At 38.3% G+C, this 111,873-nt stretch overlaps 2 protein-coding genes across 3 annotated transcripts; one reads left to right on the top strand and one right to left on the bottom strand.

Annotated features, from left to right (window-relative positions):
• The first annotated feature begins 17,506 nt into the window (after positions 1–17,506).
• LOC127444638 (NACHT, LRR and PYD domains-containing protein 3-like) lies at positions 17,507–71,088 on the top strand. Of its 2 annotated transcripts, XM_051704129.1 has the most exons (8): positions 17,510–17,794; positions 29,753–29,937; positions 30,254–32,338; positions 32,483–32,656; positions 42,335–42,508; positions 54,249–54,295; positions 57,062–59,458; positions 71,017–71,088. In XM_051704129.1, exons 2-7 carry the CDS (start codon positions 29,804–29,806, stop codon positions 57,598–57,600), a joined length of 3,153 nt encoding a protein of 1,050 aa, XP_051560089.1. In that variant the 5' UTR covers positions 17,510–17,794; positions 29,753–29,803; the 3' UTR covers positions 57,601–59,458; positions 71,017–71,088. The 2 variants fall into 2 exon arrangements, with proteins under 2 accessions (XP_051560090.1, XP_051560089.1); XM_051704130.1 differs by lacking the exons at positions 54,249–54,295; positions 57,062–59,458; positions 71,017–71,088 and adding an exon at positions 49,286–53,184 and having other exon boundaries at positions 17,507–17,794.
• LOC127444635 (NLR family CARD domain-containing protein 3-like) lies at positions 67,376–108,516 on the bottom strand. The gene is made up of 8 exons (XM_051704125.1): positions 108,417–108,516; positions 96,613–96,791; positions 96,419–96,532; positions 91,767–93,833; positions 76,873–77,046; positions 74,416–74,589; positions 74,261–74,307; positions 67,376–71,230 (listed from the first exon to the last, which is right to left on the bottom strand). The coding sequence occupies exons 2-8, from the start codon at positions 96,768–96,770 to the stop codon at positions 70,704–70,706; spliced, it is 3,261 nt and encodes a 1,086-aa protein (XP_051560085.1). The 5' UTR covers positions 96,771–96,791; positions 108,417–108,516; the 3' UTR covers positions 67,376–70,703.
• Between the last annotated feature and the right edge of the window lie 3,357 nt (positions 108,517–111,873).

The following is a 111,873-nucleotide window of genomic DNA, read 5'->3' on the forward strand; positions in this document are numbered from 1 at the left end:
ATGCAATGCAAAACATCTTTGTATTAAATTCATGTTAAAAAAGCACATTAAGATATTTAATTTATAAACTTACTACAATATTTGGCTAAATTATATCCATATTTCTAAATCTGGAAAATAATTGTAGAACTCACCATGAAACGCATTACTGTCTCTCTGTAACTGTTGATACGTCTGTGTGTTTTACTCTCAGTTCAGTTCTATTGTTCTGTTCTTCCTCTTTCTATAAAATTCCACAATGCAAAAATATGAAAGGTGATCAAATGAAAAAAAAACTGCAATACTTTTTTAAAGGGAAGCTATGATATGTGGTCAAGTCTGTGTTTGTTTCGAAAGTGAAAGATCTTTGTCAACTTTTAGATGAAGAAATAACCTGCTAACATGTCTAATATGCAAAACATGTTTTATTCAAATTCACCCAGTCATTTTCATTTCTGATACGTTTAATTAAAATGCTTATATGCTTTGTTTAGTTTTACAACAATGACAGACACATATTGTTTGGATGTTTTGTGCAGAAGCACAGATCTAGATTACTGAGCACCAGTTTCAGTTTTCCTGTAACAAATCCTGTTGCTACAAAACATGCTAAACAGTGGCCAACCAGCACGTCAGCCATGTTTTGCTCAAGTTTTTGTTCCTCTCTTTATGGCATGTGGTCCAGTAACACTGTCTGACTCAGTATGGGCTGATATGGGATATACTGAAGGAGTACAGATAGAGCCCATCAAGAGTGACCAGATCTCACAATAAGTATCAGAAAAGCTGGATCTAGACTAAAAGTACTTAATTATTTACATTTTTAGGATTAAGTTTTTTAGTTAAAGCATATGGCATGATGACAATTAGAATGTAAATGTAAACAATGTAGGGTAGTTAACTTATTATTGCCAATCACAGAGCTAGCACATTACATCGCCAACTTCAGCAGTTTGAGATCAATAACATGGTAGACATAATATTCTCTTATGTTTTACATTTCTCCAACTGTTCACGGATGAAAGAAAATAGAGCCTATTAGCATCTATTTAGTCTTCTTGGGCAAGCTACTCAAAATGCAGCTAGCTACCAACTCTTCAAACAAAATAATTATCTGGGTGTTTTTTTTACTGAAAACCGCTCAATGAGTCTGTGTGTGAGTGAGCTGTCTTGATTCAAACTGAACTGCGAAACAATTCAGATCTTTTTTGCTAATCTATTTTTTTTTAATTTATTTATTTTTTTTAAATTTATTTATTTATTTATTTATTTTGTGATTTCTTGGGATAAAATGGGTAATTTAAAATGTTATTTTTAGTCATAATTCAAGTCATTATTTTTTGGAGCCTAAACAGAATATTATTAGACTTCTGTTTTGTTTACCATTACAAAAATTAACCATGTTTTCACTACAGTAACTATAGTTTAACCATGGTATTTAGTTAAACCATAGTTACCACACAATTAACCATAGTTACTGCTAAAATATTACTGCAGTAAAACCATGGTTAACAATTTTTAAATTACTTATTAACAAAAATTACACACAATTATAAGAAATAAGAAATGTCACCTTTAGATATGTTGTTATTTTAGCGTGAATTTACTCAAGAAGCAGTGGTGTAGTAGTGTCTGAAGAGGTGGGCATACTGTGAATTTATGAAAAACACATGCACCCGATCTCTAAAATTAATTGACATTTATATGCAGTACATACTGTATGTAAAATGTGTACTATTTTTTATTTTTTAATTAAAATTGGGACTGTTGTAATTATAGTCCCACTTAAACTAACAAAATGTATATCAGGGTAAGTTTCTTGCTGGCATGGTGTACAGTACACTACTAAGGACAATGTTATGGTAACTTGATGTTAAATATGTATTTAAATTAATAGGTTTCATTAATGTTCCTTTTATTAGGCTACTATGACAATTGTTAATACTTCATTATTAATTCATAATACACAAACTGTTAAGCATTGTAGCTAATATGATGTAATAATGTTCACATTAACACGTTATCTTGTATTTCCATATACTGTATAGCCTACATAAAAATGATTGGTTATTTGTTTTATTTGTGTACTATTATGTTCTTTTCTGTGTATAGTGAAATTGTTTTCCTATTTAGAAATATACATTTAAATTATTTGATATCACGAGAAAAAGGCACCACAAACAGCAGTAAAAGTCACAAAAAAAAGAGCATCACAAACTAGCACAGGTGCAAAAACATTCGGTATTTTCACCAAGTTTAATTGCATAAGTTAAATTGAAATGTGTATATACAGTATACTGTATATATTTACGTTTAGCAGGGAAATGCATTTACAGTGCAAATTATGGTTACCCCAGGGATGTTTGTGCATCAGCATTAGACGCAGGAAACATCCCGCCCATTACTGAAACGGAAAATTTCCGGGTCAAAAGCCTACTCGTTGTTCTGGCGGCCACACGTATCATCACAAGACTCGTTCAAACAAGAAGGATCAGTGCCTTGTAGAGGTAATGACAGAAAATCAGAGAAACAGCTTCTGGACAGTAGTGTAGTCTAGGGCATACGCCGTATGCACACCTATCTTTCTTAGGATTTTGTGTATGCCCACATGAAATAAGTGATGACACGTACATCCGCCAGAACAATGAGTAGGCTTTTGACCTTGAACTTTTTCAATCTATTAACACGATGTCGCACCACTGAGTGAACTGTGTATATATACTGTGTATGTTTTTTTTAAGTACAGAGATTCTCTCTAAGCGCGCACAGAGCTGCGGAGGCGCAACTGATGGCACTGGCAAGACGACTAAGCTGATCCACCAATCAGAACGTTCATTTCAGACGCAGTTGAATATTTGCTAACCAATCATATTTTCCGTTTCAGTAATGGGCAGGACATTTCCTGCATCTAATGCTGATGCACAAACATCCCTGGAGTAACCATAATTTGCACTGTAAATGTATTTCCCTGCTAAACGTAAATATATACAGTATACTGTATATACACATTTCAATTTAACTTATGCAATTAAACTTGGTGAAAATACCGAATGTTTTTGCACCTGCGCTAGTTTGTGATGCTCTTTTTTTGTGACTTTTACTGCTGTTTGTGGTGCCTTTTTCTCGTGATATCAAATAATTTAAATGTATATTTCTAAATAGGAAAACAATTTCACTATACACAGAAAAGAACATAATAGTACACAAATAAAACAAATAACCAATCATTTTTATGTAGGCTATACAGTATATGGAAATACAAGATAACGTGTTAATGTGAACATTATTACATCATATTAGCTACAATGCTTAACAGTTTGTGTATTATGAATTAATAATGAAGTATTAACAATTGTCATAGTAGCCTAATAAAAGGAACATTAATGAAACCTATTAATTTAAATACATATTTAACATCAAGTTACCATAACATTGTCCTTAGTAGTGTACTGTACACCATGCCAGCAAGAAACTTACCCTGATATACATTTTGTTAGTTTAAGTGGGACTATAATTACAACAGTCCCAATTTTAATTAAAAAATAAAAAATAGTACACATTTTACATACAGTATGTACTGCATATAAATGTCAATTAATTTTAGAGATCGGGTGCATGTGTTTTTCATAAATTCACAGTATGCCCACCTCTTCAGACACTACTACACCACTGCTTCTTGAGTAAATTCACGCTAAAATAACAACATATCTAAAGGTGACATTTCTTATTTCTTATAATTGTGTGTAATTTTTGTTAATAAGTAATTTAAAAATTGTTAACCATGGTTTTACTGCAGTAATATTTTAGCAGTAACCATGGTTAATTGTGTGGTAACTATGGTTTAACTAAATACCATGGTTAAACTATAGTTACTGTAGTGAAAACATGGTTAATTTTTGTAATGGTAAACAAAACAGAAGTCTAATAATATTCTGTTTAGGCTCCAAAAAATAATGACTTGAATTATGACTAAAAATAATATTTTTAATTACCCATTTTATCCCAAGAAATCACAAAAAATAAATAAATAAATAAATAAATAAATAATAAAAAATAATAGACATATCGGTATTGGTATCGGTACTCGACTTGAAATTACTGGTATCGGATTGAAAAGAAAATAAGTGGTATCGCCCGTCCCTAATCCAAAGCAACATCAACATAGAACAATATAGCCTATAACTTGAGATCAAAAGACCACTCGACCATAAGCGCCGGAACAAATTTTTGGCAAAGGGTGCTGCTGTTTAGTCAGACGATATACACATGCAATCGCAACGAGGGCATCAGAGAACCACATGTCTCCCTGGGTATTATGTCTATCACCGCAAATGGAAAGGCTTTGCAATGGCAAAATAGGGGCAAGAACTTCCTGTTCAATACAAAACCAGGGAGGGGCTCTCTCAGGTGGAAGCGACCAATAAGCCAAATGTCTGAGTCCGAATATAAAATAATAAAACAAAATCTTGGGTAGGCATAGCCCACCTTTGTCAATCGGTCTATGTAACTTATTGAAATGTAATCTGGGCAGCTTACCATTCCAAATGAAGGACTTTGCTATACTATCAAATTGCTTGAAATAAGAGAGGGGGACATCTACAGGGAGAGACTGCAGAACGTAGTTGAATTTTGGAATACTATTCATTTTAATAACATTAACCTTCCCAATCATAGATAAATGTAATGAAGCCTACCTGCCCACATCGCTCGAAAACCTTTTTATTAAAGGGTCAAAATTAACTGTAACTAAATCAGACAAATTTGCTGGGAATAAAATGCCCAAATACTTAATGCCCTGTTTGAGCCACTGGAAGGCGCCCAGCTGAAAGGCCGTTACTGGGCAGTACGCTGTCAGAGCCAAAGCTTTGGATTTAGACCAGTTGACTCTGTATCCTGAGAATTTAGAAAAGGAATTAATAATTCTGTGGAGGCAAGGCATAGGTCTAGTGAGGTCGGAGATGAATAATAAAATATCATCTGCATAAAGCAAAAGCTTATGCACCATACCTCCCGCCACCACCCCTGGAAAATCATCTTCCTTTCTTATCGCGCTGCTAATGGTTCCAGGGCAAGACAGAACAATAATGGGGAAAGTGGGCAACCCTGTAGAGTGCCCCTATCCAGAGTAATAATCTGAAATTAATGTCATAACTTTACTTAATCAGTTAGCCAAAATTTTTGACAATATTTTTACGTCTAGCTGAGTAGTAACTCTTACTCTCACTTGGATCTTTGTCCTTTTTCAGAATCAGACTGATCCGGGCTTGTGTCATGGTTGGCGGAAGCTTTCCATTCTTTAATGATTCCGTATAAACTTCTAACAAAAGTGGAGCCAGTTCTGTAGCATAAGATCTAAAAAATTCAGCGGCAAAGCCATCTGGTCCCGGAGACTTGCCTGTAGGCAAGGCCTTATTTACCTCGCAAAGCTCCTCCAAGGTTATCTCAGAATCAAGAGAGTTTTTTTGCTCAGTCTTCAGTTTAGGAACATCTAATTGTTCCACAATGTTTCTAATGTCTTCATCAGTAGAGGAAGATGTGGAACTATAGAGATCAATATAGAATTCTTTAAAAGCATTGTTAATATCAATGGCCGAGGTAAATATTTCACCACCAGCAGATTTCACTGAGGGAATGGTAGAAAAAGACTCTCTCTGCTTTATATATCTAGCGAAAAGCTTCCCTGCCTTGTCCCTTGACTCAACATATGACTGTCTTGCCCTGAATAGCCAAAATTCCACCTTCCGCGACAAAATAGTATTATATCTGTATTTCAATAGGGTCAATTCTCTAAGGCCATCAGACAACATTCGGCGCTTCAGCTCTACATCGGCATCTTTAATATTCCCTTCCAGTTTCACGAGTTCTGGTGCTTTGGATTTTTTGGTGAATGAGGCATACTGTATGATCCGACCCCTAAGAACTGCCTTAAGTGCCTCCCAAGCAACGCACACAGAGGATACTGAGGACCAATTGGTTTCCATATAAACATTGATTTCAGCCTTTAACATTTGTTGGAATTCAGGATTTCACAAAATGGATACATTAAAGTGCCAACTATAAGATTTCTTTTTCCCGTATGTGGCAACACCTCTAAACTCACCAGGGCGTGATCTGAGACTAAGATGTTTCCAATTGAACAATCAATAACAGATGAAATGAGGAACTTCTTAAATCTATTCTAGAATAAATCTTATGGACTGATGAAAATTTTTTATAGTCCCTACCAGATGGGTTCAAAAGTCTCCAAATATCTGTAAAACCAAGACTTTTACACATCCTGTGAAGCATCAATGTTGCTCTAGGGGGCTTACACAATTTTGCTTCACTATGATCAAGGATCAAGTGGTGGCTCAGTGGTTAAGGCTCTGGGTTACTAACTGGAAGGTCAGGGGTTCAAGCCCCAGCACCACCAAGATACCACTGTTGGGCCCTTGACACTATCTGCTCCAGGGGTACTGTATCATGGCTGACTCTGGGATATGTGAAAAAAAGAATTACACTGTGTAAATGTATAATGTGTGACAATAGTGAAGGCTTTCTTCTTCTTATGACATAAAAAGTATTAAAACTAGCAAAGTACGCAGAGCTCGCCATTCACACGTCTGTCCCTTGCATGGCGCCACGCGTATCTCCCGCTTTGTCACTTCATTTATTATTATTATTATTATTATAATACGTGGGAGTGTGGTAGATGTTTCTGTAGAAGACATGGCAGGGTATGAAATTAGTGGGTAATTTTGCTCGTCATCTACCCGCAACTGTGTGGCAGGTGACCTTTAAGACTTCTTGGAGTGACAAATGACAAGAAACGCAGTTAGACACAAATACGCGCATTTGAAGAAGAACAGACAAAAGAGAAGCTGTCAATGCGCATCTCTGATTCGCTGTTTTAAGAGGTTTATTGGTCTGTTCTCACAGAACACGCGCATATGACGAGTTCTCACTAATCTTCAATTGTTCCCTGGGAACAATTTGCAGGAATAGTGTCGTCTATGAGAATGCTGAATATGAACTCAGACCATTTCAGGATGCAGGGACAGGTGAATTGGCATATGTGTAATAATTCAGTAGCTACAACCTCAGAAATGGTTCTTGAACAAGACGCTTCTCTTCTGTGCTTGTCTACTCTTTAGCCTTCATTTGAATGTAACATTTCCCAACTCTATAGGACAGCTGTTAAATAGATCTGATTCACTTGCGTTTTTCACCAGACACTCTATTTTACATAGACTACTAATGCGACATTGCAGCAGCTCCATGAAGCCCAGAACGTAAAACGAAATAGCCAACGCTTGGTTTCCTGATAATGTTGCAACTTAAGCCTTTGCGATCATCTTAATTTACGTCACTTGTTATTTTATGATGGAGTAATGCCCGTTTCCCAAACCAGCATGTAGATCACTCGTTATAAAGTTGAACTTAAGTGTTTTGTTACGGGAGCTGTCCGGTCCAAAGGTGCTGATCATTTTGGCCAGTATGTCCAGGTGTTTGTCTTCTCAAAATGAAAATAATGTGGAAATACTAACAAACATGGAAGTTGTTCGTAACCTTGTCGAGGCACCGAAATTTATTAACTATCACAGAATTCAGTTAAATAAATTATTACAGCTTTGGTAAGACAGGGTTTCAGATGTTTGCTCAGCGTATAGAGATTAATAAAAGTGACGCAAGGAGTGCATGTAACGTGAATGTACCTGATGAGCATCACGTCATAATAAGGGGATCTCACATAGCCAGTGTTGTTTCATTGGCTGGAAACTGAACAGATGCACAAAGAACAGGATTAAACTGCTGGACATCAGTACTGAACTACTCATAGACCTTTCAAAACAGAATGAAGGGAATCTCTCATTGCACACTCACTCTAACCTCCTTTGATAAAAGTATTTTATCTATTTATTGGCTGATGTCACTTCCTGTTCCTGTTTGCTGCTGGTGCCTAGCTCCAGTCTGTGCTTGTAACCTGCTAGCTTTTTAGCATCACTTATCTATCTGTTTTCAGATTTCAGTCTTTATTATCTGCCATTTCTCAGCACGCATCAGGGTTTTCCCCGCATTATTCTCTTATCGAGATTCAGCTGTGTGCATTTTTCCATGTGCATCCACTTTCTATATTTATTGCGATTAAACTGCGAGCATTTTACAGCGTGCAACCGTTTTTCTCCTCTGTGTTACATGGATTATTGCATCGATCTCAAAGCACCGTGTATCAAGAACAACCACAACAACAAACAATTGCGTGAGGGATTCACATCAATCTCAAACCCTCACTGCTCGGGAACAACCAACAACAACAACAAACAATTGCGGTAAGTCGTGGCATCCGCTCATGTTATTTCTTCCTGCATTACATGTCACATGTTTACTATTGCTTCTTCCATCAGCAGTGAGAGATTTACATATGATAAATGTAAGGAATTAGTCAGGCTGACGGAGAAGGTTAACCCTCAGAGGTCGACAGACGCACTGGCGCGTCCTGCTGGATTTTTCCTCATAACAGTTGAAACAACTTAAAATATTCCGTCATTTTTGGGCATACAGATAAGTGTAAGACATAATTAGAGACTATAAAGGGTCTACTTTTATTTGTATTCACTCACAATAACAACAAAACCTTGTGCTTTTGTAAAATAAAGAAAATAAACAGGGTGCACTCTCAGACGTCTCTGTCTCCACGAGCATCTTTCTGAAACACATCACAAAAATGAACTGAAACTCAGCGAATACTTATCAGACAAACATGAAACATATGTCTAAAGAAAGCTTAAAATGTCTACTTTTAAATAAAACAATTCAAATTTAAAACAAATATTCTCCTGCAATGTAATCTGTATGAAACAAAGTGATGTACAGTTTCCCCCAGCAAAAACGATGTCAGACACTGTACTATGCACTGGCCCCCTCCCTGCTCATCTTGGTGATGAGGTTTATAGTAGATTAGTGTCACTGAATGGTTGGATGTCTGAGTGGTATCCGGAGAATAGCATAGGATTTATAGACAATTGGAAGAGTTTTTGGGGTAGACCTGACCTGCTAAAGAGAGATGGACTCCATCCCTCCAGGGAAGATACCGCTCTCCTCTCTAGTAACTTGGCTTATAGTCTTAATAGTGATAGTATTTGACTAACTGGGGCCCAGGTCAGGAAAGCAGACAAACTGGTTAAACTGAACGTCTGCTAGCTGCCTTGAGACGTCACACAGGTCACATAAACTACAACACATAGAGACTGTATCACCTAGATATCATATTAGAGACTGTGTCTGTTTCCCAAGTTACCAAACACAAACCCCTCACTAAATCATTTAGAACATTTTTTATTAAGGTCTAACTTGAAAATAAATACATAATTTTTTTGAAGATAAACATCATATAAAGGTAGGGATACTAAACATTATCTTTCTAACAAAGCACTAATTGTAAATGAAATTATTACAGATCATAGTTTGGATGCACTCTGTTTGACTGAATGCTGGCTTAAACCGGATGAATATATTAGTTTAAATGAATCTACTCCCCCAGGTTATTGTTATAAACATGAGCCTCGTCTGAAGGGTCGAGGAGGAGGTGTTGCTACAATTTACAGTGAATTTTTTAGTGTTACTCAGAGGACAGGATATAAGTTTAAGTCTTTTGAACTAATAATGCTTAATGTGACACCATCAGATATAAATAAAAAAATCTCTATCATCTTTTGCCCTTGCTACAGTATATAGGCCACCCGGGCCTTATTCTGATTTACTTAGTGAATTTGCAAATAGCAAAAATCAGATCTAGTATTTACTGTAGATAGAGCTTTAATTGTTGGTGACTTCACATAGATAATGAAAATGACACATTGGGATTAGCATTTATCGATATTCTCAACTCACTTGGAGTCAGACAAAATGTGACAGGACCAACTCATCGCCATAATCATATGCTAGATTTAATTCTGTCATATGGAGTTGATGTTGATATAATAGAAATTCTACCACAGAGTGATGATATCTCAGATCATTACCTCGTCTCTTATATGCTGCGATCAGCTAATGTTACTCAATCTACACCACGCTATCGTTCATGTAGAACTTTTCTTTTGACCACTAAAGATAGCTTCACTAATAATCTTCCAGATCTATCTCATACACTCAGTAAGCCCCAAAGTCGAGAAGAACTTGATGAAATAACAGAAAATATAAATAAAGTCTTCTCTAGCACTCTTGATAGTGTCACCCAACTTCGATTAAAAAACAAATTAGAGAAAAAAGCCCTGCACCATGGTACAATGATCACACTCATGCTCTCAAGAGAGCAGCTCGGAAAATGGAGCGCAAGTGGAAGAATACAAAATTAGAGGTATTTCACGGTGCATGGAAGGATAGTGTCTGTAGCTACAGACAGGAACTAAAACCTGCCAGGTCAGCATATTTTAGCAAATTCATAAAAAATAACCACAACATTCCTACGTGTTTATTCAGTACTGTGGCAAAATTGGTTAGGAATAAAGCCTCAGCTAAACCAGATATTCCGTCGCAGCACAATAGTAATGACTTCATGAATTTCTTTACTGATAAAATTGAAATAATCAGAAATAAAATTGGGTACATCTGTGACAGTACCACAGAAAACTGTCTCATAATTTTCCTCACATGCAACTTCAATCCTTTGCTGTCATAGGTCATGAAGAGCTATCAAAACTTATCGAAACATCAAAAGCCACAACATATACACTACCGGTCAAAAGTTTTGAAACACTTACTCATTCTTTATTATAATTTTTTTTCACATTTTAGAATAATAGTAAAGTCATCAAAACTATGGAATAACATAAATGGAACTATGGGAATTATGTTGACTAAACAAAATGCAAAATAAATCAAAACTGTGTTATATTTTAGCATCTTCAGAGTAGTCACCCTTTGTCTAGAATTTGCAGACATGTACTCTTGACATTTTCTCAGTCAACTTCTTGAGGTATCACCCTGGGATGCTTTTTAAACAGTATTGAAGGAGTTCTCATCTATGTTGGGCGCTTATTGGCTGCTTTTCTTTATTATTTGGTCCAAGTCATCCATTTCAAAAACTTTTTTTTTGTAATTCAATTATAGTTTTATAATGAAATAAATTAATATGGTGGCACAATTATATTTTTGTCTACAAAACTAATTTCAAACATTTAAGCATACGCCTTCAGATCAAAAGATTTTTAAGATCATGAGAAACATTTCAGTCAAGTGTTTCAAAACTTTTGACCGGTAGTGTATGTTAGATCCAATACCATCTAAGCTCTTAAAAGAGTTATTCCCTGTAATCTCAGAACCTCTTCTTAATATTATTAACTCCTCGCTCCTTAGGACGTGTTCCACGAAAGTTTAAAATGGCAGTTATCAAACCGCTTATTAAGAAGCCACAACTTGGTCCTGGTGAACTAGCTAATTATAGACTGACTTCAAATCTCCTGTTTATGCCGAAAACACTAGAAAAGGTAGTTTCCTCCCAACTATGTTCATTTCTACAGAGAAATAGTGTATATATGAACAATTTCAGTCAGGATTTAGGCCCCATCACAGTACTGAGACTGCACTTATCAGAGTTACAGATTACAGATTATCAGAGTTGGTTACAAGATTGACGTTGAGAGACAGATTGACTATCTGGAGTTTTCAGAGAGGGAATTGGCTGCTAATCTGCTAGCGACCAAGATGGATTTGCAACGTGTTTTGGAAAAACTGGAGGATTTGGAGAATCGTAGCCGGTGAAACAACATCCGAATTATTGGAATTCCTGAGCATGAGGATGGCAGAGATATGGTGAAATTCCTAGTCGAGCTCTTCCCGAGTCTGCTTGACATAACAGGCCATAAGTTGGAAATCGAGCGAGCTCACAGAGTCCCGAATGTAAATGGGTTGGGGCACCCCAAAAAAAGAAGGAAGATTATTTCTTTTCCTAAACGTAAGAAATATGATATTGTGTTTCTTCAAGAAACACATCTTTGGGGCCTGGATAGCTCAGTGAGTAAAGACGCTGTCTACCACCCCTGGAGTTCACGAGTTTGAATCCCAGGGCGTGCTGAGTGACTCCAGCCAGGTCTCCTAAGCAACCAAATTGGCCCGGATGTTAGGGAGGGTAGAGTCACATGGGGTAACCTCCTCGTGGTTGCTATAATGTGGTTCGCTCTCGGTGGGGCGCATGGTGAGTTGCGCGTGGATACCGCAGTGGATGGCGTGAAGCCTCCACACGCACTATGTCTCCACAGTAACACACTCAACAAGCCACGTGATAAGATGCGTGGGTTGACAGTCTCAGACGCGGAGGCAACTGAGATTCGTCCTCAGCCACCTGGATTGAGGCGAGTCACTACACCACCATGAGGACTTAGAGTGCATTGGGAATTCCAAATTGGGGAGAAAAAGAAAAAAAAATTATAATAAGAAATGCATCTCCACAGGAAGCTGAAAAATTTGGGAAGATATGGGGTGGACATGTTTTCTTTAGTGCTTGCTCAAGTAAGAGCAGGGGAATCATTACATTAATAAGTAAGCATCTACAATTCAAATGTCTCAAACAGAATAAAGATAAATTAGGAAAAGTTATTATTGTTTTAGCAGAAATTCAGGGGCAAAGGTTGATTTTGGCTAATATTTACGCACCTAACGCTGATGATCAGGGCTTTTTTATAGATCTTGAAGGGATGTTGCAAGCCGCTGGCACCCCTCATGATATAATATTGGGAGGAGACTTTAATCTTTTGATGGACTCAGTCCTTGATCATAGTGAAGCAAAAGTGTGCAAGCCCCCTAGAGCAACATTGACGCTTCACAGGATGTGTAAAAATCTGAGTCTTACAGATATTTGGAGACTTCTGAACCCATCTGGTAGGGACTATACATTTATTTTCAACAGTCCATAAGATTTATTCTAGAATAGATTTTCTTTTATATCTAAGTCCCTCATTTCTTCTGTCGTTGATTGTTCAATTGGAAACATCTTAGTCTCAGATCACGCCCTGGTGAGTTTAGAGGTGTTGCAACATACAGAGAAAAAGAAATCATATAGTTGGCGCTTTAATGTATCCCTTTTGCAAAATCCTGATTTCCAACAAATGTTAAAGGCTGAATTCAATGTTTATGTGGAGACAAACTGGTCCTCAGTATCCTCTGTGGACATGGCTTGGGAGGCACTTAAGGCGGTTCTTAGGGGTCGGATCATACAGTATGCCTCATTCATAGAAAAATCCAGAGCACGAGAACTCGTGGAGTTGGAAGGGAATATTAAAGGTGCGAGGCAGAGCTGAAGCGCCGAATGTTGTCTGATTTTGCTGCGGAAGGTGGAGTTTTGGCTAGTCAGGGCAAGGCAGTCATACTTTGAGTCGGGGGATAAAGCAGGGAAGCTTTTGGCTAGGTCTATAAAGCAGAGAGATTCTTTTTCTACCATTCCCTCAGTGAAATCTGCTGGTGGTGAAATATTTACCTCAGCCACTGATATCAGTAATGCTTTTAAAGAATTCTATCTTGATCTTTATAGTTCCACCTCTTCGTCTACTGATGAGGATATTAGACATTTTGTGGAACCATTAGAACTGAGAACAGAGCTTTAACTTCTATCAAGAGATTATGGGAGTAAGATTTATACTTGGTACTGGAGGAGGAAACATGGGCTAGGATTCTAAAAAAACATCAAGTCTGCATCTAGAGACGCAAGGGTTCCCCTTATGCAATTTAAGATTTTACATAGATTCTATTCGACCCCCTCTAGAATATATAGGCTTGGTCTTAAAGACACACCCACCTACTGGGATGCAAATCAGAAGATGGAGACGCAATCCATGTTTTTTGGGGGTGTGCTAAGATTCAAGATTTTATGTGTGATGTTTTGAGCACTCAAATTTTACTTTGTCCCAGACTCTGTAATTTGGGTGATGTGTCTGTCATAAACTGGTTCAGACCAGTCTCATAATCGGCAGGCAATTAATTTTAAGGGGATGGAAATCGGATGGAGCGCCCTCTTTTTCGGAGTGGTGTGTGGAAATGGGGAGGGTGGCTGCTTTCGAGGAAGTGATAAGTAGAAGGCTGGGGTTTTGGGACTTATTTGTTAAAAAATGGGGCAATTATTTAGTTTTTTTGGGGGACTCTCTTGGAGGGGATGTGGAGAGTGTAGTTTAGTTTAATTATGTATGTTTATTATAATTTCTTTTTTTTTTTTTTTTTGGTTGTGTGTTTGTGTTATTATGTGGGACCACAGGGGTGTTTGTTGGGGGTTGGGGTGGGGTTGGTGAATGGGGAAGGATATTAGTGGGGTTTAAATGTGAAATGTTGATTCATTGTATATGTGTTGAGTTCTTCTTTGTGATGTATATATGAATAAATAAAAAAATAAAAAAAAAAAATTATAAAGTCCACAAAAGGAGGTAGATCTTTTTCCTATTTGGCACCTAAACTAAGGAATAGTTTCCCTAACACTGTTCGGGATGCAGACACACTCACTGAGTTTAAGTCTAGACTAAAACTCCTCTATTTGGCCAGGCATACACCTAATTTATTCTTCACCACACAATTAGGCTGTTTTAATTAGGTCTGCTGGAAACAGAAACATTTATCATGATCTATAACTCTGCCAAAAAACAAAAAACAAAAAAAAATTATTCTATTTGTTTCCATGTTTCAACCTCGGGACTCCTATCCTGAGGTCACCAGAACCGGCTGGATCCAGCTCCATTCATGCTTCATGTTGTACTCCACTGCTATGTTTCTGACTAAATGCAGCCGGTGCCAGCCAGACATCACTTCAGTCTATTACGATGGACTTCAGAGGATGAACTGATACCAGCTTCAACTGTAAGACATGGGCTATTTAATATACCATTGTCTGAACCTTGGACTTAGGATAGACCTCACCGAAATTACTGGCCAGTTGAACTGCGAAGCCCATCACTGATCTCGGCCTGCATCACCTTGGTGAAATAATGGACTACACTCTTAAAATGGAATACATAGACTATCAATAAATTACCAAAAAAAACAAACAAAAAAAAGCCTTCATCAGCCATGTGAATTTCTGAAGTTAATCCAGGATGAACTTCCAAGACATTAGTCATTAATCTTACAGTTCTTAGAAAATCTTTGTTTAAACACTGACCCTTAACACTTACTTAGTTTAATCATTTTAAACCATGACTTTCACTGCACATAAATAAGTAATATTGTCATTATATTCATGTTGTTTAGTCAGAGGGGGGACTGGCCCCCACAGTGAGTCTGGTTTCTCCCAAGGTTATTTTTCTCCATTAATCAACATCTTATGGAGTTTTGTGTTCCTTACCACAGTCGCCTTCGTCATGCTCACTGGGGTTCAAAATGCAATTATTATTTAATGACTTATTTTTAAACACAATTCACAATCATATTTAATCAAACTACACAATGATGACTCTAAGACTTTATAGATATTACGGTTTAATTTTCTGTTAATGCATGATCTTCTGTAAAGCTACTTTGAAACAATGCGTGTTGTGAAAGGCGCTATACAAATAAAAATGACGACTTATTTACTTAGGCCTATTTATTTAAGTTTTAAACTGCAGGGTCACGTTACTCACATATGTCTAAATATATCTGTTTAATAAGATAATCTTTCTATTGCTATCATAGTTATGATTGTCAAATAAGGCCAATAAAACGTTATACTGTATTATGTATTATATAAATTTAGATTTATCTTTAGACCTAATTAAGACCTATCATGTTGCATGCGCAGACTGTGGAGACTGCCAGTTGATTTCAAGGCGATTTTTTTCACACTTTTTATCCCCTAAAACAGTGCACTATGGCTTTCCAATGATCAAAATATATTAATATAATTTATTCAATGTCCCTTTGTCTCTGATAAACTGTGAAAGATGCGAGAAAGATACATTTAAGTTGCACTTAATGGACTTAAGAGTGGTTCAAAGCTCTTGTTAATTTACAAACGCTTTTATTTAGATAACGATGCTTTTGGGAAATGCACCATAGCGGTTAAGTACTACTTAAGTGCTACTAACGTTCTTTTTAGTGCTTCGGGAAACCCAATCAACACCTGTGAAAAGCAGGAGGACTGAAATTTGTCTAAAAATAATGTTTATTGCAGTATCACTTATTTTAATTTATTGTATTTATTTCTATGGCCATTTCATTTTTCATTGTGTAAGAGGGTCAGAAATGTGCTTCCACTTGTTTTACTTAATTTTGTGCATGACCCTTTAATTATTTTTAAGCTGCACTCTCCACCCATTGGAGTGCTCCCTGCAAAAATATTGTAATTAATTTTATCTTATTTTTTGGGGGTAAACATCCACATGTATTTTGTTTTGTCATGTATGAAAGTGTATTTTATGCTCTGTTTTCAAGCTACCATGTATAAGGTGTAGTAAAGTTTGATTTAATGTTCATCCTCATTATACAACATGGGTGAGCATGATTATTGGGACTGACCACCACTTTTCAATGTGTTTAAACAGGTACAGACTTTATATTTTAAATAATATGTGTAATTATTGTATACCTGTCCTATATTATTCATACATAAAGATTAAGATTTGCGCCAGTCGAGAGAGTGGTTGTGGCGGAACATGTGTGAGCATGATTATTGGGACAGACCACTGCTTTTCAATGTGTTTAAACAGAATCAAATCCACCAAAGGCATGAGATGTTGTCAATCGAGAGCTTTATTCAACACAATGCAGAGACAACCCCATTACAGTTGCATCAAAATGACCTATTAGGGTAAATCTCTAATAATAAAATTAATAATGGTTAAAAACAACCAAATAATTATATCTCATTTGGAGATGTCTGGCCTCGCCCCTGGTACACCCCCTCCCCACAATATTTATACCATGGTCAGTGGAAACATGTAAATGCTTTATGTTGCCCAGTACAGCGACGCACACGGAGCGTTTCTGAAGGTGTAACCATGACACCCCTTTCCAAAAAAAAAAAACAACAACAAAAAAACAAATTGCAGGTCACCGCACATGCGCAGAATAGCGCCTTCCCTTAACACTTTATCACTTGAAGCATGTGGAAGGCAGATGTCAATTTGTGGAATTCTTTAGTGTTTTTTTCACCTGAGAAAATAGTGTTTTCAGAGATTGATTTCAGAAGCTTATGTATAAATCTCTTAGAATGAATTGTTAGAAAGGATTAATCAAGATTTACTCAAACGAAAATGTTAACATAACAATGAACAAATAGGCTATAACTGTGATAAACAGTTTAAGGTGGCTAGAAGTATTATGCTGTTAAATCTCAATATAACTTTTCTAAACTGTTTAACTGACCTAACTTCATACATTAGAGTTGTGTGGGGGTGGGATTTATGATGCGCAATCTGCTGTCACGTCACAATCGAATTGCATTGTGGGATATGGGATTCCCCCGAGGAGAAGCGCTGAGTTATGTTAAAAGTGAAGTAGAGCGCAGCTCGGAAAAAGCAGTAGCACCGCCTAGTGGCTATAACTGCAGCCGCCTCGATCTCGTGATACATTTTTTTTTTTTTTTTTTAACATACGTATCGTCATGACATCACAGCAAGTCGGACATATTTTACCGGACTTGTTGGTGATCAGTTCTGCGCTGAACCTGCAATCTCAAACGAGCCTAATTATAAACTAAGAATCAAACTGAGTACCAGCGTCTTGATACCACTTAAGCATATGGATTTGGTGGCTTTTGTCAAACCAAAACAGGACTGGAATGCTGAGTGCATCGGTAAAACAGAAAGTAAAAACACTCACGGCAGTTTTTCATCAGGAAGGAAGGAGGGAAGCAGCTTTGACAAACTCTAAATATTAAACAGTAAGTCCACGTATTCTTGGTTATAATGATGTACACTATATTTAGTAGGAGACCTATCTAACCACTCATCATACACAATGTTGAAGTCACAACCCAGTATAACAACGTTAGTAGCTTATTTTCTTTTCGTTTCTTCTATTAGCAATGGAATTTCAGAAATTATGATTCTGTTTTGGGACAAAGTATTTTGACCATACACATTTCCTAAAATGAGACAAAAATGATTCATTCTTAGAATGCAAAATAACAAATTACCATATAAACTATACCGTGTTACTTTTAACATTCCTTCTTTTCTTTATATTCTATTGTATTTTGTAAATAAATACTGTAACAATGTGTTTTGTGGTTAAATATATATTTCTGTGTTTATATAAATTAATTTACTAATTTAGTCTAGTAATTTATATTTTGAAAACAGGAGAATAAAGAATAAAATGTGAAATTAAATGATAAATCAGAATCTAAGGTCAACCCTGGTTATGTGCAGGTAAGGTGGTATTTAAAACCTATGACTATACAAGTAGAATGCAATGACAAACATACTGGCATAGTTGCTGGTACTAAAATATATTTTGGTCATTGGAACTTACTTATCCAAGTTCCAACAACGTACAACAATAACGCCGAATCACAAAGTTATGTCGACTCAAAGTAATTTGGTATGTGTTGCGACGAATATAGTCCGGTCTGCAACAGTCCTAAAAATGCAACTGTGTTAACTGGGTAGCTAGGTAGATAATGTTGATTTTTGGTACACTGGTAGAATTTAATGTTGCTGTTGTTTTCTGGTAATCGCTTATATTTTAGATGATGTCATAACTAGAATAGAGGGAAAATTCATGTGACTGTATCAGAAATTCACCAGGTCGTAAAGTCGTGTCATTTACCATTGCGTCTGTATGATTATCAGGTAAACTGACTCTGAATGTGTGCAGGGGCTTACAACCTCCCTAGTGTCAGAACTCACACCATGTATGGCCAGCCTAAAGGGCATTCTAAAATGCTTAAATTTAGTGTACTAAACACAGACCTGGAAGAACCAGATCTCTCTCAAATGTCCCTTGTCAAAACACTGACTACTGCCAAAACAATGATAAAACACCATAATGCAAAGGGAAAGACAATATTTTTAAGTTATTAAAATATTATTAGCAGTGGTGGAATAAATCAAGTAATATTCAATATATCTGACCAATTTTCTGTATTCCTCACCTCATTTATATTAATAGAAAAACCTCCCATTACAGAACAACTTCAACACGTACAGGTAGCTTATGTTGTTGTACCATATGGCATATACACTGATCAGCCACAACATTAAAACCAATGAGAGATGAAGTGAATAACATGTATTAAACTGTTACAGTGGCACCTGTCAAGGCATGGGATATATTAGGCAGCAAGTGAACAGTCAGTTCTTGAATTTAATGTGTTGGAAGCAGGAAAAATGGGCAAGCATAAGGATCTGAGCAACTGGGTCAGAGCATCTCCAAAACAGCTGGTATTGTGGGGTGTTCCCGGTATGCAGTGGTTAGTACCTACCAAAAGTGGTCCAAGGAAGGACATCCGTTGAACCGGCGACAGGGTCAAGGATGCCCAAGGCTAACTGATGCATGTGGGGAGTGAAGGCTAGTCCATCTGGTCCGATCCCACAGAAGTGCTACTGTAGCACAAATTGCTTATAAACTTAATGTTGGCCATGACAGAAAGGTGTCAGAACACACAGTGCATCATAGCTTGCTGCATATGGGGCTGCGTAGCCGCAGACCTGTCAGAATGCCCATGATGACCACCTGTCCACTGCCGAAAGTGCCGACAATGGGCATGTGAGCATTGGTATTCCCTGATGGCAGTGGCCTCTTTCAGCAGGATAATGCACCCTGCCATATTTCACACATTGTTCAGGAATGGTTTAAGGAACATAACAAAGAGTTGTTGACTTGGCCTCCAGATTTCCCAGATCTCAATCCTATTGAGCATCCGTGGATGTGCTGGACCAACAAGTTCGATCCACGGCAGTTCCACCTCACAACTTACAGGACTTAAAGGATCTGCTGCTAACGTCTTGGTGCCAGATACCACAGGACACCTTCAGAGGTCTTGTGGAGTCCATGCCACGGGTCAGAGCTGTTTTGGCAGCACGAGGGGGACCTACACGATATTAGGCAGGTGGTTTTAATGTTTTGGCTGATCAATGTATATTCAAATGCCTGTTATCTCATTATTGTTAACTCAAAAGACTGTACAAAGAGGACATTAGTGCCCGACCAATATGGGATTTTTGAAACCGTTACCGATCTTAGAAGGGGAAAATTCACCGATTACCGATATAGTGGCCAATATAGTTAATTTGAGCTGGAATAAAAACAGACCTTTCTATGTGGATTGTGCACCGATTTTGCACCAATATGACTATGCAAAGGTACTGAGAAGACTGCTTTCTTAAATATTTTATTTTTTTACTTTATTTTATTTTTATTTTCTCCCCAATTTGGAATGCCCAGTTCCCAATGTGCTCTAGGTCCTCGTGGTGGCGTAGTGACTCACCTCAATCCGGGTGGCGGAGGAGAAATCTCAGTTGCCTCCACATCTGAGACTGTCAATCCGCGCATCTTATCACGTAGCTTGTTGAGCGCGTTACCGCGGAGACCTAGCGCATGTGGAGGCTTCACGGTATTCTCAGTGGCATCCACACACAACTCGCCACGCGCCCTGCCGAGAGCGAGAACCACATTATAGCGACCACGAGGAGGTTACCCCATGTGACTTTACCCTCCCTAGCAACCAGGCCAATTTGGTTGCTTAGGAGATCTGGCTGGAGTCACTCAGTATGTCCTGGATTCGAACTCGCTACTCAGTACAAGGGACAACACCAGTGTGAAATTTTATACCGGTGGAAACATTATGAATGGAACATCCAATATCAATACAATAGCCTAAAGAATAAAATAGCCTTAAATAAAGAATAGTTGCCTGATGAAGAGTTTGCAACCCATGATAAATGAACCTAAATAATGCATTGAAAGCCAGATGTTCTTTACCAGCATATCAAATTACACGCGCACTGACAGAAGACGTTTAATTGCAGGTAGCGAATATAATGTGCATGGTGGGTAAATGTAAGAAGTCTCGGATACAGAATGACACAAGAAATGCTGTCAGACACACAGACACGTGCTTGAAGAAACACACTTTATTATATTTTAAGAACAGATGACAGAAAACTCTCTATACGCATGTCTGACACGCTGTTTGTTTGGAGGTGTACAGTTTCGTGGAACACGTATGTAAAGGGTTCTCACTCTTTGTTTCAGTCTTCTGAAAAATGTTTGCAAGAATAGTATTGTCTATGAGAATGCTGCAAATGACCTCACCATCTCAGCTCAGGAGGTGCTTTGAGTTCAGTTCACTTTATTTCCACAGAGCGGTTCATTGTGAACGCAACTCTGCAGCCTATACATCTATGATTAAATCATAAAATAATATAAAAACACGTTCACCTCGAACCATGATTTATATTTCAGTTATTATTATCATCATTATAATCATGTTTACATTTTGAATTGTTTTTAGATCTTAATATGTTTTAGTAATATTCTGCCATTGTCATAGACACTTGCCGGACAGTAATGGAAAGGTGGTTATCTATGTTTTTTTTGACCACTTCGTTATTTTAATTGCTTTTTCATTTCATTTGAAGTGCAGTTTGAATTTAGAAATGTCTTTGGTTTAAGTTTTTCGTTTTTTAAGTTAATTTAATTTTCAATGCAAAATCAATAAAGCAAGAATATTCACCGTTCCCTCAGCCGGGGGGGGGGGGGGTTGATGATGTAATTAGAAATTGTGATATATGTATGTATGTATACAGTGCATCCGGAAAGTATTCACAGCGCTTCACTTTTTCCACATTTTGTTATGTTACAGCCTTATTCCGAAATTGATTAAATTCATTATTTTCCTCAAAATTCTACAAAACAATAACCCATAATGACAACGTGAAAGAAGTTTGTTTGAAATCTTTGCAAATGTATTAAAAAAAAAAATGAAAAAAAAAAAAATCACATGTACATAAGTATTCACAGCCTTTGCCATGACACTCAAAATTGAGCTCAGGTGCATCCTGTTTCCACTGATCATCCTTGAGATGTTTCTACAACTTGATTGGAGTCCACCTGTGGTAAATTCAGTTGATTGGACATGATTTGGAAAGGCACACACCTGTCTATATAAGGTCCCACAGTTAACAGTGCATGTCAGAGCACAAACCAAGCCATGAAGTCCAAGGAATTGTCCGTAGACCTCCGAGACAGGATTGTATCGAGGCACAGATCTGGGGAAGCGTACAGAAAAATTTCTGCAGCATTGAAGGTCCCAATAAGCACAGTGGCCTCCATCATCCGTAAATGGAAGAAGTTTGGAACCACCAGGACTCTTCCTAGATCTGGCCGCCCGGCCAAACTGAGCGATCGGGGGAGAAGGGCCTTAGTCAGGGAGGTGACCAAGAACCCAATGGTCACTCTGACAGAGCTCCAGCGTTTCTCTGTGGAGAGAGGAGAACCTTCCAGAAGAACAACCATCTCTGCAGCACTCCACCAATCAGGCCTGTATGTTAGAGTGGCCAGATGGAAGCCACTCCTCAGTAAAAGGCATATGACAGCCCGCCTGGACTTTGCCAAAAGGCACCTGAAGGACTCTCAGACCAGGAGAAACAAAATTCTCTGGTCTGATGAAACAAAGATTGAACTGTTTGGCCTGAATGGCAAGTGTCATGTCTGGAGGAAACCAGACACCGCTCATCACCTGGCCAATACCATCCCTACAGTGAAGCATGGTGGTGGCAGCATCATGCTGTGGGAATGTTTTTCAGTGGCAGGAACTGGGAAACTAGTCAGGATCGAGGGAAATATGAATGCAGCAATGTACAGAGACATCCTTGATGAAAACCTGCTCCAGAGCGCTCTGGACCTCAGACTGGGGTGAAGGTTCATCTTCCAACAGGACAACGACCCTAAGCACACAGCCAAGATAACAAAGGAGTGGCTCCGGGACAACTCTGTGAATGTCCTTGAGTGATCCAGCCAGAGCCCAGACTTGAACCCGATTGAACATCTCTGGAGAGATCTGAAAATGGCTGTGCACCAATGCTCCCCATCCAATTTGATGGAGCTTGAGAGGTCCTGCAAAGAAGAATGGGAGAAACTGCCCAAAAAATAGGTGTGCCAAACTTGTAGCTTCATACTCAAAAAGACTTGAGGCTGTAATTGGTGCCAAAGGTGCTTCAACAAAGGATTGAGCAAAGGCTGTGAATACTTATGTACATGTGATTTTTTTTTTTTTCTTTTTTCTGTTTTTATTTGCAAAGATTTCAAACAAACTTCTTTCACGTTGTCATTATGGGGTATTGTTTGTAGAATTTTGAGGAAAATAATGAATTTAATCCATTTTGGAATAAGGCTGTAACATAAAACGTAGAAAAAGTGAAGCGCTGTGAATACTTTCCGGATGCACTGTATATATACACACAGTGGATATAAAAAGTCTACACACCCCTGTTAAAACAACAGGTTTTTGTGATGTAAAAAATGAAACAAAGATAAATCATATCAGAATTTTTGCACCTTTTAATGTAAAAATTACAACCTATGCAATGCCACTGAAAACCAAAGTGTCACATTTCAGACTTGGGAATATTTTCCCACTCTTCTTTGCAAAAACGTTCCTGATCTGTCAAATTGTGAGGTCATCTCCTGTGTACGGCCCTCTTCAGGTCCCCCCACAGATTTTCTATAGGATTCAGGTCTGGGTTCTGGCTGGGCCATTCCAAAACATTACTCTTTTTTTGCTGAAGCCATTCTTTTGTTGATTTGGATGTGTGCTTTGGATCATTGTCATGCTGAAAGGTGAAAGATCTCTTAATTTTCAGCTTCCTAGCAGATGTCAGAAGGTTCTGTGCCAAAATTGACTGGTACTTAGAGCTATTCATGATTCCCTCCACCTTCACTAAAGCTCCAGTTCCAGCTGAAGAAAAGCAGCCCCAAATGATGCTGCCAGCACCATGCTTCACCATGGGTATGGTGTTCTGTGCTGATGTACTGTGTTGTTTTTGCGCCAAACATACCTTTTACAATTTTGGGCAAAAAGTTCAATCTTGGTCTCGTCAGACCATAACACATTTTCCACATGGTTTTGGGGGACTGGATATAGGTTTTGCCAGGCTTGGATGTTTTTTTTTTTTTGTCAGAAAAGGCTTGGTCTTGCCACCCTGCCCCATAGCCCAGACAGATGAAGAATACGGGAGATAGTTGTCACATGTAGAGAGCAACCAGTACTTGCCAGAAAGGGCTTTAGCTCCTTTAATGTTGCTGTAGGCCTCTTGACAGCCTCCCTGACCAGTTTTCTCTTTGTCTTCTCATCAATTTTGGAGGGACGTCCTGTTCTTGATAATGTCACTGTTGTGCCATACTTTTTCCAGTTGTTGATGACTGTCTTCACTGTGTTCCATGGTATATCTAATGCCTTGGAAATTTTTTTGTAGCACTCACTGAGCAATACCTTTCAACAATGAGATCCCGTTGATGCTTTGTAAGCTCTTTGTGGCCCATGGCTCTTGTTGTAGCATGCAACCAAGAAGATGTCAGAAAAATCCTACAAGAACATCTGAGATTTATTTAGAGTTAATCAGAGTCACTTACATTTACATTTATTCATTTGGCAGATGCATTTATCCAAAGTGACTTACAAAAGAAGAACACATAAGCGAATCATCTTAAGGAGACAGTGGTACGAAAAGTGCCATATTACAAAGTTTCACTAGCATCAGAATAGCATTCAAAACAGATTAAAGTGCATCAAGGATTTTTTTTTTTCCACTTCATGTGAAGACAGGTGTGTACTGTTTCACATGAGCTTGTCTGAACACAGCCACATACCCAGTTATAAAAGAGTGTGCACACTTATGCAGTTAAGTTATTCTAAGTTATTCTTTTTTCTCTGAAATGTCACAACCTGCTTTTCAGTGGCTGTGCATAGGTTGTAATTTTTTACTTTTAAAGGTGCAAAAAGTCTGATATGATTTATCTGTTACATTTTTTACATCAATAAAACCTGCTGTTTTAACAGGGGTGTGTAGACTTTTTATATCCACTGTATATATAATAAAAATATTGTGAATGTAGCACATGAAAACCATGCAAGAAAAGCAATTTCTTTGAACAGCTAATAGTTTTCCTAAAAATGTATGTCTTCATCTGGGGACAGTGGCTCTATGTTTTTGAATTTCTTTATTAATACAAAGTGATAGAAAGTCAGCCTTGTGTATAAATGTTTTATTTATTACAATGTTTTTTCTACTTTGTCAACAAAATGTTCTTTCTCTGCATTATCAAACAAACAAGTAACCTGTGCTGAAGCATTTGAAAATTCAGAAACCAGCTTCATCAATTCTGAATCAATGTAATGGTCAAAATAGTCCAATGGCTGCCAATGCCAACCATGTTGAAATCAAAATTAACTTTATGAATTCTAAATCTATGTACTGTTCAACACAGTACAATGACTTCCAACCATGTAGAATGGTGCAAAATATCATCTGCAGCCAAGAGTTGAACTCCTTACCTGGAGTAAATGCACTTGGCTGCATAAGAAAGCTGTAGGGAGCTGTATTGCTGTTTATGGCTTTACGTACAGCATTTTGTATGAATGCACTGATCTCAGAACAGTTTGAAAGGAGTCTTATTTTCATCCTACCTCTGTATATAGCCTCCAAAAGCAGCATTTTCGGTCCAGCTTTTGGACACAGCCATTGATTTCCAATGGTGAACACGCCCCAATGTCTTTGTACGAGAACAATGTGATTAACAGTGTGCTCTCTCAAATCACCAGGTGAAACTGTTATTCTTTTGACACAAACACATTTCAATGTAAAAACTTAATGAGGTGTCTGACCGGATGGACTTTTGTTTGGTCTGCTTACATGGAAGAATTTCACTGAATTTACCAGCATCTTGTTTTGTCATGTGACTCCAGGCTTGGATAATTTAACCTAAAAATGAAAGCCTAGAGTCCAATTCCTCTTGAGTCAGTTCCTCTTCTGGAGGAGATAGAAAAAAGTGTTAGAATACCAGTTAGCATGAAATGGGGGTCTGCTACAGTGGCCTGGGCTGCATTTCCCAAAAGCACTGTAAGCCTAAATAGATCATAGAAACCATTGGCGGAAAAGCATATATTATCTTGTTTTATTATATTATTAACTATATACATTGTTCATTGAATGCCTGCTAAAATTTCTGAGTGCAAGCCATTGTAATCCTAACCACCACTGAAGCAAGTGTGTATGGGTACGTGGAACACATGTTGCTTTTCTCAGCACTGGCAACAATGGACTGATCACAGTCATTTGTGGTTACATAATTTTGATTATTTAATCGGTTTCTCGAGATTGCAGGGTTGAAGGCCTAATTGTATCTTGGTTACCAATTTTTGGAATGAATAGATTTAAATGAAACAAGAATATTTGTTTGGGTACAAATGCCTCCTGTAGTGTCTTCACAAGCTAGAGATAAGTGTTTCCATTCCATGGTCTTCAAGGTCATGAAGCATTAATACCCCATTAGTAACACTTGCTGAATTCATGTTAGATCAGATGAAGTCAGACTGTTCATTGACAATGACGCGACTAAGATAATTCAATAAACTCTGCTTATTTTTGCCAATAATTTGTCTTCTTTCAGCTGCTTCTGCCTGCCTTTTGCTGTTAGAAGAGTTAACATGATAAAGTGTTGACTGATAAACAGAAAAGATTTGAGAACATATTTTGTCATTGATAACTTATTTTGTTGTCCTGCAATCAGTTTTTCTGATCATTCTTGTTTTGAAGAAAAACTCACTCAGTTGAGTTCGAAGGGGCTGACATTTTGAATGTGAGGTATAGGTCAAATTATTATTCACAGTCACATTTAAATAAATTATGTAAAGTAAGAGCAGCTATTTATGCTTCAGTGGTCAAGAGTAAATGAAAAGAGTCTCAGATGGCGCCGAGTATGGCTGCTGCGTTGTGGGCTCCGAAACAACATTGTAGTTTTTTGTTTGTTTTGTTTACAATTCTTATGTTTTTTTGTCTTGGATGTTGTCTGCCTTGTTGTCTACGACAGACAAACACTTTTGCACATTTCGAGAGAGAAGGGACTGCTGCATTATCTGCCTTATGGAAACTTGGATGTCTGCGGAGATTCCAGACTTAGCCATCGAACCCATGGGGTTCTCCGTGCACCGAGGCCACGTTCATTGTGACCGGGGACTTTAACAAAGCCAATTTTAAATCAGTTGCACCAAAATACCACCAACACATCAGTTTTAACACACGAGGGGACCGGGTTTTGGACCATTGCTACTCTCCCTTCCGGGATGGCTACAGATCCCTCCCCCACCCACCATTTGGCAAATCGGATCACTCTTCCATTCTGCTTCTGCCCGCTTACATGCAGAAACTGAAACAGGAAGCACCCACCCTCAGAACGATCCAGTGTTGGTCGGACCAATCAGACTCTATGCTACAAGACTGTTTTGATCACGCGGACTGAGATGTTCCGGTCCGCCTCCGATGACAACATCGAGGTTTACGCTGATAGCGTAACGTTTCATCAGAAAGTGCGTAGAGGATGTTGTTCCGTCCAAAACAATACGGATCTACCCGAACCAGAAACCTTGGATTAATAGCGATGTCCGCATGGCACTTAATGCGCGGACCTCCGCTTTTAATTCCGGGAATGCGGGGGAGCATAAACAAGCCAGTTATGCCCTCCGAAAAACTATCAGAGCAACAAAATGCCAGTACAGGAACAAGATTGAAGGACAGTTTAACACCACCAACTCTAGAAGCATGTGGCAGGGAATTAATATCATCAAGGACTTTAAAGGGAATAAAAACTCCGCCGTGAATACAGCTGCCTCTCTCCCGGATGAGCTAAATACTTTTTATGCACGGTTCGAGGGAAATAACACAGCCCTCGCAGAGAGAGCTCTCGCGGTCGAACCTACAGAGGTTAGTTCACTCTCCGTCTCTGTAGCGGATGTAACCCGATCCTTCTGATGGGTGAATATCCGTAAAGCCACGGGTCTAGACGGCATTCTGGGCCGCGTCATCAGAGCATGCGCGAACCAACTGGCTGGTGTTTTTACGGACATTTTCAACCTTTCCCTCTCTTTGTCTGTAGTCCCCACATGCTTTAAAATGTCCACCATTGTGCTTGAACCAAAGCAATCCAAAATCGCTTGCTTAAATGACTGGCGTCGTGTTGCTCTGACCCCCATCATCAGCAAATGCTTTGAGAGACTAATCAGAGATTACATCTGCTCTGTGCTGCCTCTCTCTCTTGACCCATTGCAGTTTGCTTACAGCAACAACCGCTCCACTGATGATGCCATTGCATCTACACTACACACTGCTCTCTCCCACCTGGAAAAAAAGAACACTTATGTGAGAATGTTGTTTGTATACTACAGCTCAGCATTCAACACCATAGTGCCCTCCAAGCTTGATGAGAAACTCCGGGCTCTGGGCTTAAACAGCTCGCTGTGCAGCTGGATCCTGGACTTCCTGTCAAGCAGACGCCAGGTGGTTAGAATGGGCAGTAACATCTCCTCATCACTGACCCTCAACACTGGCGCCCCGCAGGGCTGTGTTCTCAGCCCACTCCTGTATTCCCTGTACACACATGACTGTGTGGCAACACATAGCTCCAATGCCATCATTAAGTTTGCTGATGATACGACGGTGGTAGGTCTGATCACTGACAATGATGAAACAGCCTACAGAGAGGAGGTGCACACTCTGACATGCTGGTGTCAGGAGCACAACATCTCCCTCAGCGTCTGTAAGACAAAGGAGCTTGTGGTGGACTTAAGGAGAAGAGAAAGAGAACACAGCCCCATCACCATCAATGGAGCACCAGTGGAGAGAGTTAGCAGCTTCAAGTTCCTGGGTGTCCACATCACTGAGAAACTCACATGGTCTGTCCACACTGAGGCCATTGTGAAGAAGGCTCATCAGCGCCTCTTCTTCCTGAGACGGCTGAGGAAGTTTGGAATGAACCGCCACATCCTCACACGGTTCTACACCTGCACTGTAGGGAGCATCCTGACTGGCTGCATCTCCGCCTGGTACGGCAATAGCACCGCCCACAACCGCAAAGCCCTGCAAAGGATGGTGCGAACTGCCAGACACCTCATCGGAGGTGAGCTTCCCTCCCTCCAGGACATATACACCAGGCGGTGTGTGGAAAAAAAGCTCGGAGGATCATCAGAGACTCCAGCCACCCGAGCCATGGGCTGCTCTCACTGCTACCATCAGGCAGGCGGTATCGCAGCATCAGGACCCGCACCAGCCGACTTCATGATAGCTTCTTCCCCCAAGCAATCAGACTTTTGAACTCTTGATCTCTCACGATCAATATACATCAGCACTGCACTTTATTAATCTTATTATTTCACACTGCACTGTCATAAATTATATTCTCTTAACAACACACTGGCAAATGACTATCAACCGACAGCCTGAATGTCAATACAGTACAATACAACCTACTGTACATTTTATGTATACTATATATTCTACTTTTTTTTTATTGTATAATATGTATTCTATATTGTGTGTATTGTGTAATGTTATTATTTGTATATTGTGTTGTGTGTAATTATGTGTATATTAGATTTTAAATTGTGTTGTGTAAATTTGATGTTTATTGTAGATTGGTGTATGTCTCATCACTGTCACGACTGCTATGTTGCTCGTAACTGCACCCAAGAATTTCACACACTATTGCACTTGTGTATATGGTTGTGTGACAATAAAAGTGATTTCATTTGATTTGAATAAGCTTAGATGGATGATGGCTTTGAGTGTAACCATGTTTAGTGCTTGTTGTATGGAGAATGTAAATTTGTGCTTTGTTTATGCAGTATATTTTAGGTTTCCTACGGGGGGGAAAGAAGAGCAGCATTGCATCTAAAATGAGTCATTATGAAGAGAAAGAAGAGGAGAACACTGCAGCATCTCCAGAACCCAACTGTGTGTCTATGAAGAGTGATCAATCCATGAGTCCTTCAGATCAATTCAGTGATGTAGTGGTTATCTTTGACCCCAGGTGAAAAGATAATTAATTCAATAGCAAGCAGGGTTATATATTAATTGTGGAATTATTTTTGTGTTCACTGAATCATAATTATATATTAATTACTTGTTGGGGATCACCAGGAGGCAAACCTGTGAATAGTTTTTTACATTGTGTGTGATGTTATGAAAAGGCAGGTGGCAAGTTAAGAAAATAATTTGTAAATCATCATTAGTGACTGTATTATCATTTTGGCTGGTGCTTATATAATGCTCTTGTAAAAATATTCCCTCTCCTTCATCATTTATTGAGATTAAAAACTGCTATTTTTCCTGCTTTGTCTCTTCAGTGAGAAGAGGGGTGATCTGATCCAAGTTCAGTCCAGATGTGGAGTTTGCGAGAAGGTTTTGAAAGATCCGGTCTCTATCACCTGTAGACACAGTTTCTGCAGGCAGTGTATCAGCTGCTACTGGGACAAGACCAGTCCATCAGAATACTTTCACTGTCCTCTATGCAGAAAGAGATCTAGAACACGTCCTGCTCTACACACAAATAGAGGATCCAGTTCTGTTGGTTCTGCTAATTTCTACTCCAAATCAGACCTGCTGGAGGAGACTGGAGACCTGCAGCAGGATTCTCACCAGCCAGTAGTTGATGTTCTTCAGAGAGTCAAAGACCAACACAAAACCAGCATGAAGAACAATTATGAGAGCTTATTTGTGGGATTCAAACTACAAGAGAATCAAACGCTCCTGAACAGGATTTACACACAGCTCTACATCATAGAGGGAGAGAGTGAAGGGGTGAATGAAGAACATGAGGTTTTACACATGGAGAAAACAGACAGAACTCAACACTTACAAGACACTCCAATCTACTGCAATGACATCTTTAAACCCTTACCTGAACCAGGATGTGAGGAGAAGAGAAAAGACCAAATAAAGACTGTTCTTACTAAAGGCATCGCTGGAATTGGAAAAACTGTCTCTGTGCAGAAGTTCATTCTGGACTGGGCCGAGGGAAAAGCAAATCAGGATGTAGATTTCATGTTTGTGCTTCCATTTCGAGAGCTGAACTTGATTAAAGATGAGCAGTACAGTCTTCACAAACTTCTGCTGGACTTTCATCCTGAACTTCATGATCTGGACTCAAAGATTTATGATGAGTGTAAACTTGTGTTCATCTTTGACGGTCTGGATGAAAGCAGAATTCCACTGATGTTTTCAGACAGTGAGAAAGTTTCTGATGTGACTGAGACTTCATCAGTGGGAGTGTTGATGTCAAACCTCATCAAAGGAGATCTGCTCCCCTCTGCTCTCATCTGGATCACCTCCAGACCAGCAGCAGCCAATCAGATCCCCTCCAAATACATAAAGCGTGTGACAGAAGTTCAGGGATTCAGTGACCCTCAGAAGGAGGAATATTTCAGGAAGAGAATCAGTGATGAGCATCAAGCCAGCAGAATCATCTCACACATTAGAAGAGCAAGAAGCCTCCACATTATGTGCCACATACCAGTCTTCTGTTGGATCTCATCCACTGTGCTTCAAAACATCCTGAAACAAGATGACAGTGCAGAAATCCCTCAAACTCTGACTGAAATGTACATCCACTTTCTGCTCATACAGATCAATATGAGGAATCAGAAGTATAAAGAGAGAGATCCAGAGAAACTCCTGCAGTCCAACAGAGAAGTGATCATGAAACTTTCTGAACTGGCGTACAAACAACTGATGAAGGGCAATGTCATGTTCTATGAGGAGGACCTGAGAGAGAGCGGCATAGATGTCACTGATGCCTCAGTGTATTCTGGGATCTGCACTGAGATCTTTAAGGAGGAATCTGTGATTCTTCAGAGGAAAGTCTACTGCTTCATACATCTCAGCTTTCAGGAGTTTCTGGCTGCTTTCCATGTGTTTCATTATTACTCTAACAAAAATTCTGACACTCCATGGTTTTTTGATTTAATTTATAATTTACTGACAGGAGTAGTCAAAAAAGCCCTTAAGAGTGAAAACGGACACTTGGATCTTTTCCTGCGATTCCTGCTGGGCATCTCACTGGAGTCCAATCAGAGACTCTTACAGGATCTTCTGACACGCACAGAAAACAGCTCAGAGAGCATCAAGAAAACTATTACTTATATCAAAAACAAAATCAGAAATGGACATGGACTCTCCTCTGAAAGATCCATCAGTCTCTTCCTCTGTCTGCTGGAGATGAAAGATCAGACTCTGTACAGAGAGATTCAGGAGTTTCTGAAATCAGACAAACACTCAGAGAATAAACTGTCTCTTGCACACTGTTCAGCAATCGCCTACATGCTTCAGATGTCAGAGGAGGTGCTAGATGAGCTGGACCTGAAGAAATACAACACATCAGAGGAGGGTAGAAGAAGACTAGTACCAGCTGTGAGCAACTGTAGAAAAGCTCTGTGAGTGATTTTTTTAAATGTGGTTATTATTATTATTATTATTCTTTTAACAAATGAAATAATTCTAAAGGAAAGAGATTGGAAGGATGACGTTTATTCTTCTAAATGCAATGCATGAATGTTTTATTTAATTTCCTGTTATAGTCTTGCTGACTGTAATCTCACTAGTCAGCACTGTGAAATTGTGGCTTCAGCTCTACAATTGTCAAAATCCCTACTGAGAGAGCTGGATCTGAGTAACAATGACCTGCAGGATTCAGGAGTGAAGCTGCTCTCTGATGCACTGAAGAGTCCAAACTGTAAACTAGATATACTGAGGTAAGGACACCTTTAAAGGTCAATTTTGTAAAATATCCAACAACCTACTGAATCTCAGTTTAATGTGAACCTCTCATATATAAATATGCAGTTTTTTGTTCTATTTTTCATACTAAATTGTTTTAGATCTTCAAATGAGAAATAAAATAAAACAAAGACACCCTGAGTAAACACAAAATACAGTTTTCAAATTGTTATTGTATGTACATTTTATTGAAGCAAAAAAGTTATCCAACACCTATATCACCCATATGAAAAACTAACTGCCCCTTTAAAATAGCTGGATGTGCCACCTTTAGCAGCAGCAACTGCAAGCAAATGCTTCCAATAACTGGAAATCAGTCTTTCACAATGCTTTGGTGGAATTTTGGCCTACTCTTCTTTGCAGAACTGCTTTAGTTCAGCCACATTGGAAGGTTTTGAGCATGAATTGCTCGTTTAAGGTCCTGCCACAGCATCTCAATCAGGTTCAAGTGAGGACTTTGACTAGGCCACTCCAAAACTTACATTTTGCTTTTTTTGAGTCCTTCAGAGGTGGACTTACTCCTATGCTATGGATAATTGTCTTGCTGCATAATCCAGCTGCATTTAAGCTTCAACTCACGGACTGATGACTAGGTGTTCTCCTTGAGGATTTTCTGGTAGAGAGCAGAATTCATGTTTCCCTCAATTATTGCAAGTCACCCTGAAGCAGCAAAGCATCCCACACCATCACACTACCACCACCATACTTGACCATAGATATGATGTTCTTTTTGTGGAAATCTGTGTTTGATTTACGCCAGATGTAATGGGACGCCGGTCTTCCAAACAGTTCCACTTTCGACTCATCAGTCCACAGAACGTTCTCCCAAAAGGTTTGAGGATCAGCAAGGTGTGTTTTGGTAAAATGTAGATGAGCCTTAATGTTCTTCTGGGTTAGCAGTGGTTTTCGCCTCGCCACTCTTCAATGGATGCCATTTTTGGCCAGTGTCTTTCTGATAGTGGAGTCATGAACAGTGACCTTTATTGACAAGAGAGAGACCTGCAGTTCCTTGGATGTTGTCCTTGGATTTTTTGTGACTTCCTGGATGAGTCGTTGCTGTGCTCTTGGAGGAATTTTGGAAGGTTGGCCACTTTTGGGTAGGTTCACTACTGTGCCAAGTTTTCTCCATTTGGAGATAATGGCTCTCACTGTGGTTCTTTGGAGTCCCAGAGCCTTTGAAATAGCTTTCCCTTCTCAAACAGAAATCTCAGACCAGCCCGTCTGGCACTAACAACCATCCTTGCGATTTATCTAATCAGCTAATCATGTGGCAGCAGTGCAGTGCATAAAATCATGCAGATATGGGTCAGGAGCTTCAGTTAATGTCCACATCAATCATCAGAATGGGGATAAAATGTGATCTCAGTGATTTGGAGCATGGCGTGACTGTTGGTGCCAAACGGGCTGGTTTGAGTATTTCTGTAACTGCTGATCTCCTGGGATTTTCACGCACAACAGTCTCTAGAATTTACTCAGTGCCAAAAACAAAAAACATCCAGTGAGTGGCAGTTCTGTGGATGGAAACGCCTTGTTGATGAGAGAGGTCAACAGAGAATGGCCAGACTGGTTTGAACTGACAAAGTCTACAGTAACTCAGATAACCGCTCTGTACAATTGTGATGAGAAGAATATCATCTCTGAATGCTATTCTGAGATGCGGGTTGGCGCTGTTTTGGTGGGACGGGGGGACCTACACAATATTAGGCTGGTGGTTTTAATTGTGGCTGATCGGTCACTGATCAACCCTAACCCTAACAAGAGGCTGAAACAACTTGGTCAGCTTCTACAGTTTTTTTGACCACTATCAACCTGGTCCAACTAAGCAGCAGCAGCAACCTCTCCCCCTCCGTCTTCAGGAGAATCAGGGTTCTATCTGCCTGCGCTTCCTGATCAAAGCAAGAAAGAGACTCACTCTCATATCTCACCATCAGTTTTAAGTTGTTTTTCCAAGGCTCGAGTGACAGCACAAGAAGGAAACACATGAGGTACCACACTTACCACGCTTATCAGGAACCTCTGATGGTATAGGCTGAGAAACTACTATAGGAGGTGGCACAAATGGTAACGTTCCCCAAACATTTCCCCAGCCAGATCATTGCCTAAAATAAAAGCTACACCTGGCACAGGTTGAGAAGGGTGTACCTCAACAACCACATCACCATTCACAATGTCAGAGGTGAGATGCATTATATGTAAGGGGACTTTCAAAAAACTAATTTCAATACCCCTAACCAAAACAGACTTCCTAGAGTTTCCACCTTTTGGGACTGACACCACAGAATAAACATGGTCTTTTTTTCCAAAGCGAACTCAACATGAGTTTGTTTCTCAAGCTTTTTGTAATTCCTAAACCTTTGCCGGTAATTTCATAAGCTTGCTGAATGCCTGTTTTTACCTGTCTGTGCTCTCTTCTTCAGAAAGCGCTGAAAAACTTCTTGCACTTTCCAAACAAAACACACTGCAAAAGTTGGGTCCAGACCCCTTCCGGCCATTTCAGAGAGGTAGCGACTCTTTCAAAATGAACAAAATACTCCTTCCTTTACATCACGTTCGGAAAATGGGGGAGCTTTGATATTTTGACCGACATTAAAAGACGGCTGCAAAACTTGAACAGGCCTTGAAGCTTCAGCTTTCCTAGCCTCCAATTATAGCACTAGCTTCTTCATTTCATACTCTCACTGTTCACGTTCACACTCACGTGCATGCTCCAATTTTTTTTTTTAACTCAAACTATGCATGTTCAAGCTCATGAATAATTCCCAACTTTTTCAAGCGAAACTGTTTTTCCCACTCTTTCTCTTTAAGTGCCTGAGCGTGTTCAAACAATAATATTTCCATTTCAAATATTTTTCTTTTTTTTTTTTTTTTTTTTACATTAATTCTCTTCCCTGACATTAGGACACTACCTTGGCAATACATGCCTTATCTTTTGCAACAAGAATTCCCTTTCCTATAAGCTGACTTTTAACAGCATTTAAAATGGTCTCCTTGCACTTATCACTGCTAGTGAAAACAATAGCGTAACTCTCTGCGAGATCCAACAGTTGTTCTTTGGTGCACCTTTCTAACAACTCCTCAGAGGGTTCAGCATAAATTCCAGCAATGGAAGTTATTTTGAACTAGCAGATAATTTTAAATCAGATAATGATAGTCTATCTACCCCTATCATTATAGATCTAACTGATCATAATGAAACCCCACTTAGCAGATGTGCTAGATTACCACAACAAAATAGATCTCTAGTTTTGGTCAAGTTTACAGTTACACTGTTGGTTTTTTAACTAATATTTTACATTTATTTTTATAAAAAATATTTTTAAAATGTATATATTATTATATTTATGTAATAGTTTATTATATTATACAATAGTAAAATTTTTCTGTCCTAATTCACGTTCACACATTATTTTAATGCTCTTTGATTAAACCCACGAGCCCTTGTTTATCATGAAGCAAAATCTGGGAGATTTCATCATTTTATCACTCCACAGAAATAGATCCTTTTAAGTGAAACTGGAGCTCTTTGCATTTACTTTCACAGTTTATCCTTGTTTGTTTATATTTTCACGGGAGTTTGGCATGAACCTCTGCTGACAACGCATGCATCGGAGCGCTTCGCGCACTCTTCCGGACGGGAGCTGCTTGACGTCTGCGGTGCGGCTCAGTGATGCTCGGACTCGGAGTTCAACTGAATGACACACAAACGTGTGTCCATGGCCTGTATACACTTCGCTTAAAATTCCCTTATTTGGACATTAAAATGTGATTGGAATTGGAATGCCCAGTAATCGCGGTTGTCTCAGTGAACTGCTGTTCGATCAAATAACTGCGATCAGACGGTTATTTAATAATCACGACAGGCCTGCTTAGACTAGTATTCAATATTACCAACATTCCAATACTGTCTTGTTGTGGCTTACCTCAACAATCCCACTATTGCACAACACTAGAAACAAATAGATCAAAATGAGTAATGCTTCGTTTAACCCAAAACTGGCAGTTTTTTAATACTCAAACTGATCAAACAGGCTCTGAAAGCCAATATTTCCAGAAAAGGAAATACAAAAATGATACAATAGACAAATATCGAGTGTTTTTACACAGGCAAGTTTCATATATTACGCAAAGTTATCAGAGGCATTGTCACTACTGCATGTCTTTCCCTGCTGGGATTTGTGACACAACTGTTCCACTAACAGTAAAACAAACAGTCGGTCATAACAAACTAATGTATACTATAGCGATTTACCATAGTCATTTAGAAAGCCACACATTACTTCCTATTATCCCCATACAACAGGCATTTATGTAAACGTATAGCTAATGTTCACGTTTAACGCAGTTATACAATATTTATGCTAGTTCACCTGTTTAACTTGGCGCAACAAATTGTACACATACGCATGCACGAAAAAACAATGCTCTCCCCATAACAATAAACTAAACAAAGATGTGAGTACTCACCAGGATTTCCATTGGCTTGCAAAGCTCTGGTATGGCTACCTGTGCTCAAACTATACCTGAATAGTCCTCAAAGGCTTGCCGGGCTCGAGGTGACTTCAAACTAGTGCCCGGCCGATATATCGGTCAGCCGATATTAGCCTTTCACCGATATATCGGTATCAGCGTATATGTTTACCGATATGCACAGATATGAAAACTTTTTTCAGAAAATATAACGCAGAAAACAATGCTTTAGAATTGGTGTCATTACGTAGTTTGTCCAGCAGAGCGCGCTCCGACTCCACTGTTTAAAGAGCTGACTCTGAGCTGACGGTGGCTCTGCAGACAGAGTGGAGTTAAGTGGTGCGGAGTTGATTTGTGTCTTCTTGGTAAGTTGCTAACTAGTTTGTGAAATACATACTGGAATGTTAATAAACAATGACCCCATAATTTTCCCTTTTCAGTATAACTAATATAACGTTAACCCTGTCCCTGACAACCATGTCACTCCTGTTTATCACATCTGTTTGTTATGTTAGACAGCTATAGTTTGTCAGTGCAGTCAGTAATGTAGCAGATTGAAAGGTAAACATCAGAGCATCTTTTTGCAGCTCAGCAGACAATGGTGCGGTGGTGGATTCTGTCTGAGTGTTGATTTCACGCTATGTTGTTATGTAGTTGGTGAAACGCAATGCTGGTCCATCTTTTACTCATTGTGACAACGAGCTTATAGCTATCTAGCTAACCACGTAGCTGCTTTCATTGCTTGTCAGCTGAGTGGAAGCTAATGTGTAAACATGTATTCACCAAACTGTTTTGTTCAGGATTCACAGGTTTTGGTACCCCCTTCAACCAAACAATTCCAGTTGTTGCATTTATAAAATGTAATATTTAAAAGTCTGGTTTTCCACCATTGAAAGTTTCGTTGAGAAGTAAATGCTTCTTGTTTTACAACCTGCCAATAATTGACTGGCAGTATTAAAATAGTCAGCATTTGACTGATACTAAACAGTACTACTGATGTTTATTTAGCTATTTATTTTATTTTTATTCTTTATTTTAATGGTCAGCATTTGACTGATACTAAACAGTACTGATGTTTATTTAGCTATTTATTTTATTTTAATTTATTCTTTATTAAATGGTCAGCAACTGACTGATACTAAACATACAGTACTGATGTTTTAAGCTATTGTATATTTATTCTTTATTTTCTCAGTGTTCATTTCTAGAATTTGTTGACAATCTATAATAATTATGTCAAATATTCTTTGATAAAAATATGTTTAAGAAAGCAGCATTCTGAGTACCTTTGCATAGTCATATCGGTGCAAAATCGGTGCACAATCCACATAGAAAAGGTCTGTTTTCATTACAGCTCAAAAATGAACTATATCAGTCACCATATCGGTAATTGGTGAATTTCCCCCCGCTAATATCGGTATCGGTCTCAAAAATCCCATATCAGTTGGGCTCTACTTCAAACGCTGAATCTCGTAACAGCTGCTCTCCATTGAGCTCAAGTGCGATTGAAGCCTGACCCCACCCAGAATTACCTCCCAAAATGGCAAAACATATCAACAAAACAACAAATAGTGCTCTGATGGAAGGGCAGCGTACACGAAACCCAGCTGAAACGTTCTTACTAACTGGAATGTAGGCCAACTTGCAGAGGAAATATAGAGAAGGAAAATGTAGAGTACTCACATTAAAAATATATACACACAGGCAGCCAAAAGTTTGGAATAATGTACAGATTTGACTCTTATGGAAATAAATTGGTACTTTTATTCACCAAAGTGGCATTCAGCTGATCATAATGTATATTCAGGGCATTAATTAAGGCCTGCTCCCTGAGTCTTCTCTTTATTGTTGTACATGAAACTGGTGTTGAGCGGGTAGAATTCAATGAAGCTGTCAGCTGAGGACATGTGAGGCGTCTATTTCTCAAACTAGAGACTCTGATGTACTTATCCTCTTGTTTAGTTGTACATCTGGTCTTCCACATCTCTTTCTGTCCTTGTTAGAGTCAGTTGTCCTTTGTCTTTGAAGACTGTAGTGTACACCTTTGTATGAAATCTTCAGTTTTTTGGCAATTTCAAGCATTGTATAGCCTTCATTCCTCAAAACAATGATTGACTGATGAGTTTCTAGAGAAAGCTGTTTCTTTTTTGCCATTTTTGACCTAATATTGACCTTAAGACATGCCAGTCTATTGCATACTGTGGCAACTCAAAAACAAACACAAAGACAATGTTAAGCTTCATTTAATGAACCAAATAGCTTTCAACTGTGTTTAATATAAGGCAAGTGATTTTCTAGTACCAAATGATCAATTTAGCATGATTACTCGAGGATAAGGTGTTGGAGTGATTGCTGCTGGAAATTTGATCAAAAATGACTTTTTTCAAATAGTGATGGTGCTGTTTTTTACATCAGCAATGTCCTGACTATACTTTGTGATCAGTTGAATGCCACTTTGGTGAATTAAAGTACCAATTTTCTTCCAAAACAGCAAAATCTGTACATTATTCCAAACCTTTGGGGTGCCAATGTACAGGTGCATCTCAATAAATTAGAATGTTGTGGAAAAGTTCATTTATTTCAGTAATTCAACTTAAATTGTGAAACTCGTGTATTAAATAAATTCAATGCACACAGACTGAAGTAGTTTAAGTCTTTGGTTCTTTTAATTGTGATGATTTTGGCTCACATTTAACAAAAACCCACCAATTCACTATCTCAAAAAATTAGAATACATCATAAGCATCATAAACATTTTTAGTGAATTGTTGCCCTTCTGGAAAGTATGTTCATTTAATGTATATGTACTCAATACTTGGTAGGGGCTCCTTTTGCTTTAATTACTGCCTCAATTCGGCGTGGCATGGAGGTGATCAGTTTGTGGCACTGTTGAGGTGGTATGGAAGCCCAGGTTTCTTTGACAGTGGCCTTCAGCTCATCTGCATTTTTTGGTCTCTTGTTTCTCATTTTCCTCTTGACAATACCCCATAGATTCTCTATGGGGTTCAGGTCTGGTGAGTTTGCTGGCCAGTCAAGCACACCAACACCATGGTCATTTAACCAACTTTTGGTGATTTTGGCAGTGTGGGCAGGTGCCAAATCCTGCTGGAAAATGAAAACAGCATCTTTAAAAAGCTGGTCAGCAGAAGGAAGCATGAAGTGCTCCAAAATTTCTTGGTAAACGGGTGCAGTGACTTTGGTTTTCAAAAAACACAATGGACCAACACCAGCAGATGACATTGCACCCCAAATCATCACAGACTGTGGAAACTTAACACTGGACTTCAAGCAACTTGGGCTATGAGCTTCTCCACCCTTCCTCCAGACTCTAGGACCTTGGTTTCCAAATGAAATACAAAACTTGCTCTCATCTGAAAAGAGGACTTTGGACCACTGGGCAACAGTCCAGTTCTTCTTCTCCTTAGCCCAGGTAAGACGCCTCTGATGTTGTCTGTGGTTCAGGAGTGGCTTAACGAGGAATACGACAACTGTAGCCAAATGTCTGTGTGTGGTGGCTCTTGATGCCTTGACCCCAGCCTCAGTCCATTCCTTGTGAAGTTCACCCAAATTCTTGAATCGATTTTGCTTGACAATCCTCATAAGGCTGCGGTTCTCTCGGTTGGTTGTGCATCTTTTTCTTCCACACTTTTTCCTTCCACTCAACTTTCTGTTAACATGCTTGGATACAGCACTCTGTGAACAGCCAGCTTCTTTGGCAATGAATCTTTGTGGCTTACCCTCCTTGTGAAGGGTGTCAATGATTGTTCTTCTGAACAACTGTCAGATCAGCAGTCTTCCCCATGATTGTGTAGCCTAGTGAACCAAACTGAGAGACCATTTTGAAGGCTCAGGAAACCTTTGCAGGTGTTTTGAGTTGATTAGCTGATTGGCATGTCACCATATTCTAATTTTTTGAGATAGTGAATTGGTGGGTTTTTGTTAAATGTGAGCCAAAATCATCACAATTAAAAGAACCAAAGACTTAAACTACTTCAGTCTGTGTGCATTGAATTTATTTAATACACGAGTTTCACAATTTGAGTTGAATTACTGAAATAAATGAACTTTTCCACGACATTCTAATTTATTGAGATGCACCTGTATATGAATTCAAAATCCCGAACATGCACCCAATTTTTTGTTACGGCTGGCTCGTAAACCACAACATAAAAAGGCAAACAGTGAATTTAATTCCAGAAAACAATTGTTTTTTAATTAATTGAAGAAGTTAAGTGCAGCAACTTAATATGTGCCTAGGGAGGAAAAAAAGAATTAACCAAAAATAAAACTGAAAAACTTTAGAAACACGTGTCTTGGTATGTGCTTGTCTAGCACAAATAAAAAAGAATTAATCGGAAGAGAGAATGAGCAAAGGAGGCAGGTGATTCTTCATATCTTGCCACCTAAAGGTGGGTTAGTTAATAATGTAATCCACTTGTCACCAAACCAGCCATTGCACTACACAGCGGAACCAATAGATATTCAGTGGGTCACAACAGTAGCCAACATAAATAATAAAAAACCATTGTCTATTCTAATGCAGCACACTCCAGTGCTTGAATGTTTGCATTGATGGAAGTTAAGATTAAATCCAGTGGAGAGTGCAATGCATGTGTCTGATGAATTTGTTTTCACCAGTCGTCTCAATGCAGACTAGTCTGGAGTTGATTGAGAGATTAGTCTTATTTAAATGTAAATACAGTATGGATATAAAGAGTCCCTTGCACATATACAGATGCTGGGAGAGAATCCACAAGCTGTCATGCATAGGACTTTCTCCTAGCTGCCAGTAGAGGTCGCTAGGAGGTTTGACTTATTTTTATGTTATTGTGCATAGTTGAAGTTGTGTTTTTGTTCTTTGTGTCTCCCTTAATTTTTCCCAGGTGTGTCTTGTTAACCTGGTTTTTCTTTTGTATTTAAAGCCCTCATGTTCTTCCTGTTTTTGTCTTGCATTTTTTGGTGTGCTACATTGTTTGTCCAACAATGGACAGGGCAGAAGAGTACATTTTGGAAACCTGTTTTGCAATGCTTTTTGCCACATTTGGCACAGAATTTACACACTTCAGCTTTAAGGTTTCAATTAGTTCAATTAGTACCAAAAATGTGTGTATGCATACTATTAGTATTCTAAAACAGAATGAGATGTTAGTAAAATACTAACCCTAATATTCATTGTCTCTTTGTAGATTATCTGGCTGTATGGTGACAGAGGTCGGCTGTTGTTTTTTGGCTTCAGCTCTGAGTTCAAACCCTTCACACCCGATTGAGCTGGATCTGAGCTACAATCACCCAGGGGAATCAGGAGACAAACTGCTCTCTGAGAGACTCAACGATCCAAACTGCAAACTGACGATACTCAAGTATGTACTCGCAAACACTAAAACAGTTGTTTATTAATTATAAATTACCTTTAACCAATATTAATAAATGCACTGTTGTCACTGTGTAATATGCACCCTAATAAAGAGTAAATTGTAAGGTTAATAATTAGTTTGTGATCTGTGTAGCCTAAATTGACAGTGGTCAATGAAGTGTCCTTCGCTCCAGCAAAAGATGAACTCCACTTATGTTTCCACAACTTTTGAAAAGAGAAAAAATTATATTTTAAAATTGACAAATTATGTAAAATGGAAATATATATATTTATTTTATGCTATTAAGAAAAGGCGGAACAGTCTGAAAAGGGTCCATAGGCAGTGTTTGGCAGTCATCGCTCGGCAACAGAGATGAAATGGGAGTGGGTTTCAATGACAGGATCTAGTAAACCTCAGGATGGGTATTCAAAGATAGAAACCGGGAAACAAAAGAAATCATGTTAATGTGAAATATTACTTATTTTTATAGTGATGAATTTACCATGAGTGTTTCCCTTGTTATTACATATTAAACATGTATATTAACAACACAGCTATGCAAAGACAATTCCATGGATTCATACAGTAAATAGACACTGAATGATTATCATATTCATGGTATTTACATAGTTCTCTAAGGTACACGTGCAAAAACATGGTAATACCATTATACCATTTGTATTGTTAGAGTTTAAAGATATCTTTAAGGCAGTTCAGATTTGTTCACAAGCTGTCCATGCAGGTGTCTTTTATTTTTTACTTAAAGACTTTCACTTGCAAATGATAGGATGCATTTGCAGGTTTTGTCTCATTGGATTGTAGGTAAATATCCACTTCATCAAGCACTAATTTTGGTTCTCTGTCTTCTAAAGTAGAGGAGACCAGGGTTGGTTGGCACACTTAAATCTTTGTTGAATTTCTCTGGTGGAACAAACGTTGTGATACCCCAAACTAGGTCAAGCGAAAGCTTAATTACTTGTAAAAAAAAAAAAAAAAAAAAAAAAACCCAGGGCAATCAATTGATTAAAATTTTTAATTTAATTAATTACATGACATGCCGATTAATTTATACAATTAATCAATGAATCGCATACAAAATTATTTTATGAGAAAGGCCCCCAAATAAGGATAATTCATATAAATAATGCATAATAATTCAGATATTTATAAATATAATATGTTAGGCCTTTAAAAAATACAGTGCTGTGAAAGTGTTTGCCTGATTTGTTTGTTTTTGTGTATCTCATACTAAATTGTTTCAAAAATTCAAACAAAATCTAACATAAAACAAAGGCAATCAGAGAAAACACAATCCAGTTTTTAAATGATAATGTTATTTATTGAAGCCAAATAGTTATCCAATATCAACTGGACATATGTGAAAAAATATTTGCCCCCTTAGATACTAAATCCCCAAATCTATGAAACTGCATTCATAATGGGGTTCAGCTGGACTAGACACACCCAGACCTGATTACTGCCAGCCCTGTTCAATCAAATCAACATCTAATTAGAATTTTTTCAGCAAGATGAAGTTGGCTAAATGGTCTCACCCAGTAGCACACTATGCCAAGATTGAAAGAAATTCCAGAAATTATGAGGAAAAGGGTGATTGAAATACAGCAGTCTGGGAAAGGTTGCAACACTATTTCAAAGGCTCTGGGACTCCAAAGAACCACAGTGAGAGCCATTATCTCCAAATGGAGAAAACTTGGCGCAGTAGTGAACTGCAGGCCACTCTCGCATTAATAAAGTTCACTGTTCATGACTCCAATATCAGAAAGACACTGGCCAAAAATGTCATGTATGGGAGAGTGGCAAGGCGAAAACCACTGCTAACCCAGAAGAACATTAAGAGCTTGTCTGAATTTTGACAAAACACACCTTAATGATCCTCAAACCTTTTGGGAGAAATTTCTGTGGACTGATTAGTCGAAAGTGGAACTGTTTGGGAGACAGGAGTCCCGTTACATCTGCATAATTCAAACACAGATTTCCACATAAGAACATCATACCTACGATCAAGCATGGTGGTGGTAGTGTGATGGTGTGGGGATGCTTTGCTGCTTCAGTGCCAGGGTGACTTGCAGTAATTGAGGGAAACTCTCTACCAGAAAATCCTAAAGGAGAACATCTAGTTATCACTCTGAGTTGAAGCTCAAGAGCAACTGGATTATGCAGCAAGACAATGATCCAAAGCATAGGAGTAAAATCCACCTCTGAATGGCTCAAAAGAAGCTAAATTAAAGATTTGGAGTGGCCTAGTCAAAGTCCTGACTTCAACCTGATTGAGATGCTGTGGCAGGACCTTAAACGGGCTGTTCATGCTTAAAAACCCTCCAATGTGGCTGAACTAAAGCAGTTCTGCAAAGAAGATTGGGCCAAATTTCCACCACAGTGTTGTGAAAGACTGATCTCCAATCATTGGAAGCGTTTGCTGCAGTTGTTGCTGTTAAAGGAGGCACAACCATCTATTAAGTTTAAGGAGTTAGTTTTTCACATGGCTGATATAGGTGTTGGATAACTTTTTTGCTTCAATATAAAAATACATATTTGAAAACTGTATTTTGTGTTTACTCAGGTTGCCTTTGTTTTATGTTATATCTCATTTGAAGATCTAAAAAATTATGTATTATTAATACACAAAAATCAAACAAATCAGGAAGTGGGCAAATAATTTTTCACAACATTGTATATAATACAGATTGAAACTCTGTTTGAAATAAATTGCATTGTTGTGGCAGATGAATAATACATTAATTCGACAAAACAAATAGTTGCTTAAACTCAATATATTGTTTGATTTATTCACATACAATTGAACAAGCCTACAGTTGACCGCAATCTGCATTTGCATTGCGTTTGTCAGTGTGTCCAGTTCTCACAGTACGTATTCTTGCGTTCTGTCTGCGATATTTTTAATTGTCGCTCTATGTATATTTGCGTGCCTAAGATGGATGCATTTGGAGTGTCTCACTGGTATTCAGCATCATAAACGCCTAATTTTTAGGATGCCTAATGCTTTGTCAAGTTGAAAGTAGTGGAAACTTTGAAAATCGCATCTCTAGGTTCCGGAATTTTATTGTGCTTCCTCTGAGCATTTCTCAATTAGTTGCTGCACTGCTTGTGATGTTTGAGGCGCACTACCACCTATTGACGTGGATCGTTAAAAACAGATGTTGTTCAAGACTGAATTGTTCGAATGGAATAATTAACCATACTAAACTTATGTGTTAAATAGACAGCCCTAAAAAACACATTCAATGTCTCAAAGTATTTATTCATATTTTCTTTTTGTATAGCACTTTTCACAATACATATTGTTTCAAAGCAGCTTTACAGAAAACAGTGTGTGTTGTCTTTAGGCTCCCTGATGGCATCTGTGGCAAGAAACAAAAAAACTACATTAGATGTTAATTTGGTTGAAAAACAAACTAGGGAGAAACCAGGCTTAGTTGGGGGACCAGTTCCACTCTGGCTATACAGCATGACTACAGTGCCAATATTAGTTAGCAACGTGTAATACAAATCATGTATTTGAGTAAACTGTGTAGATTTTTGGTAAGCAATGTTTAAATCTAAAGGATATTGATTGAACTGTAAGAATAATGATTAAGTGTCTTTGAAGTCCATCCCAAATTGACTACGGAAGTGCAAGTAGGTGCAGTGGCCCCCGCTGTTTGGCTGATAAAGGCTTTAGTTGGCAGCAATTTATTGTCTATGTATTCCATTTTAAAAGAAGTAATATAAGCAGTGATCAGTGAAGTGTTACTTGCTATTTGCTTGAATTAGGTTTATTCTCTGTGGAGTTTATCCCAAAATCGAGATGATGCTGGCAGTTTTTGTTGAGGTGTACCTTGGAGTCTGGCTGAAAGCTTGCAGCCATTCATTTTCGGTGAAGTCCATCCTAAGACTGATATGCAGGCAGTGGCCAGTAAGGTATCCAGTTAGTAGTCATTACTCAGCAACACATAGTGGTGGGAATGGGACATCAGGCTGGACTGAAGCTGGATCTGGCAGGCTTTGGCATTCTCGGAATAAGTATTTATTTCTATTTGTTAATGGGGGATTTGTGGACACATTAATGTATTGAGATTTTTGGAGTACATTTTTTATTTTATTTATTTTTTTTGACAAGGAAATGTTAGAGCCTTGGGGTAAGATGCCCCCCTCAGAATTTGGGCTGGTGGTTGTTTCTGGTGTTATTATTATTTTATTTAATTATTATAACTTATGGGGTTATTGTTAAATACTTACATGCATTAAATATACATTTCAAACATCTTCACTATGCCCTGTAACCTAATTGGCTAATTGAGTGGAATTCAATCTAAATTCGTAGTATTGCTATTAATGCATCCCTTCAATTAAAAATTTGGGTGTCTATACCATATATGTATATATTCACAGGCTTACACAGTATATCATTCATAGAATAATTTTACCTTTCAGATGAATGTCTTTGACTGGGATTCTGTTATTTGATTTGCCTGTCATTATTCAGTTATTCAACTATATTGTGAAAATAATTACATCAAATATTTGATTTCATATTTTATTTTAAGCATCAAAAATAAATTACTAAGAATGATATCAGATGCCTGCACTACAATTTAATACATTCTGTAAAAATCAGATGACACCTGGGACAAGTTTACCCTGGGGGGCTTCTTAATTTTGTGGCATGAAAATTATTTCCCTTTATAATATGTTGTATGCATCATTATCCTGTACATGCTAAACATGTATCTGCATATGTTAGAACTTTTTTTTTTATGGGTGGCATCTTACCCCATCTTCCCCCTACAGTATATACAGACAATAGTAGTCTTGAAATTTGGAATTTGGTTGCACATGCAAATGATTTAGTGTTGCGCATGGAGTAAAAGATCGATCTTGGGATTTTAAGAATCGATATTGCATCGTTCGAATGCAGATTGCGATTAATCGCAAAATTAATATTTTTACCCAGCACTACTGTAAATGATAGGAACTAACTGTATAACTGGCTTGAAACCTGTGTATGTATAATAAAAATAAAAATAATAATAATAATTAGGGATGTACCGATACTGGTATTGGAATTGGGTCCAATACCGTGCTCATGTACTCGTACTTATAAAAATGCTCCGATACCAAAAAACGAGAACATCTGACGTGCAAATGTCATTACGTAAACATTCAGCGCACAGATTAAAATCACGTCATGTCCTTGTGAGATTATTTAACAGCATAAGCTGCGATTTAATGAGAGAGTTTGCTCGTGCAGCATTTTAAATGAGATGATGTTTTGGAGCCATTGTTGTGCAGGCATAGAGACACAAACTGCTCATTCCTTTGTATGTTTGGCTCATACATGGAAAACACAGTATTATGAGCATCACATGCTCTGTTTGTAGCAGATGACAGCAGGCAGAGAGCTAATTCATTTTTTAGCATGTCATATACAGACTACATATTTATTTATTTAAATAGCTGCCTATTGCGGTTTAATAATTACTGGAATTCACATAGCTACCGGCTTATCCAGATTGGGAATCTGCTGTCATTACGTCAGAGCTCCTTGTCTAACAACACAGAAACACTTCAAAATAAAAGCTCAATTTAAATGAAAAAAGTATGACAGAAATAGATCGCTACTGTATAGTTATAGTAATATTCACTGTTATACTACTACTGCTAATAATAAATCAGTTGTAACTGAATTATATTTAAGCAATATCTCACATCTGTGATGCTCTATTATGCAGCATTTTATTTGACAATGTTGTATTTTGGATTGTGCTGTGAGGTTATGTATAAAATCACTTCATTTGATAAAAATTATACAATTTCATGTTGAAATTTTAGTGTTATACTTTCATTTGATTAAAGTTAATCAATGTATTTATTTAAACACAATTTTGATGATAAAATTTAAATATAAACTCCTGATATTTAGTTCAGAAAAATAAAAATAAAAACAGGTATTGGACTCGGTATTGGTGAGTACTAAAAAAAGTTTCTGTTGTTTTTTATGTAGATTAACTGAAAGGTTGTCTTCACCATACATAGTTTATATCATATACCAGTAACATACAGTATTTTTTACCTTCAAATTCCCTGACCATATCGATCAGTGTTGGTCAATAGGGTAATGTTACACTTTGTAAATTAATTACAAAATAACCAGAAATTAACTATTTGCCAATCAACCCAGTCAGTCTCCACCTATCGTGTGATTAAAAAAAAACAAAAAAACATTCCTCACCTGTATTCTGGTAGGTCCCGCCTCCTACGTTCAGATTGGCTACTAAGAGCTACTTACGAGCGGTCTGTGATTGGCGAGTTGAGTAGTCGTTCATATAACCTTAGTAAGCATAGTAAACAGAGAATCAGAATAAGCTTTATTACCAAGTATGCTTACACAAGGAAATTGTCATGGTGACAGAAGCTTCCAGTGCAAAGAGAATGCAACCATATATACACACATACAAATATATACATTTAAACATTGTAACAAAGTTCAAGGAATGAGGAAGCGGGAGATGGCGAATCCAACTCGAAGGCAAATTTATTAATAACAGAAAACACGTTTGCTTGACGGTATAATGCTAAAGCTTCACAGATACACAAACACTGTGTATGGCAGCGGCCAACACACACACACACGACTTGTCAGCTGGGCTCTCACTATGAGGTCTGGCCCTTTTTATTTCCCCAGTCTCTCACTGTGAACATAGAAAAAGCAATTACCAGTAATTCATCTGAGGTGAAAACTATTACTGCTTCCTCTCTCCCCAGACGAACACTCGACCACGCCCTCACCTCCACATACACCCACCACCCGACTTAGGCCGGAGGAACTGTCTGTGGCCTGTGAACCACCTCGAACTTAAATGGCTGGAGTGCCAGATACCAACGGGTGATCCAGGCGTTGGCATCCTTCATGTGGTGGAGACATTAGAGAGGGGCATGGTCCGAACAGAGGGTGAATGCTCTTCCCAACAAATAGTAGCAGAGAGTGAGGACTGCCCAATTGATGGCCAAGCACTCCTCCTCTATGGTGCTGTACTTCGTCTCTCTCATAGAGAGCTTCTGACTAATGTACAGCACCGGGCAGTCCTCCTCCTCAACCACTTGGGACAGTACCGCACCCAGACCCCTGTCCGATGCATCCGTCTGCAAAACAAAAGTGAGAGAGAGAAGTCAGGGGAATGCAGAAGTGGCCTGCCACAAAGTGCAGCTTTTACCTGTGTGCTTGGCATAACTCCATCCACTAGACTGGGTCTGGAGCTCCCTTTTTAGTGAGATCAGTCAGTGGGCTGGTGATGTCCACATAATTAGGCACAAACCTTTGATAATAGCCTGCCAGCCCCAGGAACTGTCTCACCTCCTTTTTGGTCTTGGGTCTCGGGCAGGTCACAATTGCTGCGGTTTTATAAATTTGGGGCCACACCTGACCATGACCCAAGTGGAACACCAGATACCGTACCTCCACCAGCCCAATTGTGTACGACTTTGGGTTTGCTGTGAGCCCCGGTCGTCGCTGCGATCTCAGAATGGCCCCCAGATGCTGCAGCGGTATACGTAGCGTGTGGTCTGAGGACCCGGTCTATAACATGCTGAAACGTAGCTGGGGCTCCAAACAAACCGAACGGAAGGGTCACAAATTGGTGTAAACCAAATGGTGTGGCGAAGGCTGTTTTTTCACGGGACGTCGGCGTTAAGGCAGTCTGCTAATAGCCTTTTTTTTTTTAAATCCAATGTCGAATAAAAGCGAGCCGTGCCCAACCGATCGAGCAATTCGTCAACCCCGAGGCAATGGATAAGCATCAAATTTCGACACCACATTAACTTTTCTATAATCAACACAGAACCGAACCATCGCTCTTAGGTAACAGAACCACCGGGTTGGCCCAATCACTGTGGGTTTCTTCTATTACCCCCATATTGAACGTGGCCTTTAATTCTTTCCGTACAACCTGTTTCTTGTGTTCGGGTAAGCGGTAGGGGCGACTGCGTACCACTACCCCTGGGGTTGTCTTGATGTGGTGCTTTCATGAGAGAGTGCGGCCAGGGAGAGGCGAGAACATGTCAGAGAAATTATTTTGCAACCTGCTAACCTCTTTACGTTGTGATGGCGAGAGGTGGTCTCCACAAGGGACAGGGGTGAACTGATTGGCTTTTACATTCACCTCTGGTCTGAGCTCCTCCCTCTCCGGAACTACCATAGCCAAGGATATGGAGACCGCCTCTCTCCATGGTTTTAGTAGGTTGAGGTGGTAAATCCGACGTGCCCTGCCCCTATCCGTACGCACTACCTCATAGTGACTTCCCCAACCCACCGTGTGACCTCAAAGGACCCATGCCACTTCGTGAGTAATTTCAAGCTCAATGTGGGTAGCAATACAAGTAATTTATCTCCCTGTGCAAACTCCCGTAGCCGAGCTACCCTGTTATACAGCCGGGACTGACGTTCTTGCGCCTGTAGCAAATTCTCCTGTGATAGTTGCCCCAGTGTGTGGCGTTTTACTCAGGTCAAGAATGTATTGAATTTCATTTTTGCACTGTGAAGGTCCCTCCTCCCAATTTTCCTTCATGACATCCAACATGACACGGGGCTTACACCATATAACAGTTCAAACAGTGGAGGCTTGCGGGACCTCTCAAATTGCAAATAACAGGGGTTCGAACCACTTATCCCAGTTCTAAGCATCTTTGTGCATGAACTTATGAATCATATTCTTTAAGGTCTTATTAAATCGTTTGACCAAGCCGTCCGTTTGTTGATGGTACACGCTTATCCGAATTTATTTAATACCCAATAATTCATACAATTTGTGTAGTGTACATGACATAAAAGCTGTGCCCTGATCAGTGAGGATGTTTTTTTGGAATCCCCTCTTGGGAGATAATTTTGAAGAGTGCCACTGCAACAGTACGTGCTGAGATGTTGCACAGCGGCACTGCTTCCGGATATCACGTCGCATAATCCACCAGGACTAATGCAAAATGATATGTGAGTGCTATGCCCAGCTGGAGACATTGACAATCAATCGTTTGGTCAAACGCGTGCTTCAGGGTTTCGTCTCACAACTGCTCTAGCAGGAAATCCCCTACCGGGAATTCCCTATGGGCGGGGGAGGATGACACCTCCCCTTCCCCAGTGTCAGCCTGATGCAGAGCAGCTGCAGATGGCCCAGGCCACGCCTCCCCAGCCAGCGCTTCACACATCCCACCAAGATTTACTTTCTCAAAGGACCCATTCACACACAACCCCTTCAATAATGATCAAAAAGCCGGCCAATTAGTTTCCAAAATTAGCATATTGGTGAGGCGAGGACTAACAAAAATATTATGCTTTTGTCCCTGGAACATTGCCGTGACGGTCACTATAGGATAATCATGAATATCCCCATGCATGCACCTCACTTTCACTTGATAATTTGCATCCAGTGCCCTGTTTTGAACCAAGCATTAATGAATAAAGGTTGGATTACAACCTGAATCAACCAAGGCGCTTGTTTTGTAACCCCCTCAATACTCACGGGTATTTGGTATGTCCCTGCCTGATCGGGGGCAGTCTTTGGAGTGTCAGGGAACCGGATCAAGGCCCCCACCTCCATTACAGGCACTGCTCTCGAACATGACCCGGCTCCCCGCAGCGCCAGCAGACCAGCCCAAGCCTTCCACCCACACTCGTGGCAGCAGACTCCTTCACCTGGTACCAAGAAAGGGGAAAGACAGGGTTTTTGGGAGCAGAGAACCCTATGATCAGGGAGCCGGTCTTGGGGAATGCTCCCCCATTTCCGGAGAAACGGAACAGGACGGAAGGAGGGGGGGAACAAGGGTGGAGACTCTAGTGGCAGAAAGGGCGTGGGGTGCGCCAGCCCCTGGATAAGCTGCCAGATGGTCTTCCGCCAGCTGGATCGTTTGTCCAGCGATGCCAGTCAGTGGCACTGGACCCACTTGGCTGTCCCCTTCGGCAACCTGGAGATGAACTGCTCCAGCATCACCAGGTTGATGACATCTTCAGCATCACTATCCTCCTTGGCCAGCACCCACCGCCGGCAGGTGTCACGGAACTGCTGGGCAAAGGCAAATGGGCGGCCGATCTTGCTCAACATCATGGATCGGAAACTCTGGTGGTGTTGTTCTTGGCTGCGGCTGACCCATTGCAAGATGGACTTCAGTACCGAGTAGTTCAGGAAGTTGGCGACCAGAAGCTGTTGCGCCATGATCAAGGCTTCCCTGGTCAGCAGCGGCAGAAGGTGCACCGCCCACTGTTCCGGCGGCCACTTCAGAGCTTCGGCGACATGGCGGTTAGCAGTTACAGAAATACTCAATACCCGTCTGGCACCAACAATTATCCATGCGATTATCTAATCAGCTAATCGTGTGGCAGCAGTGCATAAAATCATGCAGATATGGCTCAGGAGCTTCAGTTAATATTCACATCAACCATCAGAATGGGGAAAATGTAATCTCACTGATTTGGAGCATGGCATGATTGTTGGTGCCAGATGGGCTGGTTTGAGTATTTCTATAACTGCTGATCTCCTGGGATTTTCACGCACAACAGTATCTAGAATTTAATCCGAATGGTGCCAAAAACAAAAAAACTTCCAGTGAGCGGCAGTTCTGTGGATAGAAATGCCTTGTTGATGAGAGAGTTCAACAGAGAATGACTAGGCTGGTTCAAAATGACAAAGTCTACAGTAACTCAGATAACCGCTCTGTACAATTGTGGTGAGAAGAGTATCGGGTTTGTGCTGTTTTGGCTGCACGAGTGGGACCTACACAATATTAGGCAGGTGGTTTTAATGTTGTGGCTGATCTGTGTATGTATATGTGTGTGTGTGTGTGTGTGTGTATGTGTATATATATATATTTATTTATTTATTTATTTTTATTTATTTTCAGTAAAAATAATACAAATTTCCATACATGTAGTCTCACTAATTATTGTTCAGGACAAAGTGATGTCACATATAACTAATTATTTTCTTTCCAGTACATTTACTATTAATAAAAAGAAAAACAAAGTTTTTCTACTGTCACAAAGTGTCAGAAGTTATAGAATCACCCTAATGACTTATCTTGAAGGTGGCTACTTCTGTATGGAGCTATCAATTATGAAATTACCAACAACTGTTTTGTCTGTCTTTCCCCTGCATGTTCATAAACTCGTAAGATAACCATTCAATCAGAAGATGTTGTTAAGCTGGTGACGTATAGACAACTTTCATCCAATCAGAAGAAGTCTAATTATATCAATAGCGGGACCTACCAGAATACGGGCGGGGGAAAAAATAATGCCCCCCCCATGTTGTACTGTTTTACTCAGTGAGAAAGAAATTCAGTCCATGCGGGAACTGTCCAAATTATTGCATATGTCTGCGGGTTGAACGGCCCTGGTTGAATGAGGTAAATTAGGTGTATGCCTGGCCAAAGAGTCCTTTGGCTAAACTTAACCTGAGAGGGTGTGACAAAACGCAAACAAACAGCTCTGGTGTGAAGTGACAACAGTTTAAAAAAACAAAAAAAAAAAGTAAAAAAACAAATGCATTCATAATTCATTTAATAGCTGTCATTTTGAAGTCCAAAATCTTTGGGACAAAGAAGACCCAGGCTAAAAACATTATTTAGTCCACATTTAAGAGATTCCTTAATGAAAGTCAGACTGAGTGGAAAGTTGGATAATTTTGTAAATGTTTTGTGTAGGTATATCACAATAATTTGGTATGTGTCTGTGTTACTGTAGTCTGGACCATGGGGGAGAGAACAGGATTGCACCAGGACTACAAAAATGTACGTTTTTACACACACACACACACACATACAGTGCAGGCAAATCCAAATAGAGAATCCAGAAGAAAACAGTTTAGTTCAAGTCAGAAATTGAGTCTCTGTCATATAATGAACACTTGTCTTTTCTGCAGTAAATTTTGTTTTTCATTAACCGTGCAATGCGGACCACTTATCTGCACAGCACGAAACACAGTTTTGCATTAACCTCCACAGATAGTGTGTGCGCATGCATACCAACTGGCACTAGAAATAGGATAGTACTCAAGGGTTTGGGAATTGGCTGGTTAGCATCACACTTTTAAGCAGTTGCTGGAACTACAACTACTGGTGCCAAAAAGCATGTTTCCCCATTGACGGCCATTCAGAAATAACCATGTACTCTGACTAAATACAGTTTTTCCAACCAACACATAAATTGCAAGTATTTCATTAAACTACAGTAAATGTTTTACCAGTGACGGTTTGTTTTTTGTAGGGCTCTTAAAATTGTGAAATATACTTTTCTCCCAATTTTAGCCATGTAAGTTGATTAGTCACATTATACGTGGTGCCAGAACTGAGCAACCATGAGAAACTTCAGAAAGCATACACCAGCATAAGGTTAACAGGGAATGCTAAAGTATAGAGAACTTCTTGGTAGCGCAGAGCAGATCACTTGTGCAAGTCAGCCAAGCATCACTTGATATTGTGCCACAGACCACAAAACTTGTGCAACCCAATGAGCCTACGGTATTTTTGTCACAGAGATTAATGTTCTGCTTTTATTATATGGATTAATTTTACAATTAGAATACATAGAATACAGAGAAAATACACAGAACATGATTTTAATATTGATAACTTTATTGTATGTATACATTTCTTAGCAACTTGCTTTAAATTATTTAAACTACTTTGTCATTGTATACATGTTATCTCTGTTCACTGACGTGTGCTTGTCAAGACATAACAACAGAAATGCCTAGTCCTTTCTACAGAACTTTCATTGCGTTTTTCTATTTTAGGCTAACAAGAAAAAACAAAATGTGTGTGAAATGTTACATTTTAGCATACTTCATCTAACATTGGTGGATCCAGCCATTGGCTAAAAAAACTATGATTTGGATTAATCTCAGTGACGAGCCTTTTTAATCTGTTCACCAACAAGAATTGTTCTGATTAGTTTATTGATTTATTGTCCACTTTTGCAAATTACGCTTTTGCACCAGTAGAAGGTGCCAAATGACAGTCTTTTACACTTTGAGGAAAAAGCAGATTATTTAGTTATTCACGATCGGATAAGTCGAAACTCGTGCTCTAGTCAGTCTTACAGGCATGAAAAGCCACCAAAGCAGTCTCACGCTCCCAGTCAAAACATGTGACAGGCATGGCCGTAGTTTGGGGACCCCTGGCCTAGTATTAACCTTTTCGCCTCTAATACAAGGGGTTTCAGGTTCTAGCCTGCCCAAATAGAACTTTTTATTTTAATAAACACAAAAATCATTTAAGATTTCAATTTCATAACAAAATTCCAACAAATTAAATTAAGTAAGCTTTATAAAAAAATAAATAAAAATAAATAAATATTTTAAATCAATTTATTTTTGTTTATACAATTTTTATTTTATGAAATCTAAATGCCTAAATCTTAAAAATAGACTCAAATGTTTTTTTTTGGAGTGCATGTTGTATCATTACATCGGTGGATGTAAATCATGAATGGAGACACATTTGTTTGCATTTTTGCTTTGGGATTTCACTGAAAAGGAGCACGAGCCATGTAAGAGCGAAGCGAGGATCATGCGTGTCTGTGTGCATGAGAGGACGTCACCCACTGTCATTCAATGCAACTGATTACTGCAGCAACAAGCACTCGTCATAAGATTGAAAAAAACAACTTTCAGTGCTGGATCGTCACTTATAATGAGCTCAAACAAAATAGTAGCTCTTGCTGAAGAACTACAGATGTTTCTTCTGCATTAGAAACGTACCTGACGAAAATGGTTTCAAAAAGGGGAGGGGGGTCTGCCAAATGCATAAATCGAAATGTAAAATGTACTGTGGCAAAGGTTCGTTTGTTGGGCAGATAAAGAGGAAGCGGGAGCTGGTTTCCACATGAGTCAGGTTTTTAATTCTCCACAAACAATAGTCAGTTTTCAGTTACATACAACAAATAGTTGGATTTTCAGCATATACAAATAAAGTGCTGCTTTTCAGCTTCTAAAAAAATACTCAGTAGCAGACACGCAGTCTCTCGTTCGGTGGACTGGGCCATCTTTTATCTCCCCCGACTATCACTGTGCACATAGAAACAGTAATTAGTAACAATTCATCTCAGGTGGATGTCCTTACCGCTTTCTCTCTCCCCAGATGGGTGCTCAACCACGCCCTCACCTCTACATGAACCTCAACAAAACTCCGCGCATGCAAAAAAAAAAAAGAAACTTCCTGAATTATGTCATTAATTTACCTTCAGAGGTTACCATTTAGAAAAAAGGCCACAAAATGCCAGGGCTGTAGCGTAAAAATACAGTTTCTACTCCGAATAAACCAAAGTTAAAAACATTTCATTTCTAATCCCTACTTGGAAAGTTATATTTACTTGCTATTGAGCAAATAATTACAGTACCTGCATTTGGTGCTTGAGTGTTAATTTTGGTCTATGATTACAACATTTTATTCGAAGCAAATAGGTATTTGAAAGTAGACCTGTGACATAAACAGAAAAAAACAAACCCATAGACATTAATTTGGCTGGTATAAATGTTTTTCTCTTCTTTTGTTCAGATTTCTGTTATCTTACTCTGGATACAAACACAGCACACACTCTTCTCATTCTATCTGATGACAACAGAAAAGTGACACGTGTAGAAGACCAACAATCATATCCTGATCTTCCAGAGAGATTTGACAGTTTTGAGCAGGTTCTGTGTAGAGAGAGTCTGACTGGACGCTGTTACTGGGAGGTTGAATGGAGTGAAAGGGGAGCCGGTATAGCAGTGGCATATAAAGGAATCAGCAGGAAAGGAAGGAGTGAAGACTGCTGGTTTGGATACAATGAAAAGTCCTGGAATCTGTACTGCTCTAGCAAAAGTTACTCTGCATGTCACAATCTGAAGCAAATGGACATACCTGCCACTTCACCCACGTCTAACAGAGTAGGAGTGTATCTGGACTGGTCGACCGGCACTCTGTCCTTCTACAGCGTCTCTGACACACACACACTCACACACATACACACATTCAACACCACATTCACTGAACCACTCTATGCTGGATTTTTACTTTATCCAGACTCCCCTGTGTTGTTGCATTACTGTAGCTAGAAAGTTCATTAGAATTAACAACAGAAAGATTAATGTGCAGTTCACCTTAAATGTAGCTTTCATATAAACAAACAGCTTTATGTATGCTTAATACGTTTGTAAAAAAAAAAAAATGAAACGCTTTGATTTCAAAATACCTTTTTAAGGGCAAACATGGTGGATAGTCAACTCTTCTGCTAAGACCTCTGTTGGATTATAGTTTTAGTTTAGTTATAGGAAATTAAAATATAGTAATTTATAGAATTTAGAATGTCTTACGAATTTAGAAAAAAATTAAATATAATTGTATCTATTGCTTGATTAGGTTAAGTAAGGTAATTTTGTCTTTATCATCTGAAATATGCGGTCTCCAGGTTATTTGAATAATGATCTTTATGTGATTGTTCATTTTTGCTATCTTCAGAGAAATCCAAAGTCAGATTTAGTGAGCCAGATTCTTCATTTTCTGCTCTGAATAAGTCTTAATACGATAACGTGTTGGCGAATGTTACTTTTGAAACTTTTTAAAATATATTTTATTTATATATATATATATATATATATATATAAACTAATTGTTACATCATTACTTGAAATGGACAATACACATTCATAATAATTAACATGCAGACAGAAGTGTGTGTGTGTGTGTGTGTGTGTGTGTATATATATCTATATATCTATATATAAATATATCACTTTCTATTTTTGTTGTATTGTTTGTGTACTGGAAGCTTCTGTCACCAGGAAAAAATCCTTGTATGTGGAAGCATACATGGCAATTAAGCTCATCCTGATTCTGACAGGGAGGAGGCAAGCCAGCCTTGAGCCAGGAGCTGCAGAAGAGTTATAGTGGGAGAAGGGGGGAGCAGTTTCAGCTTTTAGAACGAAAGTGGGCTGAGAGTAGTGCAGCTTGTAAAACAGTGCTCATGCTGGTCAGACAAAGGGATACGTCACTCGTTTTCGAGTGCTTGTGGAAAAATTTTCATAATGCCATTTTTATAAATTAACTTTAAAATACACACTAAGCCCATTTACATGCACTGCAATTCACTAATAACTCCCCAAAACAGCTTATTTAAAAATCTGCCAAAGATAAAACTCTCTCTTCATTGTTGTATCCCCACATCTGTTCCTCTCTCCCCCTCCTCTTTCTTCTAGCTCAGAATCACATCAAACTCACCTAAATTCTATATGTACAAAAGTATCTCTTCCTATGTAAGCAAAGAATGTAACTGTACTTGTTTAGTATCATTTAAATGGTCTCATTTCCACAGCAGTAGACTTGGTTACAACAAAGATTTGGAATTTAGAGAAATGATGTCTCTGCTTTTGAGATGTCTTCCAGGGGTCCGGAGGGACACCTCCTTGTTATGTAAGAAAAAAATTAAATAACCAGACTGAGAAGGTGTATGACTCTGATTCACAACCTTCTCTTCTTACACTACAAACAGTCAACTGAACATGTATACTACACAGTGCCACCAAGTGGACATTAACGGTTAGGCAATGTAACAGCGTAGCCAATACAAGAGAACACATCTTCCCCTTTTCACAAAGGCCACAGCTTGTGTTTGAACAATTGCTCAATTAAGTGTCTGGCACGAATAAAGAGATACTATGATTTTTTTTTTCCCCCCTTTTTTTTTACCCACCCATCTTGATAGCTACATCAACCTCACTAGTTTGTGTGCTTATCTAAAGCATAGTCCTTTGTCCATGTAGGCTGGTGTGTAAACCTGACAGATCTGGGTAGTGAGTTTGGACGGTTCACAGTTTCTGAAAGACTCTGCTGTGCTTCAGCAGGAATAATGTTCCTACTTAATTCAGGTACCACAGCAAGATGTGAAGCATTACATACTCTACCATCAATCAGCAGGTAGGAATCCTCACCCTTCCTCTGCACAACAGTCCTTGGTTGAGTGAATTTTTGTTCTCCTTTCTTTACTGTCCATGTTTCTTAATTCGGATCGGGTCACCAGAGTGGAGTTTGGTGGGCTTGGCATTTCTCCTGGCATCTGTGTACTGTATGGTTTTGTCTTGTCTTTTCACATTCTGTTTTATCATGCTTTTATCTGTGTATTTTACAGGAAAGTCCATGACTTGTAGTTTGGTTTGCATATATTGACCGTGGAGCAGCTCAGAAGCTGTAACACCTGTGGTAGCATAGGAGTTCTTATGTAATTCATCAGGAAAGTTTGAGTGAATGCCTTCCAACACTCTCCTTGAATTGAAGCTGTTTGCCAGCAGTCTTTCAGGACCCTGTTAAACTGCTCTACTTCTCCATTCGCAAAATGCACAATGAGAAGTTTTTGTCTGCAAGCGCTTTTCACATTTTCAAGTAACAGGAATCCGAATGAACGAGTGCAATTTAGAAGTATAGAATTAACTAGAATAACCAAGTGCCTAAAATTGAGATAAATACTAATAACAACAATCAATGGCCAAATATCACACAGAAGCATTTTAGTTACTTAGTTGAGTCGGTCTAGCGATGGAGAAGCTAAGAGTAACCTGAAAAGCTTTTCAGCACATTCACAGCTGTAAGGATGGATATTGAGGACTGTAAATAATTTTTAGATTGAGTCTAGTCAGAACCTGAAGAGTCTGCTGTACCAAGCTTGTGTACTTTGTTTTGCTCGACTTTATTGTTCTTGTGTAAGAAATTGAAATGCATGTACCGTTATGGAAAAAAAAAATAAAATACACAAATACATTTATTTGGACATACATTATAACAGTATGTATTATGAAATGCACTACACAATTAAATTTAACTGAGTTAATGACCAAATCATTTTTCAATCACTTTTTTCCCCCGAAGGGAAGACGTGGGCATCCTGCAAAGAAAGTGAATTGTAGGCAGGAAAAGTGCAGCTGGCAGAAGAAAATCAAATTACAATTTATTTCAGACTTCGGAAAACAACTCACTACTGTACAGGTCTCAAATAATTATGGTCTTCCAGTGTAGAAGACATCCATTTAGCATCACAGTATGAAACAGTTGAAAACATTGTCACTGATTGCTTCCACACACACACTTCTCCACATGCCTTGCCAATAAAGTGAAGAGCACAAACACAAATTATTCCAAAGCTTTTCTAAACAGACGTTCCAACGCCATTCCTTCTGTAGCAGCAGCATCGGGGGACAGAAGCTGTGTACTTTAGTGAGTGGTTTCTGATCATTGCTGCTTTAGCCAAAACTTTAGTTTTGCTCAACTACTGGGACAACCATTAACTGCACAGGTTGTTCGAGAAATTTTCAAAGACCGTTCACAATGTTTATAAAGCAAGAATCTAATGAATGACACACAAGCTAACAGTTACCAGCTCACAAAACACCAACAAACCGCACTTCTGCTAACCAACCAGAAATTCTGACCACCTGTACAAACACAATGGACTCGCAAATATTGTGGATGTTAACAATGCATTATGAACTAACATGAAATACAGTGAACAATGTTCGTGTCTAGGGAGTAACCATCTGGATGCCAAAAGTCACATGCGATGCTCACACACCGTTTATTATGTTTATTTGGAGTCCCACAGAATCCCTTCACCTAGCCCTACCCCTAACCTTAGTAACAGCATATGCGCCTCTCGGGAGACTTTGGCATCTGAACGGTTACCTTCTAATATATATATGTTATCACACATTATACATTTATGCACATATACAGTGAAATTCTTTTTTTTCCCACATATCCCAGCTAAGCTGGGGTCAGAGCACTGATAGAAATGTTCTAGACACCGATAGACCTTTTTCACAGCAGCGCCATATTTGATTTTTAATGGGAACGACAACGAGTCTGTGAGGGATACTTACGGTCTCTTCAGTGGACTGTACTGTACTGCACTGCAGTGTTTTTGGATCGTTCCGGACCAAACATTGTTAAAATATCTGTCCAAGAACATTCAGTATACAAAAGAACTCTAGACAACAGGAGTTGTGGAAAATCAGATGTGATCTAGGATCTAGTTGATCTATTTGATCTAGCTTGATACAGCCTTATACCATTCGTGCCATCGAAGAGATGGTAAGTCTGTCCCTCACAGCCTCGTTTTATTCATGTTCAAAATCAAAGCTGGCGCTACTGTGAATAAGTTCTATCAGGAATACTCACAGATGAGTAAAGTTTTAGATTACATTCCTGTTTTCTATTCATCAAATAAATGTAACGTCTCTCTTTGGCGTAAGCCCTGTCTGGTGGTCCGAAGTTGTACTTGGAACCATCAGATCCTGCCGGAGATAGGAGGCAGGGGTGAGGAGCCTACCCCAAAAGAGAAGATCCGGTCAGGTTACGAACCAGGTCTTGTGTTTGGCATTCAATCTAGAGAAGAAAAAAAAAAAAAAAGATGTGAAGATCTAGAATTGACACTTGGCATGAAAAATTCTGCATCCCTGGCATGGTTGTACAATACCTTTGCAGGATGAAAAGCCGTGCTTGCGTTTACGGATGCTTTTATGATATCCTCCCTCACCCAGAGTTTAATTTAGTCCTTGAGTGCGATTTTGGGCCCTCTGTCAAGGAGCCCCTGGTTGTGCAGAATCTTTGTCAAAGATGAACAACATGGTAGAAGGCCCTACGTTAGGCCAGCGTTGTTGTGCAGTATCTTTGTTGAACGATAAACAACATTTTATTATGAACCCTCCGACGAGGACAGCATTGTCCGTTCATCTTTAGGCAAAGATATCGCGTAGTGTAAAGCCATACGATAATGGTGACGTTGCGTGCAAAACCCTTAGTTGAGAACACTTATGAACCCTCTGACGAGGGCGGACATTGTTTGATGGTTATCTTTGCCAAAAGGTGAACAGCATGTGTAAAGCCATACGATAATGGCTATGTTGTTGTGCAATACCCTTTGTTGAAAGATATCCCATGTTGGTTATGAGCCTTCCATAGAGGGCGAGCTAGGCTTGTGCAGTACCTATGCAAAGGAAAACCATGCTGGGATTGTGAAAGCCTTGGTGAGGGTGGATGTGGTGTCCTTGGCAGGACAATAGACCGCTTAAATTGATGTGTGGGAAAGATGTGCATGTGAAATGAGGTGGGAGAGTGAATGTGAAACTGCTCGGGATGGAGGAAATGTGAACTAATGATAGGTCTAGCAGATAGAGAGGTGGGGAGGCTCGCATATGTGGGAAATAGAGCATAATGCCAAAAAAAAAAAAAAAGACATAGATGGTTTTTTTATTATTAGACCGTAAAACCAGCAGACCATGCATGGTCCATGACATGCAGCTCCAGTGGACTGAATTTCAGTATCTGCTCCGAGAACACCAATCTGGCACGGTGATGTCCAGAAGAACAAATCCTATTGCTAGACGAGAGCCGTCCTGACTGCAACACACTCACTTAAAATCAATAAAGCATTTGGCAACATAGTTGAAGGAATAACAAAAACATTAGGGAGCTATGACTTACCAGCAGGAACAGAAATTAACAGTAGCAAGATGAGCTTAGATTCCGCACAGGTTTTATTCAATGATTGCCAAACCTACTTACCTGCTACTAAATGTAACGTACCCAACCACGGCTCACTAAAAGTGAACAGCATTGATACTAAATGTAATCAGTTAGCAGGATTTATGATTTCTGAGGTCCCAAGCAATCGACCAACCCAGGGCCCAATTTCAAAAACTTTTGCTTAAATTACATAAGATGTATTTTAAATTCATCCTATCAACTGTTGTCTCCAAGTACCAGTGGTGGCAGTAGCCTCGCTACAAACAGCGAAGCTATTAGCTTAACTCGATTTCCGAGTAGCGAGGTGGTAGCTTTGCTAGTTTTTAAATCAATCAGCTTTTCAGTAGCAAAGCTATTTTTTTGACTAGGTAGCTACATAGCGTTGAGAAAAACCTACACCGCTACATCATGCCTTGTACCCGGCGTTTACCATCGCCAGTTTTGAATCAAAAACTAAAGATGTCCGATCACAAATGAATTGCTCATCGAAGTCAGTCCTTTAAAATGAATTGGTCACACAGGATAAGAAAGCAGTCTGAATCTGTTTGCGATTCAATCTGAATGACTCCGAAAGCTTGCGCTGGTGCTGCTGAATCATTTGTGCACGCTACCACTTGCCAATAAGCTCAGAGTATTTTATAACACGGAAAATAAAGATAACGCTGGTTGCAGTGGAGCTACAATCAATGGAAGCAAAACCTGCAAATGCATCCTATTGTTTGCCAGTGATGAAGAAGGTCTTTATTAAGTTCAACATGTTTGCAGCTTGTAAATGACTTCTGCAGGTAAATACAATTTCCAACCAAGAGTATCAAAATATGTATTAGCCTACATGAAAACACAAAGTACCATGGCAATACCATGTTTTTTGGACATGTACCATTACCTAGATGCATCGTTAATACAGTGGTAGGCTATATGAATATGGTAATCATATAGCGAAGTACCATGGTATATATATATATATATATATATATATATATGTTTTTTTTTTAAATTACCTTGAAGCACCATGTAAATACAGAATGGTGCACAAATATGGTAATTGTATATCAAAGTACCATGGTATTACCATCTGATACCATCAAAAAAAAAAAAAATCACATCGTTATTGCCCAGATGTTCACGCACGCACATAGCCTCTGCGTTATATCCTGCGAGTCTGTGTTTAGCTGCTGTATTTCTGTATTGTATAGATGAATATATAGATGAACAGTATACTGTATGTACGCAGAGTTTTTAATACAAGAATGCACCAATAAAATTGTTTAAATGGGTTTGCAGAGGTAGTATAAATATGAAAAATAAAACAAATAATGACAATGTTGAACACATGGGTTTGTACGAGTAGCATGTCTAAATATAAATTTAGAGATTTGTTTGTTTTTTGTGCACATACCGGTACGTATTGCACCATTCTGTATACTTAAATTTACACATTCATTTGGCAGATGCTTTTATCCAAAGAGACTTACAAAAGAGGAACACCAAAGCAAATCATCTTAAGGAGACAGTGGTACAAAAAATGCCATATGACAGTTTCACTGGCATCATAATAGTATTCAAAACAGGTTAAAGTGCAACAAGTTTTTTTGACTGTTAAGTGCTTATAGAAAAGTGTTTTTAAATCGCTTTTTGAAGACAGGAAGTGAGTCAGCTTCACATGGAGTTGGGAAGGTCATTCCACCAACATGGTATGTTGAAGCCGAAAGCTTCATACATATACTGCATTGCACTAAACTAATATACTGTACAATGGCTTTGATAAACAGCATGCGAACACTTCTTTTAGATGCTTTGTCCATGATGGTATGCTCTGTGCATCTGCTGTTGAAAAAAGTAAAAATATGAAGTGGCTTAAATGTAGGAAGCTACTTTTAGCATGTAGCTTGTAGTGTAACTTGCTACTTTCAATTTTTCTGTTGAGTAGTTTGTAGCTTAGCTTGCTACATTGTACTTGGCAGTGTTGGGAAAGCTACTCATTCAAAATGTTTAATGAAATAATCTATTTAAAAGAATGAATGCATGTTTTCCAGTTTTTCCACAATACAGTGATGAAAAAGCAATATTTACCTACATATTTTTACAAAGCGCTTTTCCCACCCCATTTTTGTGAACAGGGTGTGCAAAACTACTTCACCCAGTAACATTTTGGAATTCAGTTATTTATTAATATTATAACCCAAGAGTTATTTATTGATGTCCAGTTTGTCATTATAATATGATACAGTTATTACTTTGAGGATTTGTTGTATACAATAGTAATTATATTCCGGTCTTATTTACTTTACTTTCACCTGGAGCTTATATTCTGACTTTGAGGGTGTCTTTTATGCAAGCATTGTAGGCAACATTCCTAACTAACAACAAACATACAAGGCATGGCAGCACACTAGAAGGGGAAGAACATTGCAGTTTATAAAGCATTGAAACTCTGCTTGGTGCAGAACAATCTGGAATAATGTTAAACATTGTAACAGTGCTCTCTTTGCAACTTTAACTTGTTCAGAACGTTAAATATTTGTGGCACCTGCACTTAAACACACACGACACAGTTCAACGACTGATACAGAACACAGGTGTCTCGGCATGCATTTTTGAAATCTGAAGCTCTTATTAATTGGACAGCGTCTAAATGTGCCGGTCCTCTGTGAGACACTGAAGAAACAGCGAGACACGGTCCAGCACGTGTTTACATAGGAAAACAATGGAAAAGCAGAGCGGACACACGCAAAAACACATTCCGTGCGAACAGCCCCCAACTCATCGTTCGCTCACGTATATGTGAGAGCGCGTGCGCGAAACAAGTTTGGACGGTCTAATAATATATATAAACTTTAATAAAATTACAATCCCGAACCATACTTGAAAAACTCACCTGTCCCGACCCCAGCGGCTTCTAACGTGAACCGCTCCAAGAGCGCTGACAACAGCGTATTCGCGCGTGTACCCAGAACAATCACCCCTCAAGCGTTTTTTGCCGAGTTTTCCCTACGTCTGGGGCCCCACGCAACTGCGTGGTGGTTAAAACCACTACTGTTGAATTTGATGCACAGGTGTTATGATGAACAGACAGCATAGGCAACAGAAGGCCTAGACCCATGACTAAATCTGAATGCATTTGATGGATATGATAAGAACTAAGCTTATTTCTGATGGAAACCAGCTGCTGCCTGGCCGATGATTTTGACATGGCGACGAGCGCACTCCTTCCGCGCCGGGTCGTGCATTCTGATTGAGATGGATGCGGTGGCTCGATTGAGGGAGATCTCCTAATTGTTTACTCCCCGTGGGTTTAATGCGAGCAGAAGCGGAGATGAAGTGACGGCGTCTTTGGGAAGGGAGGAAGGCTTCCATTGATGTTCTGTGCACTGGTTCGCCTGTGGCCTGGAGAGGTCGGAACATGTCTATTATCATTCCGAGAGGGCGCGATCCCTCTGAGAATCCGGAAACGTGCAGACGTGTGTTGCGCGAGGAGCTGCTGATTCTGGATAAAGGTAAGGAGCAGTGAATAAGTCCGTGTCTATAGCTGGTCGTTAGCTAGTCGGAGAGCGAATTGGACTCGACGTCAGACAGTGCTATAGAATGATGTGCCGTGTTAGTACACTGAAACAGCAATGTGATAGATTGTGAGCAGACTTATAAAGCAATGGCTCACATGTGATTGGCTAGGAGTTACCTAGCTAATGGTGCGATGACGTACAGCTGCTAGTCATCCCACTAGAACTACGCTGCGCTTACATTTACATGAAAAATGGACCCTTTTCACAGACAGTTTCTGCCTTATTTACATGTACAGTATATATCTAGCAAACTTATTATATTTTACATTTTTTAATTATTTAGTGTAAATTAATAGCATAATGCTTTGTGTAATATTACCCTGGAATTCATTCAAAAAAATATTTACCAGAGCTGCAATGTGGTTTCAAATACAGATGAGATGAGATGACACTTGATTCTGAACTATTCATGCTCAAACTAACACCAACAAAGTACAAGTTAAAAGTTTTATTTGTCATATTCACAAACACACAGCATACTGCAGCGCTTGCTGACATGAATTAAAAGTGCTAAAAATGTTCCATTGCTGAAATATTTAGCTGGAACTACTATGAAGTCTCCTCCGTATTTATCAGCAGGATGGACTGGAATCACACAAGTCTTGTGTCAAACAACCCTCACTTGAGAACAACTACTTACTTATTTGCCAAAGTTTCCTAAGTTCATATATTCCGAAGTTTGTTTGAGGTCAACTAAATGAGACTCTTTCATGAGATGTTTCAAAGACATAAAAGCATTATTTTCTGTAGAGCTTGTGGTGGTGTTTCTCAGTACTTTTTCTAAAGTCCAATGAACAGAAAGGTATCTTTAAAAAGTTCCTTAAAGTCTCCTGTGTTGATAACCATTCGCCTACAGCCTTGGAGCCATACATACAGTGGTCTCCTCATCAGCTAGTCTGTCGTCTTGCACCGTCAAAAGGTGTATAACTACCAGCAGTGCAGGCAGTGTAGTTACACTGAATCCTGTGACCGGAGCGCCCTGGACACAAGACTTGCTCACAGTATCACTGCACATGTACACAATCCTGATAGAAAATTATAATTTAAAAAAATGCCCACAAGCATAGCTCTATGTTTTCTTAAATATAATGAATGTTTATTGCTGTCTTATTCATTATGCAGTATATCATCCATGTTCATCACTTGAAATTCTGATAATAATCCATAAATCAGTGGTTTCCAATCACTTTAAGGCCCCCAGCTGTCCAAGAAAATATTCGAAGGCCCCAACATATAGGCCAAGATATTTCCTCTGGTATTTCTACAGTAATGATGACAAAGCTGTAAATCTAAAAAAACAACAAAAAACTTCTGGACACTTAAGAAGATTTTAATATATTTCTAATTTGTTTTCATACTCTGTAATGTTTTATGTTATTGAAACATTAAAATTGTTATTTTGTCCTAATCAATGACATTATCCTATAGAATTCACTAAACAAAAAGGAGGTGGCCAGTTAGTTTTCATGACAAAATACAGTAATACATTTTTTTAAATCACAACCATTTTAATTTCATGATGTTCCAAATATAATAAGGCAGTGATTCCGGTTAACTATAAGTGAGAAATAACATGACCACCCTTCAAAAATTTCTCAATATTTATTATATGGAAATTTTGAAATACATGTACTGTATTTTAAATCCTTTTACTCAAATTGTTATACTGATAACATAATTTGTACTGAAAATATTTACAGGCCCTATTAAATATAGGAGTGCAAAACATAAGTATTTCCATTTGTGGACCCCACTGTATATTTGCTAGGAAACAAACATTTGCAAAAGGAAAAAATGAAATAAAATAAATGGTCTGGTCAATCATACATAAAGATAAATATACAAATAACAGTGAAATGTTCTTAGTGTGTTGGTCCAGCAGTAGCTGATGATCTTTGCTTTTGATACAAGCAACTGTTTATTAGTAGGTGTCAGAAACGGTGATGCAGTTGGTTTCATATTGCCCGATTTATATGGAACAGAGAGGAACGCAGAGAGAAGTGGAATGCTTGTCTGTATGCGGGCACATGCTGTCCTGTGCTGTTCTAGAGAGCAGTGCTGCTCTCAAATATGCTGCCTCTACCACCTCTACAGCAGGTCCAGATCAAGGGGGGTCCTGTCCCCTAGATTATCCTTACGCCCCCAAAGCGCAAGTGAATCAAATGGTAAAAGTGTATCGGCGCTAACCCTAACCCTGACACAATGTTTGAATGGAAGACACACATCGACAGAAACACATGGCCAATTCCAGGCAAATTTAACCCCTGCTTACAGACATTAAGTAGAGAAACAAATGGTAAAAGTCTACTCTGTGCAACAGGAAACAGAGTGAGTAATGTTTTACACTGAAGATTATTAAAGAGCCCATATTATGCTCATTTACAGTTTTATAATATTTTTTGGGGGGTCTATTAGAATAGGTTTACATGTTTTAATGTTCAGAAAACACATTCTTTTTCTCATATGTACATTGCTGCAGCACCTCTTTTCACCCTGTCTGACACGCTCTGTTGTAGCTCCTGTCTCTTTAAAGCCACCCTTTTCCAAAAAGCCCAGTCTGCTCTGATTGATCAGCTGGCCCAGTCTGTTGTGATTGGTCAACTGCTTTGAGCGCGTGTCGGAAATGTAACGCCCCTTACCATAACCGAGTTTCAGCTCCCAGGGATTAGGGGCATTATGCAAATGTGTTACATAGTTACATAGTTATGTCACGGAAATAATTGCTGGACTGCAAACCATGCGTTTCATGCAGTTCAGGAGCAGTGTTTTCTGTGGGGGACAGTAACTCCCTTTGGTGTGGACTTTGTAACTTTACAGACCTTTTACATGCACAAACAGCTATGTTACACACTAAAGGAAAGGTAAAATCCCAAAAAGCATAATAGGGCCTCTTTTAGATCCAGCTACTAAATGTTTAGCAGCACCTTTTTGCAGTGGAGAGAGTTGCCAGATTGGGCATATTGTGTATAATTTTGGCATGAATATTTCTTAATTATGTGCATTTAGAGCTCATTTTGGACAGGTCAGATCTCATGAAATCTCACGTTAAAAGATCATGGAGACTTATTAGGCCCTAACCAGTTAAGGTAATTAAATGTAAAAAAAATAACAGGATGTATGACCCATGAGCCAGATTAAACTATGTGCATGACCGGTTCTTTCCCACAGGCCATAGTTTGCCCATGACTGATGTAGAGTCATGATTGTCCTATGAGACCACGTTGCTTAAATGTGCATTTTTTATTTATTTACTGTCACTCTCCATTTAAAGTAATGTCATATTGCATTGACCATTCAAAGAGCTGTTTTCTCATCTAACAAAATCAACATCCCAATTCAAATATTTATGTGAGTAACTCTGTGATGATATTGTCATGGAGTGTTGAAGTCTGTTTCCCTCTATGCAAGAAAACTCTTGAAGTCAGGGGTTCCAGATGTCAAGGGTTAGGCTTTATTGAGCAAAGCAGCAAAGCCTGAGATGTCAGCTGTTCATCTGACTATCCAGTACCAGACTTTCATTTTTATACATTTATGTTATCTCTTTTGAGCCAATAAACACACCTTTTCTTTTATCTTAACCAATGGGCTCAATTCACCATCTGTCTCTGTTTGCCACCATTATTTAATATTCTTTTTTACACTTCTTTTTTGGTGGAATCTTAACACAGCTTATTTTTTTAAAAATAACTTTTTTAATTAATTTATTATGCGAGTATACATTTTAAGTAAAGAGTTTGTAACAGTCTAAACATAATAAAATAGCTTTAATCTTGGCTGTACCTTCCAGTGTCTGAAAAATGTTTTTCTCCCCAGTGTATCATTCTAAATATAACATTTCTGAGTGTACGTTACCTAAGTTAAGACAGCATTTGTGTGTTTCCCATAGCATAGTCACGTAGTCACACAGTCTCGTGTACATATTTCTGGCCTACACAATGCCCAGACTTTTCTATGTTTTATATTAAAAAATATACTATAATATCAGGTTGTTATTTACCATTGACATCATTTTTGTCACATTTCTTAATCAGTTCAGGGGTGTCAGGGCTCGTCATCATGTTGTTCCACAACAGAGATAGTTCTGTCTAAAGCAAATACACACAGGAGCCTGGATAAATCCCAAATCCAGCATAGAGGGGTTCAGTGAATGTGGTGTAAAATGTGTGTAAGTGTGTGAGAGCGTGTGTGTCAGAGACGCTGTAGAAAGACAGAGTGCCAGCCAACCAGTCCAGATACACTCCTACTCTATTAGACCAGGGTGAAGGGGCGAGTATGTCTGTGCTGTTTTTGTTGTGTAAGGCAGAATAACTGCTATTTGTGCAGTAAAGAGTCCAGGACTGTTCATTGTATCCCAAAAAACACTCATTACTCTCTCCTTTTCTCTTAATTCCTCTATAGGCAACTGATATATCAGCCACCCCGTTCCATTCAGCCTCCCAGTAACAGCGTCCAGTCAGACTCTCTCTACACAGAACATGTCCATAGTAATCAAATCTCTCTGGATGATCAGGATATGGCTGCTTCTCTTTCACACGAGTCACCTTTCTGTTCTCATCAGTCAGAATAAGATGATAATCTGCTGTGTTTGAATCCAGAGTGAGATCACAGATGTCTGAAGATGATAAATAAATGAGAACGTTAAAGCTGCAACACTTAAGATTTTTTGGTTAAAAATGAACAAATTGCCATTATTGATTGAGTACATAAACAATCAGTGTTCAAAACAATGTTCTTACCTTACGTCGATTCACTAACATAACCCTATAAAAAGATTTGTATTTTGAGCTGACGGGTCAGAATTTGCGCGAAATCACTGGCTGATGTCGTTCACTCTTTCGCCATTATGTCATGTCCAAAAACACAGAAAAGAAGTACTGACTGTCTTGTGTTCCAGCTGAGGACGCTGTTCAGTTTAGTCCCAATCACACAGTCACACCGATCGCTATGTAGTTAATGTGGCATGTTAACTAATATTCATGACTTCTGAAACTGACTTGTTTTATTGCCTATTTAAGCATATTATTTTCATGTTTAATAAAGTGTATTTTATCCCCATCATTATTGAATCCTCGTTTTATGTTTTTATTTTACAGTGTTATTGTGTGCTGTGCATTGACATACTATTATAGTATTACGGTTGATCTGCATTATCAACTGAGGCTGTTCAATATAATATAAAAATAATAAAGTCTTCCACTGAACTCATCAGCCATATCATGAGTTTCACCTCTTAAATGTATAAGTGTAGTACAATACAAACATTAATAGTAAATAAAAGTCTTGAATAATCATATTAAAATATACTGGTAACTGGTGGTGATTGAGGAGAGTCTGCTCTGCTTTGAGTGTGGTGTCAGAAAAGAGATATAAGTGTAAAATTAATTTGTACAAAATATGTAAATAAAAGTATTGTTTATCCTTATCAAAGCAAAGCAGGTTATAACTCTGGCTCTGAATAAAGTGGATATAAAAAGTCTACACACCCCTGTTAAAACAGCAGGTTTTTGTGACATAAAAATTAAACAAAGATAAATCATATCAGACTTTTTGCACCTTTAATGTAAAAATTACAACCTATGCAATGCCACTGAAAACCAAAATGACACATTTCAAATAAAAAAATAAAAAACTTATAACCTAACTGCATAAGTGTGCACATCCCTGAACTAATACTTAGTTGAAGCACCCTTTGATTTGATTGCAGCACTCAGTCTGTTTGGATAAGAGGCTATGAGCTTGGCACATCTTGACTTGGGAATATTTTCCCACTCTTCTTTGCAAAAACGTTCCAGATCTGTCAAATTGCGAGGGCATCTCCTGTGTACGGCCCTCTTCAGGTCCCCCCCACAGATTTTCTGTAGGATTCTGGTCTGGGCTCTGGCTGGGCCATTCCAAAACATTAATCTTTTTTTGCTGAAGCCATTCTTTTGTTGATCTGGATGTGTGCTTTGGATCATTGTCATGCTGAAAGGTGAAAGATCTCTTCATTTTCAGCTTTCTAGCAGATGCCAGAAGGTTCTGTGCCAAAACTGACTGGTACATGGAGCTATTCATGATTCCCTCCACCTTCACTAAAAGCCACAGTTCCAGCTGAAGAAAAGCAGCCCCAAAGCATGATGCTGCCACCACCATGCTTCACCGTGGGCATGGTGTTCTTTTGCTGATGTGCTGTGTTGTTTTTGTGCCAAACATACCTTTTACAATTTGGGGCAAAAAGTTCAATCACATTTTTCCAAATGGTTTTGGGAGACTGGATATAGGTTTTTGCCGGGCTTGGATGTTTTTATTTCATCAGAAAATGCTTGGTCTTGCCACCCTGCCCCATAGCCCAGACAGATGAAGAATACGGGAGATAGTTGTCACATGTAGGGAGCAACCAGTACTTGCCAGAAAGAGCTGCAGCACCTTTAATGTTGCTGTAGGCCTCTTGACAGCCTCCCTGACCAGTTTTCTCTGTCTTCTCATCAATTTTGGGGAGGGACGTCCTGTTCTTGATAATGTCACTGTTGTGCCATACTTTCTCCACTTGTTGATGACTATCTTCACTGTGTTCCATGGTATATCTAATGCCTTGGAAAAAAAATTTTAGCCCTCACCTGAGCAATACCTTTCAACAATGAGATCCTGTTGATGCTTTGTAAGCTCTTTGTGGGCCATGGCTCTTGTAGTAGAATGCAACCAAGAAGATGTCAGAAAATCCTACAAGAACAGCTGAGATTTATTTGGAGTTAATCAGAGTCACTTCAGGTGAAGACCAGTGTGTACTATTTCACATAAGCTTGATGATTGGTTGATTCTGAACACAGACACATACCCAATTATAAAAGGGTGAGCACACTTATGCAGTTAAGTTATTCTAAGTTTTTTATTTTTATTTTTTTTCTCTGAAATGTGTCACTTTGGTTTTCAGTGGCATTGCACAGGCTGTAATTTTTGCATTAAAGGTGCAAAAAGTCTGATATGATTTATCTTTGTTTAATTTTTTACATCACAAAAACCTGCTGTTTTAACAGGGGTGTGTAGACTTTTTATATCCACTGTATCTCCCAGTCATGATCACACACAGGCAATGTACAGGTAAGCTCAAATCATGAGATTCATCCGCCAGAGGAGCAGTGTTGAAACACGACTGACATAAAGTGTTCTTCCACAAATTGATTGCAATTTTACATTTCAACCACAGATGTCTCTAGAGAGCACAAAGTTACATAGTGCAGCTTTAATAAAATGACAACTGTGTTTCTGAGAGAGTTTGAGTTTGCTGTCTACAACCCAATAAAGGTGGTTCAAAGTATACCACAACTGTTCCTTCTTTAATATTTATATAGTGACAGTGACTGTCCTTCACTACACATTTAGTTCTCTTTTTGGTCATCCTTTTGTAGAATGATCCCATATTTTGTGCTTTTACAGGAGTTGCATTGCAGGTTAAGGCAAGCTATTTTTTATGTTTTCTATTTATTTAGTTAGATAAAAATGTACACTAAAGGGAATTTATTTGGCAGTACCCCAGTACTGGCTCTGGATTGTTTTTATTATTTATTTATGTATTTATTCATCCTAAAATATTCACTAAGTGATAAGTAATGCAGTGTTTTACATCACTGAATATCAGTGTGTGTGGATGTTCAAGAAAACTTACATTTTTGCAGTCCTGGTGTTATTCTACCCTCTCCTCCATGATCAAACCTAAAGAAACAAACACACACACCAGATTGGCGTACATGGATTGGGGGATATAGGCAATAACTAAAATAATTAATTAATAAAATTATGCTGCTGTTTGTGAGTACATACTTGAGTATCGTCAGTTTGCAGTTTGGATCGTTGAGTCTCTCAGAGAGCAGTTTGACTCCTGATTCCCCTGGGTGATTGTAGCTCAGATCCAGCTCTATCAGGTGTGAAGGGTTTGAACTCAGAGCTGAGGCCACATAACAACAGCCGACCTCTGTCACCATACAGCCAGATAATCTACAGAGAGACAATGAATACTAGGGTTAGCACTAACATCATTTTTGTATGTGTTAGGACAGTAGAGAGCCTGTAGAGTTATTATGTGCACATACTTGAACTGAAATGTATAGATTTCTGTCTGTGCTTATCAACAACTAAAACTCGGAACCTGGAATCTCTACAACCATTCATAGTAGAGGTGGACACATCCAACACTGAGGTAGGTGCTGTACTATCACAAAAATAAGAGAAGGTCTGAATTCTGAAAATGTCTCTAGGAAAGATTTGTTTATAGTTTTGCAGCATTGTTTTACAGTCTCTTTTCTAGAGACATTTAGTCATGACACGTGAGTTTGTGATCGGATCAACTTGTCAGCCAAATAGTGGTTGACCCTCAGTCATTTGTTGTGTGATCCCTACTGTAGTTTTTGTCTGTAGCCATTTAGATATCCAGTAAGTGTATGATGTGTGGTATCAGTGCCGGTCCAGCCTATACGCAAGTTGCATAGGGCCCCCAATGCTGTCAAATGCTTGTAAACATAACCATAATATATATATATATATATATATATATATATATATATATATATACGTGTGTGTGTAAATGTAAATTTTATGTCATCTGAAGAGGAGTCACAATTATTATAGTTAATTCTTTCATTTCCATTTTGGACATGCACCAGGTAATGATATATGTAGTAGATAGACACAACTTTGGCTTTGCAGCAAAGCTACCTATCAGGAGCAGAAAAAAGCCAAAAACGTGAAAGGAGATCATATCGAAAGGAATTTCTTAAGTTGTGTCTGAAGTACACATCTAAGCATGCAAGATTAAAATGCAACGTGTTTTAGAATGTAATAAAGAAGCACATACCCGTTCAAGTTCTTCTCAATGTTGTGTCAGTGCTTCAATAAACAATATTCATTAGAGCTTTTAATCCAAAGTTTGCAGATTTAGAGAAATACTGATGGATGTATGTTTACTTCAGATTTCTTGAGAAATCTTTCAAATTTTGTTTTTATTTTTTGTAAATTATACAGTTGGAAGAGTATTCAGCTGTGAAACTCTCATGTGTATTATACTTTTTCAGAAAGCTAGATGTTGCATTAAATGATTTAAATTAATTAATGAAGAAGCAAATTTTTTTTAATTATTATTTTTATTTTTATCTGCCTTCAGGGACAATCCTCAAGTGCATCAGCAAGACCAGCAGTGCCACAGACGCTGGTAATGTGCAGCTTGCTAAAGCAGACACAAGTGCAGATCTCTGAAATGTACAGCAAGCAAGTGTCTTGCCAACTGACCCTGCAGACTGCCCTTATGTTCCTTTTACTTTTTATTATTGAAATTTGATACCTTATGGTGTAAAAAATAATAAATTAACTCACTCTATTTTGTTTGTTTACAGCAAAACTGTTCTGCGAGAAAAACTTAAGGGGTTGGGGGATCGTTTTGGGGCTTACAGACACACTGACGGGGCCCCAACACAAAGTTTTGCTTAGAGCCTCCAAAAGGCTACAGGTATTTTTAGGATCTGTTCAGATAGTGTAATCCAATCCTAAAGTGCTTCTCTTCATACGAGTAGATGAATAAAGTCAAGAGCTCTTTTTACTTATGCTAAAGTACTCCTACAGGAACGTGGTATACACAGGACAAAAATACTTTCCGTCAAATGACATCACAGAGTTGCATGTAAATTAGAAAAAAGATGGAAAGCTGCTGCATGTGTGAATGGCAGATGTGGTACATTTACCAGTAAAGGCAATCCAACAATTTTACTGCAATTAAATTGGTTTCATGTGTGATAGTGGGTAATAATGTCATATCCATCTTTTTACTCATAACAGTATGAAAGAGCCCTCTGTTTGCTCATACAAATGTAACATCATAAGAAAGTTTTTCCACCTCTGTTCTGTTTCAAAGGCTCCTCTGATTGCATCATGTATATGCACATTTTCCAACTGTTTAAACAAAATTTTAGAAACTGTATTCCACTACAGTGACAATTTAAATCATTAGTAATAAGAATGGTTACTTTCAAAAAAGTAGTTTGTTTACTGAAGAGATTACTTTGAATGTTCTTGTAATTTGTTTTATTTGATATAAAATGAAACAAAAATGACAAGATCATTCAAAGTAATCTCTTCAGTAATCAAACTACTTTTTTGAAAGTAACAATTCTGATTACCAATGATTTAAATTGTCACTGTAGTGGAATCCAGTTTCTAAAATTTTGTATTCTAAATAAGTAATATGTTTTCCGTTACTCCCCAACCCTGGTTTCATGACACTTTAAATACCTCAGTATCTCCAGTTTACAGTTTGTACTCTTCAGTGCATCAGAGATCAGCTTCACTCCTGAATCCTGCAGGTCATTGTTACTCAGATCCAGCTCTCTCAGGAGAGAGTTTGATGATTGTAGAGCTGAAGACACAGTTTCACAGTGCTGACCAGTGAGATTACACATGGCAAGTCTGAAAGAGAGCAATATACAATTTTCAGTGAGTTTTGTGTACAACTTTAATAAGCAGAAGTTCAAATGGTGGACTAACCAGTTGGTAGCCACACTTTAGAATATGCACAATGTCTGATAGTGCATAGTACCATAGTACATTTCTAACAGTCATTATAGTCCAAGTCAGAAATGATGAGTTGGGAACAGCATAGAAAATGCATAAAGTGCACTCACTGCTGCCCACAGTGAGGGACTTGTGTACAGAAAAGCTAACGGCCTTAAGGCATTCGTAAAGTTACAATTCTCGAAAACTGTACACACTGTCTATGTGGGGCTATGAAAATTCCTGTTTTGAGCAACCGTCTCAAGGGAGACACTAAAATTGAGGACGGGACTATCTGTTTGATTAACAGCAAATGGGGGTGTTTTCAGAAAGCTGTCTTGAAAACAACGTTTAGTTTTGCAATTCTGTTTAGTGACACTAGTGGCACAGAAATACTTCAGCTTTAACCACTTTTATGCACATTATGCATTGGTGCAATTCCCATGGGTGACATGTCCCCCCACTTTTTTAAATCACTCTTGTGTCCCATTCACCTTTTTTCACAACATATGTTGATAAGTTGAGGAGATATGTATAACCAGGGACAACATTTTTTCCAGATAATATTGTATTTCAGCAATCAGGTTGCGTGTCCAGACTCCATTTGAAAAGATGGTGCCAGCGTTTCTGTCGGCAAGCTGTCGCCTGGTGTCTGTGCTATATGTGTTACCAGTGGTTTTCCTGCTTTTTTGTTTGTCTGCACTGAGTTACCTCACTCCATACCTAAGATCGCAATCATCTGCTCAGCATTCATAACTCCGCTCCAGATTATGCTGTTGGAACCCAAGAGGACAGAAGCCTTCGGAATCTCAATTTCCTGCACACTTACCTGCCAACATCTGTTGCATACCAGACTGTATATTTCACAGAAAGAAACATCATAGGAAACGGGGCAAGAGAGGTGGTGTTTTGGTGAGACTGAGAAGAGCAACTGGAGTCCCCGCCAGATATCCTGAGAATTTAGCAGCAGTGTGCATTGCTCAGTGTGCATTGGTCTGGGTGTTTCACCAGGTCATCTCTATTCATCACACTCCCTCAAACCATGTTGTACCGGAGCACCCAGAATTAATGGAATTAATGGCTCATTGCGGGTTATCGAGGTGGAGTAAATCCCAGCAATCTCTGAACACTGGATTTTGTCTCACTACAGAGTCCGCAAATTATTACTTTCTCACCTCCATCTACAGTTAACAATTTAAAGATGGGACTGCCCTTGAATGGTGTTCCTCTTATCGTAAAGAGAGATCTTTCTCTGTGGAATTGGGAAATGTTTCCTCCTCATCTGCACCCATTACCTGTGGGGTACCTCGAGGCTCTTTTCTGGGCCCAGTTTTATTTTCTTTATATATGCTTCCTGTGGCCCATATTTGTCAAAAATACAAAATATCCTTCCACTGTTATGCTGATGATACTCAGCTTTATCTCCCTCTAAAGCCAGGGGATAATTCTGCTTTACATTCACTTTTTCACAGTTTTAATGATATTAAAAAGTGGATGGCAAGTAACTTTCTTCAGCTTAATGAGTCAAAAACCAAAGTGGTAGTGTTTGGCTCCCCTGACTCAACTAAACATAAAATTAATCATTTAGGCACGCTTGCCTCTAATTTACACAATCAAGCAAGAAATCTTGGCATGACTTTCAATTCCGATTTAAAGTTTGATAAACATATAAATTCTGTGGTAAGAGGTGGCTTCTTCCAACTAAGGGCCATTGCGAAACTGAAACCTTTTCAGTCTTTTAAGGATCTGGAGGTTGTTATACATGCTTTTATTTCTTCCAGACTGGATTACTGTAACTCATTGTATTATGGTATTTCTCAAGCCTCATTGTCACGTCTGCAGTTAGTTCAAAATGCTGCTGCTAGGGTTCTGACTGGAACTAGGAAGCATGCTAATATACTATCATCTGTGTTGCCTTCTCTCCACTGGCTCCCAGTTAAATTCAGAATTCAGTATAAGATTTTATTATTTGTTTTTAAGGGTCTTAATGACTTGGCACCTCCTTACATTGCGGAACTCCTTCAGCAGTATACTACTTCTAGACCTCTAAGGTCATCACTGTCTTCTTTTAATCATTCCTAAGTCTCATTTAAAATCGAAAGGAGATCGTGCCTTCTCTGTTGTGGCTCCTTGCCTCTGGAATAGTTTGCCTCTCCATATCAGATCCTGTACCACAGTTGATGTTTTTAAATCTCATTTGAAGACTCATCTCGTCTCTCTTGCTTTTGACTGTGTCCAGTGTTTGTAAATACATTTATTTGTGTTGCTTTAGTATTTATGTTCTTTTAATGTGCATGATTTATTTATGTTTCCTTTATGTAAAGCACTTTGGTCAACATGTGTTGTTTTTAAATGTGCTATAAAAATAAATGTGATTGATTGATTTATCTGGTATTTCTGTCAGCTCTGCTGTTAAAAATCAGAACTAACGATGCCTGATTCGCAAATGAATCACTCTTTTGAGTGGCTAATTTCAATGAATTTGTCAAACAGTTACACGTAAGTAAAACCTTTTGAGTGGGTTTGCGATTCAGTCTAAATAAGCTCAGACACACTAAATTGTTTGGAGCAGTTTCTCACTCTGTAAACAGTAGTGGGATACTTCAGAACACAGAGTGTTGGAAAGGCCAGTTCTGCACGCACCTTTGCTATACCTAACTGCTAGATGACAGTATTACAGTATATAAGATTTCAATGTGACTAAGACAGGTTCATAATCTTATGGCATTTGACTTAATAATTACCTGAGATTATGTACTGAAATCATTACAGTTCATGTGAATAATGTTATTGAATAAAGATAAGAGTTAATTCATCTCTTTATTTCTGTTTATTGCAGAACCATGCACATATGTATTTTTAAATACAGTGGGAAGAAAAAGTATGTGAACCCTTTAGAATTTGCTGGTTTTCCGCATTAATTGGTCATAAAATGTGATCTCATCTTCAGCGAAGTATAGACCAACAAGATGTTCTAAAGCTAACAACACACAAAGAATAATAATATGTCATGACTTTATTGAATATATCCCATTAAACATTCACAGTGCTGTGGGAAAAGTAAGTGAACCCATGGATTTAATAAATGGTTGATCCTCCTTTGGTAGCAATAACCACAACCAAGCATTTCTGGTAGCTGTGAATTAGACCTGCACAACGTTCAGAAGGAATTTGAGCATTCTTCCTTACAGAACTGCTTCAACTCAGCCATATTCTTAGGATGTCTGGTGTGAACGGCTCTCTTGAGGTCATTCGACAGCATTTCTATTGGATCAAGGTCTGGGCTCTGACTGTGCCCTTCCAAAAGACAGTTTTGTTTTTTTGTTTTTTAAGCCATTCTGTAGTGGATTTACTTCAATGTTTAGTGTCATTGTCCATCTGCATCACCCAACTTCTACTGAGCTTCAGCTGGCACACAGCCACCCTGGTATTATCCTGTAAGATATCTTTATAAACTTGGGAATTCATTTTTCTCTCGATGATGGCAAAGGGTCCAGGCCCAGAAGCAGCAAAGCTGCTCCAAATCATGATGCTCCTTCCACCGTATTTCATGTTGGTATGTGGTGCCCTTTTTATGCCATACGTAGTGCTGCATGTTTTTCCGAAACAATTCAATCTTAGTGTCATCAGTCCACAAAAAATTTTCCCAGTAGAATTGTGGAGTGTCAAGGTGGTCTTTGGCAAACTTTAGGCATGCAGCAATGTTTTTGCTGAAAAGCAATGGCTTCCTTCGTGATGTCCTGCCACGGACACCATGCCTGTTTAATGTTTTCTGTATAGTGCACTCATGAATATTGATGTTAACCAGTTCCAATTATTCCTTCCATTCTTTATCTGTCACTCTAGGGTTCTTTTTTACCTCATTGAAAATTATGTGGTGTGCCCTTTGAGTCATGTTGGCTGGATGGCCACTTCTAGGGAGAGTAGCCACAGAATTAAATCATCTCCATTTATAGACAATTTGTCTAACTGTGGACATATGAATAACTAAGCTTTTTGAGATAACTTTGTAACCCTTTCCAGCTTTGTGCAAAGCAACAATTCTTGACCATAGGTCTTTTGAGATCTTTATTGCGAGGCATGGTCCACATCAGCAGAAGCTTCTTGTGAATAGCAAACTCAAAATATTTGAGCTCTAACCCACACCTCCAATTTAGTTTCATTAACTGGATGCCAGGTTTGCCAACTCCTGACTCTTAATTGTATTTGTTCATTATTGTAACTTAGATGAAGGTCAATCCAGATTTGAAGACAAATTCATGTATAAATGCAGGTAATTCCAAAGGGTTCACATAATTTTTATTGCCACTGTTCGTGCTAACGCATTTACTCTTGTAGACACGGATTTAACCTGTCAAGCCCATGTACAGCTGTTGTGTATTACTGTTGGGTGTAATGGCTCAATAAACTCCCTTTGGACTTAATCTGATCAAAGATTGTCCTGAACGACACCCCTAGAGGAAGGCTAGATAACCAAGCCTCACCTATTACAATCCTAATACAGTCCTAATACAGTCCTGGCTCATACAGAGAGCTAAAAAGAACACTGGATGAAGTGGAATATTAACCTACAATCAACTGTAAGAAAACCTGCAAATACAAATCTGTGCAGAAGTTTTGAATGACTCGAGCAGTGAATTTACAAAAAGCCAAGGTATGGCAAGTTCCGGTGAAGTCATCCAATCTTACTTCATCACGTGACAGCAAGTCCCAAATATTTTAATTAATTCCTGACAATATCATCCTAAAATATCACACTGAAGCACCTGTTTACACACTACTCTACTGAAAAGCAGCTTCATATGACTATAGATACATAGGCTACTTGTACTGTACATACTGAAACCATATGACAAATTGAAATGCAAGCAAAGTAAAATGCTAATGTTAAAAAAATGTTTAACAGCACCAACCTTAAAATACCACGCACACGTGTCTGAAGATAAATCACATAGCTTTATTCATAACCCAGCAAATTAGAAAGTTGCTGTTATAAGAATGAACAAAAAAATAACAATAAAGCCAACCAAGTCTGCCCTTATGATGACCTTTATTTCTTTTAGTTTGAAAAGCAATCAATGAATCCATTTATTTAAATGTATTTGTTGGCTCATTTATTTAAAAATGTTTAATACTGATGAAAATATTAACTAATTAAATTAAAACAATGTAGTTCAATCCTAAACATTGCTTCAAGTTTTTAAAGTAATTATTCAAGAGCCAGTAATAAAAAAGTAAAGCAGAGTAATAAAATAAAGAACAGAGTAAACAGAGTAAAAGTGCTTTAAGTTATTCAGTAACAGCAGAAATTAAATATTAAAAAAGTGATATAAAAACATTAAAGAGTAATCTAATGAAAAATAAAACTCCTTAAAATATTGACATAATCTTTACTGCGTGACTATTCGATTTGTAATGCATTCACAGTTTGACTGATAAACAGACCTGTCATTGAAATTTTCTGGGCTTAATGCTACTAAAGTTATCCAGCGAAGGATGGTCAGTGATTGCTTGATTAATATTAACGATAGGCTTATAAAAGCTGCAGCATGGCAGATCGGATATTTTGAGATATAAGATTTTTGTCCTGTCAGCATCACGTTATACATTAACGGATGTAATTTTACTAATATCTTGTCAAGTCAGTGCAAATTTTTGTCCCGTCTGTTTACACACTCGTAATACGTTAACGGCTGTAGCTTTATATCATTTTGCATCAAGAGGGGCATTTTAAAGTGCATTTAAATGTTAATGCGTGCAGCTCACCACGAGACAGAAGCATTCCCATGCAGGCTTATGCATATAACCGTGGCTGTAGTCAAACAAACAGCACGCGGGTACGGAATTGAGTCAGTTAGAATGTATTTGTGACAAAAAATTATTTAAAACTCTGTTAATCCTGTAATTAAAATATATTCCTTTGCATTGACCAGGCAGCCAAGGTATGGCAGCTGCCATACCCTGCCATACGCAATTGACGCCCCTGGGTAGGGTTGCACCAGCTGTGTGTAAGGTCTCACTTAAGTTGGGACCTAAAGTTCACACTAAGGGTTTAGTAACTACTAGTTAGTTTGTAACTAAGTCAGTGCTTAATTTGGTTGCAGCACCTGTTCTTAAGGCAAGACTTAACTAGTAGGTTGTAAGCTCTCTGTAAAGTAATGCATAGTCGCATAATATGACGTTTACCTGTATTGATCCAATAAACAGCCTTCAAATTTGTACACTGAAGTGTTAAAAAGCCGTGAATTTCAGTTTTATCTCGTTACAGTGATGTTCAAACCTTGTTTGCTCACGTAACTGTCAGCTGTAATAAATTATATCCCCATTGAAATACGATACGTATTAAAACAAGATTTCATTAATGGTATGTAAATAACAATATTTAATAACTGTATCTAAAATGAATAAAGGACAATAAATAAATAATTACTTATACAACAGGCTTGAAAAATAGACATTTATTCATTTTAATATCTTATATTGCATATGTTGAAACTTGACACCATACACAGGAAAGTGCACCATTAGATCGGTTTCATGCTGAAGAAGTTTTTTACATAATGTTTTCTCCCGTAAATGTAAACGAGTGTAAATGCCAACATCATCATATATGTCGAAAGGACTGAAGCCTGTCAACCAAAACATGAGCTTATTGATGTCTTCCGTAAATATTGAGTTTATACGTAGGGTTACGTCCTACCTAAATTTAATGGTGCAACGCTCAAATATTTAGTAGTGCGTAAATTGTGACTTAGTGCCCATTTATGCCACAACTAGGCTAATTGGTAATGTACCTATAGCTGGTGCAACTGGCCCCTGGACTCAAGGTAAGACATTTACCATCCAAGAGAGTATCAAAACTAGAGGTCAACCAATATGGGTTTCTTAACCTCTTAAACCTGGAGCGACCCCTCTAGGGGGCGTTGATCACTGCTTGATCTGCACAAATTAGGTGTTGTTTTAAAGCTTAAGCCCGGAGCACACTGTACGATTTTGGAAAGTCCTTTAAGATAGTTGCTTGTCAGACTGTACGATATGAAAGCATTGATATCGCCATGGCACACTGTGCGACATTATGTCAGACTGTACGATACACATCGTAGCCGACTGTGGTACCAATCATCCCAAATAGTGAACATGACTCATTAGACTATTTTACAATGAATATAGCTGATCTGACCAAATTTTAAATTTGCTGATAAATTACAACTGTTCCATTTTAAAAATAATTAGCAAATTTGCAATCACACCAATTATATATATATATATATATATATATATATATATATATATATATATATATGAATCTAAAAGATTATATCTTATATTATATTATATCTTTGAATGGTCTTGTCGAAAATAAAGAGCAAATTTCTTTTATTCAGAGACCAAACTAGCGTGAGAAATCCACATGAATTTTTATATATATATATATATATATAAAGATAAACAGCCTTTTTGTCACATTTTGGTTTATTACTTCATGAAAATTACACATCGTAAAATGACATCCTGAATCAAAGAAGCCCTCACTCGGCATCATATGATTTGTAAATCCAGAGATATAACTCAAAGAGTGTCATGGGAGCTACTGTGTCGAGCTGTGATAGCGATCTCTACAGCAGCACTATTCTCTGAGAACGTCTCACTGAAACACGAACCTTCACATCATAGATGTGTCAGATGGCTTCGTTGGATCCATATTTGGGCAATCCACATGTTCAATGAGGGGGTCAATAATCGAACCAGAGCCCACATACATAGCCTGCGCACAAGAGGGCACTTAAAACGCACACTTTTGAGTGATGGAAGCAGTGATGGAAAACCAAGCCATAGTGCCCTAAAATGTATGATTTTGGACTAGTTTAAGTAATAATTTTTTTTTTTTTTTTGCATAATGTTTAATGTTCAATAAAACACATTCATTATGGTTTGGAGAGATTTTTTTGGACACTTTGATAAATAAAAGTCCACCTTGAGATGCATGTTTCTATATAAGATAACTCTGTATTGCTTTGTCCTATCAACAAATTTATTTTTTCCTGGTATAGTTGACATGAAGAACAACATCAAAGTAAATTTTTTGACCATCCATACTTCCTGTCTAAAAGGTATAATGTCAAACTTAAAATAACTGAAAAGTTTATTTCTTAGTGCTCATATTTTGTGTTTTCTCAGCAGTGTTGTAGCATAAGAGTCTCTGAGCAGGATCTAAATATATTTTCTTAAATTTTGAAAGGTTTTCTAAAAATGTATACCATGCAATTGATGTTCTTTGCAATTTTTTTTTAGAGTTATAAGCTCTTAACTCTACTTTTGGGTATGCAATTTTGGTGTAAATCAGTTAAAACCTCTTCAGGGTGTAAGGGGTTAATGGCTGATGCAGATGCATATATCCAGAGAGCATGGCGGCCAATAGGCCTATATAATGCAGATATATCACACAATTTAAAGGTGGAATGTGTAATTTCTGCCAAATAGAATTACAAAAATTATGTTTTCAAACAACCTTTGCCAACACCCATCAGACTCATCACACTCTTTCGCATTCTCTGCACAGCCAAACAAACACACCCCTCCCTTCAGTGCTCCTTCAGAAGCTCCGCCCCCAAATTCATGCACGCCCCTTGCCAATGCTGTGTGATCACAAAAGTGTTGTGTGGATCAGTCCAATCCACTTTGTTTATTTTCCCATTTACAGAGCCAGGGCTGTGTACAAACACTCGATTTTTTTTCAGTGCACACTCAGAACGGACAGCAAACAGACCGTGAAGAGATATTCAAATGGATGGGACCATTTGACAGAAAGTGTATTGGATTAAAATGACACACTCCACCTTTATTTTAAGAACAGTACAGTAAATGACATGTACATAAATTTGCTAAAAATATAATGAACTGTAATTTAGGATTTTATTTACTGAAAATTCACACAATTTTAACTTTTTAAAAGTAAAAAATAAAAATCTTTAAAAAATAAGATTGTGTTTGTTTTAGATTGCAGTTTCTCCTGGTTTCTGTTTAGTCTTCCCATTTTAGTAATTTTTTGCACATAAAGCAGTGGTAGCATAGTGGGCTAAAGCACAGAAATGGTAAGCCATCACCATTGTGTCCTTGAGCAAGGCACTTAACTCCAAGTAGCTCTGGGGGGACTGTCCCTGTAATAAGTGCAATGTTAGTCGCTTTGGATAAAAGCGTCTGCTAAATGTAAATGTAAATAAAGCAACTGTAATATATTAGGAAGAAGGAAATAACAGCAGTGCACACAGAAGACCAGCAACCACACATGGTACAGTATATGTGCATTAGCAATGAAAATGAAATGCGTGAACACTTTAAACATCATCAGCTCATACGTTATGAGACTGTGTTACAGACCGGTCAATTGTTGTGGTAACACGATGGCATGTGACAACAAAAACTGTGATTGGTCATTTACATGTCTCAGACGGCTCTTTCACGTGAAAGCAGGCGATTCTAAGCACCGTCACAGCTTGAGAAACTAATCGGCCAAATGTGAAAATGTATTGGCTGATGCTGATAATTAAAAAATTATGAATATTGGCCGATTTATCACCTCGCTGATATATCGGTCAACCACTAATCAAAACACTAACAGTATATGAAAGCACCTAAAGTACCAAAACATTACCATGTTTTTTTGAAGTACCATGTACAGTAAATACCATGGTACATGAATACAGTATTCATTTAGTACTATGGTATACATCAAAGTACCATGAACTGCCTCAGCAGGCTACTTTTTTCTGTACCGGCTCAGATGGCTAAATTTTTTTAAAGGTCATTCTGAGAAACTACACATATTTACTACACAATATGATGAAATGCTGCTCTCACCAGAATTTAGCAATTTGATGCTGTTTTTGATTTTTTTTTTATAAAAATAAAATTCTCACAGGGGAGCCTGCAAAATAAGACCACACTATATTACTTGATGGGGAACATGTGTCCCAGTATTAACAAAAAGGCCAACAATGCTCCTGGATATGTCAAAGTTTAAACAGAAACTTAACTTTTTAATTTTTTTAAAAACCTTTTAATGCACAGCGTTTGGGTCGGGTGGTTGCCTATGCAGAATGCATTAAATTTGTTTAATGCACATCTAGCCATGGATTCTCCTGCTTATAGCATGGTCACTTGCTAGCATTGAAAAGCTGCAGCAGAAATTTCCACTGGAAGAATAAAAATAATGGTTACTTTATGTACGGGTTGTTAGATCTAGATTTCTGCCCATTCAAAATCAGACACAGAGACTGAATGAATTAAAAAGCTGTACAAATAAGAAAATACAATATCTTTACTCACAGCAAGGATCGCGATTAAAGCAAGCCCATCCACAACGTAACACTGTGAATAGATCTTAAAATAATCCTCATAGAGTGACGTGAGATGGCTAAAGACACAAGAGTGAAACGAATGTGCTTGTTTTTACAAGTTGAGACATTTCTAGCATTGTGACCCATTACCATTCAATCTGTATTATGTTACCTATTCCCATTATTATTATTGTGATCACATTTCATAAATGATCCAATGGAACTGTCACAGATGAGCTGTAAAATACTGTATTTAGGGGTGTAGGAATTCTGGATTGTAGGGGGACTATCATATTGGGGTGTCAGTTTAAACACCATTCGATAAGCATCCATAAACAATTTATTCAATGACCTAAATCAGTAAATATGAAATGGCTCTAAAATGGTGCAATAGACTGTAAAACTGTATCATTCACGCAATCACAGCACCAAATTAATGCCCAAAGCAGCAGACTAAGAGGGAAACAAAGGAACTGCTGCCATGCTGAAGCACACTCACTTATTGAGGGCTAATCATTAGTGGCAATGAGTATCAGATGTTGGTAGTGGTCGGGGCTTCAATTATGTCAGTCTTCACCAGGATTTTTTTTACTTCATGACAAAATACTATCAGCTCAGACTCTAATTGGATATGGGTAAGCAATATGGTAACTATTAGGCAGTACAGATATGTAATCCTTACTTGAAATCTTGGAGGGCACAGTGAGGCTGGACCTACAGAACTGTCAAACTTTTTCCAATAAAACTAGTCCAAAAGTGGTCAGCAAAGATCTGATCAGGCTTCTGCTGAAGGCTCTGGCGGAATCACAGATGAGGGACGAGGTGGAAGCCACAGCTCAGGAAGGAACACAGGTGAGGGATAAGGCAGAGACCAAGGCTCCAACAGAACCACAGGCGAGGGACAAGGCCGGAACTGAGGAGGGGGCCGCAGACTGAGCGGCCAGGACTGAGGAAGAGGTTGTCATACAAAAGTCAACAATACCTTCAGTATCAAGTACTGCCAAGTTCTCACAGTGGCTAAAGTAGTGAATATGCTTGCACGGAAGAAAGAGACAGACAAGGAATAATTATTATTTTCTGGAACAGTTGTTTTTTCAGCTGTTTCTTGAATGCTGAGATGGTATCAGCAGATTGTGTGGAGGTTAGAAGCTCATTCCACCAAAGAGGAACAGAGAGAGTGAATGATCATGATATGGACTTTGTGCCTTTTTGCGACGCTACCACCAGGCGCTGCTAGGCACCACAGAGAGCTGGATGGGACCAAAGTATGTGAGCGGAGCGAAGTGGAAGCAGAGCGGCATGATTTTGCCTTAAGCGTGGAGCGGGATTTTTGAAAGTTGGAGCATGTTTTCTTCTACTCCAAGAGCACGCCACTTATGCTCCATCACGAGCACAACACATGCCACTAAATATCAGCAAGAATTCACATGTTAAGCACAGAGTTAAACACCATTAACCTGACACGAGCCTTACAGGACCCGTCAAACCATCAGGTTTCAGTCTGCGTCAGATTTTCAAGTATAATGCGAGTCAGGGGCTGTTCACACATTTTGCGTGCATCTGTGCTGTTTTTCTGTACTGTAAACATGCGCTCGACAAATGTCTTTCATCATTCTTGAAAGACATCTTGCTGTTTTCCCTTCAGCGTCTTGTGCAGGACCGTTGCATGACACAACAGAGTCAAGTTAAAAAGAACTTCAGTATTTATAAACACATCTTGAGACACCTGTATTCTGTTTCTTTCATTCTCCTGCGTTCTGAAAAAGTACATGTTAAAGAGCAGACTTAATGTGACTGTTACACTGTTGAACAGGATTCCAGGTTGTTTTTCAAAGTTTCAGCGTTTGATAAATGGTAAAGTGGTGTCTTTCCCCTTTTTCTCTAGTATGCACACTTAGATACACTATTAATCCACAGCAGTGTAACTCCACGCACATGACAATTCTGGAGTTCACTGCCTCGTGGAAAAGTGAACCTCACCGGGCAGAGCACACATACAGACCATTTGACTGATTTGAGTGACCATTTGATTATTTTTGTTTGACTTTAATATGAGTGATTTTATAATTTGAAGATCCATGTATTGTGCTGTATGGACTGATTGCACTGTGCACTTTATTAGCTGCTATTACGAGTAGTGTTGACACATATCCATTACAATAAACTTTCTTTATTCCCATATCCTGATGACCCGACCCCCACATAAAAACTGAATAACCTTGCGGATTAACCTTATATTAAAAACAGTAACGGAGCACATACCTATTTAAAACATACTGAAATCATTTTACAGAGCCGTAATAAGGCGCAAATTGCGGAGCGCTCAAAGTGTGGAGTGGGAGACAGACAGCCCAGAGTAGAGCTGGAGCAGAGCAATTATACAATGCTTTGAGCACAGAGGGGAAATTGTTGCCACTCCACGCACATACTCTTACTTAGACCTGGAGGAGTGAATTGAAGTAAGAGGGTTCTGTTCCATCAGTTGTCCTGAAGGCCAAATTCAAAGCCTTGGATTGATGTGGGCAGCTACAGGCAGCCAGCTGTGTGAAATCAAGAGTGGGGTGACGTGAGCCCTTTTTGGCTGTTTGAAGACCAGACAGGCTGCTGCGTTCTGGACCATCTGCAGTGGCTTAATCATGCTAGCTGGGAGACCAGAATAGAGGGCATTACAATAGTCCATCTTGAAATGACTAGGGCTTAGATCAGGAGCTGTGTAGCATATTCAGACAGGAAATGTCTGATTTTCCTGATGCTGTAATGTGTGAACCTGCAAGACAGGGCGGTTTATGACATATGTTGGCAGTGAAGTTAAGCTGCTCATCCACCACCACTCCCAGGTTCCGGGCTATTCTTGTTGGAGTTAGCATAGTTGAACCAAGACGAATAGAGAGGTTGTGGTCAACAGACAGGTTGGCTGGGATAACGAGGAGTTCTGTCTTGGCAAGGTTTAGCTGAAGGTGACGTTCCTTCATCCAGGAGGCAGATATATTAGCTGAGACGGTGGGGTTATCAGGATGGAATGACAGGTAGAGCTGCATATCTTCTGCACAGCAGTGGTAGGAGAAACCATGTGCCTTAATGATAGGTCTGTGTGATAAAGTGTAGATAAAGAGGAGGGGTCCAAGTACTGATCCCTGAGGAACACCAGTGGTCAGCTGGAGTGACTTGGACACCTCTCCAGGTGACCTTCAAGGATCTGCCTGTGAGATATGACTCAAACCATCCAAGCGCAGTTCCTGTGATGCCCAGGTAAGAGAGAGTGGACAGGAGAATCTGGTGGTTCACTGTGTTGAAGCAGCAGACAAGTCAATGTGGATGAGGACAGATGATTTGGAATTCACTTTTGCCAGTCACAGGGTTTCAGCAACTAACAAGAGGGCAGTCTCCGAAGGCCACGGGCTGTGCGGCTGGAACTGAGGCCACAGGTTGAGCTGGCTTCTTTTCACCAGCATAGCAGGGGCCAAGGCTAGGTCCAAGGACTGAGCTGGCTTCTCTGTGCCAACAAAAACTAAGGTAAGGTCCAAAGACTGAGCTGGCTTATCTGTGCCAGCAGGGGAAAAGGCAAGGTGAAAGGGCTGAGCTGGCTTCTCTGTGCCAGCAGTGACTGAGGCTGAACGAAAGGGCTGAGGTAGTTTCTCTGTGCCAGCAGGAGTGGAGGCAAGGTAAAAGGGCTGAGCTGGCTTCTCTGTGCCAGCAGAGACTGAGGTAAGATGCAAGAGCTTTAATGGTAGTTGCTTACCAATAGAGGGTAAGGCAAGGACAGAAGGCTATACCAGGAGTCTTAAACTAGAGCTACACATTTGGTATATCTAAAGAGATGCTTGGTAAAGGCAGGATTCTTCTCATCTTCAAGATAAACAAGAGGCTTTGTCTGTCTTGAAGACGGTCGGTGGAGTGGTACGTGGCATTGGTAATAGTTACAATTGCAATGTGCGCACATACTTAACACACATAAATCACAGATATGCAGACATGCATTTCAATTTACAGTCTTTCTTTTCCAGGAAAACAGACAATATTTTTTTTTATAAACTATCTTGCACTCGTATTTAAATTGTTGTCCAACAAAACTCTCTAGAATTAGAATGACCGTGGAGGGACAATGTATTAAACTTTAAAAGGCAAGAATGGTCAATCGTGTGTAGAGGGCAATTAAAACAAACCATACCTTAGGCTTGATACAAACAGTGAAACATACCAGTACTGTTATACAAAATACCTGCTCTTCTGGCACATCATTTGCCCTATCAAATTAGTGGATTAGAACTAATTGTTGTATAATATAAATGTAATACTCACAGAGCTTTTCTGCAGTTCCCCACAGCTGGTAACAGTCTCCTTCTACCCTCCTCTGATGTGTTGTATTTCTTCAGGTCCAGCTCATCCAGCACCTCCTCTGACATCTGAAGCATGTAGGCGATTGCTGAACAGTGTGCAAGAGACAGTTTATTCTCTGAGTGTTTGTCTGATTTCAGAAAATCCTGAATCTCTCTGTACAAAGTCTGATCTTTCATTTCAAAAAGACAAAGAAACAGGTTGATGGATCTGTCAGTGGAAAGATGTTTGTGATTCTTGATTGTGTTTTTAATGTACTGTGAGGTTTTCCTGATGCTCTCTGAGCTATTCTCTGTGTGTGTCATTATATCTTGTAAGAGTCTCTGATTGGACTCCAGTGAGATGCCCAGCAGAAATCGCAGGAAAAGATCTAGGCGTCCATTTTCACTCTGAAGGGCTTTATTTACTGCATCTTTTAGAAAACTATAAACTAAATCAACAAATTTCAAGGTGTCAGCATTTTTTATTAAATGGCAGTAAAACACATAGAATGCAGCCAGAAACTCCTGAAAGCTCAGATGTATGAAGCAGTAGACTTTCCTATGATGAATCACAGATTCCTCCTTAAAGATCTCAGTGCAGATCCCAGAACGCACTGAGGCATCAGTGATGTCTATGCCACTCTCTATCAGGTCCTCCTCATAGAACATGACATTGCCCTTCATCAGTTGTTTGAAAGCCAGTTCAGCAAGTTTCAGAATCACTTCACTGTTGGACTGGAGGGGTTTCTCTGGATCTCTCTCTTCATACTTCTGATTCCTCATATTGATCTGAATGAGCAGGAAGTGGATGTACATTTCGGTCAGAGTTTGAGGGATTTCTGCACTGTCATCTTGTTTCAGGATGTTCTGAAACACAGTTGATGAGATCCAACAGAAGACTGGTATGTGGCACATGATGTGGAGGCTTCTTGCTTTTCTAATGTGTGAGATGATTCTGCTGGCTTGATGTTCATCTCTGATTCTCTTCCTGAAATATTCCTCCTTCTGAGGGTCATTGAATCCCTGAATTTCTGTCACACGCTTGATGTATTTGGAGGGGATCTGATTGGCTGCTGCTGGTCTGGAGGTGATCCAGATGAGAGCAGAGGGAAGCAGATCTCCTTTGATGAGGTTTGACATCAACACACTCACTGATGAAGTCTCAGTCACATCAGAAACTTTCTCACTGTCTGAAAACATCAGTGGAATTCTGCTTTCATCCAGACCATCAAAGATGAACACAACTTTACACTCATCATAAATCTTTGAGTCCAGATCAAGAAGTTCAGGATGAAAGTCCAGCAGAAGTTTATGAAGACTGTACGGCTCATCTTTAATCAAGTTTAGCTCTCGAAATGGAAGCACAAACATGAAATCTACATCCTGATTGGCATTTCTCTCAGCCCAGTCCAGAATGAACTTCTGCACAGAGACAGTTTTTCCAATTCCAGCGATGCCTTTAGTAAGAACAGTCTTTATTTGGTCTTTTCTCTTCTCCTCACATCCTGGTTTAGGTAAGGGTTTAAAGATGTCATTGCAGTAGATCGGAGTGTCTTGTAAGTGTTGAGTTTTGGATTTTTTCTCCATGTGAAGAACCTCATGTTCTTCATTCACCCCTTCACTCTCTCCCTCTATGATGTAGAGCTGTGTGTAAATCCTGTTCAGGAGAGTTTGATTCTCTTGTAGTTTGAATCCCTCAAATAAGCTCTCATAATTGTTCTTCATGATGGTTTTATGTTGCTCTTTCACTCTAAGCAGGACATCATCTACTGGTTGGTAAGAATCCTCCTGCAGGTCGAGTGCTGTGTAGAAGTGAGCAGAACCAGCAGAACTGGACCCTCTGTGTGTGTGCAGAACAGGACGTGTTCTTGATCTCTTTCTGCATTGAGGACACTCAAAGTATTCTGATGGACTAGTCTGGTCCCAGTAGCAGCTGATACACTTTCTGCAGAAGCTGTGTCCACAGGTGATTGAGACTCCATCTTTCAGAACCTGCTTACAAACTCCACATCTAGAATGATGAACCTGGATCAGATCATTCCTCACATCACTGCAGAGACAAAGCAGGAGAAACAGCCATTTTTAATCTCATGAAATTATGAGGGAGAGGGAATATTTTAACAAGAGCATTACATATGCACCAGCCCAAATGATTAGGGCTGGGAATTCCCACAGACCTCCCGATTCGATATTATAATGATATTTACTTGCTGATTCATATGTATTGCGATTTTTTAAGTATTACAATTCTGTGAGTATTGCGATTTGGCGTTTTGATATATTTAGCCATGTTAACTCTTCAGAAAGAAATGTCTATGAAGAACAATTGTGTCTGAAATGACTTTTGTTTCACACTGTAATACAGAATTTGCAGATAAAAGGTAAACTACCAATTTAAAACAACTAATCGACCAGTCGGTGCATTGTCTGAGCTATTAGTTGACTAGTCAGTGTAAAGTAACCAGTGTTTAGTTAGGCTGCATTATATGTCCATGCTACCCAATTAGATGTGTTTCATAAGGACACAAGGATGCTAAGCACAGCCATTTAACAGGATAACTAACAGATATTCAACAATTAAATGGGCTAAACAACTATAACTTCTTATCCCACAAAACTACTAAAGCAAGAAAAGTCAGAAACACAAAAATCTCCAAAACAGAGCAACACAAAACTGCTTATGCACATCCCGGACACTGAATGATGCACTTCAATCCACTTTTGCGCATTCCAGACACAGCTGACATGCTTCAAGTAACCGGAATGCTTGAAGTCATATAGCGATCGGCTCCACATTCAGAAGTGCACAGCTGTTAGATGTAAAAAATCCCTTTTTTGTCCAGGGAATGAGGAAGTGGGACACATCGTTTTCAGTCCAAATAATACAGTATTTATTAACAAATTTCTCACTTTTCACCAGTTTTCCAAAATCACACACAGGTTCAAGCCTGGCTCTCTCTTCCAGCGGTCTGGACTTAGAGATCATTTCCCACAGGAGTCAATCCTTACTGCTCTTCCTCTCTCAGCCTCGCTCTCTACAGACGTCGCTCGGTCACGCTCCTATCACCACATAAGATTATAAATATTATGCGGGTGCGACATGTAATTCACGGCATCCAACAGTTTGATAAGCCTTTTTACAGGTAAACTATTTATTGAAGCAGTGTCAGACAGAATCTGCAGAATGATTCCTGACAAATACTCTCCACAACACCTAACAAATAAACCTGTGGAGTATGCAAAAAAGGAACATTTTTTTCTCCCCTTTTCTCCCCAATTTGGAATTCCCAATTCGCTCTAAATCCTCAGTTGCCTCCGCGTCTGAGACAGTCAATCCGCGCATCTTATCTCGTGGCAAACTGAGCGCATTACCGCGGAGACATAGCGTGTGTGGAGGCTTCACGCTATTCTCCACATCATACATGCACAACTAACCACGCGCCCCACTGAGAGTGAGAACCACGAGGAGGTTACCCCATGTGACTCTACCCTCCCTAGCAACCGGGCCAATTTGGTTACTTAGGAGAGCTGGCTGGAGTCACTCAGCACGTCCTGGATTCCAACTCGCAACTCCAGGGGTGGTAGTAAACGTCTTTACTCGCTGAGCTACCCCCCCAAAAAACAGGAACATTACTCACAGCAGGGGATTTTATGTCAAACAGTTAATAACAAGCGGCACTTTGATGGCTGCAATAGGGGTGCATTACAGGACTAACGTAAAGAATTAAAGAGGCAAAACTTTTCAGAGAGAATACTGTTTGTGTTTAATTCTGCACATATCAAGATTCCTATATTCATCTATCAATCATTATATAAGCATTAAGTTAAACATGTAAATTTGTTTAAATAAAAAAAATATATATTTTTTCATCTGGGAGACGATTTAAAATTGCTTGTCTCAAGAATCGCAATTTGTAACAGAATCGATTTTGTTCCCACCCCTACAAATAATCATAAATTAACTAATGATGATTTACTAATTATTTTCTAATCATGCCATGTATCTGATACTCTTCATAAATACACACTTTCTGTTTCATAACATCACACATAATGCAACATTTTTTTTTTTTTTGCAAAAATTTGCCTCCTGGTGATCCCCAACAAGTAATTAATATATTACAATTATTACAATTGACAGTGCATCTACGTGTATTTCCTCTGTTAATTTGGGATGACTTCAAGGACTCTAACACTAAAACTTACAATTCATACAAAAATATTTTGTTTAACCACTGACCCACAACACTTAATTAGTTTACACTTTTTAAACCACTAATAGTTCTAAACATAACAAACTAATACTGGCATTATATTCATTCATTTTCTGTTATAGCATAATTTAATGTACAGCTACTTTGAAACAACGCCTGTTGTGAAAAGCGCTATAGAAATAAATTTGACTTGACTTGATTACAATTCAGACTCTCTCCTGGGGTCAAAGATAACTGCTTCATCACTGAATTTCATAGGCTGATCCGTGAATTGATCACTCTTCACAGACACACAGCTGGGTTCTGGTGATACTGCTCTCTGAATCTCCAGTCTTACAGCATAAAATCAATACATGTAAAAAGATTCACTCCATCTCTATATGTGCTTCAAGAGATATACAGTATCAGAGTTTTGTCTTACCTGGGGTCAGAGGTCAGTGTTCCATCACTAAGGTCAGGGGGCTTAGCTATGGATCTATTACTCTTCACAGACACAAAGCTGGGATCTGGTGATACTGCTTTCTGGATCTGCAGTCTTATAACATCAATCGAATAATTCAGTCAATCTCAATTTATGAAACGAATGAGATATCCAGAAGGAGTCTTTCCTCTTACCTGGGGTCAGAGGTCACTGCTCCATCTCTGAGATCAGGGGGCTTAGCTATGGATCTATCACTCTTTATAGACACACAGCTGGGTTCAGGGGGTGCTGCAGTGTTCTCCTCTTCATCAAGACTCATTTTAGATGCAATGCTGCTCTTCTTTCCCTCCATAGAAAGAGGTAGCTATTAGGCCTGCAAATACAGTACATAAATAAAGAGTTAACATCCTCCTCACTCATAAAATAGCACTAAACACATTACAAATAGTTATTCAAATGTTAAATAAATTAGATTTAAGGGTATTTCTGAACTTAAAATAATAATTTATTAGCTGAATGCTGAACTCCTTGAATCCTGGCGAACACACACTCAAAAAATCCATCCATCCATCCATCCATTCATCTTCTATAGCCGCTTGTCCTATGCAGGGTCAGGGTAAGTGCTGGAGCCTATCCCAGGAAAACACCCTGGACAGGTGGCCAGTCCATCACAGGGCAACAAGTCAAGTCATTTTTATTTGTATAGTGCTTTTCACAACACACATCGTTTCATAGTAGCCTTACAGAAAATCATGCATTAACAGAAAATGAAACTGTAATATCTATAAAGTCTTAAGAGTCATCATTGTGTAGTTTGATTAAATATGATTGTGAATTGTGTATCAAAATAAATAATTTAATTAATTAATTAATAATTGTAATTAGAACCCCAGTGAGCATGCCGAAGGCGACTGTGGCGAGGAACACAAAACTCCATTAGATGTATGTTAATGGAGAGAAATAACCTTGAGAGAAACCAGACTCACTGTGAGGGTCAGTTCCCCTTTGGCTAACAGCATGAATATAATGCCAAAATTAGTTTTATTTGTGTATTTGTATTATTTGTGTGCAGTGCAAGTCATGGTTTAAAATTAGTTAACTAAGTAAGTGTTAAGGGTCAGTGTTTAACAGATTTTGTATGAACTGTAAGATTAATGAATAATGTCTTTGAAGGTCATCCTGGATTAACTGCAGAAGTTCACATAGATGCATAATTTAGTTGGCTGATAAAGGCTTCTGCTGGCAATTAATTGATAGTCTATGTATTCCATTTTAAGAGTGTAGTCCATCAATAAACAAAGATGATGCAGGCAGAGATCAGTGAGGTGCATCACAGTTCAACCGGCAGGTCATTTCAGTGAGGTTTGGTGGGGTCCATCCTAAGTCCAAGGTTCAGGCAGTGGCATATGAAGTATCCCAGGTCTTATGGTTGGAGTTGACATCAGTTCATCCTCTGAAGTCCATCATAATAGACTGAAGTGATGTCTGGCTGGCACCGGCTGCATTTAGTCATCATCACTCAGAGACACATAGCAGTGGAGTGCGACGCCAAGCAGGAATGGAGCTGGATCCAGCCGGTTCTGGTGACCTCGAGATAGGAGTCCCGAGGTTGAGACAGGGATGCCATTCATTATTATTAGTTATAGATCATGATAAATATTTCTGATTCTTGCAGGCCTAACTAAAGCAGCCTAATTGTGAGGTGATGGATAAATTAGGTGTATGCCTGGCTAAATAGATGAGTCTTTAGTCTAGACTTAAACTCAGTGTTAGGGAGACTATTCCATAGTTTAGGAGCCAAACAGGAAAAGGATCTACCTCCTTTTGTGGATTTTGATATTCTGGGAACTATTAACAAGCCAAATTTTGTGATCGTAATGAACATGATGGAATATAGCATGACAGAAGGTCACTTAAGTACTCTGGAGCTAGACCATTCAAAGCTATGTATGTAGTTAACAGAATTTTAAAATGAATATGAAATTTAACAGGTAGCCAATGTAACGACAATAAAATGGGGCTAATACGATCATAATTCTTGGTTCAAGTCAACACTCTGACTGCTGAATTTTGAACCAATTGAAATGTATTTATTGAACTTGCTGGACATCCTCCCAGTAATGCATTACTATAGTAAAAAATTTAATTAAATATTGATCAGTTTCTCACCCAACCTATTATATCGCTTCTGAAGACATGGATTTAACCACTGGAGTCACATGGATTAGATTACTTTTATGCTGATTTATGTGATTTTTGGAGCTTCAAAATTGTGGCATCCATTCACTTGCATTGTATGGACCAACAGAGCTGAAATATTCTTCTTTAAATCTTCATTTGTGTTCTGCAGAAGAAAGAAAGTCATACACATCTGGGATGGCATAAGGGTGACTAAATGATGAGAGTGTTTTTTTTTTTTTTTTTAATTGCATTCCTTGCATTGTTTTAAAAAAAATTATGCACAACAATAACTCTCTCAGTCGGCATTAAGGGAAATTTAGACCCTACACTGCCCGCTTACAGGCAGAAACTGAAACAGGAAGCACCCACCCTCAGAACAATCCAGTGCTGGTCGGACCAATCAGACTCTACGCTACAAGACTGTTTTGATCACGCGGACTGGGAGATGTTCCGGTCCACCTCTGATGACGACATTGAGCTTTACGCTGTTAGCGTAACGTGTTTCATCAGAAAGTGTGTAGAGGACATCGGCTCGCACACCAGCCGACTTCATGATAGCTTCTTCCCCCAAGCAATCAGCCTTTTAAACTCTTGATCTCCCACGATCAAAATACATCAGTACTGCACTTTATTACTCTTATACTTATATCTCACACTGGACTGTCATAAATTATATTATTATTATATTATATTCTCTCTTAACAACACACTGGCAACTGACTATCAACCGACATCCTGAATGTCAATACAGTACAATACAACCTACTGCACATTCTATATATACTTTTTTATTGTATAATGTGTATTCTACATTGTGTGTATTGTATACTGTACATTGTATGTTATTATGTGTATATTGTGTTGTGTGTAATTATGTGTATATTAGATTTTAAATTGTGTTGTTAATTTGATGTTATTGTAAATTGGTATATGTCTCATCACTGTCATGACTGCTATGTTGCTCGTAACTGCACCCAAGAATTTCACACACTATTGCACTTGTGTATATGGTTGTGTGACAATAAAAGTGATTTCATTTGATTTGATTTAAAGCAGTAAGTCCAACACTTGAACCTGCATCATATATGCTATCATGTGCTCTGCCCATCGACTGCCAGAGACAACTTAAGAAGTTTTTCAGAAGTCAGGATAAAATTCAGTGGGGAATGCTAGCCTAACATGTTCAAGGAATGTGTCTGATAATAAATATTTTTCACTGAAGTCATCTCAGTGCACGCTTGTTTTGAGTTGATCTATGATGCGTGCATACAACTTGAATGGAATCATTTCTAATGCTACCATAATTTCATAAAAACTGTTTTATTTTTTCATGAATCAAACTACTTGTTTATTATAAAACAAAAATGTAGAATCTTTTTAGAAAATAAGAAATTTTCTCTGTGTACACAATCGATGTTGAACGTTGCTCAGAGCCACTGATCCAGAGTCATCTTTTCTCATTCTCCCAGTTATGGGGAGCTGTAACATGGAGCAGTTCGGCTGCATAAGTCCGTGAATTGAGGGAGTATTTCACCCTGTATATCATGTCGTGGCCAGTGGATGACTAGTCTTATAATCCCTCTGTCTAAATGCGTTTACTGATTTTTTAATGCAGTGTGTATTAACACATACGTTGACCTCATATTATGCTAAAACATGCAATTTTCCCGGCTTGTACAGCTAATGCGCATGAGTGTTAGTGAGTTGATTGACAGACAATGTCTGTATCTAAAAGGTGATTGGCTCTTTTACCTGCAAGGTGGGACCTCCTTTCTACATCCATTGACTCTTGGTTGCTAGAGTTTCTTGGTTGGGCATTCCAATTTCTCCCATTCATTTAAATAGAAGTGACTTAAATAGATTCTGTCCTCATCTTCTATAGAACTACAATGCCCATCATGCACTACATCTCCTCCCCGAAGTTTGCACACTTTTACTCCTGATTTCTTACAATACAGGGAAAGTAGAGGTGTAAAAAAGCAACGTGTTACTTTATTTAAAAAATAACAAAATATTATGGTTTAAAATAAATAATATTGCATTTATTTACTTGTTACTCTAAAAAAGTAATCTGATAATGTAACGTGCGTTACTTGTAACATGTTACCCCCAGCACTGGTTAAGAAATAATGTAATAAGTGAAATCCGAAAAGTGAAAGCAAATGTTTACGTTAATATAATAGGTGAAGCAAAGGGGAATGTAAAATTACTGTGGGAAAATTTGAGAAACCAAACTGGAAACTATAATAAGTCAGTGAGAAATATGGAACTTGAATTAAAAGGAACAATTATTCATGATCATGGTGTGATAGCAGATATTTTAAATATTTTTTTTGTGGATTCAATTAATGTTCTCACAAAATCTCTTTGTCCACAGGCTCAGAATATAAATACGTAAATAGTACCTTGCCAGTATTTATTCCTAAGGTGTGCGAGGCAAAAGTTGACAAGATTATTTGTTCCCTTAAAGGTTCTAGGGCAAGAGATAACTATGGGATAGATTTACTCTTCCTTAAAACTTGTAAAAAAAAATAAAACAAAACAGGTATCGGTCCGATGAGCCCGATCCAAATCCGATACTGTGTTAGTCATGTTCGTTATTGTCAAGCTCAAAAAATGACAACCATAAAAACAAAGTATTTCATATGACTCGTGCATTTTATTCAAAGCCACTTGATGACGTGCGATAGCTCTGTGAAAGGCTGTTTAATAAGTAATTATATAAAATGCACGCGCAGCTCCAGCGTGTTATTGCATGGTGCTGCTCTGCTGACACACACCCGCGCCTATTTTTAGCCTTTACACGGCTAAAAATAGCATTTAACAACATCTCAGATGTAGATGCTCAATAGTTCAGTTCACTTCTATGCATTTAGAACGGCACCAGAGGTGCATTTTTACCAGAATTTGAAAAAGAAGCAAATTAAACTACTGTGACCTTGCTTACAAACAGACACATACAGGACTTTCTGGAGAGTTCAGAATGTCAAAAAAGCATGAGGGTTTAAAAAGTTAAAGGAGTCACAGGGAGACTCACGGAGGCACAGATATGAACTCAGTAGCAGGGTTTATTGAACAGATGATTGAAACAGTGATGTAAATGCTGTGAGTAAATCCAGTTGAGCGTAGTGGCAAACAGCAGGCGAGTAATATCCAGACAGGGTATAGACACGATGAACAGATAACTCACAACAGTCTTATGATACTTGCAGGCAATAATGAAGACACAGGTGTGTTTGACATAGCAGAAAGGTCTGGAGTCTCAAAGATACTACCGATGAGAACAGACAAAGAATGTGTGTGAAAGCAGGGTATATATGCAGTCCTTGATTAGCCACTAATGATATGCAGGTGTGTGTAATCAGAACTCAGGGGCGAGTGAGCTCTGTGACAGCAGTGAGGAAGAAATAGAGAGAGAACGGTGGCTCTGTGACAAAAGGTGCACGATTGAGATATATTACTATATATTACTATTATTATATATTTTTGTTATTTGTATTGTTTACAAATGATAATAATATTTAAGTTGAAAGGGTTCCAAAAAATAACTATGTGAATGAAAAGTGAGCTGATATCTTCCAAATAAATTGAACAAAAAAAAGAGATCTGAATCCTTTAAAGTCCAGATACAAGTTTTAAATTACTGTTAATTTTGCTGCTACATTATCCAGTATACTAGTTAACAATAAAGTTTCTTAATAAGCTATATATTTATATTGAAATAATGTGTAGTTAGAGGTTTGTGTTTCTTTACATATTAAAGAGCACACACAATTAGTTCCACACAATAATGTAAAGATATTCTAAACTGATTATGCAAAAAAACAACACTGGTATCAGCTTGGGATCGGTATCAGAAAAAGAGAAAAAGTGGTATCGGTGCATCCCTACAGTAAATCATGATATTTTACTTTCTAGGCTTTCACATGTTCATTTTTCTACTGGTGCCATTGAGTGGCTTAAATCTTATCTAGAACATAGAAAACAGTGTGTAAGAGAAGGAAACTCAACATCTGAATATTTAGATTACGAGGTTGGAGTCCATTTTGGGATCATTATTTAGTTTGTATGTAAATGAAATCCACGATGTCTGTCCTCCTGGTGTTTCTTGTCAAATGTATGCGGATGATGCTGTTATCTATGTACATTAAAAAAATAAGCAAGAAGCTGCACATGAATTATCATCTGCAATGGTTCATGTGTCACAATGGTTGGCTGAATCTTACCTACATCTAAATGTAACAAAAACTAGGCACTAGACAAAAAGTATAATGTCTTGAGTTGGGATAATTTGAGTAAATTTGTACATAGGTCTACTGTTGACTTTTAAAATTCATATTGGTCTTGCCCCACCGATATTTAAACAGTACATTTATAAAATTACAGGAAATGTAACTAGGGCTGGCGTTAGGGGTGATTGCAAAATACAATTAAGAAAGAGTGTTTCTGGTCCGTTGTCTTTTGCTTTTAGAGCAACCCATGACTGGAATGCACATCCAGCTGATTTGAAAGCTCTAACAAGTTATGGAGTTTTCTCTAAAAAATTAAAAGTCTGGTTATTTTGACCTTTGACATCAACCTGCCCAGGGACAGCAGATGAAAATTAGTCACTGGCTAAATAAATCTGATACATTTACATATTTGAGATGATTGATTAATGTGTATTGTCCCTGACAAATAAATAAATAAATAAAAACCTCTGGTCTAGGATCAGTTTCCCACAACCAAATCCAAACCTTACCAATATGTAAAACACGAAAACTGACTCTAGATCAGTGGTTGCGAATAGCATCTTCCGACATCATTTGCTTCATTCATGCACAGAGAAAATGTAGCTAAAATTGATTTTACAATACACAAAACCACTTTTCTTAAACAAAGGTAGTGTAATTCATTGATTTCGGTTTTGGTAGCATTAAACAAAATTTCATCTATTTTTTTTTCACTTAACACAGACCACCCCCACTATTTTCAGAAGAACCCTCAATGATTTTGATCTTTAACCGGGCCTGGCTGAATGCCAAATTGAAAAAATGACAACCGAATATCACCTCCATTAACTCTGTAGACAAAGTAGGTATTTACATTTGGTCACTTCACGTGTTTTTACATTTATGCATTTGGCAGACGCTTTTATCCAAAGCAAATTACAGTGCCCTTATTACAGGGACAATCCCCCTGGAGCAACCTGGAGTTAAGTGCCTTGCTCAAGCACACAATGGTGGTGGCTGTGGGGACTGAACCAACAATCTTTTGGTTACCAGTTCAGTGCTTTAGTCCACTACACTGCCACCACTCCCTGAAAAAAACATTTCCTGTTTTTGCTAATTGGATTGCTGTCTGATCAGGAAACGACCAAGGCCCTGTTCACACTTGGCATTAACATGTTCACTGTGATCCGATCAAGTAGATCACCTCATCACCCAATCAGAAAACAGCACGTTTAGATTTGTATATGATTACGTCATCAAATATGCCCCTGCCACCATGCTTTCTGGAAACATTTTAACAAAGCACTGCGTGTTTCTCGGGTACCGATGAAATTAAAAAAAAGAATGAAATGTAAAACATTTAGACCACAAAAACATTTAAGTGTTGTGAGAAGATAATTAAGATAAATTAAATTGTTGGGTTAGATCCATCCAGCTTGTAAGAAAAATGGTACTGCTTTTAATGTTACCCTCGTGCTGACATCATCAATCTTGATGCACACTGATAATGCTTACACAAGTCAAGAACAGACATTTAAATCATGCCGTAAGTTAATTCAAGCAAAAGGTGTTTTTGTGTTTCAGGTCCATTTCTCTTGATTTGTGAAACATTCTCAGCACTCAGTTTGGGTATGTGATGCTAAAATATGGGACAAACGGCATCGCTTATGAATTTCATATAGAACAAAAATGTTGTCTTAATTACGGGAAGTTTCTTTATTTTACGGGACATTTGGCAACGTATATTTTGCTTATTAATTTGACCTGATACTGCTGAGGGTGACTCTCTCTCTTCACTCATTTTTTAATTTTAATTCAGCTTTATTGGCATGACAGCTTTATAACAGTATTGCCAAAGCATTAGAAAGTTGTTTCTATATAGATTTTAAATAAATAATTAAATAAATATACAAACATAACAAAAAAGATGAAAGAATACAATAGGTAATTGTGAAAAAAAGAAGAGTGAAACATGTGAATACTAATAAATATTACACAGGGGAAAAAGACACAAATCACTGTCATGAATTCTCTCAGTAGATGACCGCGGTGACAGCGGTTATGTTTCAATCACAATGCTGTGATGTAAGTAATGATGTACTATTTCCCACATTCTGTTTATGTTTCATGAACTAATAAGCGAAAACCATTGCCCCCAAGTAACATACTGTGGCTGACTGGAGACGGCAGTGCGTCAGAGAGAGAGTTACGGAAAGCTGTCTGACACCTGTGTGTGTCGTACTGCCGTCTCCAGTCGGCCCTTATCCCTCTCGAGCTAATCAGCCTGATTAGGAGCCAGGTGTGTAGAATCACGACCCGGCCCTGCCCTCCGCCCTGCCACAAATACGTACATTTTTTTGTTGAGTTTTCATTTATTGCCTCATGAAACAAGCAGAATATGGGAAATGGCATATCATTACTTACAGCAGGTTAGTAAAACCAGCCCCAGAACAACGTAACAGGGTGCTGAGATGTTGAAATAATCCTCGCAGACATGAGCTTGTCTCTCACGTACAAAGACACGCCGTGTTTGTGCAAGTGCACTGTCGCAGGCAGTCAGAGAATTTCAGCCGCAAGCAAATAAACCGTAACAAATTATCAGTGAAAATATCGGCGCAATAATAATATTTTGCTTTTCCCGGTTATCGACCAATAACATATCGCCAGTACTGGGTAGTAACGGATTACATGTTATCTAAATTATGTAATCAGATTTCAAAAATCAAGTACTTGTAATTGGATTAAATAACATTTTAAAATAGACATAATCGGACTACAGTTACTTTTTTATAGATTACATGATTATATATTAAGAAGGCAACAGCAGTTAATTGTTAATAATTTATTGATCACCCTAATCATTATCTTTTTTCAATCTTTTACATTTTTCATTCTAAATCAGCACACCGCTGATATACGTTCAGTAAGCCTTTGAGTGTTTTCGGAAGGGGGGCGTTGTGTGTATTGCACTCAGAACTGACACTCGTTACTAGCCAGCCAGGTGAAGATGGAGCATCTACCTCAGCATTTAACCACTCAATCTATAGAGATAATTTCATTTTTAAGAATGAAATTACACCAGTGGTGTGCAGCTCACTGAACTTAATTGCTTGAAATGATCTAGTGGATGCCATCTCTAAGGGTCCTGCCTGCAGGGTACACAATCAACAGCAAAATGTGCAGCAATATGCAACATAGCCCATCGCCTAACTGCATGAAATTTGACATAAAACTTGACACAACTGTTTGTTGTGTGACTCGGTGAAACTCTGCTGCTTTAAAATAGTCTGCTCTTTTAGAATATTCTTGTTGTTCAAAAGACAATATATCTTTTATAAATTTCAGTGTTTTTAAATGAAAGCTTTGCCCTTGCAACGTCATTGCTGTTGATTTTATGGTCATTAATGTTCATAATATTGCTATTGTTTTATGCACTTAAAATTAACTTGATATCTCTGTGTTTTGAATTATAAACACTGGCCATGCACTGTCATTGCTGTTAGATTTAATGTTTATTTCATTCATGTATTGTTTAATGCACTTTTTAAAATGTCATAAGGAGCTCTTTATGTTAGTAATAAAGAATAGAATACATTTACTTCCTCTTTATACTTTTATGTTAAAAACATTATCTTAATCAAATGCATGTGACATACAATAAAATAGAATTAGGTTGAATGTAATCCAAAAGTAATCAAATTAGATTACCACAAAAATGTATTCAATGAGATTACGTTACTGATTGCAATTTTTGTCATGTAATTTGTAATTAGTACCTGTATTCCGCCCAGCACTGTATATCGCCCGGTGATACTATATATCGCGCATCTCTACTTTAAACATTGAATTAACTTTGCTACAATGGCTGTGAGGATAATATTTGGTCAAACAGACCTCTGCCCTGATAGCACACGTACATCACGTAGATGTCTATTTGATGTGTGTGTTTACATCTGGAAGACGTATTTTTTAAGTTGTTTGTTCATCTGTAATACATCTATAAGACGTCTGCTCTCAGATGTCAATAAGACATTCAGCAGATGTCTTTGAGACGTTTATGATTTAGAATGTGTATAAATCTGATCTTTTTAAGATGATTAACAGATGTAAATTAGATTGTGATGCTTTCCAGATGAAAAGATCTAAAACAGACATCTCGGAGAGCTATCTGCAGGGTTGTGGAGTAACGAAATACATGTAACAGGATTACGTATTTAAAATACAAAATATAAGTAACTGTATTCCACTACAGTTACACTTTAAATCATTGGTAATTCGAATACAGTTACATTCAAAAAGTATTTAGATTACTGAAGAGATTACTTTGCATTTTATTGTCATTTGTTTCATTTAATATTTAGTCCTTTCAGATGGAAAACATTTATACATATAAATGATGCGATCCAAAGTGCATTTGAACAGCGGTGAAACACTTTCTTATGATGTGTTACATTCATACGAGCAGACAGAGAAGTAAGTTTGAAGTAAGTTTGGAGCAGAAGAAATAGAAATAAACCTTGTGTAAATTGTCAGCTTTACGCTAAGATAAAATGCTATTTCTAGACATTTTACATGCACATGTTACCAGGCACAATCATATTCTATTTCTTTTTTTCTAGTAAGACCTTTGATATTAGAGCAAAAATCATATTCTTGATAATAATGTTTGTATTATTTTCCTGTAAAAATATCTAAAAATCCTTAAAACAAGATCAGTTTGATTTATCTTGTTTTAGAAACAACACTGCATAAGATATTTGGGTTTTTCAGAGAATGTATTTTTAACATGTGTATTTTGTCTTACTGTACTGGCAGAGTTTTTAATAGTCAAAACAAGTGAAAAAATCTACCCGTGCTGAAGAGGTAATCCAAAGTATTTAGATTACATTACTGATCTTGAGTAATCTAACGAAATACATTACAAATTACATTTTACAGCATGTAATCTGTAATCTGTAGTGGAATACATTTCAAAAGTAACCCTCCCAACCCTGTGTGTACTATCAGGGTCTGATAAAACAGTGTATTTTTTTTATTTTTTTGTCAATTCAGAGGAAATACATAATTACAAGTGCGTAGACAGGAAATTACTTTTGTGTGTGCCTCAATAAAAATGGTTATATTATTTCATGTTATAAAAAGGGTTTAATTTTAGTTACCCTGGTGAGATTAGTGTTCATTTGAGTGATAGGGTTTCAGTAAGATTACGTCTTCTCTGACGATTGATTACGTAATATCATCAGTGTGAGTTTAGTCGCAGGACTATAATGGTATTTCATGGATAATACCCTGTCTGGTCATCTCTTCCTGGTAACTGCTTACACTACAATAAGTTTGAACGAATTGCATTTACCTTTGATTATATGTGAAATCAAACAGTATATGAAATTAAGGTATTCTCGTAACACACTACTAACACTTGGATGTGTACTCAAGAAACGATACAGACACACCAATTAAAAATATAAATGCAACCCACCGCATTGGAGACTACAGTGTATGTTCAACACAGAAATATAAATCGGCCTTCATTTTCTGTCACAACCGAAATGATCAGATCTAACAAACAGATGCCTTATGGCCATAAAACTTAATTAAAATCTTACCGTGAAAAATGATCCCACTGGTGTTAATGGCCTTCCTTGTTGATGACGGTCGTGTGTTTTTACTTTCGCTTTAACATGTTCCTGGGTCTTCGTCTTCTTCTTCTTCTTCTTTGGTTCTTAGATACTGCATTACCACCATCTACTGTGTGTAATGGATCAGAGACTTTCCTGCTATATACTTCCAGTATTATCAGGACTAAAAGCTTCCAGTATATTCTTTCAATCAGACTTGAACTTTTAAGAAATGTAATAGTATATTACTTCCTATTGTTGGATTCAAAATGTTCTTTAATGTTATTTGTTGCTCTCCTTTCTTCTGTAATTCTTCTACTAATTAGTTTCTTTCTTCTGCATATTCTCTGCACTGTATTATTACATGTTCTACTGACTCCTTAACCCCACACCAGCTGCATAACCCTGTTGGATGTATTAAATGCATTATTTAACCCCGTTTGTCCCAATCTGAGTCTTGATATAATACATTCTTCTTTCCTTCTTCCCCCTGATATCCTTCCTCTACCGACCAATGGTTGTACTGAATATAAATGTCTTCCCTTTTCCTCATTATTCCAATGGTATTGTCACTTTTGCATTATTTTCTTTTTAATTATTGTTTTAATTTCTGATCTACTCTATGATATTTGCTCATAGAGATTTGTCTGTCTTCTTTCATCATTGCTTTTTTTTTTTTTTTTTTTTGCCAATTTGTCTGCTTCTTCATTTCCTTTCACTCCTACATGAGCAGGTTCCCATAAAAAATGGTACTTTCCTGTTTGATTGTTGCATATTTATAAAATCTGGAGAATCTCCACCACTATGTCTTGTCTTCAATCAGAATATTGAGCGTCTAAACTAAATAATGCCGAACAAGAGTCTGAACAAATGACAGTATTAGTTGATCCTATGTCATTTATCTTTTGTATTGCAATCATAATTGCTAGTAATTCTCCTGTAAATACTGAAACATGATCTGATATCCCTTTTCCTTCTGCTGTTTTCAATTTTGGTATGGTATAAGCAATTCCCACCTGTCCTTTTCCTGGATCTTTAGATGCATCTGTATAAACTTGAGTAAGACAATCATATTTTGTCCAAATGTACTCCTTTGTTATTTCTGCCTCTATTACTATCTGGTCATTTCCTTGCCTTGACTCTAATAGGAATAAATCTACTTTAGGTTTTGGTATAATCTATAATGGAGTTGGAGGTAAAGTTACTATTGATGCAACTTTATACTCCTTTCATTTCATTTCTTATACTAAATCTTCAATAATCCAACCAAAGCTAGTTTCCTTTCCTTTTCCATGTTCCCAGCATGCTTCTAACACCGTTTTGTTCGGGTGCTGATCTTTCTGACCTTTTAAATTAGCTCAGTATGACATTATTAATGTCTTCTTAAATACATTGACATCTCACCCAGCTCCACCTGCAAAGCTGGAATTGGAGAAGATGGATATGCTCCACATCATATTCTTAATGCTTGAGACTGTATTCTTCCTAATTTACCTAACTGAGTTTTAGATGCTGATCCGTATGTTATACAAACATAGTTAAATACTGTTCTTATCAATGTTGTATAAATGGGTTTTAAAGCCATTCTATCAGCCCACCATTCATTTCCTGAAACACATCTCATTACATTTAACATCTTCTTTCATTTCTCTACCATTTTATATGTATTTTTTTTCATGTTGCTTTACTGTCAAACCATATTCCTATAAATCTTCTGAAACTCTTTCTAATTCCTTATTATATAACTTTATTTTTAAATCTGTATTTATCTTTTTATATGTAAAGAAGATGGATTTAGTTTTCTCTACTGAGAATTTAAAGCCCCACTTATGGGACCATTTTTCATCATTATTTATGGCTGATTGCAATTTTTTTTTTAACTATATATTCTTAATTTCTTCCTCTGAACCAAAGGGCTCCATCATCTGCAAACAGCGATTTACCCAAATTAATATCAGCTGTAGCAAAAACATCATTAATCATAATAATAAATAGTAATGGACTTATGACACTTCCTTGGGGTGTCCCGTTTTCTATCAAGCCACTATTGGACATAACTTCTCCAATCTTCACTTTAATGTTTCTTTCAATTAGGAAATCTTTAATCCAATTATATATTCTTCCTCCTATTCCAATCTGATCTAATTTTATTAGCAGTCCTTCCTTCCATAACATGTCGTAAGCCTTTTCCACATCAAAAAATACTGCTATTACTGTTTCTTTACTTATTAAGGCTTTCCTTATATCTTCCTCCAAATTTATGATAGGGTCCATTGTTCCTGTTCCTGGGTCACTGACAATAGACCTTTTTCACAGAATGTGATGATGCATTTCTGCTTATTTAGTAGTGTAAATCTAGCTTTTTTTTTTTTATTATATATTATACATTTTTTAAATATTGAGTGTAAATTTATAACATTATGCCTTGTGTTATATTACCCTGGAATTAGTTTTAAAAACTGAATAAACACAGCTGTGAGTGGGTTTCTATTACAGCTGCTGAGAGAGTGACAGTAAATTTTGGCATCTTCTCCCACTTTACTGTCTTAATCCACGACTCTCTGTTTTATTTCCTCTTCTGGAAAGTCATTCAAATGTAATAGTGGATTTTTTTCTTTTGGTCTTGGAGCAAATGGGTAAGTGAAAATAATATTTGCTGTGATCTCCCATTCATCACTGTTGAAGTTTACCCTGCAAACATTTACTTCCGCGTTCCAAAACCCGGAGTGTGAAAAAGGTCTATTCAAGGAGGGATTTCTTGGAGCGCTGTGTCTGAAACTGCCCCTTATACACTATATAGTGCACTATTTCTGTGGATGATTTAAATATTCGGTTATAACATGTAGATTATGATCAGATGAGGGTGCTATGCGCACAGAAACGCCACCCAGCTTGTACTGGAGTTTAAAGATACTAAAGTATAACAAATAAATACAATAATGTACATTTGATAAAATGTGTTTACTCGGCTGGTCACCTTTATCCCTCTCGTGGGCTTGATTAGCCTGATTAGGGGCCCAGGCGTGCGTCATCAAGGCCCGGCCCCACCCTCCTCCTTGCCACAAACATATATATTAAAAATGACAAACAGAATGAAGATTTATTGTATTAATATATTATTTAATAAGAATAAGTATTTTAAAAGTTTATATGTGACGTTGTTTCTGTGAGAGCCCCAGAGTTCCGTATACGTGTATATATCAGTGTCCGAATTCAGCCACTCATTTTGTTCACTCACTGCTGAGATATAGTGTTCTCACTGCCATTCGCTATATAGGAAATAGTGAACAAGTGAAAGATTTCAGACACAGCGAAGTCCAACTGATTTAGTAGAAACACAAACAAGTTAATTTACGTTAGCCTACACACACCTGTATTTCCTGTTAACATCAGAAACAATGTAGCTACACATCCCACCAAAACAATTTAAGTGCTGTTTTTTTTT

This window comes from Myxocyprinus asiaticus, chromosome 8 (genome assembly GCF_019703515.2).
Source record: "Myxocyprinus asiaticus isolate MX2 ecotype Aquarium Trade chromosome 8, UBuf_Myxa_2, whole genome shotgun sequence".
In the NCBI taxonomy this organism is placed as follows: domain Eukaryota; kingdom Metazoa; phylum Chordata; class Actinopteri; order Cypriniformes; family Catostomidae; genus Myxocyprinus; species Myxocyprinus asiaticus.

Coding starts and splice junctions, on each gene's coding strand:
- LOC127444638 (XM_051704129.1), top strand. CDS start 29,804: ATGAGTCATTATGAAGAGAAAGAAGAGGAGAACACTGCAGCATCTCCA. Junction 32,339..32,482: donor AGCAACTGTAGAAAAGCTCT/GTGAGTGATTTT, acceptor TTCCTGTTATAG/TCTTGCTGACTGTAATCTCA. Junction 54,296..57,061: donor TGCACCAGGACTACAAAAAT/GTACGTTTTTAC, acceptor TCTTTTGTTCAG/ATTTCTGTTATCTTACTCTG.
- LOC127444635 (XM_051704125.1), bottom strand. CDS start 96,770: ATGGAGGGAAAGAAGAGCAGCATTGCATCTAAAATGAGTCTTGATGAA. Junction 93,834..96,418: donor ACACTGACCTCTGACCCCAG/GTAAGACAAAAC, acceptor TTGTCTCTGCAG/TGATGTGAGGAATGATCTGA. Junction 71,231..74,260: donor AACACCAGGACTGCAAAAAT/GTAAGTTTTCTT, acceptor TATCATCTTCAG/ACATCTGTGATCTCACTCTG.